At 37.9% G+C, this 139,120-nt stretch overlaps 2 protein-coding genes across 10 annotated transcripts; both read left to right on the forward strand.

Moving 5' to 3' along the window:
- The first annotated feature begins 5,514 nt into the window (after positions 1 to 5,514).
- LOC116786231 (collagen alpha-1(I) chain-like) lies at positions 5,515 to 9,851 on the forward strand. Its single transcript, XM_032686676.1, has 6 exons — positions 5,515 to 5,533; positions 6,641 to 6,931; positions 7,322 to 7,515; positions 7,780 to 8,336; positions 8,458 to 8,960; positions 9,142 to 9,851. The coding sequence occupies exons 1-6, from the start codon at positions 5,515 to 5,517 to the stop codon at positions 9,849 to 9,851; spliced, it is 2,274 nt and encodes a 757-aa protein (XP_032542567.1).
- On the forward strand, positions 7,394 to 112,212 carry FAT1 (FAT atypical cadherin 1). 9 transcript variants are annotated; one of them, XR_004356602.1, is made up of 31 exons: positions 9,834 to 9,948; positions 15,651 to 18,939; positions 42,284 to 42,598; positions 59,150 to 59,211; positions 62,013 to 62,342; positions 62,856 to 63,066; positions 65,245 to 65,313; positions 67,262 to 67,401; positions 76,837 to 77,112; positions 77,318 to 77,528; positions 79,624 to 83,691; positions 84,311 to 84,507; positions 85,898 to 86,051; positions 87,499 to 87,732; positions 89,010 to 89,399; positions 90,599 to 90,813; positions 91,212 to 91,349; positions 91,468 to 91,611; positions 93,980 to 94,177; positions 98,155 to 98,956; positions 99,890 to 100,021; positions 100,120 to 100,283; positions 100,879 to 101,341; positions 101,850 to 102,003; positions 102,245 to 102,355; positions 102,546 to 103,177; positions 103,422 to 103,559; positions 104,043 to 104,096; positions 105,572 to 105,631; positions 109,536 to 109,571; positions 110,500 to 110,511. XR_004356602.1 is itself a non-coding variant. In XM_032685389.1 (30 exons), exons 2-30 carry the CDS (start codon positions 15,672 to 15,674, stop codon positions 111,123 to 111,125), a joined length of 13,938 nt encoding a protein of 4,645 aa, XP_032541280.1. In that variant the 5' UTR covers positions 7,394 to 7,577; positions 15,651 to 15,671; the 3' UTR covers positions 111,126 to 112,212. The 9 variants fall into 9 exon arrangements, 8 of the variants coding, with proteins under 8 accessions (XP_032541280.1, XP_032541281.1, XP_032541276.1 ...); XM_032685389.1 differs by lacking the exons at positions 9,834 to 9,948; positions 104,043 to 104,096 and adding an exon at positions 7,394 to 7,577 and having other exon boundaries at positions 110,500 to 112,212; XM_032685390.1 differs by lacking the exons at positions 9,834 to 9,948; positions 104,043 to 104,096 and adding an exon at positions 9,371 to 9,447 and having other exon boundaries at positions 110,500 to 112,212.
- Positions 112,213 to 139,120: the final 26,908 nt, after the last annotated feature.

The raw sequence follows: 139,120 nt of genomic DNA on the forward strand, positions 1-139,120 counted from the left end.
CCTTTAAGCAGAGATTCTTGTTTCCTTGCTATGACACTGTGCTTGAACTAGGCAGCTAAAAGGAAAGGGGACTTGTCATGCTGAGCGCTTTTTGTTTGTTACTTGGGTATTCAGGTACTTGCAAGATCCAACAGGTATTCGTTGAACTCAGATTCTTTTCATTGATTTAGGTTGTATTTTGATTAATAACATAGAGAAGAACACCATGAAAGCAACGGAAGAAAGGATTTTTCCACATATGTACTCTTTCTGGATCTGACAACTCAGTTGTCAGATATCATTTGGGATGGGAATGTGTAGTCAGGAGAGTCCTCTTCCACTAGATAAGATAATATTCACAAATATATTGAACTCTAGAAGCTGAATGTGTGTACACAAAATTTAATCAGAAATTAATCCTAATATTAGAAAAATGGGATAAAAATCACCAGTAAAGACAAAGAATCTTCATCTTGATGAAATCCAAGGGCTCTGAGGCCACAATAAAAGAGGATATATTTCACACACAAGAGATACTAAATCTTTATGAGCTCTACAGCATAGAGACAAGCACTGGGTTCTCAATTATTTATTTTTTAGAAGCCTAAACTAAACCGTAAATCCAGATTAATTGCAGAAAAAGGACCAGGTATAATATTCCAAACTATGGATAAAATGCTGAACCTTAGTGATGATAGAAAACATCTTCCTTTCTATCTATCAGCTTTTCAAAATTCTGAAGTCATCTAGGTTTTTAACTATTTGGATTTGCATATCCTAATCCAAACAATAACCTAAGATTAACTAATTCTGGAGGAATAAGATATACCTCTTAAACAAACATGAAGCTTATGACATTGTAGACACCAGCTCAAATAAAATCTCGAGACACACAGTACACTGAAGTCAGTTGGATTCTAGACTTATTTAGCTATATATATTTTAATGCTATAGAATTATAAGCTGTAAGTCTAAACCTAGTCTATATAAAAGGATCTATGACCAAGATAAAAGAGACATAATGACTTAGTAGAGACCTATGTCTTTCCTACTTCTTTATGACCTGAAAATTTCGAAGACATTCAGAGTATTATATTCCAACATTAATCATCCTACACTAAATTAAAACTGGTCTACCAACCAATGAACCCTGAGGCAAATCCACTGCTTTTGTAGAGACCAAACTTATTTCTGATGTTCATGAGTACCACAGTCACTGGGGCTCTCTACAATTCTCCACAGTTCTTCAAACCCTAATTCTAGATTTAGGACCACTTTTAGACTCAAAATGATCAGTACCTTAGTACAAAACAGAACACAACACTTGAATACCAGTCCTTCTTTTACTTCATTCAGCCCTATGTAATACTAATGTCACTTGAGCTCTTAAAACTTCAATTTTGTGATCTCACACCAGCTGTGGGATTAATGGAACCTGGACAACTAATTCAAACTACTCAAAACCAAAGAAGCCAAGTTATCACTATCTTTTAGCACTACATCATATAAGCACCATCTAGACTCCAACATTTTTAGTTCTGAAAGCCTTAAAAGAGCTGAACATCCAGCTCAAGAAAACAGGAGGTTTAAGTATTAGTGGAGAGCAGATTTCTTTTACTTCTTTTTGTCCTAGTAAGTGCCAAAGTCATGCTGGTTTTGGAACTGTGAGTCTGAAAATCACATTCCTAACTCTAATGTTAAGCCTTGTGCTTGACAAAACCAAAATACCAGCCTACATAGCTTTTAAAAAGGCCGTTATAGCCTAGGCCCTTTCTGAATTTTTCAAACACTTTAATTGTCCTATAATTACTGAAATCTAAACTCATGTTATAAGCATGAGGCTGTGAATCAATGCATTTCTGCCTTGAGCTCTATGGATTTGAACTTGATAGTTCCAAGCAGTCCAAGCACGGCTCAGTAGGAAGATAACAACACCTAACGGAGATGCAGATTTATCCTACCTTGCTGAGCCAGACAACACAAAAATTCCTCCAGAACTCCATCATCATTCCATCCTAGGAAATATTGAAGATAGGTGGAATGTTTCACTTTTGTTTGGGATGCACTAGCATCCATAGCATAACCATTACCCTAACTTCAATCCAAACCTTTAATCAGAATACCAGTACTGTCTGTGAGAAATATCTCTAATTAAAATTTCATAGATGGCCAAATAAAATGAAACAAAGAACTTTATTAACAGCACGCTGGGTGCATCGAATCGTGACCAGATTCAGGCACACCTGAATGGGAGGGATGAGCCTTTTTAAGGTCTCTTGATTTACATAGCTACTCCCTCGCACCTCCCATGCCAGGCCTCACTCTTTTCTTCCTTAAAAGGTGATCTTTGCCTTTTGGTGCAGTGCACTGGTTGTTCCCATCCACCTATCAGTTTGCTTCCCTGCCCCTGGCCGCATGGTCCCTTGGCAGGGAGCCTAGATTTGTCTTACTGCCTTACATGCTTTCTAATCCGCCTCCATACTATAACAGTAAGCACAACAGTAAGCAAAACAGTAAGAACAAGGAGAACAGTAAGCAAAACAGTAAGCAGCAGTAGATAACAACAAGAACAGTAAGCAAAACCGTGAACAACAAGCAATCCACCAGCTCCTGACCACAAAATGGCTCTTCAATCTCTCCAAACAAAATGACCTCCAGGTATCTCAACACGAGGTAACCATGGAAATCCCTGCTTGTAATAAAACCGCCTTATTTATTTCCCACACTGCCCATAACAGTTCTGTCTCTGTTCCAGGTGCCAGTATGGTAGAGTAGGATAAATGTCATAAAAGCAAACTTACCTTAAGTGATTTTTTTTAATTATTTATGAAGACAGATTGGTAAAGAAAAGTGTGATGTGGAAAAGTTTCTTGTTTCTGAAGTGATGTTAAAATGTTTCTCAAAAGTTGACATACACAGAGGTAATCTGTAAGATCAAAATATGAAAATATGAGGCTGCCTAGCTCACACCTGTTTAGAGAATGTATTTCTCCTCCCCGCTGTTCAAAAAAAAAATAATTTAAAAATCACTCTTCTCCGGCTATCTTTACCAATTTAAAGGCTCACAAAATACTTGCTCAGATATTTGGATGTCCTCACTCCATTAGTACCTGAGGAACTAGGACCTAGAAACATAATCTTTTAAGTAAGTTTTAATTTTTTCCTCTCTAGCATTGCTCTAGGTTTTCTTAACTATTGCATATGTGTGTATTTAACACATATCCACAAATAGCTGTAGCTCGTAGGTTTAATGATTCAGTTGCCTCAGTAAACTCCTTTTTAGGTTCACAGGGCACACAATAGATTGTCAAGTAGCTGAGATTGTTTAGCATTTCATTATAAGGAAGCTGATATATGACTATTATTTTGACATTGCTGCCTTGGAAGTCTTGAAAACCACTGTGAAAGAATACCTAATCAAATAGTCAGTGATATTTTACACAGTAATAACTCTCTAGGGTAAAAGAAAGTGAATAAAAATAATTGAAATATAAAAAGTTAAATATCCTTGCTCAAATTCTTTCAGATAAGGACATGTATGTAAAGGTAATCCTAAAGATTTTCAGGGATTTTATAAAAGTTTGGTCTAGGTAGGAAGATGTCAGCACCTCTTAAATGTGTATCTCATAGAATTTGCCCCCTTTTCCCCCTGTAAAGGGCAGAGGAGAGAAGTTAGGGGTGAGGGGAGGGAAGTGGACATTTGTGGTTCAACTCAAGTTTGTAGAGAGTAAGCAAAAACAGCCAGAAAAGCAGAATTGTTTTTTACTGCCCAAATCTGCATTTACCAGACAGGAAACAAACTAGAGTGCTAAAGGAATATCCACGCCTGACTGCAGGCCAGGGACAGGATGATCACCAGGTTTTGGGGAGTTGCACTATTTTGTTTTTCCTTCCAAAGGCTACAACTAATTGAGGTGCTGGGGAGTTCTTCCTAAGACCAGACGAAGAAAAGGAGGACGACCAGAGCAGTCTCCTTTTCTCTGTGTAAATATGATTCAAATAGAGTACAGGTTTTGTGCCAGCTTTTGTACTGTAGAGAATTTATTTCTTACTGTAAAACCAATGTCAGATCAGTTCATATTTTAACTGACGGAGAACTCTCTTGAAATTGTATCTGACCCCATTACTGAGAAGATGTATTTGCCCTCTGCCACGGAGGCTCAGTGTTTATGGGCCCTTGATTGCCTGAGTCACAGGCTGCTATTGTGTTCAAAAGTGCTTTTTTTGAAGCTGCACTTGGTGTAGCAATTGCAACTGGTTTACCCTCATAGACACCAAGCCATAATTATCCTTGCCTTTGCCATTTCTGAGCCAGTGCAATTCAAAGGGCTGGTTTTGATCTTTAAAGTTTTATGCAGCTAAGTCACAACAATTTGAAATTACCCTCTCTTTTTCTAAATGGGAGCTGAGAAATCTGTCCAAAGTACTTGAGATATCATTCCCCAAGTGCATACCTAGGGCTGGGAGCAGGAAAATTTCTCTGGAGGACACTTGACTTTGGTATTTACTTCTGATCTTAACCAGTTAACTATCAGCTCCTGTTTGTCAAATACATAGCAAACAAGTATTGAAATCTATGATGCTAGCTTTGGAGGTAGATTAGTGAGAAGAGTGTTAGTGCCATAATGCCATAATGATTATGTGGTAATATAATTTCCATTTCAATTTCTGGGAAATAATTCCAAAGTTGAAGGACTCATGCTTCTCTTAAAAGAATCTGTCTAATCCAGGTAACTTTTTTTTTGTTGTTGTTATTGACAGCTGAGCTAAGACTTGTTCATCTTAGGTAGTTTGATAAGGACAGAGATATGTCAATAGATGATAGGGAGAACCAAACATATTTTGCTACAATGGTTATAAGACTGGAAGATTTTCAGAGATGTGAATGGTGCCCTAGACACTCAAGTGTGATTACAAGTATTCTCCTTTGTACCTTTCCTGTACAGTAAAAGAATATATGGATTTCCTTTAGGATAACATATCAAAAAATACTCTTGGGAGATTAATCTTCAAATGTGAAAGTAAACAATGATTATAACAGCTTTATTGACATTATTTTGAAGAAAAAAAATAAAGGTCAGAGAAAACAAGGAATAAAAATGGAATATTCAGTTACTATCAGAACGACTCTGTCAATATTATTTGTGATGTTAGAAACCTTTTTTAGAAGGTAAACCTATACATATCAAGAAGACTCATGGATACACTTGTCTGGAACTTTTGGCTCCAACACTTTATCTGAAGTACTAATCACCATTACCCACTGTTGGAGAGTGACGGTATATCCCTTTATTCTTCATCTAAAGTATTTACTGTCAGTATAGCATGAGTATAGCAGGAGATCCAAATCAGAAGCCTCTATTTTTGTTATCTTTACCAGATACTTTTGAGAGATGCTCCTGTCCAACTTACAAGAGGTTATTGCAATTAACCAGCACTACATTTCTCCAGGCATTAAAAATTAAAGTTTAGACAAAAGTTTATGCAACCTGCTGCCCTTACCTATTGTTATTAAACCCAGCAATCAACCACAATATGGTCATGAATCTGAAAGGTAGGAAAATTCGTACTTCAAAAATATGAAATATTTGCAACTGTACAGAGCAGAAGTGTAGTTTATTTTGTTTCTAGCCCTTAACTATAATGCCCTTAAAGTGTTCCCCTTTTAGCCCTATCCAGGAATGCTGTTTTTAATGCAGTTTACTTTATGCAGCTCACTTTGAAGCAGTTTTCACAGAAGGAAAGTTCATTTGGCCCAGTGGCATTTGGATAAGGACTCAGTATAATTCCATTTGGGGTTCAGAAAGAAGATGAGATGCTAACTAAATCAATCAGTTGTGTCTGTTGTGGAAATCTATAAGGCCAGAGAATTCTGATATTAAACTTTCCAGACAGGTTTGTTCAAAGTGAACATTCCCAGGCTGAAATGGCCTGTATGCACTATTTGGAAATGTACTTAGGATTTATATACTGAAATGTTTTATCTGGTCTTCCTAACATAGAACGCTGCACGCTCATTTGGATGATAGATTTTAGTGGTGTATCTTACAGGAAATAATGATCCAATGTCTTCAGAAGTCGATTTGACTTTTGGAGGAAGGCCATGACTTTAACTTCCTTAGAGATAAATTGTTTAGTAAAAGAATATTTTACCTTCTGAGAATCTCAGAGTGCTTTAAAAAATCACTGTTATACTATCTCTCTCAGGCAAATAAGTTTTTTCTGTAGTTTTCCCAAAATTTTATAAACCTCACCATTCAGGACCTACTCAGGCCCCTGCTTTCAGCTGATCCCTGCCACTTACCAGTGCCACATCTCCTGGACTTTGTTAAGCAGGAATGATTGGTTGGGGCTTACTTTGAATGAGGGAGAACCACATTATTAGTATGTCTTGGTTGGTTATGGTTTACTATTTTTGAGAAGGAACTGCCATTTTTGTTGGGTGGGTTTTGGGGTTTTTTTTTGGCTGTGCTCTGAAAAATACGCCTCCCCCGAAGAAAAGAAGAAAGCAAGGAAAAAGAAAAATAAGAGGAAGAAAAAAATGAAGGAAAAGAAAAAAAATGAAAAAAAAAACCACAAAAAAAAAAAAGGAGAGGAGAAGAAGGGAAAACTATTCTAGTCTTAACGTAGCTGGGAGAGAGTGAAAGATTCCCGTGCTCAGCCTCCTTGGAGCCACCCAGTTCTCCCAGCGGTTGTGCCCTGCCGCCCAGGAGCCGAGAGGCGCTGCTGTGGGGCGCCCGCAGCCGTGCGGGCGGCGGGGAAGCGCCGTCCCGCCGAGCCGAGCGGCCTTGCGGCGGCGGAGCCAGCGGGGCCTCCAAGCGCCGGCGGCAGGGGAGAGTCGGCTCGGCGCGGAGCGGGGCCGGGGCAGCGGGGCTGTGCCGGGCTCCTCGACTCGCCTGCGGGCGGGCTGCCGTGGCCCCGGTGCGCGGCGAAGCCGTGGCGGCGCGGAGAGGTGCGCGCTGCTCTCGCCGCCGCGCTCGACTGCAGCGGCCAAGGGAGGGAGGAGGTGGTGCTGCTGCGAGCAGGGTCCTAGGGGGACAGACGGAGTGCGAGAGAAGACGGAGAGAGAGAGGGGGAGGGAAGGAAAGAGAGAAGGAGGGAGGGAGGCGGGGGAAGGAAAGAGGGAGGGAAGGAATCGGCGATCCGGCGCAGCGTCCCCACTCTCTCTCCGCTGCTGCAACTCCTCAACTCTGCCCGTTCTTTGCCTGGACATGTCTTAAGAAAGTTGGATCTCTCCCTCCCTTTCGCCTTCTTTGTTTCTTCCCCTTTTTGTGTGTGAGGGGTTTTTTTATTTTTATTTTTCTTCTTCTTTTCCTTCTCCCCGTTTATTTTTCCTTCCCAGCCTGGAAGTTTGGAGAGGCGGATGGGTCGGAGCCGACATGCCGCGCTGTGGCGGTGGGGCCGGGCGCCGCGCTGGCTGCGCGCCGGGGCCGCGCTGAGCGCCAGGGCCGCCGCGGGGCTCACGCTCTAGAGGCGTGTGGGCATCGGGGACTCGCGCCGTCTCCAAAGGACAAAAAGGAAAAGGGGGGAGGAAGAGTGCAGAGATGAACTGAGCTGGAGCAGACTTTGTGAGAAGAGTGCCGAGTCCAGCTGGTCTGGTGAGTTCTTTGTTTAATGAGTTTATTATCAGCAGGGTGCTGAGAGGGATGATTCCCGTGAGAGTTCTGGTGCTCTAGTTCGTTGCGTTACGGAAAACAGTCGTGTTCTTTGATTCAACCTGTAGTTCATAACTGTGTAGAGTGTGTATGTTTATGTATATATCAATATGTATATATACCCACATACCGACTGTATTCAAAGCTACGTGTACCTGGAGCTGAGAGCACCCCCAGCTATACCGCCCGTCACGGGGAGAGCGACGCTCAGGTTTCCGGACCCGAAGCCCTGCAGCCGGAACAGAGCTCATCGCCGCGGGGCTACGGGCTCGGCTCTGCTCTGCTCCGTTCGGGGGAGCCGGAGCCGGCTACCGCATCTGGGATCCGGGACCGGGAGCCGCGCCGTGCCCGGCCGCCCGTGCGCTGTGACGCGGCGCCCCCTGCCCGCCCGTCGCTGAACTGCGCTGCCGCCGCCGGGCGGCCGGTGCCCGCTACCCGGGCCGGGGGCTGCCGCGGCCGCCCGGGGAGAGAGCGCGGGCGCTACGGTTGCGGGCTAGTGACCCTGAGAGCCCGCGCTTTCCGACGGGGTCGGTTCCCTCTGACCTGCAGCCCCGGGAGAGTGAGGCTGTGGCTGCAGAGGGGCCCCTTGCGCCGCTGGTTGTATTTATTTATGTGGCTAGTAAAAGACGTGGCGGGGCTAATGCGCGGCAAATGCGCCCCCGCCGGCGTCACCTGTCTGCAACCCGACTTCGCCGTGAGCCCGTTGGGACGGGATTTCCCAGGCAAACGTTTGATCATTATTAAGTGTGATCACTTATTAATGAGCGGGGAATCAATCCTTCGAGGACTGTTTCGGTATTAATCTTTAACACGGGGCTGGCAGGTTGACAGACATCCCTTCATCACGACTCCGGCAGGGCGCTTTTCCGCCCGAGGTAGCCTGTACCCCCTCCGCGGGCTGGGGGTCGCCGCCGCGCTCCCCCGTCTGTACCGGCCCCGCACTCGCTCTCCTCGCCGCTGTTTTTCCCGACGCCAGAACAGGGCGCCGCTCTTTACAGCGGTGCCGGGGTGCCGCCACTCGCTTTTGGCTTCTGCTGAGAGACCTCCTTCCCTCCGCCCAGCCGTTTAGCGGCGGCTCGCCCAGCCCGGCCCCAGGGTCCGAGGCGGTGAGGCGTGAGTCCAATCCCGCTGGCGCGGCCCGGGGGCGGCAGCCCGGCTGCTTGAGGGAAGGGGAGCGGCCACCGAGGCGCTGCGGTCGCTGCTGGGCGCTCCTTGCTGCCATCGGTGCGGGCGGGGACCGCGGGACTGTCCCGGGCACTCGCTGCTCCTCGGACGGCAGAGGACTGCGTGATCCCGCGGGCTCTGACGGCCTCCCTCGCCATCCCCGTAAGACATCCCCGGCAGCAGCTTTCCGAAGTTTCTGAGTAGCCTCTCCGGGAGAAGATTTCGCCCCCCACGAAGCCGCCTGCGTCCCTGGACCGGCACCCGCCTCCCTGCCGCCCCGTCGGGCTGAAGCGGGGCGAGCGCGGCTGAGGTTTAGGAGTTTCCCCCAACCCCGGGCCACCAGGAGGAACAGCTTGGGCTGTGGTTCGCCCTTTCCCCGCTCTCCTTCGCGTTTGGTCCGTCCACGGCGGGGTCTGGCCGGGGTGCGGAGGCTGCTGTCGCGGAGAGCCGCAGAAACGAGTTCCGGAGGGGCGGCCGTCCAGCGCCGCGGAGGAATCTGGCGGCGGGGGGCGCCGCGGCCCGCTGGGGGCGGAGAGGCACCGGCGGGGCGCTGGTGGCCGGCGAAGGAAGGGGGGAGTGGCGCGGCGGGCACCGTGCGGGGCTGGCCCCGGTCCGCGCCCCCGCCCCGCAGGCAGCGAGCCGCGGAGAGGTGAGGCGCTGGGAAAGTTGGGAGAAGTTTTGGCCGTGGGGAAGGACGGGCGGGCAGCGCTGGCGCGGAGAGGGGCCGACCGGGCGGCACGGACCCTTCGGGAAGTTGCGGCTCGGAGGCGAGGGCGGGACGGCAGCGGGGCCGCCCGGAGGTGCTGTGCGAGCGGCCGCCCCGTGCTGCGGGGCCGGCGGGAGGCGGCTGCGGAGCGGCGCCGGCCCCCTCCCCCTGCCCCCGCCGGGCCGGAGTGGCCGCCGGGGGTCGTGGGCCCCGCCGCCTCGTTGCCCCCCCGCGGCCGGCGGTGGCCGGCCGGGCTGGAGCGGGGCCACGCTCCTCTGAGAGCCAGCAGGAGTGTAGCGGGCAGGTTGCGCTTAAGTTGGGCGGAGGAAAACGGTGCTTTCCCCTGAGGCAAGGTGTCTGCGAATGCGTCTGATGGGCCATTGCAAACTTCATACCCGGGTGAGCCGGCAGGGGCGGTTCGCGGCGAGCGAGAAGTACCTTGGGGTGAGTTTCTTCCTTTGTTCACACCACCACACCGCGTTCCTCGCCGGAATTCTCCGAAAGGTAAAGGGCAGCGCCCGCTGGGACGCGGCGTTTGGCAGCGGCTGCCCGGGAGGTCCTGGCTCGACCCTTCAGTCGGCTTCTGCTACTTTTCTTCCTCTTTAGGGCAGTTGAAACAGAACAAAGCTATGTTTGAAAGATGCGCTTTTTAGTCTCTTGTGTCAAGTATCCCCCTGTTGTAAACTTTTTTTTTTTTTTGGAAACGCATTAATGAGTTAAAAAAAGTGCTGCCTTCTAGCAGCAGGTTTTCCTGCAGTTTAAATACTTGCATACAAGTTGTTCTAGGCAGTTGCATAGGAAATATATCTTTATTATTTTACCTCTTCTGCTGTCTCTTTGTAAAAGAAAAGATTGCTGTGTATTTCCCGTTTGCTTTTCTAACCATGCGGAAATACTCAGCTATACAGTGAGTAAAATACCATACTTTAACGCTGTAAACTATTTAATTTTTAAGGTTTTGATTTGTTCTGTGTGAAATCCGAAAACCTTGCTTCCAGGAGACTGGAAGGTGAACTTTAGTAGTCACACCAGTGGTAGGATAGTCGTTTTTTTTAACTCGGCATGCTAAAGAACTTTATATGGCTAAGTTAACCCTGCTGTCAGTGCAAGTAAACAAGTGTAAATGCCTTTAAACTCTCAAAGATTTAGATTAATTTTAGATTTAGATTAATTTTTTTAAGTTTAAAAATGAATTCAAGATCAGTAAAACTATTTTTGTCATCACAAATTTTAAGGTGCCATGCTAAATTTCGATCAAACTCTCATTCACAGAGATTGGAGGTCTGCTTTTCCTTGCATAGCTAGTGAGTTCAGTGTTAGATACACTACTAAGTAACTGACTACAGATAAATAGTCGAAATTCTCTGTGTGAATCTTTGTTTCATTCTGGTTTCAGAATCTTTACCTGCTGTCTGAATACAGCTGCTGCATTTTCCTTTTAACAACAAAGATCTGGAAAGCATAAATCAAAGTATCTTGGGAGATTAACTCACAATGTGGGGAATACAAACATAAAACTTACTGGACTTCAGTCACAAGTTGAAATTGTTATGTTAATCTCTGCGACAATGTACATTTTTTGAATTACTTACCAGCTTTGCTAAAGTAATGTTACCATACACTCTCATCATGTGTTAATTTTCTGAATACCAAAACAGACAGACACCCTCCCTCTCAGAAATGCAAAATACACTGTTAATTCTTTTGATTGGAAAGTTAATCATGTTGGAACAGCTAAACCTGGTGATTTGTCTTTTTTTTTTTTTTTTTGGTCAGACTACATAAATAATAGCTTTTAAACAATTGAAAAAGTAGTGTAACCACAGTTAGTGCAGCTCACAGAATCACCCGATCTCTCCTAGACTGCTACAGCAGGAATTCTGTCATGATGGTTTAGTTACTGCCAAAATAACTTTTCATAATGCATTTCTGTCAAATGGCATTAGGTATGCTGATTAAAAATGACTGTTAAAGTAAATAGTTGATGTTTTGCTTAGTGGAGACAGTGTCAATAACTTTACAAATCAAAGAAGCTAATGCGTGTATGGGGTGAAACCCCCACTACATTTGTTAAAAGTTACTGAAAGATTTCAGTAAATAAGTGCAGTGGAAACAGCACTAAAGAACCTCTTTTAGTCCTCAGAATGTCATAGAGTGTCCCTAGAGTGGTGTAATAGGCCATGCTCACAGAGTCTCATTCTTATAATGAAAATTACGTAGCTTAGTCTTACAGTAGGTTCTTCTGGACTGAACTAGTAATCTTGCATGTAGAAAAACGTTAGCAAAGGGACTAAGAGTCATTGGGGTATGTGGTCTGATTTAGGTTCTTTTTCTACTTTTGTTTAATTGCTGGGGGAATAAATCTCTCATTGTATGCTCCCCATTGACACATTATGTAGAAGAGAAGCTTGGTTTGGTCTTTTTTTTTTTTTGCTTGCTTGGCATTGAAATTGCTGTTTACTAAATTCTGTATTTTATGCCTAAAACTTTCAAATCTCAAACTGTAAACTTTTAAGTCTAGATACTGTAATGTTCTTGCTAGGATAAGCAGTCTTTCAGATGACTGCTATCTTATCCAGTCATCTTAATTTGTAAGTTATCAGTTGGAGCTCTGCTAGGCCCAAGATTATATTTATTCTTATCCCTTTAATGTGAAGATACGTTGTACTTCTAAGGTGTATTAGTATTTTTTCCTAGGTACAAATATGTTAAAGTTTTGATGCGTTAATAATTATGTTAACGTTGTAACGAAGTATTAAAACTGTCTTATGTATCCCAGTGTCAAATATGCATATAAATAAAAATGGCCTACATATGTATATACATAAAAAATAGTTGAATAATAATTTCCAAATAGGAAATCAAAGTTTGTTTGAAAGTAGGTTTTCAGAATAATACAGTGTGCACTTTGTATAACTTAGAGCTATGATGTTTTGTTAATCAAACGTTTGCCTTTTGTGTTGAAAATGGAATCAGAAAATCCTAAACTGGTCATACTCCAAATTTAGGAGTTTAAAGTGTAGCCTTTGACTAAAATGTTTCTGAAATTCAGTCATTCCGGCACCCTGTAATGAGCAATCTGAGTTTATATCTAACACATTATCACTTTATCTTAACACTTTCAAACTTTCTTCTAGTTGTTAGCTGTCCTTACAACTGGCATTGTTTAATACTTTAGATATTTACCAAGACTATATCATGTTGACTTTTGGGTAATCCTAGATCAACATTGTTTAGTTTCTAGTAGCTTTGTAAATTATGACAGGATGGAAATAGTGTCACATAAGATAAATGACTAACTTGTTTTTACATACCATGGTTAACTGTTCAGTTGAGAGATGCTTTTAAACGTTGATTGTGATTCAGCAAGTCTTGGGAGTTGCTGCTGAGGAATGGATTCTCTTACTGGTTGTTGCGTCATTGTTTGTAATAAGCTGCATGTTGCCAGTTCTGAGCAGCCTCCACTTGAAGCTCTTACAGAAGAGCAGCAAAAAGTGCTCAAGGTATTATTGCCCAAAAAAATATTTACAGTCATAGTAAAACCTACACATGTGTTCAACTTTGAATATTAATGAAAAGCTTGGATACCTTAAAGAAGTCTAATGCATCTTCCTGTGGTACACCTGTGTCTAATGTGCCTGAGATGTGAGGAGCAGATGATAAAAGGTACAAATAGATACAATGTTTCACATAATAAATATACCACTTCAGACAGTTGTAGTAGTAGTAGTAATAATAATAAGTGCTAGTGTAGAAAAGAGGGAAAGATCTGATCAGATCAGCATAAGGGCTGATGATTGAGTAGACTTCGATAATAGACAACTTCAAAAATTCCAACAAGATGGAGGAAAAAAACCTGGTTTTGTTGATTGCTTAAAAATGATGTAATAATTTCTTAACATGGACAGTTAGACTTTTAGCCTAGTCTAAAGACAGCTTAAATTGCTCAGAGTTTGTGTGTGAGAGTTTGTTTGTTTTGTTTGAGGTTATTTTGGTTTTAAGCAAATATTTGTTAACTTGGCAGTATGTTAGGGGATGAAGCCCTGGAGAACCAAGTGTCTCTGTATTCCCAGGACATATCATAGCCTGGGAAGAAAAGTAGATAGGGGAGGAATAATATTGTTAACCCATTGAAGTGGTTATTGTTCCAACCTCACACTCATTTGTCCTCTAAACCTTTCCTTCATCTAGTGTTAAGACCTTGTAAATATTGGTTCCAGCTAGTGACTTGCTTTAAAAGCTTTTATGCTTTTTATTATTTGCTTATTTGCTTTTATTGTTTTATATATTTATAGGTTAAATCCTGTGACTTCATTGCTAGATCTGAAAAACAGACACACTTTTTTTTTTCTTTTTCCAAAAGGATCCTCCTTTTCATTACTCCTCTCCAATACTTTCTATAATTTGTGTGGACCTGAGTCTTAAATTGTTCTCCAAATCATTTACTTAGTAATGGCTGTGACTGAATTCCTTCTTCTGAGGTTTTGGAGTGAATGGTTGACACCAGTAGATTAATTTGCTTTAATGTTTTCTAGTGAGCAGAGGCAGTCCAAGGAATGTCAGCCAACGTGATCTTTCATGTATCTACCTGAGTAGGTAGGAAATAGGGAAAGGAGAAATTCCTCTAAGAGAAAATGTGAGTGGAGGAAGGAAACAACATAATGTGATACTATTTTAGCTTAGATGAACAGAATTAGTGTGAGGATAGGCACTGAGGAGAGGTTGACAGGCAAAGAATAGGGTAAGGGCAAACCTGGGCTAAAGTGTGGGGGACAGAAATGTCAGGAACAAAGAAAGAAAGGGTAAAGTGAGTAATTAGTATGACTTGTATAGCAGACTGACCATAGAAGAAAATGCAGAAGGAGAGAGAAGGGAAAAATATTTAGGATAAATAGGGAAAGGTGAAAAAAATGAATTTGTACTACTTAATCAAAGTAGTCAAGACAATGTTAGATTGCTTTCTATTTGCTGGAAAGAAATTTTGCCCCTAGGATCTTGTTGAAAGCTTGGGCTTATTGAGGGCTTATTGATTTGTTATCTTGAGAGACTTTGGGGAGTGAATCACAGAATATGCTGAGTTGGAAGGGATCCACAAGGATCATCAAGTCTGACTTCTGGCCCCACACAGGACCGTCCCCAAAAGTCACACCACGTGCCTGAAAGTATCATCCAAACGCCTCTTGACTAAGATGAAAAAAGTGGTTCCAGATGTTTTGTTCCTGAGGCTTCTGCCTTTCTTCCTGCAGCAATCTTGCCTGGATTTAGGTAGTGGAAGTGTTACACTGACTTTGTCAAAAGGGAAAGCCAATGAGGGTATGCCTCCCAGTCTGCCTTGCTGTTCTAGGCTCTTTCCCTGTCATTTCTGGAGTGTGTTGGAGAAACATGATTTAAATGTTCCTCTAGTTATTTTGAGAGTTTCCTGTTCTCATAGCTCTTGATACTAATTTGTTTCAGATCTGTTCTGAACAGAGGAGGATAAAGGAATATGTCTCATTCTTTATTGGCTTTGCAACTTTGTGGTGCTTGATAAAATTTTTTTTTCAGTTATAGGCACCAGTCTTACAAGGGTACTCAGAGCTGGAGAGAATACAATTTAGAATTATTCTCGGTTTACAGTTTTTATGATTCTTGGAACAGGTGCACATAGGATATCATAAAGAATTCATGGTAATTTCAAGCCAACTTTTGCAGTTTACTTCCACATAGTTGGACATCAGCAATTTTACAGTCTAAGTAAAAGGAGGGAGGAGAATTTTCTATTAGAAGTCAATGTCATGTAGGAAGTAGAGAACCAGAGTGAATGTTCACCACTCCAGATTAGTTCATATCTAGTTTGCTTGCTTATAGCTGACTGCACTGGCATATTTCTAGCATGTTGCTTCCTGGAGTTGTTTATTTGAACTTAACTCTTAACCCTTGTGTCATGTTAGTAATTCCAAGACTTTTGATCTCATGGATTCTTGGCATTTTTAGGAGTTTTAATTTATCTGCATTTCTATTACTGTAAATAATTTTGAAACTTTCTGTATATTATCTAGATGTGTAGCTTCTAGTTTTCTTTCAAGCATGAATTCTGAACTAAGCATCATTTATTTGATAAATATTTGAACAGTCATAAGTCTTACCACATCTCTTTCTTGTTTCAGGGTTTCTTTTTAATTGCTGCCATGGGAAGATACTTGACTATGCTGTTGCTGCTGATGCTGCTGGTGCAGCATTTTGAAAACTGTGAAGGAAATCAAAGGCCGCATCATGCTTCACCAATGCAATTTACCCAAGTAGAGTATAATGCCACTGTGTATGAGAATTCTGCAGCCAAGACTTATGTTGGGCATCCAGTAAAAATGGGCATTTACATTACCAATCCATTATGGGACCTAAGATACAAAATTATTTCTGGTGACAATGAGAACTTGTTCAAAGCTGAAGAATATGTTCTTGGAAACTTTTGTTTTTTGAGAATACGGACCAAGGGAGGAAACACAGCTATCCTTAACAGAGAGGTGAGAGACCATTATATGCTGACTGTTAAAGCAGTTGAAAAAAATACAAATGCTGAAACGCGCACGAAGGTCAGGATACAGGTACTGGATACAAATGACTTGCGGCCTTTGTTTTCTCCAACGTCTTACAGTGTTTCGTTGCCTGAAAACACAGCAATAAGGACCAGCATCGCAAGAGTCAGTGCAACAGATGCAGATATAGGAACAAATGGAGAGTTCTACTATAGCTTTAAAGAAAGAACAGATGTGTTTGCTATACATCCAACTAGTGGAGTGGTTGTTCTGACTGGTAGACTTGACTACTCGGACACTAAGCGTTATGAGATGGAAATTCTTGCAGTGGACCGTGGGCTGAAGCTGTATGGTAGCAGTGGCATAAGCAGTATGGCAAAGCTAACCGTTCATGTGGAGCAAGCAAACGAATACGCCCCTGTTATTACAGCTGTTACACTGACTCCATCAGAATCGGACAAAGATCCAACGTATGCAGTTGTAACCGTAGAGGACAATGATCAGGGTTCAAATGGGGAAATAGCATCATTAAATATTGTTGCAGGAGATGCACTCCAACAGTTCAAAACAGTGAGGTCTGTTCCAGGAGGTAAAGAATACAGAATAAAAGCCATTGGTCACATTGACTGGGAGAGTCACCCTTTTGGATATAACCTTACCCTTCAAGCTAAAGATAAAGGGAATCCCCCACAGTTTTCTTCTGTAAAAGTTGTTCATGTGACATCACCACAATTTAAGTCTGGTCCTGTCAGATTTGAAAAAGAGATATATAGAGCTGAAATAAGTGAATTTGCCCCTCCAAACACACCTGTGATAATGGTGAAAGCTGTGCCTAGTTACCCACACTTAAGATATGTGTTTAAAAACACACTGGGAAAAGTAAAATTCAATTTAAACACTCACACTGGTCTCATTACCACGTTAGAACCCATAAAAGCACAATATGCATCCCATTTTGAACTTGAAGTTGTGACAAGTGACAGAAGAGCTTCTGCAAAAGTATTGATTAAGGTACTAGGCATGAATAGCAATCCTCCCGAATTTACTCAGGCATCCTATAAAGCCTCCTTTGATGAAAATGTGCCAATAGGTACAAGTGTCATGAGAGTAAGTGCAAAAGACCCTGATGAGGGGGAAAATGGTTATGTGACCTATAGCATTGCAAACCTAAATCCTTTGCCATTTGTGATTAACCATTTCAGCGGGATTATTAGTACTTCAGAAGACTTGGATTATGAATTGATGCCAAGGGTTTACAGTTTAAGGATTCGAGCTTCTGACTGGGGTGTACCATATCGTCGAGAAGTTGAAGTTCCTGTTACTATTATTTTAAATAACTTGAATGACAATATACCTCTCTTTGAGAAAATAAATTGTGAGGGAGTAATCCCCAGGGATCTTAGTGTTGGAGAACAAATAACAACTGTATCTGCTATTGATGCTGATGAACTCCAGTTGGTGAGATACCAAATTGAATCTGGAAATGAACTGGATATATTTAGCCTAAATCCAAATTCTGGAGTACTTTCACTCAAACAGTCACTAATAGATGGCATAGGTGCTAAAATGTCTTTTTACAGTTTGAAAATTACAGCTACAGATGGAGAGAACTTTGCAAAACCGCTGTATATCAACATAACTGTAGCTAACAGCCGCAAAACAGTCAACTTGCAATGTGAAGAAACTGGTGTTGCCAAAATGCTTGCAGAGAAGCTCTTACAAGCAAATAAATTGCACAGTCGTGGAGAAGTTGAGGATGTTTTCTTTGATACTCACTCTGTCAACCTTCATGCACCTCAGTTTAGAAGTACTCTCCCTAGTAGCATTGAGATAAGAGAAGACCAACCTGTGGGCTCCAGCTTAATACTTATGAATGCTACTGATCTTGATACTGGCTTCAATGGAAAGCTAGTGTATGTTATTTCTGGAGGTAATGAAGACAGTAGTTTCATTGTTGATATGGAAAGAGGAGTGCTGAAAATTTTATCTCCCCTTGATCGAGAAGTAAAAAATCAATATACTCTCAATATTACTGTCTATGATCTTGGAATACCACAGAAGTCTGCCTGGGCCCTTTTAAATATAAAAATTTTGGATGCTAATGACAACCCACCGGAGTTCTTTCAAGACAGTTATTTTGTTGAAGTAAGTGAAAACAAAGAGCTAAACAGTGAAATAATTCAAATTGAAGCTACTGATAAAGATTTGGGGGCTAATGGAGAAGTGAAATATTCTCTTCTTACAGATACAGACAAGTTTACTATTAATGCTGTGACAGGAGTTGTGAAAGTTGTAGGTGTTCTGGATCGCGAGGAACAGCACGTCTATTTCTTGAAAATAGAGGCCAGGGACCAACCTACTGAAGAACCTCAATTATTTTCAACAGTTATTTTGAAAGTGTCTGTAGAAGATGTTAATGACAATCCTCCTAAGTTTATTCCTTCAAATTATCATGTTAAAATTCGAGAAGATCTTCCCGAGGGAACTATTATTACATGGCTGGAAGCCTACGATCCTGATTTAGGCCAGTCAAGTCAAGTACGATACAGTCTTTTGGACAGTGGAGATGGCACCTTTGATGTTGACAAACTAAGTGGAGCAATACGTATTGTACAAAGACTGGATTATGAAAAGACACAACTGTATAATTTGACTGTGCGGGCCAAGGACAAAGGAAAACCCATTTCGTTGTCCTCTACCTGTTACGTTGAGGTTGAGATAGTTGATGTGAATGAAAACTTGCACCCTCCACGGTTCTCCATATTTGCAGATAAAGGCTTTATAAAAGAAGATGCCCCTATTGGCTCCTCAGTAATGACCGTATCTGCTTATGATGAAGATGCAGGACGAGATGGGGAGATAAGATATTCCATCAGAGATGGATCTGGTTTAGGAGTTTTTCAAATAGATGAAGAAAAAGGTAAGGTGCCTGTTATTTTATGTGCTAAGTAAAATTGTATGCTAGGAAAGAGATACGAAAAGCAGCATTGTCACAGTTGACATATGTGTTCTTGTTAGGACAAAAAGATGTCACCAAAACTGTGTATAGTTCTGTCTGCTACTTTAGTGAAATTATACATTTGATAGGTGATTTTTCCACTGTCCTCGTTTCCATCCAGCCTACCTAAAGCTACACTTAGGTCTTAAAATGTATGCTACCTAGCAAAAGTAAGAATGCTATTGATATAAAATGAAGGTTTGCCTCATTGCGGACACTATTGTCTTGTGGATCATATGACTGCTTTTTAATCTGAAGTGACATATCTTTTGCTTCATTTACCGGAGGTATGCATGGGTGTGATATTGCCATGCATACTGGTTTTGTTAGTTATCTTTTAGAGTTGTTATAGGTGCCCAGCTAGAAGTTAGTAAGCAGTGCCTTCTTCACCGAAAGGCTTCTGCCAAAGAAAGCATAGATGCAGCCTCAAAAACACCTCATATAAGTGAAGCAGACTGAAGTGTTGGTTTAATTCAGTAATAATGCATAAATTGATGAGGAACTGCAAGAAGTTTTTCAGTGTCGTGTATTCAGAAAAACATAATTTTGTTTTCAATAAAATTCTAGTGCTGACTTTGAACATTTTGGTTGGACATCTATGTAGCTACCCATTCATTTATATCTTTGATAAAGATAGAACATTGATATTGCGCTGTTATCTAAGATTCTTGAAATAAATTGAGGAGGAATTTGGTGCAAAATTTGGCTACAGGTTACATGTAGGTAAATGATGACATATGTGATTGATGTCTTACAGAAAAAAAGACTTGTAACTGAGAATAAAAGATGGCAATCATATAGGATTCATCCAATAGCCATTCTGTGTGTTCCGTATGCTTCCCATAATTGTGAATGTGGGTAATACAGATTCAGGAAGTCACCTTACTCTTCAGGGTTTAGGTGAACAAACTGTTGTTACTGACAAGATTTTTTCTTCTTTTTCGTGTGGCTAAAAAACCAGTTCTAGAGGTTGAAATGTAGCATTGCTTCTCTTAGCTTTGCTTTTAACAAAGCTCATAGTTAAGATTGTGGAATGAATTTTCTAAAACTGGAGAATTTAATATTTTCCAGGACTTAGTCGTTTCACTTTTAGGCATCTGGTATGTGTCTAGAATATTAATTAAGTAATGAATTCCATGGTGTCCTGTTGTGTCTAACCAGCTGGGTACTAGAGCAGTTACATTTAAAACCCTTGTACATGCAGATGCTGGGTGTTACATGTAGGCCAGGCCCAATAAGGTTTCAAAGCACAGTGAATTTTATAAATGTATTGTTACCAGAGACTTAACAGCTGGTTCAACTTGGAAGGCTACCAGCAGGTGTTTTCTAAAATTCTGCAGTTGAGGATATTTCCCAGCACATAAACTAGTTCCAGAATGGTGTTAAGAATTATGTGGCAGTCTGAACCCCATGCATGATAACTTTTTTACTTGTGTTTAATTCAGTGATATAGTTATCCATTACCAGGAACCTTACTGTTTGTTCATTAACCTTAATTAAAGTTATTAGGCCATAAGTGTTACAGAATAACACTAATTCTGCTTTAATAATAAGAACAAAGTTTAAGGTAATTAATTTGCTGACTTAAAAAATCTAAGTATGACTATACTTTTATTACAACAAAAGATCTGTCTAGACTGATATGCTGTCTCCAGTAGCATAGGCAGGGCACACACATACTTCCTTCTAACACTTTCCCAGTTTCTGGTTATTTTCTGTTTGGGGAGTTTTTGAGTTGCATGAGGTTTATAACATTTAGCACATTTGTCTTTCTTGTGTAGTCTCCCCTTGAAACATAATTTTCGAGTGTAACCTTGCTACTGTGATAAGGAAAGATGATTTGTTTTGGTAAAGAATGGTAAAGGAGCATGTAAAAAAATGTTAATGGAGGCATGTGGGAAAAAATTAATTTTATTGCACTATCTCTGTGTGCATAAAATACTGTCAATAAAACTTAATGGCTATAAGGTGCTATTTTTAATGTTATCAGAACTATTTCCAACTGGGAAGATGGTAATTCATTAAGGAGAATGAATAGGATTTTAACTATATAAAGCAAAGTACTGAATTATACTCTTAAGAGGAACAGAGCATGGCTAACATAAAATAAGTATGTTAACATTTCTTTGTAGTGTTCGTGTAATTACATTAATTTAAACGCAGGATATGATTAACATACGAGTGATAGCTTCAGGTTCTGTTTCTTCAGTGACCTTTGGCTTTTGAGCTTTTCAAATCATTCCACCACTCGGAGTTCTTGAGTTTTAATATGAAGACAGGCATTAGCAAAGTTTAAATACTATGATTGTCAGTGGAGTAGAACATTTAACTGGATAGCTATTAAACCAGCACCGTTGTCTGGAACAGAAACCAACTGGTCTGCATCTGTGCCAAAAAGCCTCATACCTTTAGGCAGGGTGGCAGCACCAAGATTGTTGGGAATGCTGTCTGCTGCAATTTGACTCCTGCCTGTGCCCCAGTGTTCTTTGAAAAAGTGGTTGCTGGCACGAGCCAAAAGCAGTTTAACAGAATCAAGTTCCAATGCCCAGGAACGTTTTCTGTCTGTCTGTTTGTTGTATAGATACAGTCATAAACCACTTGATGATAGGGGAGGCATTTTTTTATCAAAACTGAAATGAATATGATTTGGTTTTAAATTAATTGTAGTTAAGCAGCCTACCAATATGGGACTTTCTTTACACTTTTTCAGTGAATGATGCATCTTGAAGTTGCTCCTTCCATATACTTTGTTAGCCTTTTTATATAAGTCATGGATATAAACCAGAATATAAAAAAACTTAGTTTCTCTCAGTTTAAAATAAAAAAAAAGAAAAAAACCACCAAGAAGTTCTTAATATTTTCCATTTTACTCCTATACAGTGTCCATGTTACATGTTGACTTAATGCTGTGTATATTCTGAGTCCCTGCAGATCCATCAGATAGGTTATAGGTCACTGAAAACTATAAACAGAAAGAAAATGTTGACCAAATCTTTTTGTAAGAAAGCTATTAAACATTAAATTAAAAACTGTAATCAGGTAGTCAGGAAAGAATATTCCAGGTGGGTTAATATGATTGATTAAATCTTAGAGTATCTTCACGTCAGCATCTAAGGTTGTTTACAGAAGTTGTGACAATGACATTTCCTGCTTGGCTTCTGTCTAGAGATGCAGTCACATTGCCATGTAGGTTTTGCAATTAAAATTCTTTATTTGGGTATTTTGACCAGTTAAAAATGAGAAGTAAATAGGAAGAAGACCTTCATAGAACAGGGTCTTCTCATAGGATTTTCTTCTTGCAAAACACAGTAGTCCTTCCCACTACTTTTGAAAAGAGAGAGATGGATTAGGAGGTTCTCTATTTCTGCAGAATACTAAATGGTTGCTGCTTTTTGCACAATAATTTTTTTTCCCTAACTAGTTCAGATACAGTCATGAGTGAAGATCAGAGCACAGACTAATCTTCCAGGTGTCTAATTAGCTTTTCAGGCAAGATTTTTTTCATCCTACCCTGAATTCTGTACTGCTGCATTACATTGTACTGAAGTTAATGATTTGCCATATAGCTATAGCAGCTAACTTGTTTCAGTGGCTGAAGCATAGAAGTGCTAGAGTAAGAATTTAAGATTATTCTGATATGGTTTGAAAAAAAAAAACAAACCAAAAAACCCCAACCCAAACTAAAAAAAACAAACAAAACAAAACAAAAAAAGCCCATAAAAACAAAAAAACACCGAAAATTAGCAATCTCAAAACAAAAAAAAGAACCTGAGCAAAAAATCCAAAATGAAAATAAAAGCCGTCACAAGGATTGTTAGGTTCTATAAATTCCAAGTTGGCGTTAAATTCTTCAGCCTGTAAATGTTAATTTGGAAGGTTAATCGTTTAAATGAGGGATTGTGTCAGTAGTTCAGTTAGCAGTTGAGAGCTAAAACCTGATTCTGGTGCTGGAGATTTGAATGATATTCTAGTCAGCAGACAGTTTTTTCTTAACCAAAGGACTTATGAAGATTATTTTGGGATTCTGGAATTGTCTGGTCAGTTGTCACACTGATACACAGACATCTGGAATAGAATTTCAGGTCAAAACCTGGAATTCAAACACAAACTGTTAAACTCACTATTTCTTTGGGAAATAATACAGGGGCTATTTGTTGGCATGTTGTATAATTCAAGCTCTTGAAAAAATTGAAGTAATGCTTTCCAAGTTTGAGAGGCATTTTTTGTGTGTATCAGGATAAAAGTGTATGTTGGGGTGGAGGTTTTTTTGTGTGTTTTAAGAAATGTTGAAAACATATCTGTTCAAGAAATTTTAGTTATCTGTGCTAAATAATAGTAAAAAATACAGCTGTTTTTATTCTGGAAACATGAAGTATTTTAGGTCAGAGATGTAGAAATATTATTCCCCTAGCTTTTTCTGTGAGAAGATAGTGAAAATAATACAGTATTTAAAAAAAAGGGGGGGGAGGGACAAGTAAAGATTACTTAGGTAGTTAAGTGCTCTGGAAAGATATTTTAATGCTGATATATGTTAAGTATTTTTTCTAGTGGTATATTTATTTTGTACTTTGCCTGGGCATTCCCTCCTTTGGGTGTTGAATTGAGAAAGGTGAGCAGCATGAGAACAACTTCACTTGACTGGGAGATAAGATCTACACATTTCAACTCTCCCACTGGCACTCTTGTGAATCCTTTGGGGAAGAGTCCTTATCAAGCTTCTCCAGTGCCACCAGAAGAAAGGTTTTGTTGAGACAATAAACAGTAAAGCCACTTACAGTACCATGTCCAACCAAACACAATAACCTGGTTTTTAAAGCATTTATCCCATGTTTTTATGACTTCTCTTCCCAACCATAATTTTCAGTGATAGTCAAGCATGCAATACGTGGAGCACAGCTGCAATACTAGCTTAGTCTGCAAGATGGGAAAGAAAACTGTATCTGTGTGGGACGCTTAAATTGAGGAGGCATATTTGTGGTTGTTAATTACAGATATTAAAAAACTTGACTAGACTATTTGTAAAATAGGATATTATTTTCTGCTTTCTAGTTAAGGGTATCCAGTGGGTTTCCGTGTGTTCCGTATGACGTTGAAAAGCAGAGTGAAGTTGACTGAGGTGATGATCTGTATGGTTTCATTCTGGTTTTATGGTGTTTTTCTTCAGTGGCATAAAGGCAGACTCATGCCATTGTGCAATAAAAAGTTAGTTATGTTTAAAAAAAAGTAACTGTGCCTAAATGGAGTAGTATTTTGAGTTTAAAAAACATTTGTGTAAAATTTCATGCAACTAAAATATATTTTCCACCAATTTGTTATGGTTTTAAAAATAAGGCATTTGGCACATAGGCTCTCTTTTAGGAGACAGTACAAATAGTTGTAACAGCAGCGTACTAATAATGACTCTTATTTTCCTAGATCTCCTGTAGTATTTGGAGAGGTTTAAAAACTTTTTTTTTTTTAAGCATTATAGACCCAGTTTAGCACAACTTGTGTCTGTTTAAAGAAATGAAGGTAGAACCAGGCACCCACTATCCATCTGACTGAGGACAAGTCCTAAATTTGCTGCTATCCACAGAAAGCAATCCAGAAAGCATTTTCCTAGGAGATAACTAACTTTTGGGTGTGAGTTATTTCACTTGATTGCTGGTACCATAGGCTGGCTGCCTGACACTGAATTTAGTCAAGTGCATGTGAGTACTCGAGTTCAGAAGAGGTTACCTGGTTAACCTGGCAGGGACCATCTGGTCTTGACTGCAGTTTGCAGCTTTGTACTCCTGTACTGAGGGCGTGATTATATTCAGTCCGAGGTCTGGAATTAATGGTGCCACTGGCTTAACCTGTGGTATGATGCTGTTACATTCATGTTTCTTTTCGGGTGCATCAAACTAAGCCTGGCATTTAGAACTAATGTTGAGTTTCAGTTTGGCAGACGTTAAAGAGGCCTGGGTTTGGACCAAGGTCCTGAGCAGCCTGGAGCTAGGGAATTATTTTTCTTTTTTAGGCTAGAAGGAAACTATGTAATTTGCATTTGTGATGGTGGTAACTTCCAAAGTGCTATTAGGTTGTTAATGTAGCTTTTAGAATGTGTCTTTTGAAAAAAGGTGAATTAGTTTTAGACAAACATCATCTTATGTTTTCTGTTGGCAGGGGGATCTTCCAAAGTAGTTTTAGAGTTTTCTTAGGTGTCCTGCTGAGTAAAGCATCACCTTAGCTGCCAAGTAGAGATGCCATTCAAAAGCTGGGGCTCCTCTCCTCTGTTGCAGGCATGCTGAAAGTAAGGGATTGTTTTGTTGTGAAAGGTGTTGATTGGGTTACAACTTGGTTTGATGAAAACGGAGCTGCCTGGGGGCTGTGTCTCTGTAGGAAATGAACTGAGCTGAGCCACATGCGGTCTGAAAGATTACCTTATAAACAGCAATCAGTTCAGGCAATGGAATACGTATTAAGGGCCTATTAACTTGCTTGGGTCTCTCTTTGACTTGAAAAGTACTTGTGAGCAGAGGAATAATAAAAGGGAAGGGTTGCCAAAAGCTTTGGAAGGTGCATCTTACTATATCACTGTTGGTACATCTGTTGAATTGGGGATTTATTTCCTACTAAGCATCTGCTGAGCTTTTGAAGTACATATTAAGGTCAAAGGAGGGGCACTTGAAATGATTGCGTAATGTTTATTCTTTTCTTTGAAGATTTTAGACTTTATTCATACAGCGTTTGGACATATTTAACAGAGGACAAACCTACATGAGTATTTGGCAAACTTCCACAATTTATTGCATGCAGTAGTTGCAGCTTTAGAACTTGGATTTAAAAATACTTTGGACTTTGCTGAAACTATGTTTTGGAGGTCCATTTTATAATCTGTGTATCATTCTTATTACATCTGTGACTTTATTATGCTGGACATCTGAACGTGACCAAAAATGAGTTTTCAATTCATCACTCTCCATGTGACTCAAGAAAAGAAAATTTCTAGCATTCTGGTGCCATCAGAGAGGAATTTTTTGGAAAACAGAACTGTCTGAAGAATCTAGGAACATGACTGCAACAGATCATTTCTTTATTCAGAAATGAGGTTTCCCCAAATTTCTTGTGTTCTATCCATGCTTCTAATAGCTACTTCTATTTAATTTTAAAGTATGTGTGGTAAAGGACAATCACTATCTTCATGGTTCTTATAAGTGGTCGTTAATAGCTTTTCAGCTCGGAGTTCTGTGTCTTTGCAGACTTGTCTGTGGTGGTATCACTGATACCAGAGTTGAATATCTACCTATATGATGGGGCAGGTTACACACAGAAAATTCAGTAATTGCATTTCTTCTACCTGTTGCCTAATCTTCTACCTAGAAGAATCCCCACTGATATGATTTGCTTCCAAAATCTACATGTTTCTTAAATCAATCATTTTGGGTGTTTATACAAAAGGCAATTTTTTGTTTTGCTGATGCAAAGAGCTTGAAACCACCTCTATACACAAGAAAGTGATTCTGCATTTTGGTTTTGAAGTTGCTGATCATAGCGCGCTTATTCGTATTTTGTACAGGACTTAAGGATGAAAAGATTATTATGTTAAAATTTGAAAATGCAAGAAGCATAATTACAGAATAGCCTTCTGATTTTAACGGTACTGGTAATGTACATGAGCATTACAGAACCACTCCAGTCATGTGGTTAAAAAAAATGAAGATATGTAACATAATGTGCTAAAAATGAATACAGAGGGAATGAATAATGTGATAAAAATGAATACAGACTTCTCATACGCGTTGCCTGTAGTCCTCGTTGTATTTATGAGGGAGAGGGAGTTTGGTAGTTCAACTTGAAAGACTTTCAGTGCAAAGAAGTTTATAATGGAATTATGGATTATGGAATTATGTATGTGATCTTTCATGTTAGTTGATACCTTGTCCCCTCCATTTCTCCAAAGCTGTGACACCCGTAGCTCTTTCCTAGGGAAAACATCTTCGTTCTACAGGGGTTTTATATTTATATTTTTTAATCCCTCTCCCCCCTTTGCCTGTAGATTTGCCATGACAGGGTATATCCTGTCTTTATGAAAATTAGAGATTGCTGTCTAATGATAAGGGTTTAATCTGCAACGAATCAGACATGTGGAAACTTCTGTCTGTGGAATTTTCTGTTTGATCTGAGAGGAGTGCCCTTGCTGTGCCCTTCCTGTAATGAAAGCAAGGTAGAGGGAATCAAAGTGATTCTAGATAAGAGTGGAATGTGTGCGTTGGTTATGCCTCTATTATATTTGCTGTTGCGATTCTGGTTGTATGTGTTATTTTATTATTCAAGAGATTAACAGCATAGTTCATCATCTTAAAAGATACCTTCTTCCTTCTGTTTTAGTTGAAAGTGCTTGGTTTTTAGTGCTTAAATTCCTGAGTTAATTACTTAGGTTTGAATGTGGACAGTCTTGCTTACAAAAACAAATATTGTCAGCAACATATTGATTGTGCTATGATAATACAACATCTTTTTGTTACTGTAAACAATTTTACAGTATTCACTGTATCTTCTTTCTGACAGAATTTCTTTGTGTACCATTGTGAGGAATGGATGAGAGTTTCTCTCCCTGTCTTTATTTCACAAACGGTTAATCATTAACAAATGTCCAGCTGCCTGTGCAAGGAATGTTAATTACTTTGGGAGGGGGGAAGGAAAGATGACTATGCCTTTGCATAAGAAGTCTGGTATGATAGTTCACTTTGAAGGTAGTTTGAATATTACAGTACCAATTTTAGCAGATTTATCAGAAATGGAAAAATGGCCTGTGCCTTTCTTTGATGTTTGATTACATGAATGTGCTTTTTACCTGTGCTCCTGGCTAGTACAGTAATATTTAGGTTGCCTGTGTTTGTCCAGAGCATTTTAATGTAAAAAAAGATGCCAGAGGAGATAGTAATTTGTTAATAAGTGGATCATGTTGTATATGGATATAGGCAAAACATAGCTCAGGAAAAAAAGGGATAAAAATCTAAGCAGTTCATAATCCCAACTATTTCACACCATTCCTGATCAGACTTCTGAGTGAGGACTTGTCTTTAAAGTACAGAAGCCCACAGATGAGGAACTGTGCTTGCAAATATTAAAAAAAAAATTATCTTTCAATTACCTTTTTGCTTGCTTAAAAATGTTCATACTGCGTGATGAAATTTTGTGGTGAAATTTTGGACTGACTTTAGTCTTTCCAGATACAGATCAGGTAGAGCAGATAAGTGTGAGAAGGTTCAAAACTGTTAGTGAAATATGAGTTGTCAAGTTGTCATTGACTCAAGTGACACATCAGTTTTGATGTGCATTGTTTAATAAAAAGGTAAGGGAGTGATGATTAGAGTGAGAGCAAGATTACTGCAGATTATGTGGATTAAATGTTTCAGTGAATATTGATCCAGCATGTGATGATAGGAGGAAATGGAGTAAGAAATACATGCCATGCCAAGTCTGTAATTCAAGAGGTGATAAAAATCCTTTGGAAACCGAGTCATTCATTCTAGTCAAACCCACGAATGGCCAGCATTTGAAAATATTTTGTTGACAACAGTTGTGCACAGATATGGAGATGTGAGAAGGTCACCTGATGCAACTCCATCTGGTCGCTGCAGATTCTGTGAATTTCTTAAAAAAGAGAAAAATCATAAATGGTTCGGGAGCAATTTGCATTTTGTGCCTAAATGGTCTACTACTTACCTACAATATAGTATTGTTCTTTCATTTACACTAAGTGTACTAGTGTAGACAGAGTTCATCTACATTTATTATGGCTCTGTAACAAATGATTGTTGTATGGAGAGTTATTTCATCACTCATTCTCCTTAGTATTGTTACGAAGGGTGCAGTTATCTTCAGCAAAAAATGTTTCTGTGGAGAATAATTAAGAGCTTTTCCAATGGAAATTCTATCAGAGACACTCTGTGGTCTGTTCATCCAAATGCTTGCAGGTTCTACTAGTAAGCAATAAATATAAAGTGAATTAAACTTACAGAGTTTTATATTTTTTAACTGTTAACTTGCATTCATTTCTGCTACCTTTAGTAATTTTCTTTTTTTCTGGAGAGTGTTGATTAAAACTGTGCAGGCAGTTATCCATTATTTATGTGACAAAGACTGAACATACTTCCCAACAAGCATCCAAGACCCTTACAAATAAATATACTTTGGCATCTGGTAAGTCATTTCCAGTTTTCTAGTTACAAGTTTCCTTTTTAGATGTTGGGTATGGATTCTTCAGTGTGCATGCAAGAATTTGCTTACAAATGGAGAATTTCTCATTTACTTGATACAATAATCATAACTAAAGAGAATGCACATAATTTTATAATACCAAAATTATTTGACTTCATGATTCCCCTATGTTGAAATTTTTACTCAAAACCAGATAAGTTCAGAAATATTTCTGTGTATGGCCTTGTGTTTAATTTGATTCATATGTAAAGGCAAATAAGGCTAATAAAAAAATTAATATGATAAGTACTGATCAGTGTAGAATCCCCTCTGGATATGCGAGTAGAAGTAAAGTCTGAATAAATAAATGAATACTTTGTAAGTTAATCTTTGTCAGAACAAGGATGAAAATGTCTTCTGATGCCACTGGATCCCAGATGCTTTAATCTCATGACTTTGTTGATTTGCTTGCATGCCCACAGGTATACCATCTCCTCTTTGTACACAAAAATCTGCTTGGGAGCAGCATTTCTGTTGACAGGAATTAAGTACCATTGTGTATATAGCTACCTGGTGTAGTAACGTGAACGGCAGTGATAACTTGATTTCCACTGTTGCTCAACGCGCTACCTGCCTTTTGATAACTATCAGTATCTTTTCTTGCTCAGAGCTGGTCTGGAAATTGTCATTGTTAACCAGCAGTTTCTGCGGCTGAAAATTGTTTGGAGACTGAAAGCTGGAAGCAAAATTGCAGCACTCCAAAGCACAAACACGAGTAAATAACACACCCGTGCTAAATGATAATTTTTTGCATGTTGGTTAGTCGCGAGCCAGTGTTGCTGTGGAATACAGCTGTAACTGCTTCTTACTGAAGGGTAGGACTGCTGTGTTGGACTTCCCACTTTTGTGGAAGTAATTCAAGGTAGGCTGCAGTTATTCAAATTGCCACCGAAAAGGGAACCTGAGAGACTTCCTGTGAATGCAGGAAAAAGATTCTTGGGGTACATGGAGCAATTTTCCTTATTTAAGATGGTTATTAAACCTTGAAACTTACAGACAAAACCTATGAACTGTAAGGTTTAAAAAGTATACTTGTTACAGAACTGTCCAGCTTTTAATAGTTTGCAGAGGTCTAAACAGCTTGATCCTTCTGGATCAACAAACCAGTTTCTGAACAATTAAATGTGTTGCTCTTGTGCATAATTGGCTTCCCATGCGTCTCATTATTTTCCTTGTAGCCTCTTCTTCTGCCTAAGGGGTTCCTAGGTTAATCTGTCAACTCCAGTTAGTTTTGAAATTCCTGGGGCCATTTGCAGAGGAATTTCCCCTTCAGGGGCTCCCCATTTCCCAGTTAAGTTGTTGGAGTGGTAATATTACCACATTCATTGTCAACAGTTACTCAGTGTTAAGAAGACTGATAGTGAAGGGATTTTGCAGAGTGAAGCCAGAGTTCCGAAGAGCATATATGTGTGTGTTTGTATATTTATGTAGGAAATGCTTATAAACTTTACCAAAGAACATAGAAATTGATCCTTTGCATTTCTTATGCAGAAGCAAGTACGCATTCATTCTAAAAATTTGATTAAATACATTTTTCTTTGTCTTTGATGTTCACAAGTAAACAAACAGTAGACCTGTAGAATTCACTCGTTACTGAATTACTTACATTTCAGTAGTAATTCTCTGTTGGTCATGAAGGTAACTGAACAGCATAACAGTATTATCCCAAAGTATTTTACTTAAACATGGTTTCTTATTTTGATTTTATAATACGTGTAATTGCATTTCCTGGGACATAGTAACCCGTTTTGTCTTTACCTGAAGACAAAAAACTGTCCTGAATAAGGGGGATGAGTGACCAGAGCAATGACTTGCATCAGATCCTGCAAACCTTGCTCATGTAACACAGTAAGAGAAGCTTTTGTGGGTACTGAGAGCCCACATGCTTAGCCGAGAACCTGCTGGCAGTTTGTTCCATTTTCACTAATATTTTATAAACCTGCTGTAATGTTGATGTAGTATTTCGGTCATGTTTTTTTTAGCAAGCTTTCTCTCAAATCATGAATGATTGCTCATGTTAACAAAGCTTGCTTTACTTACTCTCTTTTCAAAGAAACATAGATCATATGTGGTTGTATTACAATAATTTTTCATATTGACATAGGAGTTAACATTTCATTTCTCTAATGTGTACTCATCAGGGGGTTTTTATGTCTCTCCATACTGAGTTTTAGCAACATGGTACTGTTCCTCTGTATAGCAATTATATTGCCTGTCCAAAAGCTTGACATACAAGCAGCCTAGCTGACAAAAATAAGCTGGAGCGATTAAAATAACCATAAATGAGGCTGACAATGGGAGCTCTCTGCCATTGTCCCAAAAGGTTTTTTGAACTGGAAGTAATCAGTTGCATTCTAAGGTAACCCCATCAGGGATCTTCTAATTGGGAAAATTCCCCCTCGCCAACCCCTCCACTTCCTGAAAGGAAGTTAACAATGTTTGTGGACCTTAGCAGATTTATTGCTTGTAGCCTAGACTATCTAGTACTGAATCATAATTTCTGGACATAATATTTTATGTAGACAATTTTAAGAACATATTTTCAGAACTTTTTCATTTTATATATGGTCTAAATATTGTGGTTTCTATTCACTTGACTTTTTTTTTTTTTTTTACAAATGTGTAGAAAGCAATGTGGTAGCAACTGGAAGTTGAAGTGTTACTGCATCTAATTATTTGCAATTCTTTTTTTCCCCCTCATTTTTTATTCTACTTCACCCATTTAACTAAGATATGAAGAACGTGTTTTCTCAGTTTTTTAAAATACAGTCTTTGTTTGGTGTAGAGCTTTAACTATGCACGTCTTTGCTTCTAAGTCTTTGTGCTATCTCTAGAGGTTTTTTTAAGGCAGAGCTACTCTTAACTGTTGAATATTCTGTATTTCTTCAAATCTCTCTGTACCTACCTGGTGTATAAGCTGCGTGTAGCAGAGATCAATAGTGACCCTCTCTCCCTCCACTTGAACATAATTCAAATTACTGCCGTATCTTCATAGCATGGAAGTGATGCATGTCAAAGTTTGGATTTGAACACATGCTGGGATCTCTGGATGCCAAGTTTTTGTCCCCAAAAAAGTGTTTTACAGCAAATGCACTGATAACTTTCTGTGTATTTACAGAAGTGAGACAGGTTTGACTGGACACTGATAGTATCTGATTGTTTTACTAACTACTTGTGTGATTTTTCCATTGGTGTCATATACAGAAATTGTTTAAATTGAAATACGGTAGGTTTTTAAATGGAATTTGGGAAGTTTTGAAAGCTTGTGCTAATATCAGATTTCCTTAGATATTGCTGCAAAACTGGATTTGGCTATATACTTCACTACATCCAGACAGTTCAGTGAAGTTAAATTTGACAAATAAAACACATCATTATTTTATTATTATTGAGGTTTTACTTTGTTCAGTTTGGTTTCGTTTAGTTAAAATTTCAAATCTGTTTTGCTGATGATGGTTCCTATACTCTGTTAAGGGTGGTTTCTACGTGCTCTAGAAACCAGATATGGTCTGCAGCGATGTTCTTTCCCTTCCCCCTCCCAGAACTGGTCCCTGAAAAGAGGGCAAGCAATGATGGACTTGACATGTTTGCAACTGCTACAGTTTCATCAACTTGCTGATACTGATAATGATTTTACTTGAAACTTTCTAAGCCTTGACTTGTTAGAAAAGGAGCAATTTGTCCTTGAAATAGAAACAGGAGTTGCTTTCTATTTAACAGTCCCAACTAGGCATGATTTCTCAGCTGGTAGTGCAAGACACAATTTGAAATGTGTGTAGCTTTCTATTTCAAAGTACTATAAATAAAATTTAATTAAATTTCCCAGAATCTGCCTTTTGGCTTATTTTAAGTATTTTTTTTAATAGCTTTTCCTGAGTTAAATTTTTCCTGTGCATTCTCTGAACCCAAAATTGTAAAGATTAAGCTTTTCATTGCCTTTCGTATAAAGAAAAAACGTTATGTGTATATATATATATATATATATATATGTGTATATATATATGTGCATTAAAAACACTGTGTAGAAACTTACTGAATGTTAAATGTGCAAAAGCTGTAAAATATATGTGACTCGCTGTAACTATTAGAAGGAACATTTATATTGATGACATATGTTAGATGATATTACTGAAAGACTCTTGGGGTGTATATGAAAATCGTAACTCTGTAGCTGCAAGTATAATTTGTTACTGACTCTTTCAAGGCTGGTTTGTATGGGGTGTGGTTTAATTTATTTTTGTTTATTTGTTTGTTTTGTTTTTTTTCTAATATTAAAGTACAGTTAACCAGGATGCATGTAAAAGGTAAAGCCACCAAATTATTTAAAAAATAAATCAGAATGTGTTAATTTAAGATGCAGATTAGGCAAAATAGAAGAATCACTGAATGGTTAAAAAGGAAAAATGAAACTATTTCAAACTAAATTGTGCATAACTGATTCATTCATATTCCTCAGACATGTTTGCAAACAAGTCACCAGAATTCTTTGAGGTATGCAAAACACAATATCAATGGTTTGTTGCCAGGTTACAGTCTTTCTAGCTGTGCCTAATTAATGCTCCTGGAGAAGAGAGAGAGAAAAGCAGTGAACACCTCTTGTTCACGTATGATTAAGTGGCAAGCAATAGTTGCTAAAACTTTCTGCTCTCCTTCAGGGCTGTAACCAAGGATTATTTATATTCTGAAACAGTATAGTTTAGTCTGTGAATCTTGAGATATAAGAAGTCTGATATGTGAGTAGCTTGCATTGTCAGTGATAAGCTTTAAGTTGCTATGCCGCTGAAGAGCAAATCATATTTCTCTGGGTGGCTTTTTCACTTTGTTCCATAGAGTCATAATCACATAATGCTTCCTGTTCAAAGTGCACATGTCATAAAAGTCAGGCTAGCACTTTTCCAGCTCAGTTTATTTGTCAAAAATATTGCTTCTCTTAAAAAAGAGATTGTATGTGCTTTTTAAAAGTTCACACTGCCTGCCACATGTCTTTAGTATTTTAAGAGTGCAGTGCTTCTCTTGGCATTCTGACATGTTTATGGAATGGACAAGCTGACATATCGCTTCTTCAAAAGGAATCTCATTCCATTCCTTCTTTAGGAGATTGTTTCAAGGAGTTCACAGGATGGAGATTTTGGTCTTTTCCGACAATAATTTAAGTACTGAATAGTTCATTGTCTCTGTGGCAGGACATACATGAAATTTTCAGTGCTTAAGAATAGTTGGTTTGTGTAGAATTAAGTCTGGTGTGATATTGTACTGTCTTCATTTTGGTTTTTCTAAATGGTTATTACCTGACTGATCAAATAATATTAAATTTTGTTGACATTAGCATGGGATGCTACTTTAGAAGAAGAGTGGGCTTAAGGCTTAGTTAGTTGTCTTGTACACACTGGTGTTTGGTAGAGGCCTGAGTTACAGTAGCTCAACAGCCTCAGGGGAAAAGTAATTTTTTTCTTCAAAGTTCCATAGAGTTACATGTTTCAAAACCTTCAATTTATAAAATGGCATGTAGGGTTGTAACTGTACTTGGCTGCTACTTCAAGACTATAGTGATAGCTAGAAGTTATCAGAAAGTTGAGAAGTTAACAGAAACACAGATAGAAATATTTTTTTTCAATTGCTGTAAAAGTGTAAGAAATCTGAGCTATGATACCAGCCACAATTAGTACTAGAATCACAGTTTTTACTAGTACTACAGATGGGTGTAGTACTTGTAAATAGTGCACTCCAGTCTGCTGTAGTCTGTTTTATGTTGTGAATCTGGATGCCATAATTATTAATAAATTAACTCTTTTTTCCAAGTTACATTGCTCTTTCTTAGCATTTCTGACAAGAATCATAAAGTAGAGAAAAAACACCTCGAAACCCCATGCGTAACACACAGGAACACAGTGTGTTGCACTTGCCAACTGTCCTGATTTGACTGTGCCTCTAGAAGTTACTCAGGGGGAAAAGGAGGACAAAAGAGTATGAATGTGTTTGTGTTTAAGGCCTTTGGGGACTGCTGAGAAGCAGACAAGCACTGCATCTTCTCCTATGCTAGATGCTCTTTCCTGGTTTGTTGGGGTTTTTTGGGTGGTGTTTTTGGTTTTTTTAATCCTGTCAGCTCCACTATAGCCTCTGTATTCATACAACTCAGGAAAATACTTATCATGTCATGGCAGGTAGTAATCTTAGAAAAAAATCTAAGAAAAACAGAGCATATAAGAAAAGATGAATAGGAACAAGAAGTCCACCAAGGAAGTCCTCTGTGTTCATCTGTGTTTGATCTGGATAGTGCTGAAGAAATGCACTGTCACTAACTTGCACTAAGAGGCAAAGTATTGGTTAGAATAGATACTATTTAAATAAGATGAGCAGAAATAAAAATGAAGCGGAAAACACCAGCTTTGTAAATAGTCTTTGTTTTTCTGGCCTATTCTGGCTGTGCAAATGTGGAGATTTTAGTAACAACCTGAAAACTGTCTGTTCTGACCTGTTTAACATTAGAAGCCAAAGTATTATATTAAATAAGAATTTACTTAAAAAAGCAAACAACAAAACCTCTAATCAACAAGGCTGATGTGATTCTTTCCTTGTTTTAACAACAACTAAGGAAAGTTTCACAAAATGTAAAGCAGAAATTTGTCTAGAAGAACTGTAAACTTCTGGGAGCTGGCGTTCTTTGGCCCCTGTTCACATAAAAAGATAATTTCATAAATATTAAGAACTTTATGGAAAATACATGCTGCTTATCTAGAGGTAGCAGAGATTCTAGTAGTAAACTGCAGTGTGTGCTGAGCATTTCCCCCAATTTTATCTTTAATTCAAAAGGTTGTGGAGGCCTTAGTGATAGTTTACCCTGCAGAGACTTACTGTTTGTTTAGAATTCAGGACAAAGTTGCAGTCTGGATTGGTATGTTGGCAGACTTATGCCATTGAGGGACAGCAGGCCTCTGTGTTTATAACAGGCTTAATCCACTGGCTTTTAGAATTTTGATTTGAATTGGTTGTTCATCGAAGGTTATATTTGATCAAAACTTTTGTTCATGAAATTCTTAAAATACTGCCTTTCCTTCTCCCCCAATTACTTTTAAAGCAGCTGAAGAAGCTTTTTGATTTGCCGAGCTTATTAGAAGTTAGATTAATTGACTTTGTAATCAGATTTCAAGCATCATGTTCCAGACCAGGGATTTCTTTTAGTTTGTTTCAAATGTCACTCTCAGGGCAAATTCTGCTAAAGTGCATTTTCATGCTTTGCTGAGAAATGATTGCTGATTTTGATTTCCATTACAGAATCATTAATATTGTTAATTAGAGTTCTCATGGATAATCACACTTAAGGAGGATCATCCCTGGGAATTGGAAGTATTATAGTTTGAGCATTTGTTAATTAGATAGAATTGGCATATGTAAGACTGTCAGATTTGAGGTGGATTTTTGTGTTTTATTTCTGTTTTTAAGAGTGATGTTGGTTGTAGTGACTTGGGTTGTCAATTTAAATTGGAAGAAATGTTGGTTCTTGTTGACAGTGGGGTTAATGTTTTGATTTTTTCCTCATTTTCTGTATTCAAAAACCATCCTGTTCCTCCACATTAAGTTCTGTCCAAATTCTATTCTGTAGTGTTCACTTAGAAATTTTACCTTCTTTTAATGAGATTGGTAGAAAAGTCTTATTGCATCAAGAGGAAACAAAATTTCAGACGAATATTGTGAAATCAGCTCTGATGACCCCTTGCAGATGACTTAGAAACATTGCAACTTTTACATTCCCCTCTGGCGGTTAGCGACTGAATTTGAATTTCTTTTTATCCTGACTACCTGAAAGGCTTCAAGATTGCGTATCCAGTCAAGTGAAAAATGTTTTTGAAATCCTCACTTCACTGTATTTTTTGAACAATAATTTTTACAAGTCTTTGGGATTACCGTACGTGCTAAAGATTCTCAGGTATAAGATTTCTCTACTTATCTTGCCACATAAAAAGCAAATGGTTTGCAAAAGTTAAAATTACCAGATTGCTTCAGTGTTAGGGCATAGGTGGGAAATTGGATGATTAAATATTTTCTGTGAATGGGTGAAGAATTGGAGCAGAAACTGAGCTTTTATAGCATAGAAGATATAATAGAGGCATTTAAGCTGTACTCCCTGAATGTGCTTTGCGCCACTGGAAGAAAAACAAGAAAATGTTTTCTAGGAGCCAAAATATGTTGTTGAAACTGATGATATGGATCAACATTTTAATGGATCTAGATGACTGCAAGATTAAAACAAATTAACTCTTACTTAAAACTGTTCTGTTATTTCTCTTCAAATTTATAAACTCCGTGAGCGCTGAGTGCTGGCTTTCAGACAGCATGCAGTCTTACACTGCGCATACATGTAAAATAGGCCACTATAGTCAGCATTTGCAAAAGCAGAAAGTTGACACACCAAGCAATGACTGGTTCTAGACCTGTGGTTTGGTAGGAGAATGATCATTATCTTTGTTTAAAAAAAAAAAGGAATCAGTTACATTCTGAGATTATGTTCTTTAGAAGGTATAGTAGACAACTGAAGTTTACATGTATTTATATTCATTACTGTTGCATAGAAATTAAAGATGAAGTTATTAGTGTTCTCATAAGCAAAATTAGGAAAAATTTAGTGTTAAACTTGCAGAAGCAGGAGCAATTTCAACTAGACTAATGACAATAGGATGATGTTTTGTAATTACTGATGTAAGGTCAGCTTGTACAGTAGCACTAAAGGGGACAGTACTCATAAGTACTCCATACAGTAATGTGCATTTAGTTTTGATTGTGTTTTGTAACATAAATGCTGATGTAGAACCAGAAGAAATTCGAGTTTTGGTAGTCAGAGCTTCCCCCCACCCCTAGATGCATGTACTGGATTGTTATCTATTCCATTTTATTGCTGGGTGGAAACAACAGGAAGAAAGCTGAGTCATATTAATAGACCGTCCATGACTTCCCTCGCCATTCCTGCAGCTTTGAGCGATGAAGGAGAACTAGGTGTGGTGACCTCTCCTCCACCCCCCTCAGTGTGTGAGGGGTGAAGGCAAACCTTTTCTCCCTATCTTCCCATTCCCTTTTGCATAGCTTTTATAATTCAGGAATGCTATTTTGAGTCTTCATTTTTGATATTGTCTAAGTAATCCACTTACCTGTGATAGAATTGTAGAATTGTTTGGGTTGGAAGGAACCTTAATGATCATCTACTTCCACACCCCACCCATGGGCAGGGGCACCTTCTGCTACACCAGGTTGCTCAAAGAAAGCCGGACTTGAACACAGCCAGGGAAGGGCCATCCACAAATACGAGTTTCCAAACTTGCATACACATACCTGTCTACTTCCATCTATTTTAAACTGTTTTTTTAAGTACCCTTTATGCCTCTAAAAAAGGTTCATTCAAGAATTAATCTGTTGATTAGTGTTAAACAGTTTGTTAGGCAGACATTTTTGCATAGCTGACTGATCATAAAATTGTTTTCCTGGATGCTTTCTATTTCAGTTTGGAATTATAAAGAGCACATCGAGTAAAAATTTTCATCCAACAGTTCAGGACGTGTTGGGTGAGAGACATGAGAAAAATGAAAAAATAATGAGATTTTACGTTACTTTGACTAATGCATGCTTAAAGTGTGAATGACCCTGTAGAAAATCTGAGACATTCTGAAAACCAGAGCTGCCCTGTTGGATAAAGATTTGTGTTGTGTAATTTTTTCAGTGGTCAGATGATCAGACCATTCATTGGTCCGTCAGACCATTTCCTTGAACATTCCTGCAAAAGCCAATTTAAAATATACAGAAATAACATTATATATGCAGATGTAATTTAAAATTAAAAAGTAACCAGAAGATAAAGTTGCTCATGTATGCTGTATCATACTGTTAGTCACTATCCCTCCAGTCTTTTCACATATTTCTGAGATACCGTTATTTTTGGTGTAGTACTTTTTTCCCCTTTATCCCTTTTAAAGTATGTGACTTAAGAGAATGGACACTTGAGAACTGACACTCTACAAAAGCAAAATAGCTTCAGACTTCTTTTTCCTTGAGGTAGGCTTTGATAACTAAGGAGGTAGAATTTGTAAATGTTAGGTGAGCCGATTGCAGGAGGAGAGCTTCATTTCCACAAGAGTCTCTTTTTATCTTTCTTTAAAATCAGTCAGAACTATCTTAAAATTAATCTGCCACTTCTGATGCAGCTACTGTTAAGAAAGCAGGACGTGTAAAATGAAAATAGTTGCTATGTTCGGCACATAAGCCTACCCACTCTTTTCTGCATGAATCACAAGCAATAGAGCAGCATTGCTGGCAGCCTTGCTAAAAGGTAATTACAGTCTAGTCTTGTGTTTGGTAGGACATGAAGGTTTTACAGAATTTTCCAAGGCATGCATGGAATCCACCCAGACTTAAGATGAACTACTTGTATACCACATCCAGCATTTAGGTTTAGAAGTGAGGCCACAGTAAGTAACAAATTTATTTACTCTTAAGCAAGTCTCTTGGCTGAACTAGAAAGGTGCAAGCTGTGCAAGGCTGTGTGTCCATTTTTAAGGGCAAATTTATGCAGAAACTGTGCAGGTAACCACAGCACAAATCCAGTGACTACTGGATAGGATTTGTTTGTTTGTTTGTTTTAATAGTAAAACTGCCATCAAACAAAATACGGATACTGAGGCAGAGAGACTGAAAATGTAAAATATCAATATTAACCAGAGCTTAGTTGCTGCTGATGTTGTTCTGCAAAAAATAAAAATGGAAATTACAAAGCTGCTAGTTTGCTTTCAGGAAAACTTTTATAGACTGCAGGTAATGCGTGTATATTTTGAAAATGCTTTACCCCTCCTTTTTATTCCAGTTCTGTAGCCTTTGATATTATATTAAACCAATTTCCACACTGACATCTGGTGGTAGTTCTGTAATGCTATGTTGCTTGAAATGCTATATATGAGTATTTTGCAGGTCTAAGCATTAGATTCTATTCCCTCCAGCCCTTGTAAAATTATCTTATTGACATCTTAAAATTTTAAACTATCCTTATCAGATCTTTATGCAGCTTCCCACAAGGCAAAAAAGTAATGAATAAATGAGTAATTGCTTAATATTTTGCTCAGCCAGTATAATGCATTAAAAAAACATGTCTGTAGTGTGTGAAGAACACAATACTTAGTTAATTTCTCTCCTGAAGAACTCCTATGGAAACACAGTGGCATAGTTTTGTTGAGGTCCTATTTTACTGATGGGGAGTATACCTATATATATAGATAGATATCTGTGTGAAGTAAATGAGCTCAGAAGAAGTGCCACATCATGCATAGTCACTTTATGTGGCTTTATCCAGAGTCCAGAACTGGCTGTCATGGTGATAGTTTGACTCATCTTGGCTACAATCCCGATTAGGCCTGTACATCAGTATAACAAACAGTAAGAGCCGTGACAAAGCCCTTCAGAATTTCCACTGAAGTGATTGCAAGGGCTTGCTCTGTTCCTCATCCTGGCATGTATCAGGTTGATTTTAAGTTCTGTTTAAAAAATATCTTAAACCAAGACAACCTGTAGAAGAGACTGGATCAGTTTTTTGTGCCATAGCTCAATGAATCCATTTAATATTCTTCCCCCCCATCATAGCAATTACACCACATTATGTACCTTTTTGATATGTGCATGTTACGGCTGTACCTGTAGAGTAAGCTGCTTATAAAAATAAAGTTGTATTTCCTCACAGTGGATAAATTCTTTAGTGAGTTTTGGTTTAGGTAATCTCCTGTACTCAGCACTGGTGAGGCCACACCTGGAGTACTGTGTCCAGTTCTGGGCCCCTCAGTTCAGGGAGGATATTGAGGTCCTGGAGCAGGTCCAGAGGAGGGCAACTAGGCTGCTGAAGGGACTCAAGCACAAGTCCTATGAAGAGAGGCTGAGGGAGCTGGGGCTGTTCAGCCTGGAGAAGAGGAGGCTCAGGGGAGACTTCATCACTCTCTACAACTACCTGAAAGGAGGTTGTAGCCAGATGGGGGTTGGTTTCTTCTCCCAGGCAACTATCAACAAGACAAGAGGGCATGGCCTTAAACTGTGCCAGGGGAGGTTTAGGTTAGATATTAGAAAGAATTTCTTTACAGAGAGGGTGATCAGACATTGGAATGGGCTGCCCAGGGAAGTGGTGGATTCTCGTCCCTGGAGGTTTTTAAGATGAGACTGGATGTGGCACTTAATGCCATGGTCTAGCAACTGCAGCGGTGTTGCATCAAGGGTTGGACTTGATGATCTCAGAGGTCCCTTCCAACCCAGTTGATTCTGTGATTCTGTAGGCTCAGCAGACAGATTTTTTATTAGGTTTGTGAATTGTGTAGCTGTTCCTTAATTTGTAGTTAATTTTATGTGTGTAAGATTGAGCAGATTTTTGCTCTTTTTTGCTGCTTTCCGTTGCCAAAGTAATGGCAGCCATTGGTTAGTCCTAATGCTACAAAGATTAATTTTTATTTTCTTTTCTGTGAAGTTTGAGTGAACAGAAATCAGCACACTAAGAAGGTTCAGTCAAATAATTCACTTGAACACATACATAAGAATTTTTCACATTTAAGTGTTTGCTCATTAATATGTATAATGGTAAACAGTTCAAGAATTTGGCATCTAAATCAGGTAGTTTAATATGATACAAAATTTACTATATTCACTGATGAGCAAAGAGGGTCATTCAGGTCCCAAAAGGTTGTGAATTACACATTAGATTTAATCTTTTAGTCAAAATAACTTTTATGAATAATGTTAACTAGTCTGATAAATTTCAAAGGATTTTGGAAAGGAAATCAAGTAATTTATTGATTTAATATGTAATGCATAATTGCTGAGAACTGATATTTTATTTCTTTTAGCTTTGGGTTAGCCTTAGTATGTTTGTCTGTGTATATTAACACATATTTTAGAATCAATGATGGTTATTTTGAACTTGTATTCATTTTTATTTATTCATTTATTTAAATTTGTTGCTTACTCTATTTTTATACATTTCTGCATATTTATTGGGCATTTTCTACTTCTCTTTCTTCCTATTAAACAGGTATTATTGAGACTGCAGATCGCCTTGATCGTGAGACTACTTCACATTACTGGTTAACTGTTTATGCAACAGACCAAGGTGTTGTGCCTTTATCATCTTTCATTGAAATCTACATAGAAGTTGGGGATGTTAATGATAATGCTCCTCAGACCACAGAGCCAGTTTATTATCCAGAAGTCATGGAAAATTCCCCTAAAGATGTATCTGTTATTCAGATTGAAGCATTTGATCCAGATTCTAGCTCAAGTGAAAAATTAACCTACAAGATTACAAGTGGAAATCCACAAGGATTCTTCTCAATAAACCCCAAAACTGGTAAGTACAATACAGTGTTTTATTTTATGTATTAATAAATTAGTGTATTTGCATAAATACATAAATGAGATAAAATCAAGATCTTTGATTTAACATTGTAAACAAGCTTTCACAATAGTTAGAGTTAACCTGGTCTCTTGGGCTGTGCCAATATTAGTAAGTTATACAAGCATGTGGAAGAGGATTTGAGAGTGAAGCACTTGGTTCAAAGTACTTGACATCAACATCATGCTTGTTTTGTGAAGGCTTAGTTCCGAGTAGCTCCACTCTAGACTGGTCAACGTCCATTTGCTTTTGTAGTGCAGTAAATATACAGTAAAAATACATATTTTAGCTTAGTTTCATCCACATTGGTTTTAGCAGTCTCAGTCTTCAAAGCTTCATGTAGAGGTTTTTTGTCAGGCCTTTTTTTTTTTTTTTTTTGGTGGGGGGGAGGTAGTCTTAGTCTAAGCAAAATAAGCCATTTATTAGCATCAAACTCACTTGTCCCACAGTCAAAAGGGAGTACAAATATAAGAACCAAATAACCTTTTAGTACCTGAACTGTGAATACTGAAATGTGTGTAGCGGAGAGATACAGGAAACAAATAAAATAATTAGTCTGTAGCGGAGAGATACAGGAAACAAATAAAATAATCAGTCTTAACTGAAGCTACACAGCAATTTTGAAAACATTGTAAGAGTTACCTACAATCCCTTGCTTCTGAATGAGTGTAGAAAAAGTAATACATATACTGGATGGTTTTCCCACAGATCTTTTTTAACAGTAAGGAAGAGTTTTGTTTTATTTGAATAATAGTTTGCTGGTTTGAGCACAGCTTAGCTTTTCATATGTTGTGTTTAGGTATTATTTCACAGAAAAAATTATGAGAGATGCTTCTGATTCACTCAACCAGATTTTTTTTTCTTGCAATTCAGAGATTTTTAGATTAGAGGTGCTGTAAAGGTGTAGAGAGTGACTTTAATCTGTAATAAACCCAGTAAGTAAAAGGGAGCCATATTAATTTAAGTCTTGCTCATTCATGGAGGGAACTTAGGGGGATTCAAAGGAGCAAAAATGGAGTGACATTGAAGCCTGGGTTGACATTATGGCCGTCATTCTGTTTCGTAGTTATGTCAGCTCAGGGTATGAAAGACTTATGTGCTCTATCAGCTGTAATTGCTGTGTCAGCAAAGCTCTGAGGGCAAACACAGGTATGTTATTTGGGTTATTTCTGACAATAACTTCTTTGTCAGCATGTGCTGCATCTGCTTGTGAAGGTACTGCCAAGAGAGACATATGAAATGGCTATAGCAACAGAAGATCTTTAGCATAGTTAAAGCCTGAATCTAAATACTGAATTGACAGAGTGTTGGTTTTATTAAAAAGGCAGCCGGAGAAGTAAAACGATAAAAATTCAACCGCAGTCTAAACTGTGTGCTTTATTTTTTATTTGTTTTTCTCTGTGCCTCTGTTTTCTCTCATTTTACATGATGTAAAAGGAAAAAAAAAAATATCTTTTCTGTCTACTTCCTCACCATGTCTGATTTTGAAAGGATTTTGTAAAGATTTTTTGTCTGCTACTTTGATCTTTCTTTTTGTCTCCATTGCTAATACTGATAAAAATAGGAATAAAATTGCCTTAGAGTTGCCTGGGAAGAACTAAGTGACTACAGTATTCAAATTGCAAGTGAACATAAATACTACCTACATTCATTTATTCTTTACTGTATATAATTGGCCAGCTATTTTTGGTTACTCTGTCTTTAATTTTCCTGTAGCTCGTTTTATCTTCCTCTTTTTTTCTGGTTCTTTCCTATCCCTTTCAGCTTTCTGTGTCATTATGCAGCATTTTCCAAAATGTGCTTTGGAAAAAGGCACTTGCGTGCCTCCCTTGCTGAAGTTTTGAGATAAGAAACATCTTTATTCCTATTTAATGGATGGAAGAATTAGGGCATTGGGAGATTGTGACTTGTCTTCAGACAGAGTTTGTAGTTTTCCATGTCAGTAGCTTACTGCCAATCTCATTTATGTTAGAAAAGGACCTTGAGGGAGCCCAACACACTAGAAGGTGACATGAAAAGGAACACTTAACAGAAAAGTAATAAAGATTTTCTGTCAAGAATTTCTTACCTGACTTTGTTGTAGCATGCATACCATAGAAGCGAGCAGTCCTTCTCAGCTCAGTATTAAAACCAAAAAAGGATAACTGAAAATAATGAACTAACTATATTTCAGGACACAAGCACTGAGAAGAAAAGAATCTCCCTCTGATTTATATTCAGCTGTAGAATTCCCCCCCCCCCCCCAATATAATTAAAGTCACAGGGGCAGGTATTCACCTATCATGCACCATTCATGTTACCCTTCATTGCCACCCTTCATTGGTGTCTACTACAGCTACAGTTGTAATGCTAGATAGAGATATTAAACATAGGCAGGAGGGAAAGAGAAAAGATGGGCAGGGCAGAGAAGGGAATCCTCTCTGAGTGGCTTCTGTTGTGTTCCCAGAGTGCAGTCAAGTAAGTTCAATAGATATTAAATAGCTAACTCAAGTATATTGTCTTCCCATTAAATAGGACCCGGGATTTTGTGCAGTCTAATGGGCTGTTTTTGCTGTACATGCTCAGTTTGCAACTGTCAGTCTGCAGTAGGCACTAACATAGTGGTCAAGATGAGTTTTGACTGAAGTTATCCGGTTTGTAACTTCCCAAGTCTCTTTTCTGTCTACTGGAAATAAAATACATTTAACCTGAATAGGTCTTATTTGGAGTGAAAGTGCTTTCACTAGGATTGACATGTTAAGGAGTTGAAAAAAACACTTTAAAAGACACTAGTTATCACTGTAGTTATGTATTTTATCTCCCTTGATTAATTAAAATAGGGCTCAGCTGAAGAGTACATTTGACTAGAATTGGAGAGATCAAATTCCTTCTTGTTTGCTTATGTATGTTACCATTGTTGGACCTTGTGAGGTTATTGTACTGTAAGGTGTTTGTTTGTCAAAGGAAGAGAAACCATCACGTGGCCCCAGATTTCCCTTCCAACCCCGGGGGAGATAGGGCTGGAATATGAATCAAGTCTTTCACTTTATCCCATCGTAACATTGAATGTGGCAGCAAGATTTAAAAGCATGTGTTGCTGTGCATCCCCAAAGGCAAATTGCCACTGAAATGGCATCTGAGTCAAGTAAAAGCTAGCGTTAAAATATGTGGTGAATGTTAAAAATATGTATTAGATGGTAATGTGTTATTGTCTCTTCTCCATCTCAAGGATCCATCATTTTCTTTCTCTTTATAAAATTTAAAGCAATGGTATTGTGGTCCATGGCTAGAACCTACTCATAGTAGTAATACAGATTATAAATAGCAACAACATACATTTAACGTGTGTCAAGTGAAACACTACATTCTGTTCTCCTGAAGTAGCTAATTCATTCTAGAATTTTATGGTCTCCAATCTAAGATGTGTGTGTACAATAATACTTTGTACAATCATACTGAATTTTCAGAAACTGACTGACATGGACCTTTGTAGGATATAGTTCATCTTTCACAGAAAGAAGAGATTTCTTTTCAAAGAAGAATTATTGACTGATCTCAAAAATTTTGATTCTCAGAAATACTACTTAAGCTGAAGTAGTATCTGCGTGCTTCTTACAGCAATCAGTTTCCAAGTATCACCTTCAGTAAATCTTCATTGACACTTCAAAACATCTCTTATATTTTAAATAATTATAAAATAACTTAGTTCAAGAAACACTGCTAAGTTTTTCTTTGCATGCTGTTTCACTTCTTCGAGCAGGATATATAACACAGTACATCACAGGACATTTTGTAATCTTTTCACATATAATGGACCTTTCATTAAAGTAAATGAAATACTACTTACTTTAGCTTTGGAGTTTCCACATAGTGAAAAGAAATGGCTGTACATATGAGCTGTTCAGGTAGAATTAAAACAGTTATCATATTATTTGCAGGAAAGAATTAGAACAAAGGCTGATCACACAACTTTCACGCTCAATCTAAACCCAACTGTAGACAAACATTTAAATTATGGCAACTACTTTATATGTGTATAACTTCTTGCCAAATAGATTGTAATTAAATACAGAAGTAATTGACAAAACAGAAAACTTTCAATTCATGTTAATATGTTTAGGTGGAAGGAGATGAACACAATTTGATAGCTATTCTGAACACGTCCTGGGACTCTGTGGTTAATCCCAGCACTTAACACTAGAGCTATTGCACTGAGGCTCAGAAAAGGATTGCAGATTTAGCAACACTCATGTAAAGCAAAGGTTTATAGAACAGTAAACAAGTTCTGGGTTTTGTGATTTTGAGCTCACAGTGTACAGTGCTTTTTCTGGTGCATATAATAGAAAGTAGTAGTATTTCTGTTTCTTGTAGGTGTGGTTTATTTGCTTGTGAGCTATTATGGTATTTTTCTTTTGTAATTACCTTGTAACATGATCAAAGACATTGAATCTTAATTATCAAAATACTAATAGTTGCTAGTTTCCATAGTTCATTGGATGCATTTGGATATGTTTTGTCTGAGAAAGCAATGAAATGAACAAAAAAATCGGATGCTTTAAGGAACAAGCTGTTTCACTTAAAAGTTACTGATTCAACTCCAGTCTAATTGTGGGACTGAAAAGTTTTACATATCACTGGTGTAAATTCCATGGTTGTCTTTACAAAATACAATTGAATATGGTAATGTTTAGATTAAAGTACTGAATATTTCTATTTTACATCTACAAAGTCATACTAAGTGGACAAATTTATATTTTTTCCCACCTTTTATTCTTTCATATTATATAATATCTTAATTTGCTTTTTTGCTTTTGAGAAGGAGTATTGGAAGCATGACAGTTGATAGCAGGATTGCAGTAATTCTTTGAGAAAGTGGAACAGGTACTTAGTATGGCATTTACTGGTAATAGCTGATAATACCATTGTATATAAGCGTACATTTATGAGTTTATGAATTATAATTATATAATTTCTAATCTATTTGGATTAACCATTTAGAAATGGATCTGTTAGTGTCAATTTGAGAGGCAGTTATTGTATTCCTTTTAGTAAAAACTTTTAATCAAAACATGTAATCTCTCTGAGACAGGAGAGTGGGGCACGCATTAAATATGAGCTTTTTGTTCACCCAGTAAGAACTGTAAGAGTAGTATACAAACTAGCTCCCCAATTTAAAATGTATACTTACAATTCTCCAGAATGACATTGTCAACCAAATTCTTTTCCTATCGTTATTTTCTGTGTTTTGTACATTTCTTCTATCTTTATTCTATAAATCATGGCAAAAACATCATGTGAAATTAAAGGAAAGGTATTCACATTTAACTGACCAACAATAACAACTCAACAAGTCATATAAAGTCATAAAACATGGAAATAGAACATCTTTAATTGCTGCAGAACTGGAGCCATTAGGCTGAACTCTCTCTAAGAAAAGGACAGCAATACCCCGAGACTCTGTATCAGTGTCCATATGGATGTGATAGTTTTACCATGCCATGTTTTTAAAGTATGGCTGCTACTTAAAGATACAGGCTTTGTATGATTAATATCTCAAAGATTGCTGAGTTAAGATGCCTGAAAGAAGCTTATACTGACTTACAAATGGCATTGTGAGCATTGGAATGGGAAAATCTGCACTTGCATAGTGCAGAGTTCCAACTCTCCTTATTCTTACTGAGCAAGAAAATGGAATCCTAAACAGGTATTCACGCAGGGCCAGGGAAGACCCTTGTACTCTTTTTGGATTGCCTTGCCCATATATTTGGGCTGGAAATAATTTCATCTTTTTGCCCAATTGGTATGCTCCTTTCTACTTCCCCAGGACTTCTGTTATATTTATTGTACCAATCAGATTTGGCTTGGCAAGGGAATCAGGGTTGGATAGTAAAAAACGCTTGCTCGAGAAGTCATGCCTTATTTTAGAAATTTAAAACAGTAATAGCAAGTGAGGAAGGGAGGTACTTGGTATTGCTCCATATAACAATTTTGAGTCAGCTTTGCAGAAATGCTTGTTGCATATGCTTTCTATGCTTTTAATGAAACTTGGAATGAAAATGATATGTCCTTCTGAAAACTAGGCTTGGGTTCACAACCTGGACAGGAGAGCAGCAAAATGAATTTTGAGTTGTTAATTTTCCCATACTTAGGCTTTGCAGGTGTAAGCCAGAAATAATTGCATGATCTAATTGCTTGGGGGTGCTGTAAAGATGCATTAATTCGTATATGAAGCACTTTGGTATTATTATGAGAATGCTGTGGACATTCCTTTGACAAAAGTAGTAATCCTGTGGTATAGGAGTTAGTCCATTTAGATAAGGATGTTTGAATAGGGCATTTCAGCAGAAGCTTTGAGTGATAGCCCATTTCAGTACATAACTCTGTCTTGCGCGTTTTACTCAGTAACCTTTAAAGCAGCATCTGTGTGTGTCTCTTTGTGTGCGTGTATCTGTCTGATTTGGAGACTGAAGTGAAATAGGAAATGGGCACAGCTGCAAACAACTTCCAAGGGTTTCCGATAACACTGGAGAATTACTTAGTAAGGAAATGAAGGGCCAGTGACCGCACAGTAGTATTGGCTTCATTTTAACAAAGGAAATCTTTGTTGTTTAACTACTTGTGGGTTTTAATCCCAACTGACGTAATATTTTGGAACTTGAATAAAACCAGTATTACTACATTGCAAGCTTATGTGATTTAAAGTTAAATAAAGTTCCAAATGCTGAAATTGTTCTTGTAACTTCTGTAGCTGGCAAACAATGCCAGGCTCAATTATTGTTCACTCATGTCATACAGCTCAAAGCATATGTAGCAGCTTCCATGTGCCCAGCTGTTTACCTCTCACATGCAGAGAAAGTGAAGTATTTGATTACACTGTCTCTAAAGCAGATTTTTTTTTCTTTAGCTTTACTGAAAATGTGACCAAAATTAATCCAAGTGTTTTTTAAACTCCTGCAGCCACAGAGGGCTACATGAGTAGATGAAAGTTTATATATATATACAATTGGAGAGTTTAATTCTGCAAAAAGCTACTTTTATTTTTATTTTTAAATATTGTTTAAAGCACTGAAGTGCTACTAGAGTAGTGGTTTTCAATCTGGTCTTTTTTTGTAACTGGGAAAACAAGTTGGTATCTGTGAAATTTCTTTGTATATCTTTGTATCCACTCACTACAATATTTAGGGATTTAGCATTTGAAAAGACAGAAATTTTACTATAATAGAGGCAACTATTTTAAAAGTTACTTGCAAGCATTTATGTGGAGATCACTTTTAAATTTTAGGTGGTGGAATTGGAGCTTTTTAAAATTTATTTTATTTGTTCTCTTACATCTTTTTGGAAAAAGAGAAATGGTAGGAGCTGGGAAAATAAGTGAGAAGCACAGCCATCCTTTCCTTCTGCTTTACTTGTCCCTAGAAATATATAAAAACTGCAGGTCATGCTCAGCATGATCTGTGTTGTAAACCACGAGTTTGAAGGAAAGTGAGGTTTTCTTTCAATTTTACCATATTCTGATGCAGCACTCATGAAATCATAGAAAACCTTGAGTTGAAAGAGACCTTAAAGCTCATCTGGTTCCAACCCCCCTGCCATGGGCAGGGATGCCACCCACTAGATCAGATTGCTCAGGGCCCCATTTAATGTGGCCTTGAACACTTCCAGGGATGGGGCATCCACAGCTTCTGTGGGCAGCCTGTGCCAGTGCCTCACCACCCTCTGACAGAATTTCTTCTTAATGTCTAATCTAAATCTCTCCTCTTTTAGTTTAAAACCATTTCCCTTTGTCCTGTCACTACCTGCCTGTGTAAAAAGTCGCTCTCCTCTTTTATAATCCCCCTTTAGGTACTGGAAGGCTCTACTTCCCAGAACCTTCTCCTTCTTCATGCTGAGCAATCCAACTCTCTCAACTTGTCTTCCTATAAGATGCTCCAGCTCTCTGATGATTCTTTTGGCCTTCCTCTGGACCAGCTCTAACAGGTCCATGTCTTTCTTGTGCTGATGACCATCCCCAGAGCTGAACAAAGTACTCCAGATGGGATCTCACAACAGCAGAGTAGAGGGGTAGAATCAGAATCCCTTGACCTGCTGGCCATGCTGCTTTTGATGCAGTCCAGGCTGTGGCTGACCTTTTGGGCTGCAGGTCGACAGTGTTGGCTCATGTCCAGGCTTCATCCATAAGAATACGCAAGTCTTTCTCTGCAGGGCTGCTCCCAATGAGTTCATCTCAGTCTGAGTGTGCCCCAATCCAGGTGTAGCACCTTGCACTTGGACTTGCTGAACTTTATGAGGTTCTTGTGGGTCTACCTCTTAGGTTTGTCCAGGTCCCTGTGGATGGGACCCCATCCTTCTCTTGTGTCATCTACACCGCTCAGCTTCATGTCATCTGCAAGCTTGCCGAGGGTGGAGCCAGACTCCCTCTATATCGTATGTTCTTTTGAGCTGGAGTATGTAATGTGCAAAATTATAATTCTAGCCATGGAAGAGACAGTGATCAGATACTGCTATGAGCCAAGTACCACCTTCACACATTCTTTCAAGAATATCAGTCTTTCCTTGGTAGGCTCTCGGAATAGTGTAACTTAAAGGAGTTTGTGTATATAACAACACTGTAACGTTAGTATTGATTAATTTCCTATTAAGAGAAGATTACTCAGAAGTAATGCCCTGATTCACATCTAGCTTGGCATAATTTTTTAATTTTTTTTAAATCAGTGAAAATAAAAGCTCAACCCCAGCAAAAATTTAGTTCTATATGAAGTAATATTATTTTTCTATCTGAAAAATTCACAGTGGAGTCACAGTTCAAAGGCTAACTAGAAGTGAGCTGTAAAATTGTTCTTCAGTTTTGCTGAGAGCTGAGACAAGACCTTTGACAGCACTTTACATTATCATCTCTGTTACGAGTGTTGCATGGAGTTCTTTATGTATATGGGTCAGTTACAAAAGCAGTTCACTTTAAATCAGTAGCTAGGCCTGCAGTCTATTCCAGACTTATTTTATTACATTCTGTATTGTAAATGTAGGAAATAACATGCAATTAAAGCCAAATCTCCAAATTTTTACTTAGAAACTAATATTTTAGGGTTTACATGTATAGGGAGCTTGGGGACCTCTAAAGAAAGCCTGTAATGGTGCTGGAAATATCCTTATATTCTGAGTGTCATTTGAACAACTTTCTCTGTTCTTAATTACTTCTCTCAACTGATAATGATTTAAAAAAAAAAACCACCTTTTGATTCCTCAGTGCTGACTACTATAAGCTGGAAAATGCATTTTCTTTCTTTTGTTTAGGGGGAATAAAGCCCAAACAAACAAAAGCCAAGTTTGGAAAGGAGTGTGGTATTTGTTTCTCTGTTGAAGCACTATAAATACAGTAAGATTATGTCAGGTTTGAAAAGATGTTTCAAGATGATGTGTGATTTTATGGTAATAATTCTGTCCTTAAGTATCAAAGATAGTGTATCTCAAAATGAGATTATAAAAATGAAGATCAGGTAGCTTAGAGTTAATTACTGAAGGCATTCGAACTTTGAATTGATGTGGTTTTTGAAGGCAAGAGTATTTTCACAAAGTAAACAAAGAGAAAAATTTATAGTGTTCTGTTGATAGCAAGATCAAAGTTCATTTTAGAGGAAATTTATTGTCACTTCCTGCTTTCTTTTCAATAATCGTGCTTGGGTTTTGTTTTATTTTTCATTCAAAATTATTTTAGCTACTTTTTATTATTTATTAAGTATAATTTTTTGTGATTTCATCTTATACTGCTTATGACATACACTTCCAGTTTTTATCTTTTGTATAAGAGAAACAAACTACCAAAAGAATATGATTGACAATGAAACTAGACACATCCAAAATGTTTTCAAGCACTCAGAATGCAGGATCATAGATTTAGTTTTCTAATATAGCTATTTGGGTGTTTGTGATTATTTATATAGTTATTTTCATTATTTCCCAAATTAATTCTACTCGTAAAAAAATTACTGCAGAAGTTAATGCTGCTGTCTTAGTAAATCCAAACTAAAAATAATGTACTCAGTGACTAATTAGAGTATACAAAACTACATGATTTGCTTTTGTTGGATACAGTTTTCTGTAATTATATGATCACTAAACACAGATTTTATACTTAATTTGAAATCTAGGTGAAATTGAAGCTCTACAATGTTTGTTCAATTGGATGACTTAGTATGTTAAGTATTTTTTCCTCCTTATGCTGTACATTAATAATCCTTGGTGAGTTGCTTGTCGGCTCCATTCTAAAATCACAAAAATTACTAATGATCAGCAAATTCCAGGATGCTGTTGAAATAGTTCAGGAAAGTGACTCAGCTTCAGATATGCGCCTTGCACTTTTATTGGGTAGTAGTAAGACTGAGTAGTTAAATTGCCTGGTTAAAGATAAACCTGGTGCCTGTTGGTATGAAATATTAGCCATAGGAATAAGTAATCTACTTTTTGATCCTATATACAAGGCTTACAGTCTGTCTTGGTAACAAGAAACAAACTAATAAACACTGATATTACCGTACCTCATAAATATGCTACACAAATACGCCCTTATGGACAGGGTGTTATCCCTTGTTTGATGCAATCCTGACTTGGGTAGGACTGAGATCTCAGTTATTGCTTGACTTTTCATGGAGTACCATTCAAAGGGTAAGACGTATTCATCTGGAACAAAGGTACCAACAGAGTTTTTTGTGGATGAAATCTAAAGCATATGCACCAACCATCTGAAAGACAAATTAGGAAGTGCCTAAGAAAAGATGATCTGAAGAGCAAATAGAGTGTGTAGTTCTTAAGTGTATTTTAGATCTTTCAGTCAGGAGTTTGAGGTGCCTGTACACTATGGGAATGTTCTATTCGCTTTTGCTTGAACTGCTGCATATGGGAATTGAAGGGGGAAAGACACCAAAACTGTGAAAGCGTGCACTAGTTGAGTACAGTCATGCTATACTAAAAAAAAGGGGACAATGATTTCAACACGGTGTGCTGCAGTAGGTCTCCATTTAAATTTTTCTAAAACTATCTAAAGGGTAGTGTATCTCATTTTTGTAAATTACCCTGATCATTAAGTTTGTATATGAAGTGGAAAATGACTCCTTTAGCCCCAAATGTGGATTTAAACTACCCAGAAAAGTCTGTTAATCCACAGACTATGAGCTGTGCTAGGCAGAATCAGTCTTTGTTCTACCTAAACAACTATATAGCAAAAAAAAAAAGTGAAATTCAAGAGGCCAGAGAGAACAAGCAAGCCAACAACATAACCAATGGAGAGAGTATATGGATAGGAGAGTTGAAAGAGGAACCTGGGCACTCAATTTCTCTTGAAAAATAGTACCAGTTTTGCAGTCTTAAATGAAAGAACAATAATGATTGCTTTTAAGTGTTGGACTTGAGCAGAAGAGGTATTTGCAGCCATTTAATGTGCTTGTAAATTATATTGCTAGTTCTTTTGGGGACTTTATATTTACAATTATATTTCAGCACTTGAAAATTACTGGTGACAATTCTGTTGCTGGTTTTATTGAGAGTTACTAAGGTGCTTAGAACCAGGAAGAGTTACGAATGAAAAGCAAGTGAAATTGCTAAGGAACTATCTTTAGGACCATGTGAACCAAGCTGTTCAGTTCCTTTTCGATATGCTTGCTCCAGTATGATAGCTTGTTAGGACTATTTTTTTCTTTTTTAACTCAGCAGCCAGCCTTCATGGTGATCTATTACAGTGGCATGCTGTCTAGCTTACAGTCATCATCTGTACATGGCTAGTAAGACATGGAATTTATTTTTTGCCAACTGGAAGGCTGAAATCCGTTCTTTAATCCCTCCGCTGTTAATTTTCATTGACCTGTTTTTATTAACCTGTTTATTTATTTTGGTTGAGTAACCTTGTTTTGGCTTACATAGAAGACAAGATTTGAGTACAGTCTTGCCAAAAAGCTTATCTGAACACCTTTAGAAAGGAAATGTGGGCCTTTTCTGATGGTCATTGATTGTAAGGTAAGTTAGGTGTAAAACATTGTCAACTTGAAAACAACTGAAAGAAGAATGAAAACAAAATTGTCATCTTTCAGTGACAGTGATGAAACAGTCATGGATTATTATGTTACCAGCCACTCTGTCCATATTTCAGGAAGTATTGAGATATTGGAAGCAATTTAAAAAATGTCATAAGAGAATTTTCAAACAGTGAAACTTGATGCTCACTGTATTATGAGAGATGTCTAAGACATGACTTGATTACACTTAGTACTTTCATGAGGAGGAAACTGCTGATTCCAATGGACTTCTTAGCCGATCACACAAAAGAAAGGTATATTTCTCTGTCTAGAAGCAAAAGCTGTCTTGAATTGGATGTAATATACCATTTTTTAAATGAGAATGAAGGAAATCCTGCCTTGAGGTGAGACACCATGTTGATCACTTGGAGACATAATTGGTCTTCAACTTACAGAATGTGTGCTATAATTTGCTCAGTACTTTTGGGTTGTGTTATGCATTAGTTAAACTAGATTTTCATTACAGCCACATCTGAATTTAAAATCCATACTTCCTTCAGCTCTTAGACTGATTTATATATTAAGACCTTGTAAACAGATCTTAATATATAACAATATGTTAAAAAAAAACCCTTAAAAATTCATTAGTAATTTTTCAGTTTTGAGATTGCAGTGGGGGAACAAGAGCTTAAATAATAATTGACTGAGTTGCAGTAATCATGACTGATGAGAGCTTAAATGGCAATTGACTGATGCAGTCCAGAGAAACCATTTCTGCTGACTGGTTATGGTTTGCATTTAACACAGAGGACAAAAACCTCAGTGACCAAATACGGCCTCCCTTATATTTAGTTTATGTCTTGTATCTGTTGAAGTTACTGATAAAAAGTGTTGTAGTTGCTCTGAGTCAGTTTTGCTTCAAAATTGAATGGTTTGTCACAGTGACAGGTTTCTCACACATGCTGTCATTTCATTCAGCAATAAACAAATTCTCCCCATCTCATAATGAGGATTTCAAAACTGATTGTTTTACAGACTTCTTCAGAGCTTAAGTGAAATCATCTTTTACTTGCCACTCCTGTGGGGATGTGCTGTATGCAAAAGTGTGATCATGCATTTATTTGTCTAGAGGGAGGGGAACAGCAAGGAGATCTCCAAAGTGTCACAGAAAGGAGAAGGAGCTCAATCTAAAAAACTTGAAAACTTTTGTTTTTAGTAGAAAGAGTAGAGTGGTGGCTCTTTTTGCAGAGCTGACTTATATTAGGTCCAAAGATTCTCCCCAACCCTCTTAACAGAGAGTCCTAAAAACCACACTGCATAGGAATACTTGACTTTATTATCATGGCCATAGTTCAGAAAAGCTGTTCAACAATGGATGAAATCTGTTGGTGCAGCATTAAACATCTTATAATATAAAAAAAACTGGGAAGAAGGGAAAGCTGTAGTGATTACCATAACCAAACCTTTTATGATCTTAAGCTGAAGTGAAACACTTCTCTGAAGCTAAATTTGCACTTAGGAAAGTGTCTAGCAGTAAAGAGTTAAATAAAAAGAATGTCATGCATGTGTATGTGATTCTAAATCCAGAAGTGTTACATTTCCTTTGTTGGCATTACTTTCTGCTGAACATACAGGATATATATGGTGAAGACTAAGCCCTTCTGTTAGTGGTCTGAAGTGTTTTAACAGAAGTGTGGCATGCTTGGTTGAAAAGAGTGGAGGTTTTAACAGATCAAAGCTTATATATTTTGTTCTTACTGGATATTTTTCTGCTTACCTATTTGAGTTGTATTGACCAACTTCATTAATAGGAATTTTATCTGGAATTAGACTTTCTTTAACAAACTTATGTAGAGTAGTGGTATATGATAGAATTTTGTCTTGACTGCTTGCAGCAAAAGCTTATGAGTTGTTTTTTGTTTGTTTTCTTTTTTCTCCAGTGTTAATTGTCATTTACTAGCGGTGGCTCCAGTCTTAATGGCTCTTCATGAGGAAAAAGTGGATAGGGAACTGTTGAAAGGTGCAGTCTTTCTGCTCTTACATGTAATTGATGCTGCTGTGAGAGATGGATTCTTGTCAGAGGATGTAGACTATTCAGAGAAATGAATATTCAGATAATATTCAGAATATTCAGAGAAATGCAAGCATCATGAGGTATTTCCGCTAGGATTACTGTATTTTTCCAATGCTTTTTGAGATTTTCCCCATCCTCAACCCAACCATTCAACAGCCAACTCCTTTAGTGGCTATGCTAAAATCTATCCTTTTTTTTTGCGACTCTGGTGAGTCTTGAGATTAAACGCTTCAGAGGAGGGCTAGTGCTGGCTTTCTCTGGAAGTACTCAATAGAAAGTGGTACTTAGGAGAACTTTTGTTTCTTGAAGGCACTACAAGGCCCTTTGCTGGAGGAAAGCAGATGAGGCATCAACTCTGCCACTTATTCACGTCCAATTAATAGTCCTGTGCTGTTTCCAATAGAACCTGTGAAAAGAAAATGTGTGGCTTGACCAGACTTAGCCGGGAAATTAAAGCTTTGTTTAGAATATGTGACAATAAATATTTTCAATTGTCATTGTTCACAGCTCTGTAATCTCCATGTGAAGGTTAACAGAGAATTGTCACATCCTTTTTTTCTCTCTCTTCCCCCCCTTCCTAAATTCACAGTAATAATGTGACTTTTTTCCTTGCTATTTGTTTTTGGTTTGGGTTTTTTGTTTTAATTTTCATCCCTCCATTCTTTGTAACTTACCAAATGATGTATCCTAACAATAGTATACATATCTTCTATGGGCTGTAAAAGCATAAAATTATAAAGCAGGATAAGATGATACATCATTGTCTAGAATACTAGATATATAATGGATTTGATACGATGGAAAACCAAATTGCTGGAAAAACAAGGGAAGATTTGACCATAATTGAAACAACTGTTATTTGCACTATCTGTGCTTTTGGAGAACAGTTGCTTGAACATTTGACAACTTTAATATTGCCTTATGTAGGTTTTGTTCATATTATTTAGTACAGGCTGTCTATTTTGTTGGTATATGTAGACTACAGCTGTATTTTGACAGAAGCATTGAGTAGGTATGCACCTGTGGTACACAATTCTGTTTCTGTTGGCCTTTCTCTTTTAAGTGAAATTGAAATCTTTATTGCTTTTCTTACATGCTCTGCTTTTTATCAGCCGTGAGACAAAATTGAAGGCTTTTTTTATTGGAGCAGACCAATGTTGAAAACTTTATAAGTTTCTATAAAACTTTTAATTTTGCTTATATGAGGTCTTATTAATAAAAAGTTTACACTACAGTTGGAAAAAGGAATATGAAGTATACTGCCTGTGTCTTGATCTCTTATTTTATCCTTAATTGGGTAATTGCTTCCCTGTTTTTCAGTTTGACAATTAAGGATCAAGATGTCAATGCTTCCCTGTCACTGTAAAAAGCTGGGATAGTAAGATAAAATATTTCACGACGTTGCAGTGTTCTCTGTAGTTAACGTATGCTGGATTCCTGCTTCAGAGAGTATGGGATGCTAGTGGCTTAAGCCAGGCAAATACAAGTCTTGGTGTTTGGTTCATGAAAAGCCAAGTTGAATCTAGCAGGATTTAGTAGCATAGGTTCAATGCTATGTGAACAAAGCAGTGGTGTTTGTGGGGCCAAGTTGTACCTGCGAACAGATTAATGGCTTTCATGCAGCAAAGAAACTGAGTTATCTCTTGCGTCTGCATCCATGACACACCATAGCAAGCCATTCCACTCTGATTGAGAGTTGACCAAGTTGACTTTTCATTAAACTCAATAGTTAAAATTTTGAACTCACTGTTAGGAAGAATTAATTCAAATAAGATTCTTTTGTATTTAATTTTCGCTGTCTTTTTTCACCTCTGACTGTTCAACTTTTGTCATTTAAAGCAAAACCCATCACACCTTTCTAATCTTGCGTCAAGGGCATATCACATTCTTGTGACAAAATGTAACATCATGAATCAAAAACTTGTGGTCATTCTCTGCTATTGTCAACAGCAACCGTTTGACTCCTTGTCATTGCCAAATCAAGCCAACACAGACAGATTGCTCTGGTTTCCACCATTACTGCATCTCTTCAAGTCATCTTTTTTTGGTCATTATCACTAAAAATACAAATAGATGTTTCTCTTGAAGAGATTGGAAATTATTCAGCAAATATCTGTAAGCACCCTTTGAAAAAGGCATATGAACACCCTCTGAAAACAAGACTTCGTGAAGAGAATTACATGCATTACTTCTATCAGAAACATAACATGCACAGATGTGCTGGAACACTGAAATGTGTTTGTTGTCAGAGTTACAACAGTTTAGTTTTCATGGCTTTTAAGGATCGAAAACCCCTCATCCCTTCCCTTAATGAAACCGTAAATTCTGTAAAAATAGGAGACCACCTAAGAAGAAATTAAGATTGAGGATATCAGTAGCTGCTGATTAAACCTAACCTTCATTCAATTCTTTTCTTGAAGGATTTGATTAATTATTCTCTTATATTTACAGGGCTAATTACAACCACATCCAGAAAACTAGATCGAGAGCAGCAGGGAGAACACATACTGGAGGTAAATAATTTCTTTAGTTCTCTGAAAAACAGTGACTATAAGTTCATTGGTCTTTTACAGAGTTAAGTTTACCAGGCTTGATTATTATGAAGAATTTAAAGAACTGGATTTTAGAAGTAACTTCCTTCTATGTTCATTATTTTACAATGCAGGGAACTACCATAAAACTACTTATAAAAACAGTGTCTTGGGGCTTTCTCATAAGAAAAGAGTAAAGGTACAAATTGAATGCAATTTTTTGGTTTTATATCTGTAAACCAGGATTTTCTTTCAAACGGTACAAAGGCACAGTTGTTAAAGCGAGTGTGATTCCTTTTTAAATTTTCCTGTGTAATTATTGGAATAGCTATTTCAGCCTAACTTTCGCTGAATATAGGCTTCTGGAAAAGAAGTGCAGAATGTTTTTTCTAACACTGTGGATACAAACTGATCGTATGTGAGTAGCCCTATTTTCTGTGTAACATATTTGCCAATCACAGGAGTTGCAAAACATGCATTATAAAGCCAGAGTCCAAGAGCACGACATTTGTGACATAATACTTTTATTTAGCTACATTTAATTGATTGCCTTGAATTTTTGTAATAGCTTTCTGATTTTCTGTCAAACAACATGAAAAGAAGACAGCTTTAAGTCATCCAGTTTCACAATGTTGTCAAGCAGTGTAACAGCATGGTACTTCACTTGTAATGAAGAATTAATATTCACAGTGATCCTTATGTATTAAGATTTATCTGGAACCTTTATCATGCCTTTCCTCGTGGATGATAGATAAAAGGAGTTGGCTGCAACTGGAGTTGGCAAAACTAACATTAAAGCCAGAGAAGCAAGTCTAGACTTATTCAAAACTTGTGAAATCCTTAGAAAGCTGTTCTAGTAGGAATGCAATGACTGCATAGACTTGGGAGATGAATGCATTCCCTGTTAGCACAAACTATCCTTTTGCCCAATTGCAGTATACATACAGTCTTCCTGGACCATTTCTATCCCTTTGGTGCATTGCAAGCTGGATTAATGCAGCTGTTGGACCAATTTTTTTATCATTATTTTTGTTTCTATATCAACTTTGAAAAGAACTCTTTACACCTAAGTAGCAATAAGGCAGAATATCCTCTGCAGTGAGTTTGTAGTAGTAATAGTAACAAAGTTAATTGCAAATCTGATTTAGTACTAGCCACGTTATTTCTGTAAATTGTAAAGTCATTATATTATTCTCTTTTCAAATTGTCTCATTAAATCTGGTTGCATCAGTTTCCCAGAGCACTTCATGTCAGTTTTATCTTATTTCTTGACCACTGCTATGTATATTGGTTGTAAAATTGGTATATTGTGATTTTTACCTCTACACATATTATACTGACTTTTGTATTAGATTTATACAGTAAATAAAATGAGCTGTGGATTATTTTCTGACCCTGAAGCCACCTGGCACAGTATGGCTTTGATTGCTTACATCTTATCCCTGGAACAGGTTGGCCATGTTCAAGTTGCCTGTTGAGAATGGTGTCTGAATTGTGTGAATTCTCAGGCTGCAGCCAGGCAGTGTGTTTTTGTGCTACTTGTTCTGGGCCAAAACTGGTACCAGAGATCACACTCACAGTATAATGTTATGGGCAGTTGTCTGATAGCAGTCATGCTAATTTAACCTTAAGTTTGTAACCTTAAGGAAACATGTACAGAACTCAGAAAGTTTAAGATTGCAATGTCATGTAATGGTACATAGATCCTCCTGGTTTCATCATTCCTATAAAATAGCAGTTTAAGCTGGTTGCTCTTTAGTTTGGAACACGGGTTATTGCCTGTTGGTGTAATTTATAATCCTTCATTCTTTCTGCATTTTGAATTCCAACTGGTTGTTAAGTTTTAACTAAAAGTATGTGAAATATCTGATGGAAGAACTCTTGAGTACAGAGCAATACTGACAGATAGCATGGCCCAAAGTAGCAGTTTTCCCATGTGTTAGTTTTATGTTTACAACTTTGAAAATAGGTCAAAAAGAAACCTGGAAATGTGCAGAATGGTGGGCAGTATTATGAGCCAAGTGCTGAGCATCTGGCTAATTAATTGAGCATTGAAATGTTGACCAGATGGGTTGGTGGGTTTATTCCTTGTTTGCTATTGAATTTGATCCTTGACTGAAGTTCTGCTTACATAATAGTAACTAATATGCCCCGTTTTCTTATTCCCAATTTGTAACTATTTTCTGAGTGCCAATTGGCACTTTCTTATGCAGTTATTTTAGACTACCTTCAAGTTGTTTTCTCATGTCTTAGTGTTCTCTTTGTTAATGTCAGCAATGCCTTCAAAACTGATGTTGCCTTCAATTCAAAGAGATTTTTCTCAATTTGCATTTGTCTTCTGCTTGGCTCAGGGCAGTGCTAATTTTATGTTAACGGACATGTTATTACATACCCCTTTTGATTTCCTCATTTGGAATGTGCTTTGTTTTTTTGGTTGAGCTTGGTTGGGTTTTTTTGTGAACTGAAAGGTATGTACTGGTGTTCCATTACAAGCACTGAAGGGAACAGATACTCATTTATGTGGAAATCATGCCATCTGTTAGAGATGAGCATGAATATTTGCATTTCATGTGTCAAAATATTAAGATAGTAGCTGAATAAGCTTTTGTAGTGCCTTTTGTAAATATTCAACTAATAGCTTTATGCAGTTGTCTTTAAGTGAAGTTAGGGGAGAACTTTACAGTTGTCATAGGCAGTTGTAGGAAAATCTGATTTAGGAAGAGCATTGTTGGAAGGACTATGTTTGAATTGAGCACTAACTGTACCCTTTTTAATAAAAACAGGTAACAGTGACAGACAATGGTACTCCTGCAAAATCAACAATTGCACGGGTGATTGTGAAGGTCTTAGATGAGAATGACAATAAGCCTCAATTCTTGCAAAAGTTCTACAAAATCCAGCTTCCAGTGCGTGGTAAGCCAGAGCGAGAGAGAACTGCTAGGAGAGAGCCAATCTATCGAGTTATTGCTGCAGATAAAGATGAAGGCCCCAATGCAGAGATCTCCTACAGCATTGAAGATGGTGATGAACATGGCAAGTTCTTTATTGAACCGAAAACTGGAGTGGTTTCATCAAAGAAAGTTTCTGCAGCAAGGGACTACGATATCCTTTCAGTGAGTCAAAGTCTCGTATATCATGAATATGTAAAGTGTTCTTTTATCTGTTCATTTCTTATTCAGCAGCTGGCAGATGAGTGCAGTATCTGAAGGGAGAAAGCTTCAACAAATCCAGAAGCATTGTTTTGTGGGTTTCTTTGGGTTTTTGTTTTGGTTTGGTTTTTGTTAAAGGATGATTTCAGATGTTTGTATTGTTAATCAAGAAACTTCTGTTCTTTTCCAGAACTTGACAGGTAATGTATGTGATGAGGGAACATGAACAATCAGTTTGACTCACCTTCAGGAAGAAAGCAAAATAAAAGTGAATTTATGGTAACAGTTTGTGCTGCTATCAGGTGCTGCACACTTTTTCTCCATTTGCTGCCCAGATAATGAAGGGCAAGTGGCACTTTGAGAGACACTTAACCTTTTTGGATATATCTCACACAAGCAAAATATGCTTGGAGCTTATTACTACTTTCTGTTTATGTGACATAATGATTTATGTGATCCTGTGTGTCTGTTTCACAGATTAAAGCTGTAGATAATGGTCGTCCACAAAAATCTTCAACTACACGGCTTCACATAGAATGGATTCCAAAGCCCGACCCACCCACAGAGCCTATTTATTTTGAGGAGTCATTTTTTTCTTTTACGGTGATGGAAAGTGACCCAGTTGCTCACATGATTGGTGTAATAGCTGTTGAACCTCCTAGAACACCACTTTGGTTTGACATAACGGGTAAGGATGCCTTAAGGGCCTTTATTATTAGAAACAAGTGCATGGAGTCTGAGATACTGGAGGGCTCGTTGCAGCTTGGTTTTAATTGCTCATCTAAGTAATGCAAGGGTTTGGAATTTTTTAGCTGCAGATGTGGATTTTCCCCCTTATTTTGTTCTAAATCAAAATTATTTAATTTTTATCAATGACACTATAAGATTAAAATTAAGCTGCAAAATATCTGTTGTGTTGCAGTTTTGAAAATGACTTATTAATATTGTGTCACTGAAAACTAATCAAATATTAATTAATCTCACAGACTGTAGGATAGGAAAAGAAATAAAATGCTGGTTTTCTGCAAATCTGGATAGTACACTCAAAGACAGATTGTACTGTTCATGTTGATTTTTTCTCCTAGGCTGCTTCTCAGTTTGCTGTCCCTTGATTCAGTATTAAAAGGAAAGCATGCAACGTTCCTAACCCCAGCAAACTTCTTCCTGTACATATTCTTTCTACTATATCATAACTTAGCTTCTACCATTGAAAGGGGAATTCTAACTAGTGATATGACATAATATGTTGATGTCATGGTGACAAAATGAATAGGAATTTTAAAAGTTTAGATTTAGTCATTAGTCCTATGAACACCAGTAATACACAGAGTATTCACTGTATGGCTGGTAGTAAAACCAAGTTCTGTTGTGTGTTAAGTGCTTTGGAATCAAGGAGAATGGCATAGCCTTATTTCAGGAGAGATGCTGAACTGTAACAAACTGTCTCTGGTCTTAAGGTAACCCTATCAGACTGCTTTTTCCACCACATTCATAAGAGAGAGAGAAGGATCTTTTTCACCTTGGTTACAACTGAAAATTTGAGCCATGATTATGGTATTAAGTTGTTTGGGAGAGTATATTTTTAATTATTTCTTAAAAGTTTAAGTATTTTGAACGTCTGTTTTGCTGATATGTATTTCCTAAGGAATGCTGAAAACAGCATTGGTTAAAAATAAAGTTTATGAAATAGACACATGTAGCAGGAATATATAAATGCCAAATACTTGAGGGTGTCCTCAAAAAATTTTCAAGCCCATGAGAACATACACAATTCGCCCCTAAAATCATGCTTCATGTGTGAACAACCTGTGATCGTATTGATAATTATTGCTAATTCATTAAATATTTACATAGCATTTTTTTAAATAATTCTTTTAAATGTGTTCTTGGGAGGAGGGGGGCAAAGTTCCTGTCCAAATAGCTCATAATTGAATAAAAAATGTTTGCATTTAGACAAACCAGGGGCTTATGGATCTGTACAACTGTGTAGAGGTAGTAAAGAGTTCAGGATGCTTGCTTGCATTCTCATAGGGGAAAAGCTCTCTGCATTAGAGGTATTTTGGGACTGAGGTGGCTCTTTCACTTTTCTCCCAAACACATACAAGCACATAGACATGGGAGTAGAAAAGCAAGCAGAAAATATGAAAATAAGTGAGCAGGAAAGATGAGAAGGTTTTGTGTATCCAAATTAGGGTTATCCAGTCAACAGCAAACAGAAATGTCTATAGACCAAAGAGCATCCATTAAAGGAAGGGTTAAGAAAGTGACATTCCCAGAAAAAGTGAGCAGTTCATGGGAGTGAGAGTAGATAGAAGAGGCCTCAGAGGTTTTGGGAGTTTCAGTTTAGTACAGCAGTGGTGTTTTCTGGTGTCTTTTATTAGCAAAATTTGTTAATTAGGTTGGGGATGTACTTTTCTATTGTTCTTTATGTGTGTCAACTGCTATGGCCTCTGAACAGTGTGTACGTCTGAATGGAATTCTGATGATAGCACTGTTTTGATTTGCTCCTTCTAAGCATGCAGCACACTTTGGACATATACATATTTTTTATTGTATGCTTAATGCAGAAAATAGATGATCTTTTCCTGCTCTTTTTAGAAAGACATATACAGAAAACTTCAAGGGGAAAGAGCAGAACTTGTCTGAGTGTTGCAAAATAAACCCTTTTATTTTGACTGTGTTCTTAGTAAAAGTGTACTGGAAAGTCTGATATGTGATTATGTTGTGAAGTTATCAGCTGCTCTTACAGGTGGTCACTTTACTGCCCTCTTTTACTGTTTCTAATAGCATGAATGAATTTGATTGACAGCTTTCCTTTGTGTTCTGTGCTTGCTTTCCATGCTTTCTTTCTTTTTGGCTGAGCCAGGAGACAAGCTTGCTAGTGAAGTATTTTACATCTTTCAGATGGCTTGTGACCTGAACTGTACAGCAGAAGGTATCTGCTGAGATCACATAATTTATTACCAGATTATGAGATCTGAAATGAAAGCGTACATTTATAAACTATTTATTTTATTAACCCTTCGGAAATCAAAGTGCTCACGGTTGCATTTGTGACAGGTTCGTTTTTGTTTTGTTTTGTCATCATTATGTTTATACAGCATCAATTCTGAGCATCCAGTTTTGGCTTTGGCCAAAACTGTTGCTGTTACACGTTCAGTGTACCAGGTGCAGAAGTTTGGGTTGAGTTCTGCTTCAGCGGATCACCAGATATCACCACTACTACAAAAGTTAGGCAAGGCCTTTGTGATTTTTTTGATAAGGAAGGAAAAAAACTTGATTAGAGACCCTGTCTTTTTGTCAGGAAAAGTGGTTAAGCAGACTCATACTCATTCGCTCTATTCTTCCCTTAAAATGTAGATGACTTCATTGAGACATCCGAGAAAATGGTTTTGCCTACCAATTATAAAAGGAAAAGCTGACATATTGCACAAAGCCCATTAAAAAGATGATGTACACCTGTTAAGAAAAGAAAAAGCTGCTGCCTTTCATGCTGTCCAGTTTCTGTCTATTTGAGTGATTCAGAAACTGCAGCTGGGCCAGTAAGAGGAGCTGTCTTTCAGTTAAACTTGAAAAATTACATAATGTTGGTCATGATCAAATATCTCAAATCCGGTGAAGCAGAATCCAGCCCATCTTTCCTAAACTGGTATGTTTGTCATACAGTGGAACCTTCTAAAGGTGAAGTCCTTTTTACATGTGAATGGGGGCTCATTTCAGTATTTCCTGTTTTTTTCTTGGATTAAGTACAAATTTGCAATCTTTGAAACTTTACCCTCTCACTTCTAGCCTTGGCTTTTTATAAAAGGCATTTAGTGATCTACAAAGCTTAGCATGTAAAAACTTGTTAAAGGAAAAAAAAAAGGCACTCAGATGATATCTGAATGCTATCTGCTATCTTTGTAAAATATAATTAGAAAACCACATGCACGTAATTAGGAGAAATTGGTTCACCATATTCCACACTTGCTTGACCAAAATAAAAATTGATTCTTCCATTTTAGGCACTTCATTGAGAGGGCTAAAGCAATTGTAGTTAAATGGCAGTATTTATTATTGCTAACAATATTTAGACCTAATGGACATTGTACTCTCAGGACAGTCTGCTCTGGGTGGCATGATGATGATGATCAATTAAATGTTTAAATGACTGAGTGTAACTATTGATCTACACAGTCATTTAACTACAGCTCAAAGAGTAATCTGAATGTTTCACAAGGGAAATTAAGATAATTTGCTTCAGAGAAGGAACTTGGCCATATTTAAACATAGGGCATTTAAACATTTAACACTCATCTGAATCCTGCTTATCTCAGAATGCGTGAGATAGTGAATTCTTCAGATAGTCAACATTGAGATGAGGACTCTTCAGAGGTACCTTTTCTACCTTATCTACAGTTGTATACGAATATAGTAATTTGTACTGTGCTTCAAAAGACACAAATTTGACTTATGTCTGATTAAGAATTTTATTGTATTTTGATACAAAGTATCTTTTTCACTAATTAGCCCAATCTGCACAAAATTAACTGTCACATTTTATCCAGTAATTCTCAATTTCCTCCTATCTGGAATCATTAAATTCCCTTAAAAAAAAAAAAAAGAGTAGAGAATCCCGCAAATAAGAATTTACCTGCAGACTTTCCATGAGCCAGACAAATCAGCTTTGTCCAAAACTACTCAGTTTTAAATATGTACAAGTAGCACTATATCACATTGCCAGGAAAAAAACCCGAAGTGTTTAAAATAAATGTATGTATCAGTCTTTGTATATACAGTTTCACCTTCATTAAGCATCTGAAGACAGAACATGATCATACATGAAAATAATGAAACGATAATGCATTTTATTAATTTATCCCTCTCCTAATTTCCTGAACAAGGTGGCAACTATGACAGTCGCTTTGATGTGGATAAGGGCACTGGAACTATCATTGTCGCAAGGCCTCTTGATGCAGAACAGAAATCAAATTACAACTTGACAGTAGAGGCAACAGATGGAAACAGATCTATCAGCACTCAGGTAATGGACTTTCTAATTAAACATTTATAGAAGAAGGAATGTGTAGCTGGAGGGTGGGGAGAGTGTTGTGTTTTACCCTTTTTTTCATCCTGGACAATGACCATGGTTTATCTAAATTAGGGACTCTGTCTAAAATAGAGGTGGATTCTGATATTCATAGAGCCATGTTGTTTGGTGGTTTAGGTGGAAGGTTGTATGTTATGCTGCTGTAGTTTGAACCAACAACTTTTGAGTTATATCATGTTCTACAACTAAATAGATGAAAACAGAAACTAAGCTCTTGCATGCATAATCTTCTCTCAAGAAAAGGATTAGTACTACTTATATGAATTACTACTCCAGCTCCCCCAAAATCACTAATTTGATTACTGTACTTGAAATTTAGAGACGACCATTGTAAAGTTTTGTGGTTACAGTCCCCCTGCAAGATGTGGATGACCAGTTGTACAGCATCCAAGTAATGTTTTATGAAACTGAACTGCTCCTTCTGCATAGTGTACATATAGAAACAAGGTTTAGATGATAACATCTCTTCGTATCTTCCTTCCTAAGTACTTTATTTTAGCTTTGGTGGAGGTAGAGATTGCTGCTTTTTGGAGATTGTTTGGCAATCTCAGACAAACCATTTTTTTTAAATTACCTCTCTACTAAGGCTTTATGGTGGTGGCAATTCTTTGCAGTTGGACTACTAAGTTCACTCTAAGGTACAGAAGCCTTTTGTGGCACTACTGGAAATAACTCATAGTAAAGTAGGTTATAATGTATATCCCTTCTGTTTTTCCCATCTAGTTTCTTTCCCCAGCCCAGAACCTGAATATATTTGAAAGTAAAGTTTAGCTGAGGTTGCTGTGAATAGAGCCATTAACATAGAGGAGCTCCACTTTTCTTCCAAATAGAAGGGAAAGGATTTATTTACAAGATAAAGACTGTTGGATTGGGACAGTAATGTGTCTGTGTTACATATCCCTATCATTGACCTACCCCTCAGGAGCTCAAAGAGCAATAAGTGGGTTGCTGCTGTCTTTTCTGTAAATAGAAATCTGTCTCACAAATGCAATTTCTTGTTGTTCACCTTCTATGCAGCACATATGTTTTTCTGTTATCTTTTCTAATTTCTTAAATGTTGTCTTCCTGCTTTTAGCCAGAGGAAAAGATGTTTCTTGTCAATGTTTGGGATTTTAAACACAATCTTTATTGAGCAGACTGCATGTCTGGAGGCTCAATAGTTCAAATAGACTAAATTCGATAGGAGAAAATTGGAAGTTGAGCAGTTTCCTATGAGAACTGCCTTTTCCTTTAATGATGACAATTGTGAGTGATTCTAGACCATGAATCTTCAAACACAGCAACATGTTCCCCAGTAGGAACTTGCTGCTATCATAGCTATGATGCCGCTGCTTCTGGTGCTGATGAACACCATAAGGGGTTTGAAGAATCCTGCTGTAAATTTATTGCCTACTTGTAGTAAAAATATTGAGCAAATTCACTTCTGATTACAGAATGCTGGATAGAAGGCATGAATTACTTTGGAAAAAAAAATAGAAGAAACACAAATCCAGCTAAAAGATAATTCCTTTTGCCAGAAAAGTCAAAGAGGCAGCAAGAGGCTTTCCACACACTCTTCCCCCTCTACCAAAAATGCAGTCAAAAATGCCACTATGCAATGTGTTGGGGTAGTCTGGGGACTATTGAAGGCTTACTATGTGGTCTTGATGACTGCAGATATTCTCTCCACTGCTGATACTTATGTAGCTGAATTTATGCAGACATCCTCAGCTGTCACAGTTGAACCATAATCTGCTTTGTCTTTTAGAACAACCAAGGACTGGAAGGTCATAAAAGTACTTTAACCCTCACCCCTTCTCTTCCTCTGGGTTATGCGATTCATTCAGTTCTTCTTGGAAATGCACAGTGTAACTTTTGTCCAGTTTCTTTAAATTCATTTGTTATTTTAGCATTTTGTAAAGCTGAGTGAGCATTATGAAAATTTACCACAACACTCTTCTCCAGAAGAACTGGAGTAGTAGTCTTAAATTTGTCATCTCTGCGAAGTCTTTTTCTATGATTTTCTTTTGTATCTTTCCTTTCCTCTCTGTTAGAGTTGGCAGGATCAGAGATTGTGGTTTCTCTTACAAACAAGCACAAAGGCTTCCTTTGCATTGTCTTGCATTTGTCCTGCTTCTGGGATAAGCGCAAGTTGTGCTGTTGCTGCTGGAGTCTCACATTACTGTGGTGTACAGATTGACGAGTGCAGACTAGTTCAAACTCTGCAACTGTTGGTGCATGAACAGATTCCTGATTTTAACTGATTCTCTTATCTCCCCCATAACTCCTGGCCCACCCAAATGGGCTAATCTGTTAAGATAACCCTCAGGACTGTCATTCAAAGGATACATTTCAGATATGAAATGTTGATATGAAATCAAAGTTGAAGGTGTGATGTATGGCTGCCAGTGTGTAAATTCCCTTACTCATTGCTGAAATAATGGTGATTAAAGGTTGAGTGTTGACATGCTGTTGGATTCTTCTAAGAGCTGATTAACAGTTAAAATGGAGTGACAGGCAAAAGAAGTTCTGAATTCTGAGTGCATACATGAGGAACGACAATATGCTGCACACAGCTTTTAACTTACAAAGTAATTGCTGTAAACACTGCATATACAGTAAACAATTTAACAGACCTTGATTAACAGCAGATTAAGTCATTTTACATTTCATTTGAAAATGACATTTGCAAGAAATTGAAGAGGGGCACAAGAAATGAAAATCTTATTGTGTAAGAGCAGTGTATTGTATCTGACTTTAAACTGGAAGGCATTTGCTGGCCTCAGGCCATTAACATCTGTAGCGCATTTGACTCTTTCAGGACTTGAGTTAAATAGCTTTTGTGAAAAATCAGTAGTAGGCGGGGGGGAGGCTATTAGAATTTTGCATGCATCTAAAATGCCAAATGCATGATGCAAAACAAGGACAAACAAATTCCAGGCCTACAACACCTAGTGGTGTTAGAGATGACTAGGAAGGAATATCATTAAAAATAAAACAATAATTAAAAAAAATACAAAAATTAAATAATTAAAAAACACAACATACTTATGTACTGAAATAGAACAGGTTATTCACAAGCTGTAAGTAGCAATATATGAACTACTGAATTTGTTTGGGGGGAAAAGAGAAAGAAAGAAAAAAATCCTATTTCTAGCTATTGCCACTTGTCATTGCTGTCTATCAGGTTTTTTTCACTGAAAGTAATACTTCAGATGGTTTAAAGCCAATTGGAGCATTTTACCTATTGCTGTGCTATTTCAGAATATTAATCTTGCTTTATGCAAAATTTATATTGATATTATACTTTGGGAATGAAGTATAGAATATTCTTCATTTATTAAATATGCATTTTTGCTTGCAGTCGCCATTCTGCTCCACAGAGACATTTGAGAACTGGAATGCAGTTATATTATCTCTGGATAATAAAATTTTTTGTTTATAAATTTATTATAAACATGTCAGTGTAACTATAATGTAATTATGGGATAGGAGTAGAATTTAAACTCTATATAGAATCAGTACATAAAAAATATTAAAATGATCCAAAGGAACATTGTGTTTAAATATTGCTAACTGAGTATGTTTTGTCAATGGCACATATCTCCTCTGCAAATTACTAGTAATAAATGCATTTCTTTTCAGATTTAGGTTTCACCTGCCAAATTATTAATACATTTGAAGTCCTTCCTCAAAGTAATCCTGGGCTGTTATGTTCTCTGTATGACCAGTGTGCGTTGCTCTCAGTGAGAACTGTGAGCAGAGGGGCAGTTGTGCAACACAGCCCTTGTATATCCTTGCAAAATGAGTGAAGTTTCTTTAGTTCCAGAGCATTTTATTTCAACGATCACATTATAGTCTGTTAATATCTGGTTTTTTCTATACTGTGTATCTTAAATGAGCAACACTTTCTAAAGAGATAATATTAGCATATTTCATTTGAATTTAATCTTAGAATTTCATTGAGAAATGTCCCATAGGTGCTTTTATTATACATGTTACTATAACATAACACAAGTTATTAACGTGTTTTGTTCTCAGGCACACTAAACCGTATTTTTCTGTGTGGGTCTTTAAAATTGCACTCCCAATTATTACTTTAATTGCTTTTCATTCAATTTGAAGGCCTTAACAGTTTACATGAAAATTTTGTCCTTTTACATTTAAAAGGAAACTGCACATCTAGTACCTGTCACTTAGCCTCAGTAAAAATTCCTGACTTTGAAAGTAGGGTTTCCTTAATAATTTATTCAGTAGTTTAGACTGGAAGGAGCCGCTGGAGTTCATGTAGTTAAAAGTCCTGCTCAAAGCAGAGCAAGCTGTAAAGTTGATCAAGTTGTTCAGGGACTCATCAGAGTCTAAGTGCCTGAGATGACAGGGTGTAAGACCCTAGGCTCCAAGCTACAAGCTCACTAAAGGGCTTATACTTTAAAAATATACAAGCCTTCACAAATTTTATTAGAAGAGCCTTCAGCTCTTTTAAAACCGTAAGAGAGAGTACAAAGGAGAAAAGCTGCACGTTTTCTTGGGAGATACTTTTACTGGTAAACTTTTAGTTAATAAGGGAATTCGGCGAAAGTTTGAAGGGCAACATTCAACCAAATTGAAGCATTCAACAAAGCATTGATTTAGCACATGCTAGCCCATACAACTTAGCACAATCCAACCCATCCGGTCTCAACCTACCCAAAAGAAAGGAGATTAGGGGAAGAAGGAGTGAAGAAAGAGAGAGAAAAAGAGGGAATTATAGCTACCACCCCTAGATCCAGCATGCAACCACCTACCAGAGTCCAGAAAGATGGCAGGGTCAACACACATGGAGAGCACATGTTGCTTTTATTTGCTTTGGCCCCCCAGGGCCACACCCACAACCCCTGTGAGGGACTTCTGGTGTACCAGCCAATTTGGGACTGGGTCAGGGGCTCCAAGGTGTGGTGTTGGGCAGTGCTCCCAGGCTGCTTTTGACTGACAGTGCCCCGCAGTTGCCCAGGGAGACTCACAGAGGGTGGGGTATGGGACAGGACATTACCTCACCTGGGTGAAATTCAACCTGTCCCTTTCTCTCCACATACACACACCACTGAATTGGTCCGAACCAATAACTAATATAACAATCCAGTGTCTCACTTCTTTGGACTTGCGTTTATATTGGTGTTTAACAACTCTGCTTGAAAAATTTTTTCTTATATCTAATCGTAGTTTCTCTTATTGGAGCTTGCGAGTGTCACCTCGTGTCCTTTCACTATACCTCTCTGAGTCTTACTCTCTTTCCTGCAGCCTTCCCTTTACACAGGGAACTGAGAGCTCTTCGATCCCCATGATTTTAATGGCCTTTCAGTGGATTAGTTTCGTTTTGTCAAGATCTCTCTTGAATTGCAGGACCTAAAACTCTAGTGGATCTACATTCCCACCAGTGAGTGTCAAATAGAAGGGGGTACTTTCTTTTCCCCTGTCTGCTGCTCCCCTTATTAAAGCAGTCCAGCATGCAGTTAGACAAGTTACCCGAAGGTTACCCATCAGCTCATGTTGTGCTTGTCCACTGGAATCTGTGCAGCGGCATAAAGTAACATTAGTGAGTGAGAAATCAATCATAAAGTAACTTAAACACCTTTCACTTGAATCTAAGATTTTGGGTATATTTAAAATTATTGCATTTATATAACAAATTGCATATTTCTAGTTGTGTTTACCAGTGTGGAGAAAAACTGCATGCCTCAGCAAGTAATTTGACAAGTGATAGAAAACCTGAGCAAACCATTTGTAGTGACTGAGTCATGTTTAGCAAAAATATTTTTGTTAATCATTCATATTTAATAGTGCTGTACATTTTGAGGAGCTATCTCCTTATCTGTTCAGTACAACAGTACCTTTTTGGAGAATGTCTCCTTATGGGTCATTTTAACTGCTTCACTAGCTAATATCAGAGAGAGTTGATGCTAAATCGTGATGCTATGATCAACAGATCACTTTTCAGTTAAGCTATTTCACTGGATATGTGATTAGTCCCACAGGTACTAATGCTGGTTTCACAGTCACTACATTCCTGGCATTTAACTTAGTACTTTGCATGTTTTTTGTGGTGCTCCATTCTAGAAATACTGTTTTACTGTTTTCATTTTGTGTAGTACCAGCAGCACAGGTGGACATGTCTTCAGAGCAGAAGATTGATCTAATGCAGTTGCTCTGGAGTTACATACCCTCTCACCTCCAATTTTGACCTAAGTTTCTGTATTTCATAATCTGGGGGTAAAAATAGGCATGAATTTAAATAGAAATTTTAATTTAAATTCATAAATTTGATACTCTGTCTTTTCACTTGCTGTTTTTCTGAGTCTGAACTTAATCGCTTGGGGGTGGTAGTTTAATAAAAAAATTACTTTGAGTTCATTTTGAAAACATAATATCCATTAATGAAGTGTTGTAATTGTATATGGGCTTTAAACCTTTTATTTATAAAAAAATACTTTTATAGTTTGATTTGTATTTGGTGTCGGGTTTTTCTGCTGGTTTGTTTGTTTTTTAATTTGTTGGTCATCTTCATTTGTTGTCATTTTTCATTTTCCTGAGCCACCAGTGTTCAGTGAGCAGGTGCTTTTACTCAAATGCTTTGTAAGTGACTGTGTTGGACCCTTCTGTCTTACTTTTTCCAAGAGGCATTAAAATGTATTTTATTTATACAAAACTTAAAAATAAACCAACAAGTGTGCTTGTGTTGCTTTATTGCCCCTCTCTAATCATGACAATATAAAAAGATCACACTTTAAAGATAATATTCATTCTTGCTTTTCATTTTCCAGTTGAATTTGGTAGTAAATGTATTTAAAAACTTGTCCTAATATGCATCCTGGGTCACCTACCATTATTTTTTTCCCCCACTGAAAGTCAATATCTATTCCAGCTCTTTGTTTCCTTTCTTTAATTGATTTCTATTCCATGACAAAATCAAACTCCTTAGTCTCCATAGCAACATCTTGCAAGGGATTTTATCACTCTGCTAAATGATTTGGTTTTTTTGTACTTCTTCAGTTTTCTGAGAAATCTAGTAGATTGTGGGAGGCATTATTTTCCTGTATGGGGATAGTCTGTATTTATCCTAACAGGCTGCTTAAAACACTGAAAAACTACCTATGTTTATGAATGTTTCCCCAAATGTACTATTTTGTGGATTATGCATAGTAACCTTACACTACATCTACTAAAAAGCTTTTAAAGGCTATGGACACACGTACACGCGCATGTGTGCCCCCTTCTCCACCCTGACTGGTGGTCTGGAGGTGGAGCCCTGTATTATTAACAGCAAGTCTCACATTAGGAGTATTATCACCTCTCTCTCTTTCAAGCAGAATATGAGTGTGATTTCCATCTTGTCTTGGTGACTTGTTTCTATTTAGTATCTTATTGCAGCACCACTGCTTTGCCAGTCTCATTTTTTATTTTATTTCATGCAGTGTCATGCACCCTGTTGTTCTTGATGAATAAGACTGAGGCAAAATTGTAATCTGGAACAGGCTCTCCTCCTCCTTCATTGTTCTTTATATTTCCTGATGGTCTCGCTTACCCACAGATTGTTTGACGGTTTCAAATAAATTTAAAGCTCTTTTTATTCCTTACCTGCCTTATTCCATATCTGGCTTCTGACTCTTGAGATTCCACCTTTGCCATCTTCATTTCTATTCCCTTCTATATGCTTGTTTGTTCTTTTTTATTATCCAAGTGAAATTCTCAGTGAAAACAGTCTTTCTGGTGACATTTTCTTCAGCTATCAGAGTTGGCAAATCCCAGTTTTTGGAAGGACTTTCCTGTCTTATAATACAAAGTTATCTGAAGAATTTCACACCCCGTTGTGTTTCTTGATTCTCACTTCCATTAATCAATCTGCTTGGTGATACAGGACTTCATTACTTAGTTGCAGAAGTCTTTTTGTTGTTACTTAGAATTAAATCCTTCCAACAGTTTCCTCTACTGTTGGTAGGATTTGTAGGATATATTCAAGGACTGCCTATACCTCTCTGGAAGTTATTTAAATGTTTTCAGCCTGTATTAAAATTCACCATTAGGACAAACTTCTTGTTTTGGAGCTTAGAGTAGTAGTTGCAACCTGGGCTAATAGCCCCACATCTGAAATAAATATTTTAGGAATTTGTATGACTCCTGTTGATAATCTTAACACCTGTTTTTTCTTAGTACAAGTTTTAAGACACCAGTTTTATAAGGGTAAAGTTTCCTCTTCCTATAGCAGGAGGTATGGCTTTTCCTAATTATTTACCACCATCAGAATTCATCTCATCTAGTTTTCTACTGCATGCAGTTTGGTACCTTGTCTAAATTACATCTGTAGACTCCACCAGTTACCAATGGAAAGCAATAAGTATCTTCAAAGACAAATTTAACCCACTTATGATATCATAAATACCTGTTGATAGTCCTTAATACAAGACACCTAACCTCTGGATGGTTAAAAGCATGGCTGTATGTGCAGCACATAAAGAACTGGGATTTCACTGTGTGTTGTTGGAGCTTTGCTGTCTACTTTCCCACTCCTCTGCATTACAGTTATTCATCTGATGTTATCACTGTTAAAGGAACAGGATGGTGGCTGACTGTCTTACCCTTTTTATACAAAAATTTGATACTGTGAAAGGCAAATGGGTGTTCAGGCATCTTGTGTTGGTTGAACATTATTATTCAGACAAAGAAAGTATTGCCAGCATTGCACATAGGTGAAGCCAGCTAAACTTCTGCAGAAAAAAGCAATTTAAAGCCTCCAAGCTAATTTAACTGTACCTTCAGGGAAATTTTGTTGGTGATCAGTGAGCTATGCTGAGATTGTGCTCCGTTGCTGGAGAAGAGTAAGCAATACCTACAGTTCTTTGAAATAAGATACTTCTGTGGGAATTTCACCACTTTTCTGTTCTTGCCTAGGCTTGGAAATGTAAGGAGCTGAAAGAGGATTGTTTTTGCATGAGTGCAAGGAGGAGTATTATGCATCCACTGCCTTGAAAATACGTTGCTTAAAATTCTAAATTTACACCAAAAAAGGGATTTTTACCCACTCTAGGATCTATATTGAGAATTTTAAACTTTTTTTAATTCCAAAATTACCAAGGAATTGCTTTTTGTCTTGCTTTAGATAAAAATAATTCCCTTTAAGGTATCTAGCCTAGGACATTTCTGGTCGTAGAGTTTTCTGGTTTGACTTTGAGGAAAGTGAGGCAGATTTGGATTTAGTAAGAGTCTTCTCTATACCTCTTGGATCTTTCCTGCTCCCAGAAAAATAAAATTGTCTTGTGGTAGAATTATTTCATAATTATGGTCTGATTTTTAATGAAGTATCCTCCTTTCATCTCTGTTTACCATATATGCTTTCCCCTTCCCATTATATCATTTCAGGTGTACATTAAAGTTATAGACACAAATAATCACAGGCCTCAGTTTTCTGCTTCAAAATATGAAGTTGTTATACCTGAAGATACCATACCAGAGACAGAAATTCTGCAAGTCAGTGCCACAGACAGAGATGAGAAGAATAAACTGATTTATACGATGCAGGGCAGCACTGATCCCGTCAGTCTTAAAAAGTTTCGTCTGGACCCTGCAACTGGCTCTCTTTATACATCAGAAAAACTGGATCATGAGACCATGAACCAGCATATTCTTACAATAATGGTAAATAAGCACAAGATTTCTTCTGTTGTCAATGGCAAAGAGATACTTTTTAATGTCTTTTGTCCCCATAATTCAAACATTTATTGGTATGTTTAATTTGTATGCAGCCTTTGACTGGAACAGATTGAACCTTGAATTGTTACTCATATTTAATGAGCTACTGAAATAACAGTGCCAATTACTAGTAATATGCTAACTGTTGCAGGTTCGAGATCAAGATGTTCCTGTGAAGCGCAACTACGCCAGAATCGTCATTAATGTTAGTGATACAAATGATCACGCTCCATGGTTCACCAGCTCTGCCTATGAAGGACGGGTGTATGAGTCAGCAGCTGTTGGATCAGCAGTACTCCAGGTTACAGCATTAGATAAGGACAAAGGGAAAAATGCAGAAATTATGTACTCTATTGAATCAGGTATATTGACTTTCTTAAATGTTCAGTTTATTTTGAAACAGTGCCTGCTGATACTTTGTTTCAACGGTAGACACCTAAAAACATGGCTGTAAAAAAAAAAAAAGGGACAGTGCAGGTTTAAGTGTCATATTCTGAGAGATTTATTGAAAATACAGCCTCAGAGCATTTAAAAGAAAACTACAAATATTCATCTCAATCCCTTAGCTATTTATGTTACCCTGTAGGTGTATTTGGAACATTGTAGTAGTAGGAGAAGAAAAAGGTATCTTTTAACCCTTAAAAGGTGTGTGGTCTTTAGAAATGACAGAAGCATTAAATTCAGGTCTAAAAAATGCATTCTATTTTGCTAATGTTGTCATATTCTTTGTGACATAGGCAAAGCAAGGATTTGATGAAAAGAGTAAGAACCTGAGACAAGTGCTTTTATGTATAGTATAATATGAAAGTAAGGAGCTCAAAAATAACTTTAAAATATCCATATACTTAATCCCTAGATAATCCCAGTTTTTAAATTAATCTTTCTGGTACATGTATCAAGGAAGGGGTTGCTTTCCATGGTTCCCACTGGCTGATTTTAGGTAATGGGACTGCTATTCCGGTCAATTTGGCATTAAGACTCCTTTCAGATTGCAGGCCAGAAAAGAGCATTAGGTATGGCTACTTATTTTTAGCCTCAGAGTATCTTCCTGAACTTGTCTAGAACAATGTGATTCAAATGATGACAATTCTGAATAATATGAAAACAGGATTGACATTCTTTGAGTTCACTTACCAGAGGGAAGTGTGTTTTGGTTCAGTCCATTAAATCTGGATACAAGTTTGCCATTGCCAAGGTCCTGAGCTATGTAGACACTATGACTGGAAAAAAGTTATTTATATTTCATTACGTGTGTGTGCGGTACTACTTTAAAGGTAAAAAGTAATTTAAAATAAAAATCCCAATGACAAGCATAAGAAACTGTATATAAAAGAGAATAGGTAAATAGTTATTCAGTTACTGTTGCATGCAAAGTGATATGCACAAATGCTTTGTAAAGGGTAGGAATTGTTTACTGTAAATATTTTCCTTTTCTTCCCCAAAGTGTTGTTTTGATATGAAAACATACTTTAACATTGTATTAAAACAAAGCTCTGTTACATGTATTTAAGTGTCTCATAAGTTGCTTAAAATACATGTTTGTTTTCTGTTATTTCTAGAAATATGACTTTTTTTTTATGTTCTAAGCATATGGAAGGAGCATTCCTTAAATGCTTGTAATAGCTGCCTAGGTTTGTAATGGGATATTCTAAGAATGCCACTGTGTTTGAGAGTCTCCACTAAAAAAAAAAAAAAACACAAAAAATCCCTCTTGCCTACTCATGTGCATAACTCAGAAGTTCTTAATGAATTTTTTCTATGCTGAGAAAGCGGCTTTAGTAATGTGATTTTTTTAGGGAAGTAAAATGTTAAATCTTGTCATATTTAGTACATGAGCCAAATATTATATGCAGTTCATCTATATATTTGAAAATATGAAACAAACAAGTGTATATCAAATGGCAACTAGTTTTTCTCAGCAGATATTATTTTTCTTCTAATACTATCACAGCGAATAAGTTGGCTGTGTATCAATAGGAAGTTGAGAGATAACTATTGGTCCAATTCAAAAAGATTATTTTTGAAGTAGTGATTTAACAATATTTGCATAAACAATTAAGATTCACAAGTGTTTATTCATTAAGACCCTTCTTGTGTTTTTTTTTTTTTTTTCAAAACAGTATAGTTTTAGATTATAAAATGTAACTTTTATTCCACTGATGTTAACTTCTGAATGGAAGTTTCTTTCAGCTACAGTAGATACTTAAGTTAGCTAAACCAAAATTTTAGCATTTATTTTCAAGGCTTTGCTAACTATATTTTATGCAATATTTCCACAAGTAAACTTAGAATTACTGCTAACTCTCAATTACAGAAAACTTTCCAGAGAGGCTAACAAATGTTTATCTAAAAAACTCTATGTTCTATCTATGTCTCTTTGAGCTATAGAGCTAAATAAACAGTCATCCTTTAAATTCTGTACACCTCTTTCTTAATTGCTTTTCTCTTTCTTCACAGGGAATATTGGAAATTCCTTCCTTATTGATCCCATTTTTGGCATGATTAAAATTGCAAAGGAATTAGATCGTAGTAACCCGGAAGAATACAACCTGATGGTAAAAGCTACAGACAGAGGAGATCCTCCAATGAGTGAAGTAACCTCTGTGCACATATTTGTTACGGTTTCTGATAACGCCTCTCCAAAATTTACAACCAAAGAATATTCTACAGAAATCAGTGAAAGTGCCAGCATTGGTAGTTTTGTTGGAATGGTTACAGCATACAGTCAGTCTTCTGTAGTTTATGAAATAAAAGATGGTAATACAGATGATGCCTTTGCTATCAACCCGAACTCAGGTGTCATTGTTTCTCAGAAGATACTTGATTTTGAAACTTTGCCTTTTTACACTCTAACTGTGCAAGGAACAAACATGGCTGGCTTGTCCACTAATGCAACAGTTTTGATACATCTTCAGGATGAGAATGACAATGCACCAATTTTTATGCAAGTTGAATATACAGGACTCATCAGTGAATCAGCTTCAATTAACAGTGTAGTTCTGACTGACAAGAATATCCCATTAGTAATTCAAGCTACAGATGCTGACAAAGAATCTAATGCTTTGCTTGTTTATCAAATTGTTGAACCATCTGTCCGCAAGTATTTTGCCATTGATTCCAGCACTGGTGCCATTCGGACAGTAATGAGTCTGGACTATGAGGAGACAAATATTTTCCACTTCTCAGTGCAAGTACATGATATGGGGACACCACGTCTATATGCAGAATATGCAGCTAATGTTACTATTTATGTAATTGACATCAATGATTGCCCTCCTGTGTTTTCAAGAGAGTTATATGAGACATCCATTCTGGTTCCAACCTATAAAGGCGTGAAAGTCATCAGTGTAAATGCCACTGATGCTGATTCAGGCATTTTTTCACAATTAATTTATTCCATTATTGAAGGCAACATTGGAGAAAAATTTTCAATAAACCCCAAGACTGGAGATATAACAGTACAAAATACAACTCAGTTAAGAAGCAGATACGAATTAACAGTGAGAGCATCTGATGGCAGATTTGCAAGCACTGCATCTGTAAAAATTAATGTGAAAGAAAGCAAAGCAAGCCAGCTGAAGTTCACACAGAGTTCTTACTCTGCAAGAGTGCAGGAGAATTCCACAGAGGCAAAAACAATAGCTGTTGTTACTGCTATAGGGAATCAAATAAATGAGCCTTTGTTTTACCATATTCTAAATCCAGACAGCAGATTTAAAGTAAGCCCAACTTCAGGAGTCCTTTCAACAACAGGAATACCATTTGATCGTGAACAGCAAGAATCTTTTGATGTGGTCATAGAAGTGACAGGGGAAAATAAACCATCAGTTGTTGCACACATTGTAGTTAAAGTCACAGTGGAAGATGTAAATGATAACGCTCCATTTTTTGTCAATCTTCCGTATTATGCTGTTGTTAAAGTAGATTCTGAAGCAGGCCATGTTATTCAACGTGTCACTGCAGTAGATAAAGATACAGGCAGAAATGGAGAGGTGCATTACTATCTCAAAGAACATCATGAACATTTCCAAATTGATCCTGCTGGTGAAATCTCACTGAAGAAGAAGTTTGAACCAGACACACTAAATAAAGAGTATCTGGTCACAGTAGTGGCAAAAGATGGAGGAGAGCCTGCTTTCTCTGCTGAAGTTATAGTCCCAATTACAGTTATGAGTAAAGCTATGCCAGTGTTTGAAAAGCCTTTCTACAGTGCAGAGATACCAGAAAACATTCAGCTCCATAGTCCTGTGGTACATGTACAAGCGAACAGCCCAGAAGGACTTAAAGTGTTTTACAGCATCACAGGTGGAGATCCTTTCAGTCAGTTCACTATCAACTTCAACACTGGAGTTATAAATGTTGTTGCCCCACTTGATTTTGAGTCTCATCCAGCCTATAAACTGAGTGTTCGAGCAACAGACTCCCTAACTGGGGCACATGCTGATGTATTTGTAGACATAATACTGGAAGACATCAATGATAACCCTCCTGTGTTTACGGAGCAGTCTTACACTGCAGCACTTTCTGAAGCATCTGTTGTTGGAACATCTGTTGTAAAAGTGAGCGCTACAGACGCCGATTCTGGAAACAATAGGGGGATTTCCTATCACTTGGTTGAGGATAATAGTGAAAGTCATGACTATTTTCACATAGACAGCAGCACTGGACTCATTCTTACAGCAAGAACTTTGGACTATGAACAACTCAAACAACACAAGTTACTAATAAGGGCCATAGATGGTGGCATGCTGCCCTTGAGTACTGATGTCATTGTAACTGTTGATGTAATCGATCTCAATGATAACCCCCCTCTTTTTAACCAATTGGTTTATGAAGCTAAAATTAGTGAACTGGCTCCTCGAGGGCATTTTGTGACATGTGTGCAAGCCTCAGATGCAGATAGTTCAGATGTTGACAAGCTGGAGTACTCCATTCTGACAGGCAACGATGAGAAGAATTTTGTAATTAATAGTAAAACTGGCATTATCACCATCTCAAACCTACGCAGACAGACACTTAAGTCACATTATAATCTTAATACGTCTGTTTCTGATGGGGTCTTCAGAAGCTCAGCCCAAGTCCATATAACTGTAACCAGTGCCAATATGCACAGTCCTGTTTTCAGCCAGAATGAATATGAGGTTGAACTAGCTGAAAATGCTCCATTGCATACTTTGGTGACTGAAGTTAAAGCAACAGATGAAGATTCTGGTACACATGGCCACATCACTTACCACATTGTGAATGACTTTGCCAAAGACAGATTTTATACAAATGAGAGAGGGCAGATATTTACCTCTGAAAAGCTTGACCGTGAAACACAAGCAGAAAAAGTAATTGCCATTAGTTTAATGGCCAAAGATTCAGGAGGAAAAGTTGCTTTCTGTACTGTTAACGTAATACTTACAGATGACAATGATAATGCTCCTCAATTCCGAGCCACAGAGTATAAAGTAAATATTGGATCTGATGTTCCACGAGGTACTTCTGTCATTAAAGTCTGGGCATCTGATGCTGATGAGGGTACAAATGCAGACATCACATACGGTATTGAAGCAGAGTCTGAAAATGTAAGGGAGAATTTAGAAATCGATTCATTGTCTGGTATAATTACTACAAAAGAAAGCTTAATTGGTTTGGAAAATGAGTTTCTTACTTTCCTTGTTAGAGCAATTGATGGTGGATCCCCCCAGAGAGAGTCAGTTGTTCCTGTCTATGCTAGAATACTCCCACCAGAAGTGCCTCCTCCAAAATTTTCAGAACCATTTTATTCTTATGCAGTTTCTGAAGACATTCCAATTGGGACTGTGATAGACGTTATCAAAGCAGAGCATAATCAGACTTTAGTATATAGTCTGATTAAAGGGAACACTCCTGAAAGCAACAGAGATGACTTTTTTGTGATTGACCGACAGACCGGAGAGTTGAAACTTGAGAAGAATCTTGATCATGAAACAACTAAATGGTACCAGTTCTCAGTTCAAGCACAGTATCCAAATGAAGATTATAATGTTGTTTCCTCAGTAGAGGTAAGCATTCAGATAAAAGATGCAAATGATAACAAACCCATTTTGGAGTCCAATCCATATGAAGCATTCATCATAGAAAACGCACCAGCTGGAACAAGAGTCATACAGGTTAAAGGAACTGACTTAGATTCAGGACTCAATGGGCAGGTTACTTACAGCTTGGATCCTTCTCAAGAGGTAGACATTATAGAGTCTTTTGCCATAAACATGGAGACTGGCTGGATTACCACTCTTAAAGAACTCGATCATGAGATACGAGACAAATACAAAATCACAGTGGTTGCATCTGACCGGGGTGAAAAAATTCAACTGTCTTCTATGGCTGTAGTTGAAGTTACTGTTACAGATGTGAATGACAATCCTCCACGATTTACTGCAGAGATATATAAAGGAACAGTCAGTGAGGATGACCCTCCTGGTGGGGTAATTGCCATACTGAGTACAACTGACACTGACACAGAAGAAACCAATAGACAAGTCTTTTATTACATTACAGGTAAATCTTTTGGGGTAATGTCAGAATAATAATTTGAGTGGTCTTGGAATGATGTGCGATATAACTTAATCTTTGAAATGATTTGCAAGTGTTTGAACCCATAGAGCTGCAAAGGGAGATTGTGTGTCTTAGTACGCATATTAAAAACTTCAGTGGAAAAATTAAGTTTAGAAAGCAGGTCTTGGCTTTGTTTCATGTATGCCTTGCTTAAAATGCTTTCCTATGTTTATTGTTTGCTTATATCTCAAATTTTATTTTAAAAATGTACTTACACTTAGACTAGTGATGTAGTTAAAGAACAAATGAAAGAATTTTCACAAAATAATAGGCTATTAATTTCCAATGGAGTATTTTATTGGTTTTACTTAGCATATGTCTTAATATGATGTTTTCTATAATGCTACATGAATTTCTATATTGATTTTTATGGATTCTGTTGACCATAGTTAAATTTGTTGTATGAGCATCTACTGACAATTTTTATCTGGGAAATGAAGCTATTTCTCTTGTAAAGCCATAGAGAGTGGGTGCTTATTTGCATTTACTTTTTTTTCTTTTTGACTATACCTTAATTTTGATAACGTTACAGTAGCAACAGATATTTCTTTTCATATTTCAGGAGGTGATCCTTTGGGACAGTTTGCTATTGAAAATATACAGAATGAATGGAAGGTCTATGTCAAAAAGCCTCTGGACAGGGAAGAAAAGGATAATTATCTTCTAAATATTACAGCTACTGATGGGACCTTTGCAACAAAAGCTGTGGTGGAGGTTAAAGTCCTTGATGCTAATGATAACAGCCCTGTTTGTGAAAAGGTAGGCAGAGTCTTGCCTTCTGTGTCCAACTGTTTTCATACATAAAATCTACATTTCCTCTGAAATTGCTTCTCAGGAGACTGACAAATAGCTATTCCTTTTAAACCAATAACAAAAAGTTTAACTATTAAGGTAGAATGCCGTCAAAAAAAAGATACTTCATGGACACGTTTTTTAAATATCCAAAGACATTGATGGAATTTTGACACTCAATGGGTATTTGAAGAATATAAGGGTAATTGTAGTACATTTCTTCTGTGTTACTGCATGCTTTTCCAAAAGGAATTGTTTTAAGCTGCAACCATGATAGTTTATATGCTTTATTTTATGAAAGAAGCAAGGTCTCAAAGAAGGCTTAACATCAAGAAGGTATAACATCACTTAGTTGATACATGTGTGTATTTCCTGTGATAAGAGTTGAAAAAACTGGAAGATTATCTTGCAGTTGCATTCAGCAGCACCAAAAATCTGTAATCCATAAATATTTTCTCGTTTCAAAGTTGTCTGTCTTACCAGATTTGATAGTCTGCAAAAATGGACATGAAAAATTAGAAATGGAAAAATCCAGAAAGGTAGCCTTTGCAAGATGTGTAATTGCCTTATGAGGAAACCTAGCTTTTTGGGTTTTTTTGTTTTGTGTTTGTTTGTTTGCTTTAGCACATTTGGCCTTTTCATAGTTGAACACATATTTGATATTACCAGGTGGAAATCTTACCTTGGACTAGGAAGGACAAGTATAGAACGAACACTGTACTTCTTTTCTTAGTTGGTGTTTATGTTGGTTATATACAGACTGCCAAGTCAGGGTTTTTAGCTTTTTGTCCTTCTTTTTCCCTTTGTTAATATTGGTGTTATAAGACTCAGTACTTCTAATTTAACATACATTCATGAGACGGTTGAGCTGCAGGGGTGCTTAGTGCCTTTAAATTCTAAATCCTTTTTCCTATTTTTTTATTTTATCTAGAAGCTTTTGTGTCACTACAAGAAAGGTAGATATCAATTTCTTGCAGATTGAGACAGACCTAGAAAAGATGATCCACCAAAAGAGGAAAAAATAAAATTAAGAAAAATGTATAACTCCTATTTTGGGAATGCATTTGATTATTAGTTAATCGTTTACAAGTGTTTAGAGTTCTTAGCAATGCAGTGATGTTCAAGAGTCCCTCTAGTTGCAGTATTAAATACCTTTCTGAATAATCTAATAAATGGAAATTAATTAATTAGAAAATCATAAGTTCTTTTAATTTTCAGCTATTTCATCCTCTGGTTCATATGTAACCAAACATTCAAACAGAATATTATTTCCTCTGTCATTCCTTCTTCCCCTCACCCTTCCAAGCTCTGCTTACTGCATGTGTTTAATCTTTCAATGTAACTTTAAATCTTGCAGACTTTATACACTGATTCCGTTCCTGAGGATGCCCTTCCTGGCAAACTGATAATGCAGGTATCTGCTACAGATGCAGATATTCGTTCCAATGCAGAAATTACTTACACACTGCATGGCACAGGAGCTGAAAAATTCAGACTTACTCCAGACACAGGTAATAATACTTTATACACTATACAAGATGCCAGTCATCACCTCATTTTATAAAATGTATTACTATTACAGTAAGACATACATAAATGTCAGTACTTAAACTTTCTTCTAAGAGTTGCTTTATTGTACAACTGTTTAAAATGTGAGTTTCTACTACACAAATACTAATAACATATTGAATAGAAGTCAAACAAAAGGCAAGTATTTTAATAGATGAGAAACTAAAGAGTTAACAGGGTAATTGCCTTGAAGCCAGAAATTTCCGTGCTGAAGTGACTAGAGTAAAAGTAGGCTATAAAATTTGTTCTTTTTATATTCATCGTAGCAGTAGTAGTAATAATGGTTTATTACTGAAAATGTCTTTACCATCAATTGTTTTGGTATATTAAATGGGATGAGATATGTTAAATTTGAGGAGCAACAAATTTTCTTTTCATAGTAAACACCAAAAGCGCCTCCAGTTTTATTGGAAGCATTATATGAATAAAATTAACTTTTAACTTGCTTGATTTTGGTTTTCATGGCATTTGTGTGTTCTGGATTATAGTATAGGTCACAGCTAATGCCAAAATTCTGTGCTGTGCAGGCTGCAGGAGACAAGCAGTGGGAAGGGAGTAGTAAACAATATAGAAAAAATGAAATAAGATAAATACAAACATGTAATGGAAATAACAGAGATTAGAATACTTCAGTGACAAAATAAAGAGAAGGACCTTACTTTGTGGGTTTGGTATTTTTTTTTTACTTTAAATGTCACTTGTGTGATATGCTAGTATATTGTTACATAAATTCAGAATTGATAGGGCTAGAATACTCTTAAACAGTATTTCATAATACTTTTTTGAATTGGTTAAAAGGAGACAATGACTACACATAATGCCTCTCATTTTTTTCTGTCACTTTGGAAAGAAAGTATGTGTTAAGACTTCTACATGTTTGTCTGTAGTAGCAGGTTATGTCTGATAGTGTGAATAGCTCTGTTTATTTAGTGAATGTCAGAGGAGGAAACATCAATAGCTGTGGAAGGAATACAACTAAATAACCCAGAAAAACCAGGCATGGATTTAACCTTGCACTTTTTTAAAGACAGAGTTTTAATATTTTCATTGTCGTTGCACAAATACATATGGATTTGTGCGTGCATACACATTTTTCTCTTTTTGCACCATCAGATAGTTTTACTTTAGCTAATTTTTGTTTCAAGAGCAGCATTGGGGATAAAGAAAAAAGAGAATTTTAGTGCTTAATCTTTTCAAGTTGAAAAGCACTTACATGCTTTGGCCAAAGTGGAGCTCATTAATGCAAGACAGCTATTGACTTAGGCACTGATGAAATTACTGTAAAGAAGAAAATTGTTGTTTCGTTTTTCTGATTGTAGGGAAAAACATGTTAGAGATACTTGGAGTCTTGCAACTTAATTCAACTTACATGTGTTTTTCTGTTTATAGGTGAACTGAAAACATTAATGGCACTTGATCGTGAGCAGCAAGCAGTTTATCATCTTCTAGTGAAAGCCACAGATGGAGGAGGAAGATTCTGCCAAGCTAATATTATTCTGACTCTGGAAGATGTGAATGATAATGCCCCAGAGTTTACAACTGATACTTACTCCATTACAGTATTTGAAAACACAGAGCCTAAAACCCTTTTGACAAGAGTGCAGGCAACAGATGCAGATGCAGGTATGCATTCTTTGACCGATACTTTTGTCATGGTCTCAAAGTTATAGCAATGTTTATTTGGTCTTATCCTGAAATGTGTCAAGTGTTTCAGTAGAACTAACAGATGTTCAATACCACTCAGAATTAGACTCCTGAAAGATATATTTAGGTCTACTAAATCATGTAACACCTGACTTCCATGTGTGAGTAGCTTGGAAGACATCCCTTTTGTGCGTCTGCAAAAAAGAAGAGAGGGGAGAGAGACAAAATATATTTTTAGTGTGGTAATATATTAATATTATGATGGATTAGGTTCATCCTTTTTCTCCTGATGTAAGTAAAAGGACTATCAAGCCATGTCTGTTCATGTAAATATGCATTCATAGATTTTTCGATATGTGCTTCTCTGGCTAGCCACTGATGATCATACCATAAAGAGAACCCTGGTCAGTTGTAGCTTTCTGTGTCTGACACTGTGTTAAGATTTTTGCTGTCTCTTTGTCTTCATTGTTCAGTTACAAGTATTTAAGTGAACATGAACTGAAAACGACATTATAAAGAGTTTGTTCATAGGCTTTCTTGTAAGGAATACAACAGCATAAAATATTTTTACCAGTGTATGACTTCCATATATCATCAGTTCATTAATCAAGTGATATTAATGAATAGTTACTTCAGTCCCGTGAAACAACCGACTTGCTTTGAGCTATGATAAAGCTGGGTTGCTCATTTGGAAGGTAACAGACAGATGTTTTCACACTTTACTAGTCTTTGAGGCTTTCAGGAGGACTGAAATACTTTGTCCCAAAACCTATAATTTTCTTGTTTGTTTGTTTTATACAGAAAGGTTGCCAGAAATTATGTTCCTGGTAATTTTGGGGCATGGTTCTTAGATAAACTTACTGGTATTGAGTCTAGTTATTTGATGCAACCTAACTCCCCCATATCCTCCTCTGTTATTTCGAGCCTACTAAGCAGATGCTGTTGTTCTAAGTTATAATTAGATTTATATTAGTAATTGTTTCATAGTAGCTAGTACTGTGACTGAAGCATAACCATGCTTCATGTTTTCTCTATGACAGAAAATCAGTGCAATGAAGTGTTAGCTTAATTTTTTTTGGGGGGCTGGGGAATTATTCTGCCCTTCACAAGAGCCTTTAACTCTTGCTAAAATTTACTTTTAACATGAATGATAATATTTATCACGCATGTTTTTATTTCTATAGCTATCAGAACAATTGTTATGCTGGTATATTTTAACAGCTGCTTTGTACTTGAAAATTGTTTTCAAAATGCAGGGTTGAACCGTAAAATCCTTTATTCACTGGTGAACTCTGCAGAAGGGCAGTTCTCTATTGATGAATTCTCTGGAATCATTCATTTGGAGAAGCCTTTGGATCGGGAATTACAGGCTGTGTACGCGCTAACTTTGAAGGCTACAGATGAAGGTTTACCTAGAAGACTATCTTCAACAAGTAGTCTTATAGTTTCTGTTTTGGATATAAATGATAATCCGCCCGTATTTGAGCATAGGGAATATAGTGCAAGTGTATCAGAGGACATTTTGGTTGGAACTGAAGTTCTCCAGATTTACGCTGCAAGCAGGGACATTGAAGCCAACGCTGAAATCACATACTCGATAGTCAGTGGGAATGAACATGGAAAATTCAGCATCGATTCAACAACAGGTAACAGATTACAACTGTGAATATACTTTAGGCTAGTCAAGCATAATACCGTGTTCTGCATTAGTTCAACCAAATAGGTTATGTATAATTTGTGTGCATCATCCTAGCTGCAAAGTCGCTGCTACTGTCTTTTCACCATTTTGCCAGTATGGTTACTAGAGGAGTACCGTAAAATGTAGAATAGGAACTTGATTTTTTGCTGCTTGGATAAGATTCATTTATCTGGCAAGAGTAAGGGTTTCCTAACTGGAATACCCCCCACCCTGGGGGCAGAGGGGGTGAAAAGACATAGATCTGTAGCGATAGAAGTATAATAGTCTTTTCACAAAAGAAAATATAATCATATAATCAGAATGAATGGCCAGACTTGGTAAAAGAGCGATCAGAAATTAAATTGATTGGGAAAACTAGTCATTGGTCCACAAAGACAGTAATCTTAAAGAAGTTTGAAACAACATTAAGGAGGTTGGAATATTCTGTTCAACCATAAACCCAGCATGACAGTAGAGTTTTTAGGCTTGCATGATAGTTAGATTTAATCTCAGAAACTATTTAGGTTCTGTAGAGAATTTTTCCTTATTAATGACAATTCTTTGTTAAAAATCAATATACACCTCAGTTCTAGTTTTGTTTTCTTATACAGTTATTTTTCTACAGCTAATTTCTGGTAAAATTTGTTGGGTTTGTTTGTTTGTTTTTAATAAGATTTTTATCCAGAAGTTCTTAGTAGTTAATTGTAGTTAATAGTAGTTAATTGTATTACTGTAATTGAAATTATAATTCTTCCAACTGCTTTTTTCAGTGTGTGTGCTGGTACTATAGTATAGAAGTACTTTGCCAGATAAACTTCATATATTTGAAAGTAGGAAAAAAGTTCCAGAAAAACTCTTGCAGAAGCAAATCAATGTGTATGTTAGGGACTGCACTATCTTAACTAGTCAGTTAAAAACTCACATTACAAAATGTAAGCCAGGTGTTTTTAAAGTGTGAGTCTTTTGTGGTAATGGCAGGAACTTCTCATCTTTTTACTTATACATGTAAAGTGTGATCATTTCACTGTGTAGCTCCAGCTTTACAGTGACAAATCCAAGCCCTGAAAAAACTGAGTATTTGTCAGGCCAAAATAAAAAGTTGCAATACATAATACTACAGCAATAGCAGAGTTTGTGTGAGGCTTTCTTTGTCTTCTTCTTCCCTAGGAACTATTTTTATCATTGAGAGCTTGGATTATGAAAGTTCTCATGAGTACTACTTGACAGTGGAAGCTACAGATGGAGGCACACCTTCATTAAGTGATGTTGTAACAGTGAATATTAATGTCACAGATATCAATGACAACACTCCAGTGTTTAGCCAAGACACTTACACTGCAGTAATCAGTGAAGACGCTGTGCTCGAACAATCAGTTATTACAGTACGTATTGTTTTTTTGAAAAATACTCTGTCGTGATGGTCGTGCTTCCATCTTAAAGGAATAAGTGTTGATTTGAAGGTGGACATAAATGAACAGATGTTTGCCACTGAGTGAATTGAAAATTTACTTTGAAAAAGTTTCAGAACCAGGGACTTCAGATGCTGTGGGAAAGTAGATGATGTTTTGTGATATATTTATGTTCTCCTCATGAGAATATGACTTCATTTTCAGAAGAAATTCAGGAAATTAAGTGATGTTGGTATGTTCTATTTGGATGATATTTCTCTTAAAACCATGAAATGTGTTAGACCAAAACAGCTCATCTTCAGGATGAGTTCCCCTGAAAGATGCTAGAGTCTATTTCAACCTGTTTTAAATGAAACTGTAATGTCCCTTAGGTTATGGCAGATGATGCTGATGGATCTTCTAACAACCGCATTCACTACACAATTATAGATGGCAATCAAGGAAATCCTTTTACAATTGACCCTACCAGGGGGGAAATAAAAGTGACTAAGCTTCTAGACAGAGAAAAGGTAAATTGTTCATGCTTTTTGAGCTGTTGAGATTAATTTAACGATATAAAACAAAAGCTGAGTTTGTTATGTTTTTCTCTTTAGTGAATGTTTGAAATTTTTTTTAATTGTTTTTTAGATATCAGGATATACCTTGACAGTTCAAGCTTCAGATAACGGAAGTCCACCTAGACTTAATACAACCACAGTTAATATTGATGTTTCTGATGTAAATGATAATCCTCCAGTATTCTCAAAAGGAAACTATAGTGTTATCATCCAGGTAAATACAGATAATGAAGTAGTCAAATCAATATTATTGGACTATTGTGACTTGAAAAATGTTGCAAGATATAATAAATCTAATGCTTCAGTTCTATTTTTCTGTATTTTTAATTATTTAAAGTCACCAGTGAGACTGCTTACCAAATAAGTGTTAAGGGTTACAAAGTTCTTATTGTACAGATTATTTAGAAACTTGCATTGCAAGTTCACAGAATCACAGAGCGGGTCAGGTTGGAAGGGACCAGTGAGTCATGTGGTCCAACCTCCCTGCTCAATCAGGGCCATCTTAAAGCACACTGCAGAGAATTGCATCCAGATGTTCTTGAACATCCCCAGTGAGAGAGACTACAACCATTCTGGGTTCTTTTTCATATTCCTTGTATATGTACACATTATACATTGCATTTATGTTTATAACATTCTTAGCGTCATACAGAGATGTTAAAATACATAATTATTCCACTATTTCTTTTTAATCTTAAGAGTTACTTCTTACAAAAAGATCTTTTAGGTACCTATTACTGTGAAGCTAATGTTGTGCACCATGGCACATAGGTTAAGACTTAATTTCTGTTGGCCTTCTCTGGGATCAGAAGCGTTTAGAACAGGAGTATATTGTATAATGCTGGATACTAATCCTTTGACTAATTTCGCATCTTAGGAGGGTAGCAGTGGGCCAGATTCTCAAGTGTCTGGCCTGTACTTGTCTGATTCAAAAACTCTACTAAAGCAAAGACAGCGAGGGGCAGTGTCTGTACTTCTCGTCTTCCTGAATTCAGTAGAGAATAAATGAAAGGCAACAAAGGAGTTGTATTAAGACCTTTATCTACTGTAAATGAGCTCAATCCCTTGGGTCCTTTTGCTGTTGCTAGTGCCTGGTCTAGTACAATAGATCAGTGAGGATCAGGCAATGTTATCTGGTGCACTGTGTCATCCTAACATACCAGTTCTGTTTGAGATGATGTACATGATCTGTAAAGGTAGCTTTCTGAAATAAGACAAAGTGATTAATCTCTATCCAATATACATAGAGTAGCAAGTAAGATGTCCTGGATCTTGCTTTAAAAAACAAACTAACAACAACAACAAAAAACCAACCAACCAACCAAAAAATCCAAAATAAAAAAAAAACAACCCAAAACAACATAAACTCCTCAAAGATTTGTGTGTTTATGTGCTGTCAAAGGGATTTTCTTTTCCCCAGTTAGTCTTCCTTGAAGTAAATGTTAATTAATGTATCTCCTAAAACTGCAGATTATGTAGCCACTCTTCGTAATATTTTCCTTACTGAATTTAAAAGGACAACCTCTTGTTTTATAGTGCAGTCATATAAGCCTGTCCTAGTATGAAGGTAGCATGGAAGAAGCTGAAGGAGTTGCCCAAGAATGCTGGTGTGCATTTCCTAATGTATTGAAGATGGATATATTTGGACACAGTTAGAAATGTGCTTAGCTATTAAGAAAATCAAATTGCTTTAGATGTCCAAATGTAAATATTTGTATTTTAAAATGGTAGTCCTTGTCTGTTTTGATGAAAGGGAAAAAAAGCTTCAGCTGCAATGTCTAATAACTAAGTTGACTTATTCTTTCAGAAACAAAGAGTATGCTTGTCATTAGAAGTTTTCACAACTGTGAAAGGATAGCGTTTTGTTGTTGTTGTACTTCAAAATAATGTCTCTACTTTTTTTTGCTTTTAAAATATGTATTATATTTAAAAATCTAGTCAATACTGTATAGCACGAGTATTCTGAAGAGGTGTTAAAAGTGTTAGATAAGGTTGTATGTGTGTGTAACATATATGATAAGCCAAAGTATTCGAAGTGTCTGTGAAACCTCAGACCTCCACACGATGAAAACTTGAAGGGGTTTTATGATGCAAATTTTAAAGCCAGGATTTCATATTTTAGTTGGACTGTGGCTGTAACAGCCTCTATTATAGTCAGAACGCTAATTAGGGGCACAAGGGGTCAGAGGGAGGAGTGTGGGTTTTTTAATCCTCTCAACAAAGGCATTGGATTATTCTTAACAGGTGTTTTAGCTAAATTTGAAATCTTTGATGACTTGATAATTGGGCTACAGTAATATTAATTCAGACCAGAAGTAGAAAATGTAAAGTATCAAGGCTGAACTACCTTTAAAAATATAATACGAAGTTTAAAAATGTACTGCCTTTCTCCTTTTACTGTTTTTTATTTTTATTCTCAGAGAGTGGTAGTTTTTCTTAAACAATGTGGTCATTCTAATTTCTTGTAATACCAGTTAACTGGTTTGACAATAATTCGGGGGTATTTTTCTTTTATGAAGAAGAAATCAGCATCAGACTATATCCTCAATTTAACAAAAGCAATGTGTATTATGTATTTATAGGAAAATAAGCCTATTGGATTTAGTGTGCTGCAGCTAGTGGTGACAGACAAGGATTCTTCTCACAACGGCCCTCCGTTTCTCTTTACCATCCTGAGTGGAAATGAAGAGAACACTTTTCAGATTAACCAGCAGGGAATTCTGACCACAAGTGCTACACTGAATCGCAAAGTGAGGGATCACTATTTACTTCATGTTAAGGTAGGATGTGCCTCCTCCAGCTGTTTTGCGTTGTAAGCATTTAGTAAACTTTTCCCACTCGTTCCCAGTCCACCAGTTGTCTTTCTGTTACAAGATGCTGACATGCCAAGTAGTCATTTGAGGCATATCCCTTGAGGTAACTTCTTCAGAGACAAAGTTTGTTGGTTTAAATGGAAATCTACACAGGAAGTTTAATTAAACTAACAGTAGGAGTAAGTTGTAAGTAAAATATTAACTGGGTAAGTGGTCTTGATAAGCCCTCTGCCTCCTGGGATTCAGATGCTGGAAAAGCCAGCAGGGAACAGATCCCTACAGTCACCCACTGTTGACTGCAGAATTCCTCTCGCCACTGTCGCTTTGACCCTGGAAGCTGTGTGCTGGACTACACTCATATGACAGAAACAGGGATATTGAAAGTTGCACAGTATAACAGTACTGAAAAATTTTTCTGTAGTGCCACATTCTTTTTCCAATGGCAATTGAAAACATGGTTTTTTTAAGTTTGGAAAAGCAAGTCAGTGCACCTTTGTCGTAGCATTGAAACTTGAAGTGCGGTAGTTTGAGATCTAAGGATCTTGCAGTGGAAAACACAGCATAAAACCCAAAAAATTACCTGAAATGCTATATATACATTTACCACTGTTGTGCAAAAAGACCAGACCGTGTACAAGGTTACATTAACCTAGCAAAGTTCTCTCAAATACTTTTTGTAACCTAGTGTAAGAGAAGTTCAAACCAATTTTTTAATCTTTTTAATTCAGTTATAAGTTAAGCAGTTTTGAACAGAGGACTTAAAATTGGTAAGTTAAAAATAGCTAGTCTTAATTCTTTAACTTCATTTCCAGAATCATATTTTAATAAAAATTCTTACCTTTATTTTTACATGAAGAATTTCTTTCAATCTCCAAGTTATTCCTATACATACTATTGCAGATAATTTCTGAGTAAACATGCACTTGCAGAGTTTTAAAGCAACAGTGTATACTGAATTCTGTCCACATTGGGATAATTGTGACATATTTATACATAGTCTGTTTTCTTTGGGGAAAGAAGAAGAAATTCCCACAGATACTGTAATTTGCTGGTTGAGTCACTAAAATATGTTACCTGGAACCATCAGTATAAGAACTGATATAGTTTCATTTAAAGTTTAAGAGTTGAGATGGAAAAGGGGGCAGGTGTATCATTCCTCTGTTAGCCATTTTTTCCTTGGTAGTGATATGCCTATTCCCTCAAAGTCACCTTTTTGTTTATGGAAGAAGAACCAGCAATGTTTTTCCTATATGTCGAATTAGTGTAGAACAAGATTCATATGTTTCATTTTAAATCTTCTCTAAGCAGTAACTAATTTCTATTTATTTCACCTCTAAAACATATCCTTATAAATGCACTCACAGGCAGTTATGTCTGTTCTATGTAGGCTGTTTCACTGACTTTGTCACTTTTCATGATTTAACTGCACCTTTGGCCCTTCCTAATGTTCCTGGCTTTTCTTAAATGTGAGATGCCTATCTAAGATCTTCCTCTGGGTGGAATCATGCAATTCTTTCATTTCTAAGCTACTTCCTGGACTCTAGGCTGCTTGCAAACAGCCTGTCAGTACTTCAGCTATCTTGTCTTTAGCACAGTACTTGAAAAGTGCCTTTTTATTAGGGAATGAATAAGGGCTATTTTAATGGCATCCAGTAGCTAAAAAAGTGTCTTAAAACAAATGTACTCATTTAGAACAAAGACTTCTCAGAGACTGTAAATCATTAGAGCAGAGTGTACTAATGTGCATTTCTTGTGTACTGTACTATTCCATCTCAGTATTTTGGACTTGTCTAATCTGTTGATTTACAAGTTTCCCAACTGGATTCTGGAAGGATGTCGCCATCTTTTAATTGCCATTTGTCATTTCACACTATGCTACCTTTTTTTCAATGGAAACGCTGCTATTATTTGCTATTATCTTATGAAACGTGAGTAAGAAGGTATCTAAGACTAAAACTAGCATTTCCATGTCACAAGACTTCAGTTCCAATGATACACACAAAACCAGAGTCATGACTTTTGTGGGAAAATATTCTTCCCCTGTTCATTTAAAACAAAGATTTTTCAAAGGTTGTAGGAAGCATTTTCTCAAGTTTGCACTCTATTTAATTTCTGCACTTTCATCTTACAGATCACAAGTTAATGACTGTTTATGATTTCTTGATACCCTTTTTTCATTTTTTAGCTGACCTTCACTGCTTTCCAGTATTGACATCTATCACCTTAGTTGCTTTCTGAATGAATTGTTGAGGCAGTGATGGTCTTAAGTTACAGGCATGTAATTAATTAGAAAAAAACTCCAAACAAATGAAAAAAAACCAATAAAACCACAAACAACTCTCCCCATATGCACTCTACACACCCGGTACCTTCAGAAGACTTTACTTAATATGAGCATTACTTTACTTTTGTGGTTTTAATAGAAATAAGGTTGGGCTTTTTTTTCCCCAACGGTCAACTTACATGTGCATGCCACTCACATTTGCCTGCCCTCTCTCCAAAGGAAATAGATTATCCATTAACAAATGTCTCACAGCACTAGTGTGCGAAAACTTCAGCTCTGAGTCATGCAGTCCTTTGTGCCACACTCTGAAGTCTTTAGTTTAGAATCAAAACAGATTTTTAAATATCTGCACTGTTGAAAAATCATTTCTCCTGAGGTTCTTCTTTCCCATTTGCTGTCCATTTGTTATAATTTTGCTTGTCTGTTTGCTTTGAGCCTTTTCTTGTTTCCCTTGGGCATTTCTCCTGTAGCTAAACTGCCTGCCTTGTCTTGTTTCCAGGCAGAAATCTAGGCAGAACAAAACTTTGCCAACTTGAGTGCTCTCTCTCTCTCTCCCTCTCTTTCTCTCGTTATTTATGTTTCAGTAACTAAGAGAGCAAGTTTCTAGCCATGCCTGTCTTTTGGAGTTAACAGATGAAGACGTGCAGTTTTCTGATATATGCATTACCTTTTAGAAATGCCATGATTATGTACACAGCCACAGATAATCTTGTGCCTGGAGTTACTCCTTTTTTGCTTAAATCTGTATGAAAAATCAAAAGCAGCTTCTCTGCATAGATCTTCAAAGTGTAGTCTCTGTAAAATTATTGCAAAATCTTTTGAACAGTGCAGAATATCTTCTACATTCTGAGCCCTGTGTATCCCCACTGTACTTTCACATCTCTCCAGTTCTTCTTTACCTATTTCTTCTGTGTCGCTTTCAGTAACTGGGAAAAAGCTCTGGGGAAAAAAGGTAGATTGGAAACAAGAGCTGAGAAACAGAAAGCAAGTGAACCCAAAGGAATGCTCTTTTCTCACTTTTCTGCTCTTTTTTTGTCTCATCTTCATGAAACAACAGTGCATATTTTTGTCCAAAAGGGGTGGAGAACAGGGTGTTCAAAAAGGCTTTAAAATTGAATTCGGCTGATTCTGTTAAAGATAATTACTTTAATTGTCTGAAGCAAAAAGCACTACAGGTGGGTTTTTTCCCTCTCCATGATCAAAAATCATGAAAGACAACATAATTAGTTGTAACTTTCTGCATGTATTGTTTTCCTTTTGAAGTACTGTTTGGCATACCACATTTAGTTTGTCTTCCAGACCACCTCCTAACTGTGATGAAGCATGCTGTACATTTCTAGTGCATGACTCATTTCAAGTTTGTAGTGTTTCCATGCTTGATATAAAAAAGCTTCAAGCACCATCTGCTGTCTGAAATCAGCTACTCTACATTTCCTCTGTATTTGCTACCAGCGTTAGTAGCTTCCTGGCGTTTTCAGATAATAAGAGCACTGTAGCCTTTTAATCTTCAGAGAAGTGAAAACATGTTTGTCTGTGCCTGTTTATATAAGCTTTTTAAATTTGCAGTATTAACTTTTTTTTTAAAAAAATACAGCTGTAATATCTACAGTAGAATTTGAGATAAAGCAAAAATGTCAATCTGTCCTCATTTTTCCCTTAGGTGGCAGATAATGGAAAACCACCATTGTCATCTTTGACTTACATTGATATTAGAGTTATTGAGGAAAGCATTTACTCTCCAGCAATTCTACCTCTAGAAATCTTTATCACAGCCTTTGGGGAAGAGTATTCAGGTGGTGTCATTGGAAAAATTCATGCAACCGACCAGGATGTTTACGATACTTTGACATACAGTCTGGACCCCAAAATGGAATCCTTGTTCTCCGTCTCCAGTACTGGTGGCAAACTAATAGCACATAAAAGGTTAGATGTAGGACAGTACCTCCTAAATGTCACTGTTACAGATGGAAAATTTACAACTGCAGCTGATATTACTGTACACATCAGACAAATCACACAAGATTTACTAAATCACAGTATTGCAATACGCTTTGCAAACCTGTCCCCTGAAGAATTTATTGGTGATTACTGGCGCAATTTCCAGAGAGCATTAAGAAACATCTTGGGCGTGAGGAGAAATGACATCCAGATTGTTAGTTTACAGCCTTCTGATCCTCCTTCAAATCTTGATGTCCTCCTGAATATTGAAAAATCTGGTAGCTCTCACCACCCAATGAGAATTTTGCTCCACAAGATAAACTCTTCTGTGCCTGACCTAGAGGAGATTTTAGGTGTCCGGATAATTGATGTGTTTCATAAGCTCTGTGCAGGCCTAGATTGTCCTTTGAAATTTTGTGAAGAAAAAGTAACAGTGGATGAGAACATCATGTCAACACACAGCACAGCCAGGTTGAGTTTTGTCACTCCCCGACATCACAGAACAGCAGTTTGTCTTTGTAAAGGTAAGGAGAACCATATCCTTGAAAAGATTATTCTGGTTTTAAAAAGCTATAATCCACGGGTGGAAATTTACATTACAGGACAAGATTAAAAATGTTCCGTAATCCTTGCTGCAACATTTGTCTAATTTTTTTCAGAGTAAAGAGTAATTCTTATTTCATTACCTCATTTTAAGAGCTTACATAATATAAGCTTATAGGGGTGGATTTTTATATTTTTTTATGGCTACACCTTTGTTACCCATTTTATGATAGAAGTTAATTTTTTTTGTTGTTCCCTATTCTATATTGATGACCATTTTCAGTCTTGTGTGCACAGAGGTAAGTTCTTGAAAAGTTCCTTGAATACTTCCTTGTTTCTGCTTAGGGAAGTGACCCACACAGCTTCCAAACTTGGCTGGGAATGACAGGGTGATGTGGGAAATTAATATTTATTAAAATACGTATAAGCATACAGATTTATAGCAGAATAATCATTTGTCTTTAGCTAAGATGAAAACAACATTGCTTTTTAAAATCAAAACTTAACGTTGCTGGGTAAACTTGCACATATGAAGTAAATATTTAAAGCCCGTTCCTTTTCTGTCTCAAATACAGATGTGCTTTTCTCCTGCTCCCCCCAACTCACTCTGTCCATGTTTAATATCGACATGTTGGGTTTTATGGTGAATGATAGTAATGGTAAACCTTAAACCACAACACCAGTTTCCCACTTTTACCAATTAAATTGAGTAGTCAAGATAAGGATGAACATCAGCCACTCTATATGCCATTTGTCTAATCTGTGCCAGTCATGTCCTGTAACTGTTACTTCACTTCCACGTCTGATGGTTAGGAATATTATTTGGGTTACTTTCAGCTACTGTACTTAAGAGTCCCTTTTCTCAAAACAGTATTACCACCAACAGAAAAGAAATAATGGATTTTGTTTTACAGAAGGGAAATGCCCCGTGGTGAATAGTGTGTGTGAAGGAAACCCATGCCCTGAAGGTACCGAATGTTTAGGAGATCCAAAGGAAGGAAAATACACCTGTGTTTGCCAAGACAGCAAAGCTAGACAGTGTCCTGGTAAGGAATTAACTCTAAAAAAAACTGTATTATTTTCCAAATATAAATTTGATTCCAGTCAGGTGCTAATACATTTTATACTTTTCTGTATTGCTAAGCACCAGCTGGCTCTGCTGTGACATTTACTGGGAGCAGCTATGTAAAATACCGTCTCATGGAAACTGAGAACAAAGAGGAAATGAAGCTGACAATGAGACTTAGAACTTACTCTGCTCATGCAGTTGTTATGTATGCTCGAGGAACAGACTACAGTATCTTAGAGGTATGCTAAAATCTCCTAGTGCATATTTCCTCTTTTCTTCCTATCATCTTCTTACCATTTTTTGTGCCAGATTAAAAGATTGAGTCATAACATCTCTGTAGAATTGTTATAATTGGTAATTGCCTTGAAGGTAGGGTGTGTTATACATCTAGTTGATAAACTTTTACAGAATTTTTTAAATGAGTAAAAGGAATTTGTTTTCTTTAATGTTTTAAAAGTAAAACAAATAAAAAAAGCTTCACTAATCACCTTTTTTAAGCAACAACTTTACACTTTTTGCTTATAATACTGAAGTCCATACAGAATAAGTCACTTAAGGCACAAGATGAAAGATATTGAAGTATTGTAATTTTTTCATTATGATCTGTGACTTCTTTACTAGAGAAAAAAAAATACAAAGTGTAGGTTTTAATTAAAAGAACTATATTGAATGAATCACAGTTGCTGTGACTGTTTGGAAAACAATGTTATTAAACTGCCTTTTATGAACACCACCATCATCCTGTCTTTTCAGCAAACATAAACTTTTATAGGCATCAATATTCTATACTCTTTAGGTATGCAGACCATTTATTGATGTGATTCTCCTCTGTAGATTCACCATGGAAGACTGCAATATAAATTTGATTGTGGCAGTGGACCTGGGATTGTCTCTGTTCAGAGCATTCAGATAAATGATGGCCAGTGGCATTCAGTATCTCTTGAAGTGGACGGAAATTATGCACGACTTGTTCTGGATAGGGTGCATACTGCATCTGGTACTGCTCCTGGTACACTTAGGACTCTAAACCTAGATAATCATGTGTTTTTTGGTGGTCATATTCGTCAGCAAGGTACAAGACATGGTAGAAGTCCTCAGGTTAGCAATGGTTTCAGAGGCTGTATGGACTCTGTTGTACTTAATGGACAAGAGCTGCCCCTAAACAGCAAGCCACGAAATTATGCACACATGGAAGAATCTGTAGATGTCACTCCTGGATGCTTACTGACTACCACAGATGGTTGTTCAAGCAGCCCATGTCAGAATGGAGGCATCTGCAACGCACTGTCAAATGGAGGTAAGCTGTGCTGTATTCTTCTGCTTTTAGTTTTCAAAACTGCTTTTCAGCTTCCCTGCTTTGAAGGACAAAACAACTTTATGCATAATTCATGCTTTCCCAGAGAGCCGTAGAAAGTTGGTTGAGCAGCTAGGAAGGCTCTTGTCTCCCTGTGTTCTAAATTCAATTCCTTGGGATATGAAGTAAACAAAGTCCATCTGGCAAAGTGGGGATTTAATCTTCGGTATCATGACCTGAGGTCCGTCCTCTTAACTGCCTACTTTAGAGTCTTCCTTTAAAAATTCTGAAATAATTGTGACAACTTGAGTTTTGTGAGAGAAATGAAAGTTGTCCATCCATCATGTTCAAAATAAACCTTACTGTTAGACTTTCCTTCATCTTTCAAAAAAAAATATTTCTATTTTTTCCCATCCTCTATATCTTTGAACAGGTAGGTGGGCAGGGAGGATTTTATCTCAAATTCAGTAAAGCCATGTGCGTCTTTCAAAAAGACTGTATTTGATTTCAGGTTACTACTGCAAGTGTTTACCTTTGTTTATGGGAACTCACTGCGATGTAAGTGTCAACCCGTGTTCTTCCAACCCCTGCCTTTATGGTGGGACTTGCATCCCGGTCAGTGATGATTTTATCTGCCAGTGCCGAGGACAATACACAGGTCAAAGGTATGTTTGTATGATTTTTTTGTATCAATGAACCCCTTAGAGAACAGGCTACAAATGTAACACTGTTTCTGTTTCCTTTTTTATCTGTTTCCTACTTAAAGCTGAGATGTTGAGACCCCCTGGAGTTAGTTGAGGTTAATAATAGCTCTTATATTACAGCCTGAATCCCACACTATATACTCACTTGCAGTAAGGTAATGGTTCATTCATGCACTTTTGTTTGTTTGTTTTGGCTTTGCAGGTGCCAGCTGGGTCCATATTGCAAAGACAATCCATGTAAAAACAGTGGCAAATGTATTGACAGTTTGGATGGACCTGTTTGTGAGTGTGAAGCAGGCTTTCGTGGAGAAAGGTAGGTAGTGTTCCACATACTGAGTTTTAATAGCATTACATAACAGTTCAAACTGGTTGAAATCTCAGATGTTGCCTGATAGTGCGCAGTACTCTATATTACATATATCCAGAATTGTTGAGAACAAGGAGATTACAACAAAGACTGCTGATGTAAACCAAACATCATTGTTCTTCTCTGTTTCCGATAGGTGCCTGACTGATGTTGATGAATGCATAGAAAACCCATGTCTTAATGGTGCCCTTTGTGAGAATACTTATGGTTCATATCACTGCAACTGTAGTCATGGATTTGGAGGAAAACACTGCACAGACATTGTCCTTAATAAATACGTTTCAACATCTTGGAACATTAGCTTAGCTGAAGTGATTGGGATTATTGTTTTCATCGCAGGAATCTTCTTGTTAGTTGTGATTTTTGTTGTTTGCCGCAAAGTAGTTAGTAGAAAGAAGAAACACCAGCCAGAACCTGAAGACAAGCAACTGGGAGCTACAACAGCCTTCTTGCAAAGACCGTATTTTGATGCAAAATTGAATAAGAACATCTATTCTGACATCCCACCACAGGTTCCTGTTCGTCCCATTTCATACACTCCAAGCATTCCAAGCGACTCCAGGAACAACCTTGACAGGAATTCTTTTGAGGGGTCTGCTATCCCTGAGCACCCAGAGTTTAGTACTTTTAACCCAGATTCTGTACATGGTCACCGAAAAGCTGTAGCTGTTTGCAGTGTAGCACCAAATTTGCCACCTCCACCTCCCTCCAACTCGCCTTCAGACAGTGATTCAATACAGAAACCCAGCTGGGATTTTGACTATGATAGTAAGAAATGTTCTTATTTTTTCTTTTCTGCTAAATGCATGTGCTGGTATAATTTTAATATTAGTGCAAACACTGTCTATGTCTGTTAGGGTACGAAAACATTATGACTTTACTGGGTTATGAATTTGATCAGGCTTCATGCTCTATTAAGTTTTCTAAAAATGTGTAGATCTCAGCATTAAATTTTATTGACTCTTTAGTCTACAATCTATTAATCGTCTCACTTGAAACTTTTTTCTTTCAGCTAAAGTAGTAGATCTTGACCCCTGCCTTTCTAAAAAGCCTCTGGATGAAAAGAACTCCCATCCTTACAGTGCTAGAGAAAGCATGTCTGAGGTCCAGTCTCTCAGCTCCTTCCAGTCTGAATCGTGTGATGACAATGGTATGTAAAATGCAATCATTCTGTACTGCCACTTAAGTTCATTTGTTCTGTCTTTGCATCTATATCTCTTAGTGTCAATAAGACTTACATATATTGAATATATATTAAATAGTAGCTTATTTAATATATATCTGTATTTACTTATGTTAATACCCAGATTTCGTAATTTTTTTGAATTATTTTACCTATCTTACACTTCGTGTTAAGTATTTTACCTTAAAATTATATATAATCATTCTGTTGTTGGAATATTACAGTGAAAATGCAGCCCAGGGTGTTCAGAGCCTTGTGTTTAAAAGGTGGTAAAATTTGAGAAACTCTTTTAGGTTATCATTAGTTATCACCTTATGCAAGAATACAGTGAATTTAAACAATGGCCTCTGCACAAATATAACTTTCGCTTTGCCGTTCAGCTCTCAGTAAAAAGCTTTCTGCTGTTACAGTTTCATTTGTTTCCTTCTCTTTTTCTTGCTGCGACCTCAGCTCCCATATGGATCAGATCAGTTCTGAGTGAGAGCAGAGTTTAAGGGACTACTTGTAAGTTTGATTACTTTAGTAATGAAGGAAGCTGCACAAAAAGGAATTTTGTTATAATAGAACAGTATATTTGGCTTTCACCATGATTAAAATGAATGAACAAAAACATTTCATACAATAAATAAGCCAATATAAAAATAAAAATATAATTATTTTGATCACAACTCCAGTCCATCAAGATATAACCAACATACATATTTGTGGGTTTGATTATTATTAATTGGAAGTCTTTTATTTTCCTATTGTGATGACAGATGCTTTTACAGTTGATATAAATGCATCTATGTATTCAGAAACACTTCATGCTAATTGGACAAAGCCACGGTTGTCTCATAACTTAATTCACTAAGTTAAGGAGTTTTGACTCTTATTCCAATTTCTGCTTTTGTCTCTGTGTGGTAAAAAGAACTTGAAATTCTTTTAGCTTAGGAATAAAGAACATTCTGCTTCTCAGTGAAGTAGAGTGATTTGTTATTAACAGCATAAAAAAAATCTGTGTTAATGATTGGTGAAAGTAAAATGGTATGCTTACAGTCCTCATCGTTTTATCAATAGACCTGATACCAACTTTCAACCTTTTTCCTGTGGTTTTAAGTGTTGTATTGTACACGTTGTTTTCCACTCCTCTCCATCACATATATTCTTACTCCCATTTCTTGTCATGTATTGATTACTCATTAATCATTTTAAGAGAAATAGCTGTAGCATCATAGATACTGTTGCTTCCTTCTGTTTTGGTAGATTCAGAATTTATTAGCTTCAAATTTAATTCCTGAACCATGCAAACAAATTGCATGTGCTTACTTCATCCTACCCTGTAATAAATCCTTTTCCCTACCGAAAGTATTGTGGGAAAGGGAAGACATAAAAATACATTCATTTTTGTTGTTTTTAAATAACAGTGTAACACCCTGAATTTGGTATTCCTACTGTGATATCACAGTTCACACACAACTTAAGGTCAGCAACAGAAATTTTGAGTAGATATTTTTCATATTCTCAACTTTTAATTCATTTCAGTGAAAATTTCTTTCCTTTAACTTTCATTGTGGGGGAAGGGAATGTAATTTTCATTTTTAAAGGGGAAGTCTAATGCAATACTCCTTAATTTACCCAACTGAAGCCTTTAAAAAAGTCTAGTTTGTTGCTATGTAGATGAAGTATTACGCAAACAAATATGTTTAGGCAACATTTCAGAAATTCTAATACAACTAAAGCAACTTTGCAAAGCAGCTTTGCCTATGCAAAGTTTGCTTCAGAAGTAGTTACAAGTGCTTCTGCAAGTTTAGCAAGAACAAAATTGAGATTTAGAGATGTATTTTATTTATTATATGCAACTGTTTTCTAGATAATCTTGCTCTCTAAAATAGTAATGGACTGCAATTTTCAGTGTGTTTTTTGTGTATCTGTATGCTATTTAAAGTGATATTAACTCTAGGTTTGTTTTAATTTGCTCCTTTTATACCTTTTACAAGCTTCCATAGTGACTGTAATACACCTTGTCAATGCTGTTGTTGACTCGGTGGAAAAAGAAGGTATATACATGTTTTCATATTTATTTACTGCTTTGGCAGAGTAATGCACGTTTGTCTTCTAGTAATGTACCCCTAGCAGATGTGAATTATAAATACTTAGACTTTCTGATAAGTTTTAGCAAATAATATATTTATGTTGTATATCTATTAGTATTTTCTTGTGTATACTGCAGCTGCCCTGTGAAACGGTTTCAATGTGTGATTTCTTGCAAAAAAAAGTATGGACATAAAATGATCTAGGTGCTTACTCTCTTTTGAAAATATTCACACTAAGGCTCCCAGCAGAGTTGAGACAGCATCGAAGGCAAATACATACAGTACTGTAGATGAAAAAGCAGCAGCCTTCTCTTCCTTTTCTTCTCCCACCCACATCTGTTGTTACCTTGTCCAGCTGAGCAGAATCGGAGTAGTCTGGTTCCTTACTTCTCTGGTCTTCAGATCAATCTGTCTCTTAAGCAGAAAAAGTTGATTTTTAGTGTGCAGCTGGTGTACATAGGCATGCATATCTCTGTCAGTTTAAGTAGTTTGTTACTATCCAGCCTTACAGCAGTACCTAAAAGGTATGTTTGGGTGTATGTATGTACACATGCATTTATTTGTGTGTGTGTAGTATGTATTTTGGAAGTTAGAAAGAGGCAAAGCAGACATTTTCAATGGACTTTTATTTCATTTCTGCTAAGAACTAACCATTCTGGAAAACACAAACTCTTCACAAAATAATAGTAGTAATAGAAGTACCAGTGACTCTATACAAATGCTAACTATTGACTTAATTGACATCATAATACTTTAAGTTCCAGTCATAGGCAAGTAATTCACTCCGTGACCATGAGTTTGCAGAGGTTACTTCTGAAATAACATCCACAGTGTGGATGCTTCCTATTTCTTGATACAGACTAGGAAACCTAACGTTTGTTACTAAGTCCTATTTAAAGTGAAGCCATTTTAAGAACATAAAATTGATTATAGTAGCTAAAGATTCTCTTTGGTTTGTTATCTGAAGTACATCCTACATTTAATTAATGCAGAAACACAAAAAAGTAGACAAATGCAAAGACTTCTAATTACATGAGAGTATTTCATTACAGTTTACCTATAGGCTGTAGTCCTCAGTGCTAAAAAATTGCAATGCACAGTACTTGAGAAAGGAAAAATTCCAAGACTAGAAGAGGCAAAATCTATCAGTGGAAATATTTAATAATTTATTCAGATTTTCTTTGAGATTTTAATTGGTAAAAATTAAAAATTATGGATTTTCAAGTCAAAGTTGAAAGTATTACTTGGTGGTTTAGCATCACTGTAAGATAAATAAGAAGACTTTATGCATTGTAGTCATAGAGACATTAAATATATCCTGCTCAGCTGCTTCTTAACACTTTAAAGTTTATACTTTTAATAAGCATTTCTTCTTTTAAAGTATCTTAGGTAAAGAGTTCTGCTTTTGAGCACCCTCAGGAGGGTGCCAGTTCGAGCAGTAAAGATCCTTGCTCAAGCCTTCAGCAAGGTCAAGTTCTGGGGCAGATGGTCTTTACCTTTAGTCTCCCCAGGTGTTTCTGGCCAAGAGGTATCCTGGAAGCATGAATCTCATCCTAGAATAGTTTTAGGTTGGCGTTCTCTGCACTGCTCCTCAGACTGTAGCTCAATGCAAATTAGCAATACTGAGTGCAAGAGGAAATATAGCTCTAGTCTAGCAGATTGTCACCTAGAAAGATGGGCACATCAAGATCTTGTTTATGTTAAAGAGTCTTTGCCTCAGAAGAAGAGGAAAACCAAGAGCTCCCCATTCTTGGTAAAAGTGCTTTAAATCCTAAGACCAAAGTGTGCCTATTGCATTGTGGTGGTTTGGAAAAAAAAAATTTCAAAAAGCTAGTTTCAAAAGTTTTTCTACAATTTGTTCTAATATGTGTAGAGAAGTTTTCAGACAGGCACCACTCAGTATGGGGGAAGGGAATTATATTACAATTTATTACTTACACAATAAATACTATAATACATATATGTACATATATATAACAATTTTAACTATCTCTTCTATGGTGAAACAATATATATACATAGACTTTCTCTCCTTTCCTTCAAAAAAAAGTCCAGAAAGAAAGAAGAGGTCTTCTTTTCACTTTCAGGCCACAGCTCTTCCAAATTAATTTCTGCGGTGCTTGGAAGTGTCTCTTATCTTTAAGGCAGCAGTTTTGATTTGTCGTAGCTAGAATTCTTTCTTCTAAGGGGTGTGGGGGGGTCTGCCCCCACTTCTTGCTCCTCGGCCACCTTGTCCAAGGGTATTACCGTGGATTTCAAGGGAACACCCGTGTCACCACGTCTGCAGCACAAAGTGCAAGGGGTTAAAGTTTAAAGTCTTTATCCCCTGCTCTTGCTCTGTGAAGGTTCCGGCCCCTGACGAGCTCTCAGGAGACTTCTTTGGGGATTTCCACCCCTCCTCCCCAGGGTCAAAGAGTTCTAAGGGCTTTTAGTTTAGTCCTTACCCTAGAACTGATTCCAACAGACTCTCTCTCTCTCTCTCTCTTTCCATCGGATGTCCCTGCGTCTCTTGGTCTGGTCCATGCCATATTTGCTGCTCGTCTGCTACTTTCTCTTGCTCCTGGAATTCCTTTGCACAGTATTTTGGCCAGGAGCTCATCTTGGCTCATGGCCACAGCTCTCCCTCTGTGCTACTTTTGCCGCTGCTTTTCTTTTCCCCCACTGTGATGTGGGGAAGAAGATGCAGCCCAGGGGGTCTTCCCGATTTTTCGGGGTCCCCATTGGTCAGCAGCTTCAGGGAGAGGGGGCTTCATTCAGTGGCTGTGCTGCTCCTGGCCCCCCCAGCCAGGAGCTGGGGCAAAGGCCCCCCAGCCCCCCTCTAACACATGGTGTTTCAAGGCATGGCTGCTTCTCCTTCTAGATACGCAATTAAAATTAACCTCTTCTCTTCCTGTTCTGTGAGTATGTAATTTCCACAGGGCGCACTAAGTTTTTAATTGCTCAGTATCAAAAACACCACCTCTGGGGCAGACTGTCACCAGCCCCAGGGGGAAAGGGTTTTTTTCCAAACCACCACATGGGTTTAGTTTTGCAGTCAGTTTTCCTGGAAAAATAAAGGAGTCTTCTAGTCTTCTGAGGACACTAGTGGTCAGAACCTTTTCCTGGAGATGAGGCCGAAGATGCTTTAAGAGTCTCAGATTTCAGACTGATATCTCCATTAGTCTGGGGTAGGCAAGCCTAAAAAAAGAGGAACTCCCCACTGAAGAGTCAATCTCTGTCCAAGAATAGATGTCTTCCAAGAATAGATGAAAGTATGAATTCTTAGGAAAAGATTCTGCTATTAGGATAGGCATTGCTCATTCTTACAGATTTGAATAGGGAATATAGATTCCTGAAGAGAGAAAGGTTTAAAATTCATCAGATAACACAGGACAGTTCTCTGCTGAGCATGAATTGTTGGAATTGTTGTGCAAAGGGAGGCAGGTTTCCCAGTGCTTTGTGTATGGAAGCTAGACACTAATGGGAGAGTTACTTTCTTTGCATGAGATACTTGCAAGTATGAGTCCTAATAGATGCAGCCCTGTATCGAAAAACAAAGGGTGATACCAGGGAAGAAAAAAATCAGATCAAGGCTTTGTTACCCTAATTCTACTGATATGAGGATTTCAGCAAACTACAGAGTGCAGATTTTGCCACCACACAGCCGTGTCCCAGCTGGGCTGAACACATACTCAGTAGCTGTCCTGCAGTTCAAGTCTTAAATAAGGAGTCCAGGAGGAAAAAACAAAAGCCAACTTTAGTTTTGCTAAGTAAACTGGACAAAATCAGCATGAACATTATAGTGACAGTCATTGTTTGTCATTCATATTGGTTCTACTATTTGATTCCTAACTACAGATGTTTTCTCCTTTTTCTTCTCATTCTAAAGAATCTTTTGCTGTTCCTGACCTCAGCAATTCAAGAGGTGACTTCTGCATGCAGTTCATTGATGTTCACCAAAATATTTCTTTTAATATTTGATTTTAACACAGACTTACTATCAGTTGCTTGCTATGCATTTGTCCGCAGTGATTACTCTTTACTAGATTTGCACTATATTACAATTGTGTATTATTTTCTTTGTTGGTGTTCAGATGAGAGAAATGATTGGTTTTTAATGAGATTAGGCTTACATCTAGTTTCCAGTAGACAAATACAAACTTATTCAAGGGCAGTTTGCAAGAGAGGATCAAGTTCAGTCATTTATGCATGATTAAGCTTGATTTTCCTATTTTGTTCTTGTATTTGAATGTGGAATGTCTTTACTAATAGTCAGAGATTTTTATCAGAGGTGTAACAGTTGCTATAGAGCTAACAGCATTTTGTAAAATTAACTATATAATTCACTTAAGAGGTAAAGTCACTTTTAATGGTCTGAATAGTTTACTAATTAGAAATTACTTCTTTTACGTAAAAAGGTCATGGGTTATATATACTAAATATATTCTTAAGAAAAACAGGCTGTTGTTTTCACCCTAACTAATTACTCAACAACAACTGATAAAGAATTTAGCTGCAGTAGGGAGGCTGTTGATTTTTTGCTATCCAGTGAACCATTGTGACAGCACATTCCATAGGTGACTGCAGCTTTTCCCATGTTAGGTGCAATGTCTGAGAAAATGTAAAAGTTCAAGTGTGAATGATGCACTGTCTAATGCATGGCATAATGTAAAGTTGTGTTGTGTTGAATGTTTTTTGTGGAACCAGGGAAAACTGCTCTCTGATTAACAAGTAGTGTCCTAATCACACTGGTTGCCTTGTCTTAATACATGTATTCACTGTATTCTCAGTTCAGACTGACTGGAATACAAGATAGTAATACTAGTTTTCTTTTTTCTAAATTAACTTTTCAGGTTACCACTGGGATACATCAGACTGGATGCCAAGTGTTCAGTTGCCAGGTATCCAAGAGTATCCAAATTATGAAGTGGTTGAGGAGCCAGCTCCCCTCTACACAGATCCAAATGCCATCGATACAGACTATTACCCTGGTGGTTATGACATAGAAAGTGATTTTCCGCCTCCACCTGATGACTTCCCTGCACCTGATGAGCTTCCACCGTTACCACCTGAATACAGCGACCAATTTGAGTCAATACAGCCACCCAGAGACATGCCAGCCGTAGGTAGCTCGGGTTCTTCTACGAGAAGCAGGCAGAGGTTTAACCTTAATCAGTACCTTCCCCATCACTACCCCGCAGACATGTCAGAACCTCAGACCACAACCAGTGGCATCAGTGGCAGTTACAGAGAACCTTACGCTCCTTACACATTAGGGTACAATCGAGACTTTGAAGCACCCACTGTAGACAACATGTCCATGTCTGTGTATGCTTCCACAGCTTCCTGCTCGGATGTGTCGGCATGCTGTGAAATGGAGTCTGAAGTCATGATGAGTGACTATGAGAGTGGAGATGACAGTCATTTTGAAGATGTGAAAATTCCTCCACTTGATTCCCAGCAACATACAGAAGTCTGACACACCCAACAAAAGTGCCTGGACTCTAACAAACTTTATCAAATCTAGAACAATTTTCAAGAGCTTTTTTATTTTTCTGGTTTTTTTCCCAGCCACAGTGAATGCTTTTGTTTCAGTGAGCTAAACTGGCATGGCAGCATTGGATCATGCAATTCATTTCACTAAATCAGCCTCTTTCAATTTCCTAACCTATTATAATTGGACAGTTCCAAGATTTCCATTGGCTGTGCCATTTCTGAACATCCTTTTTGTACTTCAATTGTGTATGTTTAAAAAAATCACATACCATTTCTCCATGTTAGCATGATGCATATATTTATATAGTTCTAATGCAATTAATTTTCTCCTACTTTTTGTAAATTTTATGTACAGTTTTGATTTTAATAGTTTTAACTAGATTTTGTAGATATTTTGTGAATTTGTTTTCCACTGAAACTAGTGGTGTTAGTGTGCCATTAAAAATGAGCACCCTGACTTATAATCAGGGCATCACTCTCTGTATTCCCCCAAAACACAAGGTTTGACATTTCATTCTAAAACATTCAACATATTCACACAATTTCATTTGTACATATGTTAGGTCTGATATTTTTCTGGGTCAGCTATATGGAAATGTCTTAAATGGGTTGCTGTATTTTAGAACTGTAAACATTTTTTTCCCTTCTTGGAAAGTGTGTTGGGGACCCTCTACATACCAGTTTAGAACCAAAACCACCATGACACAGTTTTTATAGTGTCTGTATATTTGTGATCCAATGGTCTTGTAAAGGTTTTTACTGAAAATTACCATTAGCCAGTCTTTCTTACTGACAATAAATTATTAATGAAATACTTTAGCTTTTCTCTGTGTATCTCTGTTATATAATATACCATTGACAAAGCATTCAGTGCAGCATTTTTTAAATCTGTATATGTTTTGTACTGTATTAAGTTACTTGCTCCAAGCAACTCGCTTTCCTCTCCTCTGAAATCAGCCTGCAGCTGTGTTAGAGATGCTCACGAGATGGCAGTGTGTGTCTGCTTAATGGTGTTTTTAAAAGTAATCGGGCCAGTCTGAATAAAGATTGATGGGTATCAACCTGCAGTAGCCTTCTCGGTAGTTTGCATTTTTCTTTAAATACATAATATCAACTATGTAAATTACTGAGTATTTTTTATGAAGTCCCAAACATTTACAAAAAATTCCAGAAGCTCTTTAAATCAGTTTCTCCCCTGCTTTATCACCTGAATAGTTATTTTCATGACTAGTTGTCCCTTGACTGTGCACCTGCATGCTGAAATGTCTGTGCCAGTGTCTGAGTTTGTTCTAAATACATTGGTTTTTTTAATGCAATTATATTTCAATTGCAGTTTCTTACATGAAGTTCACGCTAGAAATTTACCTTGAAGAAGTCAAGACGGGATATGGTTTGCCTGTATCCTGCTGCTTTTCTGACTAGAAAAGAACAAAGCCTTTAATAGAGTTCTCTGGCATAAATTTGCCCTGATGGTAAGCTAAAGTAATAATAGCTGTGTCCTCTGCCTCTTGCTTGAGGGATGCTTTTTAAGTTCAAATAGATTTCCTGGCACATTAGTACATTTTTAATATAGCCTGGAATCCTTTCAGCTCCATCTCCATTTTATCATAACATTCTGTAGCCTGAAAGGTACAGTATTGGATTCTCTCAGTCCTGAGAGCTAAGCCTCAGCCTTCCACCATCTAGCAGAACAGGGTACTGGATTTTTGGAATGCTATTTATGTACAAAATGGAACAACTCTCAGCTTGGCAGCTATATAATGGAAATGGAGGGATTATAGGACAGAGCCAAAGAGCCAGGCACAGACATTCCTCAGTGGTAACTTGCCCATATGCAGATAACAATCTCATTATTTATGTAAAAAGGCTAAAAAAACGGGTTTAAAATTGAAAACACATTCTGGCTTTGTGCTGCAATATTCATCCTGATAAGATCTCTTTGTACATCGGTTTGAGTGTTAGTATTTTCTTGTTGAATAGCTTTAGGAGAATCTTACAGAACTGTGAATAGAGGGTATCACACACCAGTAATTCAGATCACTTCTTAAGCTATGAAGGTTAAGCTTAGTGGCAGTTCTGCTCAAGATTCCTTAATACCTACTTCTCAGTAGGAATGAGCCTTAGGAAGTCAGCGAGAAGAAAATACTGCACAGATTTTCATCATTTCTCAATTGATAAGGTTTCCCAGTAAAGATGAAAGCCTGCCTTACATATACATTTTCTAAAGTTACTCATTTACAGAAGAAAAGCCTGAAAACAGATTTTTAAAATTTATCAGTGTGAAGGACAGCAATATCAATACTTAAATGTACTTTTATTCATAGTACTGTGAACTGAAGGTTAACATAGATCATGCTGAAAAAGACAATGTCTCATTACTGTATAATGAAATTCCAAGTCAGCATAAGGAAACATTTTGTTGAAAGTATCAGAATATTTTTATTTTTTTTTTTCATCTTCACAAGAACTGTGCTGCTAGGCAACATGCAACACCCAGGTTATACTCCACAGCAGAAGACAAAGCGGCATCATAACAGTTGCTTACAGAAATAGCAGGTGTTTTCAACTCCAGAACAGCTTTGCTGGTGAGTAAAGCAAGACTATGTTAGACAAATGTGCCCTTTGTAGGGAGATTTTTGGACCTTTGTAGGTCCAGTAAGTGCGATTAAACCTGTTTTCCCACACAGACCTACAGCAATACACCAAACCAAGCTGGTGACATTTTAAACCCGATTAAAACTGATACAGCAGAGCATTGCTGTTTGACTCAATAGTAATCCAAGACATTCAAAAGCAGTGGCGAGGTGATTTAATTTATAAGTCAAACATTTTAACATAGGGAATTTCAGTGAATTTACACATCTACTATTCCAGTGTTCATCTCTCCTCGCAGCAAGAGATTTATGTTCAGATGTAGTTTCATGTGTTTCAGCTTGTGCCCATTGCTTCTTATCCTGCCATAGGGCACCACTGACAAGAGCCCATCTCTGTCCACATCCTCACATCAGGTATTTATAAACGTAATAAGTTCCCCTCTGAGGCTTCTTTTTTGCCCAGACTGAACAGTCAGTTCTCTCAGCCTCTCGTATGAAAGAGGCTCCAGTCTCTTTATCATCCTACTGGCCCTTTGCTGTAGTTAACTCTCCTGTTGAAGTCATTTTTTCTATTTTAAAATACTTGTGAGCTAGTAGAATTTAAAGTTTTATTGAACAGATTTGAGTCAAGTTCATTGCTGTTTTGCCCATTCTGTATTTTATTTGGAGTGTATGAAATGTCACTTTGCCTTGAAGCAGAGAAAAAACTGCAATTCCACCTGATTAGGAGTAATTGAGGCAGAAACAACAACAGACGATCCTATAAAATTTCATTCAGTCAATATTTAACACCCACGCCTCGGCTGAGAACTCTGGGATTGAGGTATATACACTTAGAAGAAGGAACATGACTAGGCTACCAGGTTTTGACTTCTCCTCCAAGGATATTTACTTAGAATGTTTTACCATTGTTCCCTGTTCTACCCATTGCCTCCCTGAAACAAGTACTGTCCCAAGCAACCACATCTAAGGAGAGTTCCTGCACTGCCCAAAAGATAAAAATCTGAATCCACTCAAGCCAAAGAAGGTATGAAATCAGTCGCTTAACCACAAGACACAAGATCCACTTTTTATTGGAGTAAAAGGGTAAGAAGGAATACACTACTCCCACCTTGTATCTGTCTGTAAAACTCTTGAAGGAAGACAGCTGCAGGGATTAGCCTATGTTCTGTCAGGGATCATGGCCGACACCTGTCTGCTGAAGAGACCAGTGCTGAATAAGTGCAGTTCACCAAAGTGCCTCGGACAACTCCCAGCTCAGCCTTCCCCTTGGAGAACCCATGCTAAATGTCTTGAATCACTTTCCTGTCCTCCCTCTGCCTTAAGCACAGCTTCCAGGAGGACCTGTTCTATGACACTCCCAGGCACAGAGGTGAGGCTGACAGGTCGGTAGTTCTCACGGTCCTCCCTCCTACCCTTTTCAAAGATGTCTACAATGTTTCCCTTTTTCCAGTCACCTGAGACTTCACCTGACTGCCATGACCTTGGGGGTGCTCGAGTACAAGAGGCTGGACATGAGCCAGCAATGTGCACTCACAGCCCAAAAAGCCAATTGTGTCCTGGGCTCCATCAAAAGCAGTGCAGCCAGCAGGCTGGGGGAGGCAATTCTGCTGCTCTACTCCTCTCTTCTGAGACCCCACCTGGAGTACTGCATCCAGCTCTGGCACCCTCAGCATAGGAAGGACATCATCAGCCTGTTAGAGTGAGTCCAGAGGAGGGTCACCAAGGTGATTAATTACAGGGATGCAGCACCTCTCCTATGAGGAAAAACTGAGAGAATTGGGATTGTTCAGCCCGGAAAAGAGAAGGCTTTAGGGTGACCTAATTGTGGCTTTCAGTACCTGAGAGGAGCCTACTAGACAGATGGAGAGAGACTATTTTCAAGAACATGTAGCAACAGGTCAAGGGGGAATGGCTTCAAAATGAAAGAGAGTAGGTTTAGACTGAATATTAGGAAGAAATCCTTTACTGTCAGGGTGGTGAGGCACCGGAACGGGTTGGCCAGAGAACATGTGGATGCCTGTCCTTAAAACCATTACAATGCCCCACCTCTGGAAGTGTTCAAGGCCAGGCTCAATGGAGCTCTGAGCAACCTGGTCTGGTGAAAGGTGCCCCTGCCCAGGGCAGTAGGATTGGAACTAGATGATCTTTAAGGTCCCTTCCAGCTCAAACCATATGATTCATAAGTTCTGTCTAGATCACAGCTCTGCACACCAACAGTAGCTGTAAACTGCCACACCAAGGTACCTGCAGCCTCCACACAAGGAGTCTTCTCATTTCACTGAAAACCCTGCACACGTTCCCCACACAAAAGTCAGACAACAAAGAGGAGAGTGTCTTGATTTCTTTTCATAGCTCTTGACAATTTTTATCATTAAACAGCTTTCAAGCCTACACAAGCCTCCATAAAAATACTAAAAAGATGAAGGCCCCATTAAACTAAGCATGCTGAAGCAGACATAAATTTTGACGGCATAACTCATTCTTCCACAGCTGCAGTGGGGGAGAATAAAAATGAGAGAAGCACAGTGCAATATCCAGTACAGCTGCAAAGCAGTAAAATGAGATTTTTGCTTTGATCTTAGGGAAAAAGCTTAAGAGAAAGATAATTAGAATTATTTCTTTTCATGTAAAGGGGAAGATTGATGATAATCAAAAGTTATTAATTACCAACGCCCAACATCCATTGCTAAATCTGACCCACAGAAGCATTCTGATCATAACACACATCTAAAATTTCACACACAAACAAGTTAGACATTGGAAGAAATCGCCCAGGAGTCAAGGCTATCAGCAAGAACATGACATTGTTACCGATAGAACAAGGGCAAATAGTCTCATTTAGCATTATCAAAGCTGAGCCACATGCCTTTCTAGACTTTTTACTGCAGATGGTCATTTCTCAGTTTCTTATTTTCTTATATGCTTGGAGTTGAAACTTTCAACGTGAGGAAAAGCACTGAGAAGCCCAATTATGTGAATGAGTCATTCTATCGTTAATCCCCAGGGTCCCAATTGGAAAACATGCTAAGCAAGATGAATTGCTTTCAGAGGTTGCATTTAACTTTGAAGAAATACATAGAGAAAGATTGTGGTGCTGCTGCATCAAAAAGTTCATTTTCTAATTTCATCTTTTTCTAGAGAACTTGAAGCACTGACAGTAATTTATAACATGAAAGTTGAAAGGCCTCCTGTTTAAACAACCAATACCTCACAATGGCCATATAGGCAACCAGAACTTCTGCTTTGAGTTTCAATGGGGGAAAAAATACCTCCACTCACAGAGAAAAAGGCTAACAATATAATTAACCTGACAACTGGAGCCTGTGTATGTATTGAGCTTTTTTTGTTTTAAAGCCAAACACTGTTCTGCCCCCTAAAATTTCAGAGAACTCACGTCCAAAAATTCAGTTTAGGTGTTCATAAACACTGAGAAATCAGGAGAACAAAGTTCACTTTGTCTGAGTCATATTAGACACTTAAAGTGTTTAAATCCACATCTTTCACTGATTGCCCACCTCAAGAGCTGGAGAAGACTGAGGAAGCCAGAAAGCCATCTAACCTGGGAAACAGGAAAAGATAAAGACAAAAGATGCACCTGGTGTCCCATGAAAACAAGAGCAACAAAACAACTACAGAAAAAAAGAAACCAAAACTACACTGAAACCACAGAAACACACAACCCACAACAACAGCAACTTATCAGCTCAGAGCCAGACATGCATAGAAGCAAACTGTGCAAAAAGTGAGGAATTTCAAAAAGCAGAGGAAGACAGCTACTAAAAGTAGAGAGTGGCTGAGGCAGAGAGGTTTTGCTTTAAGCTCAAGAAATTATATCCTAATAACAGTATCAAAGTCTTTTAGTAGGCTGTGTCTTAAGTATTTTAGACACTTAAATTCATAGCCTAGAGGCTTCCTTTGATTTAGTTGGGCTTATTCTTTCTCAATGTGGAAGCTTTTCTGAGAGCTAGATGTGGAGCTGTGTTCCTCAAGTCCCATCTCATTTGGAAGATAGTGAGCCTTTATAGGCTATCCTCAATAGCCTTCCTAAGAGGAAAATATTTTCCTTCTTAACAGGGCTACTAGAATCCACATGCATCACTATTGCTGCCATGACTTTTCTATTGGCCACCCTAAAAATACCACAATCAATATTTTAACACTATGAAGGGGTGAGGCAGACTCAAAATCAAGCCTCCTCAGTCTCATGGGGGCAGCAGGTCATTTCTCTATCACTTCTTCAGTTCCAGTTGAGGTTAATAAATCCCATTGCCAAAGCCCTGTTGAACAGTCTAGAGCCACTTTGCCTCGCAGTATAATCACACAGGAGGGAGGGCTGGATTTATATCTCCAGAAGGCAATAGTACTCACACTTACCACTAAAACAAGTGGAGAAAAAGTCTTGCATTAAGGGACTGACATTCAGCTCTGACTGTATCTGAAGTCAGATATTATTGTGCCACCTCTCAAACAGGAAAATGTACAGTTATGCTATACTTTAAATGCCAGAGATTATTTCCCTGTATCTGGAGTGAAGAGTGTTATTTTAAGTACCCCTGATCTTTAGGGTGTTTGTTTGGGACTTTTTGTTGGCTTTTTTTGGTGGTTTTGTTTGAGGGTTTTTTTGGCTATAACTAGTCCATTTCCTTGAGAAGAGGCAGAAATATCTTCTACCATATTCATTTTGATTTAACCACTCTGCCAAAAATTTGTTCAACTCAAACCATTTTAGGATCCTATACAGGAAAGAATGGTCTTCAAGTAAAAGATTCAGGAGTGTCCAGCTTGGCTAACCTCTCACAACAGAGTTAAAGTCTTAAGGAAGGTTTGTAACAAACAAGTTTTGTCTATCTCTCTACAGAGTTAGTAGAAAAAGATGCTTTAAGTATGGAGCGTATATTGAACAGGGGACTCACCTCTAGGGACTAGAGTACAAGGTTGAAAAACATTTCATTCCTATACTGTGTTTAAGTAGGCTTTGCCATTAAGAATAGCTAGATACATTGGCATCCATTGATAGCAAATAACTGCAAAGTCTCAAAGAAGGTGAGAAAGTTTAAGAAGGAATCCTCTGAACAAAGCATTTCAGGGTAATTCTAATTAATTATTAAATTTCTCCATGTTTCCCATGTAGTGTTCATTTACTACAAGCAAGGTACTACAGTACCTTGCCTCAAGATCAGTGGGGTAATTATCTTCTCTCCAGTTCCCACTTGCGTGGGTATTTCATGCACACCCATGAGACGTACAACATCTTTCAGCCTCGGTCCTGTCAGTGACTCCTTCACTGCATAAAACATGCCATGAGTCCCTAAGAGCCAAATCAGCTCCTCTACTTGTCCTTTGCTGTACACAGTACCCAATGAGTACCAATCCTGCTGAAGGCATAGTATTTAACAAAAGAGTTTGAAAATGAAGCTTTGTAGGAGCATCAAAAGCCAAAACTACTAACTGCCCTGATCAAAACCATCCAAACAACACAGAAGTGAACAGCTTTTTAAAGAGAGCAAAGAAAGGCAGCTCAAAAGGCAATTCTTAGAATGGAGCACAGGTTGTACAAAGATATCATATTGGCAAGCTTGTAGCATTTATTTCAGCAAGATCTGAAAGACAAAAAGAAGAACGGCTCACTACAACAGGAAAGCACAGAAGGCTATGAACTCTAGGAGGTTGAAATCATACAAAAGTGAGAAAAAGAAGGAACAAACTCTGGCAAGTACAGTGCAGAGTAAGTTTATCCAGAAGTGTTTGAGGACCAATTTGCAGGCATCAAAAATGAAAGTTTATTTTAAAATACATTAAAGGCAGAAAGTTCTGCCAGAGAAACTATAAATATAAAACTAGTGGAAGATCAAGGTCTAACAGGAACTTCAGGGAATTCCAGACTAATAGATGTTTTTCCCGCTGCATCCGCGTCCTCTGTGAGAAAAGTTGAGATGTTTCACTGCTTTTCAATGCTTTAACATGAAAATCATACAATAATAGGATATAAGTGAATGAGAATAAAGAGTATCAAAGACAATATGGCATTGGCTCAACAATTCTAGATCACTAAAGGGTCAGAGGCCCAGGTCTTCTGGGGCATAGCCAACTAAAACCACTGACGAAGACAGGATACCAGCAAGACGAACCAGGCACCAGCTTCTCTCGGATGCAGCATCTAAGAAAGAATGCAAACACTAATAGCAGAAGCAGCAGAAAATGGACAAATTTAGATTTGAGATTTAACAATCTGGTCCACTGCTTGTAAAATGAGAACTGAATCAAATCACATGGCACCAGTTTGGGCATTCATGGATTCTCTGTACAATCTTTTCATGTTTTCTTTATTCCCACACATAAAAGGCACAAGAGCATCCACCAACATGACCATTATCAAAAACATTCATCCAAACAGCTTGGTCTTATCTAACAAAAACAGATCTCCTGTGACATTAGGGATATAATCAACAAAGGACAAAAGCTACACATTTCTGCTGTCAACCAGACAGCTATGGAACAGGGAAAGAAATTCAGGTTCAGGTAAAAACATTAGGTTTAAATTACTACCTGAACATAAACACTAGAGTATTTTCTGAAAGACAGGTTTACATAGGAGTCAGCTCTGACTTTGAAAGTGAAAAACTGGAAAAAAAAAAAGGAAAGGAAAAAGTCTCTTTTATGTAAAGCAGAGTTTTTACCAAAGTTTCTCACAAAAAGAAAAACTGGTTTAGCAGTTTGGAGCACTAAATAAAGGTGTAGAGGAGTTGTACTAGTGCCTTCTCCCAAATTTTGTGAATTATTTCTACTCCTTCACTGTTTTATTAAATAAACTAAACAAGATGCTTTCAAGATGGACTAAAAGTTCACTTGACCCAATGGTGTTCTGGGTTGGTTTTTTTCAGTGTTCATTTCAGCAAGATACAGGCGCTTTCATACAGCTGTACTGATCAAGTTTTCAGTTTGGTGTCTGAAAAAAGAAGTTATTTTTACTGCCCTGTTTCTGAAATTGCTTTTCATCTCTGTTACTGTATGGCAATGCTGTCAGCTGTGTCATATAATGAAGTTCCTTCTACACTTTTCTAAGGCAACACAACACTGAAGAAATGTTATTTAATCCAGAAGAAGCAAACTTTGCAGAAATAACTGCTACAGGAGCAGTCTTGCATTGTTTTGTCAATATGTTGATTTGCAGTGTCAAACCCTAAAAGGAAGTCGCAGGCAGCAAAGTATTAGTTGTAATTTAAAACCTCTGCTACTGCTTCAGGTATTAGTTCTAATCATCCTTTCTGCTATTCCTCTTTCATCTAATTTTAAATACAAAACATTAAGAAGGCCAATAAAACAGGTAAAGTTGATATCAAACTCCATAGCCTGAAGTTAGTAATGCAGTCTCTCAAAAGCAGATAGACTATGAGAATGCGTAAAAGAAAACTGAATTATGTTTGTTTCCCTTTTCAGGGAACATGATAGATGAAAAGAACTGTTTTCTTCCTCCTAATATTTCTTATAAGTACTTGTATTTCTGCATAATAGAAATCATCCAAATTCTGTGAAGTGTCTTTTCATCGGGATTTACAAAAACTCTAACTTACCTTCTATTCAGCTAATAATAAATAACTGGTATGTTAGATTCACTTATGACTCAATAAGATTTTATCCAACAACATTTTTATATTTCAGCTTCATGTTCGATCAAAGGAACAATGTGATAAATACTGATCAACACCCAACAGCTGCACAGGGCAATGCAGTAGTACTGACACTACAGGTCTGGAAACCACTGGCAACCCTCACATTGGCACTCAAGCTCAAAGACCCTCCTAACTTTCCAAATTCCAGTTATTTCATGATTATTGCTACTGCTTCCTCCTGAAAACTTCAGAAGCATCTCACACAGCACAAAACACAGAGGTTGTGGAGTTGAAAACATTCACAGTATGTGGAGAAATATTTATTACACTTGGTAAGATGCAATACATCCCCAGTATCATCTTCCTTTGATAAGGAAGCACTACAATGTGGCCCTCCTTCAAAGTACACTACTGGACCAGTAAAACTACCAGCAAAAAAACCCCAACAAAACCAAGAGGAATCTTGGAGATTTTTCAAGGGTTCAGTTCTAGTTGTGACACCAACTGTGCACACTCTTGGAAGGGTCAGAGCCCCAAAGCAGCACTTGCTGCTGGCCAGTCACTGTATTCCAAAACATTTCTCTTTATGGGACTAGATAACGTTAGAAGGAGGTGAATCTGAAGGACGGTCAGATTAGATTAGATATTAGGAAGAAAGTCTTTACTGTAAGTGTGGTGAGGCACTGGAACATGTTGCCCAGAGTGTTCTCTGGAGATGTTCAAGAACAGGCTGGGTGGGGCTCTGTGGAAACTGGTCTAGTGGAAGGTATTCCTGCCTATTGCAGGGAGGTTAAAAGTAGATGATCTTTAAGGTCACTTCCAAAACAAATGTTCTATGATACTTCTGCTCACATTTCTTCCTTCCAGAACTCCAGTTCTGTTTCTCATTTAGGTGTTTTACTTCCCTAACTCTACCTCAAGGCTCAGCACGGCAGGAGCAGTCAGTGGTCTGGCATTGCAGCCAGACATATTTCTGAGATTCCTTCTATCGTTTTTTCTTTCCGTATGCTGTTCCTTCTGACTCACGCTGCTGTCCCTAACGCAGCTGTGGACCTTGAAGGTAGCAAGAAGAGCCATCTTCCAGAGTTTATCCTGCTTTCCATTCAGCTGCAGCTTGGGAGCCGGTTTAGCCAGCGCTGCCCATAGGGAGACCCTGAGTGCCAAAAACTCTTCTTATAGTCACAAGGGGCCGCTGTTAGCTGTCAGCTTTTCTCAGAGCAATTAAATTGAGTGTTCAGAAATGCATGAGCCTCTCCTGAGCTAGAAGACATAGAGGTTTCTTCCAGGCAGAGATGCTATTTTTTTTTGTTTGTTTGGCTTGGGCTTTTTTGTTTTGGTTTTGTTTGTGGTTTTGTTTGTTTGTTGTTACAGGATTCGGATTACTGCTACTGTTTTCAGGGAATAGAACCAGTATAACTACTGTGCTGCTTATTAAGAAGCCATAGAATTACAAGTAACACTTGAACTGCCCTTTAGATAGTGTAGATGGCATGCCAGCCTGAATTAGTGAAACTGGATATCGTCATGGTATACAAATTAGCAGGGAAAACTATTCCCTGGGGAAAACAAGCGCATAAAGACTTAAAAGTAATGTGCGTGCAAGCTGCAGTTATAGCCAAAACACGGGATCTGATGCTGAATGACACTGGACAGATGAAAGACACCAGAGCACCACTGTACTTCAGATCTTAGCATGGCATCAGACTGCACAGCTGAGAGCTCATCATCTGGTCTGACACACCTAGAGCAATACTAAAGGTAGCTTCATGTTTATTTTTATTATCAAAACAGCAAGACAGTTAGTGAATTGCAGTCTGAAGCATCTAAAAAGTATTTTTTCCTAGCAAGAATTTAAAATATAAATGGATTTCAAAATTACCACAATTTCTTTTTAACTTGTGATCACAACACCAGCCTGGTTCCTTGTACTTAAAGGATCAGTTCAAAGACATCTCTACTAATTCTGATTTTATGATCAGCTTCGGAACTTCCCCAAATGAATTGTCAGCTTCTCAGGCTGAAGGAGCCTGCACCCAGCCTTTTGGTCTACATGTCTGGTGCTCAGTGTTACTTGGGTAGAAGAAATACGCAAGAAAGTACTCACAAGAACTAGGATTACAGAACATTGTTCAGTTTGAACTTCAATGCATGTTGCTGTTCACATACCAATAAATTCTGGTACAGCTGCAGAGAGGGGTCCCTCCTCCCATTTTAGAGAATCAGGTATCAGTAAGGCTGAAAAAAGTGACCACATTATTCCTCCAAGGTAACAAGGATCTAAACTGAAAAGCAAATTAATAAAGACTTGTCATAAAATTGCCCCACAGAGTCCTGACTGCTGCTCAAACTGACTAGAGGTGAGCATTAGAAGGAGAAATAGTCAGTCCAGATTCTGCTTCATCAAACAATATTGAAAAACTTGATGACATAACTTCTCCAGGATGGTAATAAAACCAACATAAGGAAGTCACAGAGACACCTGGACTAATATCCATTCCTTCATCATGCTTACGCACATCTTCTCCACCTCCATTTCAGAAAACTCAACTAGAACATAGAGATTTTACTCCTTGGTCAGTCTGGCCTCTCATTCAGGCTCACCTCCATTCAAGTCAGCCCCCAAAGCAGCTCAGCTCTTTGCAGGATTCTCTCTTCCCATACAGCTCCAGCCAGACAAGCAGCCCTTTTGCAGCTCACTTCTGCTGGAGGCTTCACTCCCAGCAAACATTCTCCCCTCTGCCTGTTCCCAAATGAAGGCTGTGGCAACCCTCCCATCTCCCAGCCTTAATCCTACCCATACCTCAGGTGGAATGCAGGGCACTGAGGACATACACTCTTATTAACCCCTTCATATTAACACACAGTATTTAATGCAAAGCTTCATAAGAGTAAGTTTTCAGCAAGGATCTGAAGAAAATCCACATGAAAATCTGGATGGGGGGTGGGGGGTGCCAGGAAAGGCAAACAGGATTTCAGGGGGTTGTGGTTTCAATTACAAAGGAAAGAAATGACAGGCCAATCCTAAACCATTAAGATTGTGCACAAGCAGCTCAGAAGCAACTGTAAGCTAAAAGTGTAGCCCTTTGCTTTATAAGTCATCTAAACAGAGAGAAGCTGATGTCAGAATGAGACACACTAATTCCCTTCCAAATATATACGCTGCAGCTTGCATAAAGCCTCCATGCATTTCCTTCAACCACAACCCCACTGTTCAAATTCACACCCTGGCTAATCTCCAGCTTGAACACTTTCTTTTTGCCACTCTGTATTTGCAGTCTTCACAGAACAATAAGCAAAACCACATTATCCATGAAGATTTACCCCCCGGTAAATCTCCTTCATCTAGCTTGTTAAAGAAATTCTCTTCCTATATTACTTCAGATAAATTTTTGTCAGCAATAACAACATTTTTTAATGAACATATTTTTTTGTTTAGAGTTCCCTTTCTTAAATTGTTCACCTTTGTCTTTGTTTACTCATCACCATATATACTGACTCTTACAATCAGGTTGAAAGTTCACAATTTTCCAATTCTTTCAGCCGGCAAATAAACCTCTAAAATCTTAACATCAATTCTCTTGTGACTGATTCAGCTTCTAAAACATACAGTTCATTGGTTCTAACAGGACATTTTCTTTCACACCAGATATGTTGTACAGTTGCACATGATGCCAAATGCAGAACAGTTTTCCTGAAATAGCAAACTGATAGTTGTAAACAACATAGTATTTGTATAGTATGTTCTGAAGTTGTTGCTTTATTTAGAAGACAAAATATTACACAAAAATATTTCTGGAAGTTTTTTCTTCCCCTTGCATGTTTTTGGGATGCTGTATGATGACATTTCTTTCGTCTGTAAATAGTTTGTCTATATTATTTTTTAAACATGCTGCATTGCTCAGTGAGAGGTACCTCAGGTTTTCTTTGGCTCTTTGCTGCAATTGCTGTAATTGCTAATACTCTATTCCACCATGAAAGGCATCTGTTTACTGTATTGTAACAGCACCCTTAAGGGTGCACCGTGAATACATATTTAGAGACAGAGAGAAAATTACTTTGAAAAGCAAATACAAGTACAGAGGTGGAGGAAAGGCTACAGTAATAAAAGACAGTCCACTAAAAAGAAAGTTAAATCAATAGAGAAGGACAGAAAAATGGGTCAAGTTTCTAGAGTACCAACACTTGATAACATGTAGTTGCAAGGGACAACTACATCATGTAGGGAAAAACATAAGTTTTTTCAAGCTTTTGATTATTATGTAACTTCTTTACAGTTGAGTTGTGCCCAACTGGCTTAGTCTATAAGAAAGGATACAGAGCTATGCTAGGAGACAGTCTTGCAAAATTCATGGATGCTACATTTTCAGGGATACCTCAAAGTTAAAAAAATCCTATAACTGACAAAACAAAAAACCAAACAAACAAGCAAACCCACAAGAACCACACAGAAATAAAACCCAAAATCAGACAAAAAAACCCCAACAAACAAAAGAAAAATACAGCTCTGGATGTGGCCAGACAACGTAATCAAGAACATGAGAGACCTCCTGCCACCAAATATACTTAGTGCACTATGCTGGAGTACCACAGTCAGTCTCAGCAAGCACTGGCTGGCTCTGCTGCCCGCCCCCTCACCTCCCACTGATGAATCCAGCTCCCCACCTCTCCGCTGCCTTGTGCTTGTACAGCCTTCAGAATTGCAATGAACCAAACCACGTGAGATAGTGATTAACTTACCGACCAAAAGCAAGTTTCCATTTCCCAAGACAGTTTGCTACTTATCTGTGGAAGAAGAGACAGGGCTAAAAGAACAAGGGTGATTAGACAGAAAAACGTTAATTCCCGTTTTTCTTTACGAGGAACAATATTGTGTTTGTAGCACTTTCTACTAAAGCAGCGAAGCATTTTGTGTTTTCCTACCTTTCATAAGTATCTGATCAGAAAAGATATATTCTCTTCTCCACCCCACATCTGTCTTATTTCAAGCACTCATTCCTCCTTCTAACTTTTAACTCATGAGAGGTCACGTTCTTGTACTGTGGAGGAAGATATCCTCTTTCTCCTTAAACACATCTGCAAACAACTTGCTTCACCATAGTCAAATCGGACTGTACCTGCTCTTTGGAAGCTAATAGGTGTCTGTCCTATGACAGGAGGCCCCATTAACACAGAAATTTAACTATAGTAAGACATTATGCCACTCTGGACATAACCTGTATACAATAACAGCATCAACCCAAGATGTTTCAGGTGTGTATTTACTGCATTTGACACTTCTCACAGACAGGCACTTGACCTGGATACCCTTCCCAATTAAGTCTCACTACCACTTGCTATCTGTACATTAACACCTCTCATTGAGAATTCACATTGGCTTACATTTGCTTTGCAGTGAGCTACAAGTTCTGAAGGGCATCAGAAGAAAATTTGTGGTTTACAAGATAAATTAAATATTTTATAATGTTCTATAAATATTTACAATGTGGTTTTTTCCTGAGAACTAATTATTATGTAGCAAGTGCATTTACCAGAGAATAAAACCTTATTTCCTTGATAATAGGATAAAAAAAAATTAAGGTGATGCATGTTATTTGTCTATATGCATACTTAAAACTACAAGCTGCCATTCATAAATGTTCAAACTGCATTTGTTCTGGAAGCAAACTGCAAATAAAATGTAGTGGTCTAGTTCCTTTCAATAATACACCTATGACCTCTAAGTATGCATGTTAACAGGCAGCCTATAGCAGCATACACCATATTACACAAAAAACGGTTCAAGACAAGTGTATAAACAACCTCTCCAACAGAAGCAGCGTGTCCTCTAGTACATGTCATAACAAGGTTAAGGCTTAGTTTAAAGATTTTTCTTAAGCATTCTGTTTTGCGTATTGATCCAAGCTTCAAGGTTGATCTGGTGTACTTTGAAATTTCTTCCAGAGCCCTGGAGGAAAATACAAAGCTAATAACATATAGGGTAATAAAGAGGTGCAAAATGCCTTTCTTAGTCATGAAATATATATTTATACTAGGGTTTATCTCCCTGGTTCAGCTGTTTACTTGGTTTAAACAGAAAGTAATTTTCCTTGATTCATCTACTTGTTTCTCTTACTTAAAAAATTCATCAATACAATAGCTGTCCAAAGTGAGATGCATAAATGCCTCTGGTATTTAAACTGCCTCTCACACTGCATAGGTTTTTGTTTTTGTTTTCCAGCTCAGCTATCTACCTCTTTGTTTTTCAGTTCCCAGGATGCAAGAGGGAGTTTAGAGGAGCGGATTGTAAGATCCATGTTCCCAGTGTATCGAAATGTCACACATTTAAATTCTATTTCAAAAATCCTTCATTCTAGTCAAAACCAGAACATAACTAGCCTACTAAGGAAGAGCCATAACAAGTCCCTCAGACCAGTAACAAGAACATTTTATTTCTATTAAAGTCATGAATCACGACACAGATTAGCTATTAATTGCATCATTACTTCATCTGCTACTAGCTAAAGCAGCAGGACAGGTGTTAGGAATAATACAACAGAAAAGGTAGAAAGATCAAAGAGGACATGACACCTATTCAGGACTTATCTTTCCTCTTCTGCCTCACTGCACGACTTCCCTTGCAGTATTGACTTCAGGACAACTGACCTCCTGACAGGAATTCCACATTTTGAGAGCAGATCTGCCTCCTGTCCCTTTAGAGTAGTAGTGTTCACAGGAAAGTCACCCTAAAGTCCAGTCACCTAAGCCATCTTACTTTTTCTTTTTTTGTTTGTACTTGCCGTTACTGAGTATAGCTTTGCGCTCATTCAAACACAACAGGAACATACACCACAACTGGCAAGTCTGAAGAGGCTGCAGTAGTCAGAAAGGGGTAAAAGAGGAAAGGAAGAAAGAGCTGGATTTTTTCCAACCAATGACAATTGAGCACCATCTTTTCCATACCCCTTTGAAAAGAGTATTTGTTTCTCGAAAGAAAATTATTATATGTCAAAGTGATTTCAAATATAAGCACAAGGCATATGACAATGGGACAGACGTGAGAAGAAAGCTTTTCCATATTTTTCAACCTGTCATTCCCAACAGACTTCAGACAAGCAGAAAGGATCTTAAAAGGTCAACTTACCTTGATAGAGCTATTTCTCATGTCCACCAACTCCATACAGCAAAATGAGAAGACTCAAGCAAAACTCCCAGGCTCTGCCGTCTTGATCTAGAACAGACCTTGCCTAGAAGCACAAGCAAAGCATCTAGAAATACATGTTCTTTACTTTCATCCAAAATTTCACTTAAGAACAAAACATGCACTCCTCAAGAAACCTTGACACTGAACTCAGATGTTCTTTCCTAGGATGGGGATGCCAAATTTTGCTTCAATGTGGGCTCTGTGTCACCTAACAGAGCCAGGATATGGTTGTGGAGTTCAGGGTCTCAGAGTTCCCATGCAATCTACAGCTCCCCTATGAAGCTTCATAACAAAATTTTCCCTATTAACAGGGGAAGGCACCAGGCTTTACAATGACCTGGCAGTGCAGGGTCTCTGGGTTGTCTGTGCTTGATGCAAGCTTGTCGTATCTGCAGGGGTCAGTAACTCCTCTTACTCTGATCTCTCAACTACACCAGGCTCCACACCCTGCTCTGCACAAGCCCAGGGTTCCCTTCTGCTTGCTAGTCTACATATACATCCAAATCTCAGTTGCACACTGTGTTCTTATCGTCTAAATTCAGAATGGAGTTTGGAGAAAGCAAACATACACAAAACAATAAAAATCTCTTCCTCCCCTGGCCTTCTGTAATTTCCATTGCAGACAATATGTATGTATTCCTTATTTTTTCAAGAGACTGGAAATATGTATCATCACCCTCATTATGCATTTTGATTCCACTGTACTGAAGTCCACCTTGCACTTCAATGGCAACATATTTTCTGGGTTGCTTCCTCCAATTTGTCTCTAAAATAGGCCAGTGTTGTGCAACTACAGCTCACAGTGCATGCTCATTAAAGGTAATTCCACATATATGCCCGACATGGTCATGCACATATAGGTTGACCTAAACAAAATCACACAGAAAAGAGACCTTAAACAGCTGATGACTCAATTAAAAAAAAAAATCCAAAAACCAAACCCAAACCAAAACAAACCCCAAAAAACTCAAAACAAAACAAAACAAAAATCCACTTATTTTCAAGCATGGAATTTGATCACACATTGGAACGTGGCTAACAATACTGGAAAAATATACTCATGACTTTGCTAGGCAGTGCTCTAAATCTAGATTGTCTCTCCTATGCACAGAGAGATATAAAGCACAGACTCCCTCTGGGCTCACCCGTAGCAGGTATGTCTGTGAGGAAAGTCTAACAATTTTGCCCTCATTGTTTTCTCAAGAGTTTTCCATTTCCTGTTCCTGAGCTGCATGGTAGAAATGCACCTTACATTAGTGATTGCCATTGCTGCAAAAACCATATGGGGAAGAAAACGGTGGGGGAAAATGTCTCTGCTCTCTCCCTTAAGAGCCACCCATGTTTTAGCCCCATTGCTGTGATATAGTGATAAATTCCATCAGATTTACTGCTATTTTGCATGCAGACTTCACTAGGTTGGAAACAGATTACACTTAACTCAGGCGTCCAGATTCAAGAATATCTAAAGAAAAATGTTCTCCTTCTGCTACTGCCCACAGTTTTATCTGTCTGTAAGGAAAAGCATGACAATGGGAGAGACACACCTGAAAACAATTCTACTAACAACTGAAAGAGTGACAGCTAAATTTGGAAAGGAATTTTTGTTTGAAAAAAAATTACAGATGACAAAAATCACTGAAATAAGAAAAAACACTGTGAACTGCATTTAATTTTCTGCTACTCTCAATATATCTGTAATCACGCAACAGGCAACATCAGTAAAAGAATCCAAAACTGTGCCAAGGATTTTATGACTCACTCATTCAAATTACAACTCTGTTTCCACTGTTTCTTTGGTTTACTCTTTAAAAATTTTTAAATATCAAAAGATCTGGCAGACCCTACAGTAAGAGAGCTCAGTGCTACGTAGTGAACTTTCTTAGCGATTCTTGAGGCATCAGTAGCACTGACAAAAAATTTACCTACAGCGCTTAAGACAAATGCACAGTGAATAAGCATGACACTTGTTTCATTTGGACAACACAGAGCTATATCAAATTAAGGTAAAGTATATAAATAACAGAAAAATCTTAGCCCATAACTTAGTGAATGTTGTTGTATCTTAGCAAGAATATGCAAGTTAAAAAGGGTACCTTCAACTTATTATAACTTATTTTAGCAGGTCTATCAATAAGAGAGAAAAGATCATCTTTTTACTAACTACGGATCTACTTTCTATACTGACAATTACTGGTAATTATAACAGATTATATTTTTTTTTTCATTTTATTATCTGAGGTACTTTGTGACAGACAAACAAAACCCATCATAAAGCACATGCTGATCCCAAGAAAAACCACTGAGGCCAGGGTCTGAATGACCATGTCTGGAAAGAATCAAAGAAAGAGATACAAATAACTCCTCTTGTGTGCTAAGAGAGTCGGTTCTTCATAAGTAGCAAATCCGTATGTCAGGTACAATACAGATATATTTCTGTATTGTCAACCTGTCAATCCATTTTCTCATATAAAGAAAAACCTACAGCACACGAAACATGTTAGACAAAAATAGAAGGGATCGTTAATAGCAGTGAAAGAAGCTCATAGAGATTATATACAAAGACACATGAATACATCATGAAGGACTTTAAATTGTGAATAAAAAAAAATAACCTTTTTCAAACTTCTCCCAGAAAATAAAAAAAAAAAAAAAATTAAAAAAAACCCAAAACAAAACCCCCACCAAAAGAAACAACAACAACAACAACAACAAAACAAACAAAAAACCCAACCAACTAACCAACCAACAACAACAAAAAAACACCCCAAAACAAACAAATAAACAAAAAATCCCCCCAAAAAACAACAACCCAAAAAAAAGCCCCAAAACTCACACAAGTCTCCAGACTTTTACTGGCAGCTTTCGAAATGTTTATTTTATTTAGTTTTGCTTTATTCAGCAGACAGCCTTTTGTATTTTGTATTTTGGGTCATTTCCTTAAGATAAATTAAAAAAAGTAGTCTAACTGAAAAAAACCCAGCCAATAATACTATGCAAATTTTGCCACAAAAATAGTATTTTGTTCAAATTATTCCACATCATTTGAAGAGTGAAAAATTTTGGGGTTTGCTTTCAGATTACTTCTTCTCCCATAAAATCAGAAGAGTTCTTCAGTTACAATGAAATAGCTAGAAGTTCAACTGCCTCAATAAACACATTTTAAGTATTATATCTGATTTTTTTATTAGTCAGATAGTTGTTCACCAAAGATAATTTTAAGTGTATTTAATCTACAAGTAAATTGCCAGGTCACTAGATATAGAAGTGAAAATTTCTCTACAGACGAATTTAAAATAGTAATAACTACCACTCACATGTGCCAGCTGCAATCTTGAGTTACACTCAAAGATGAAAAAGCAAGACATCTCCTCCTCTGTTGCTTTCTTATTGTGTCAGCTGAATTTGCTACAAAATGCTAATAAAAGGGGATTTTCTTCTTTGAACATGGCTTTGATTCATTAACTAGATGAAGAGTACTTGTTTATTTCATATAAAACACTGAATGGTAAACATTTATCAAATAAGTCAAATGGAATAAACATTAAAAAAGTAAGTCTTTTTAGGGGATAATATGTTTATATGATGTCACAGCTACTGGAGTTTAGAATAAGCTTTAGTGTTTAATACCACTGATGTGTTATTATGCATTCCCCCCTCCCTTTATATATTATTAAAAATATATAATACAACTTTGGAAATCTTTCTTGTTAAATACTCCATTGTTTCCTCATCTCATGCACAAATAACAAATACAATTTGCCATCACTGGCATTTACCTCTTGCAGTGGGCTACAGACCAGCTCCTCACACATAAATAGGGGGATATCACAGGAATCAGAGTCAAAATATTGACGACCCATTTTCAGCAACGAAATTGCACACTTGTTCCAAAATAAATCCCAAGGGTTTTTTGCACCTGTCTAAGAAATCAAAATGATACAAATATAGCTAAGACCTGCTATGAAATTCTAAAGCAAAAAGCTCCTCTGAAATGGATCATAACACCAATTTCAGTACTAATTCAGGTACATTCCATAAAGTCAATGCACATATCGCACAATATCAAAGCCACAACAATTCAATGTTCCAGATGACATAAAAAGTATATGAAAACTTTACATGATGTTTTACTGTATTTGGATTTGAAAACAAGTCTAAAAGCAATATGTCCTTTCTTAAAGGTGATTAAAGTTATATGAAAGTTGTAGAGATCTTATCAACAGCAGAAAACACAATTTTAGAGAAGAACATACCTTCAGCAGACCTGGTAGCAAAACACTGCTGAAATAATCTATCATGTCAACAAAGCAGCAGTAGATATAATCAACATAATTGAAATGGATGGTACTAAAAATTTCTGGCTAACATATAACTAGCACAGATCACTTTTGAATGCAGTGTCTGAGCTTTCATATTCAGGCTATTGCTGCAGAATTTTTCATAGTTGAAGTCCCAGAAGGTAGAAAATTTAGATACAAAGAAATTGGTAGCACAAGGCTGACCAAACGCTTCACATAAAAAAAGCACTGTAACAGCATATAAAAACAGGCAAGACTTGCTGTGGATTAGGACTCCGAAGAGTTAGAAAGAAAAGCCTACCAGCGCTGGACTGCAGCATTGAAAGAGATGGTAGAAGAAGAGGATTGGGTCTATGATAATGGACTTGCTTAACTGAGACTGTTTAATAGAGAGAAATGACAAGTTTATGTTTGTTTTAATGTTTTAATAATGGTTTATTCCTGTCCCCGATTTTGCAATGGTTTGTTCCCACAAGAGTTCCTCCCTTCTTATGCATATTCGACTGTAATCCCTCCCCTTATGCTTTGCACCCAATCGTTGTTCCTCTTTCCCAAAACTCCTCCCCTTGTTTACCATACTCTGGAAAGTTCTCCTAGTCCCCCTATAAAAGGGGGAGCCAGGGTAATAAAGTGGTTCACTCCCTTCTTCTGTACAGGCTGTGTGGAACTCTGAGTGAACTTCCCCGTGTCCCTAGCTGGGCTGCGCCAACTTGCAAGAAAAGAATACCCACTGGCAATCTGAATGTGGAGGTACACTCCAGCTTTTGTCAGAACTTTAATTTTATTGCAGGAGTATTTAAACTTCTACAATTAATCCAAGTAAATGGTATGTACCAGGAACTGGGGAATTTTGACCAGAGAGCAGGGCAGAAGGGTGACGTTGTTATGACACAATAAAATGCTAGTGCCATGGAAGTTCCTATTCTTAACATTTTAAATGCAGACTTGAAGGAAGAAGAAGGCAAATAAATAAAACAGTCTGTTTCCTCAGTGCACAAGTGTGCAGTAATACAGTGTCCCCTGTCTAGCACCTTTGCCTGTTACTGGACTGCTAACATTTTGGAACAATCTACATCAATCAGGTCTCAAAAGCAGTTGTTAGGGACCAATGTACTGAAGAATCACAGGAAAAAGAAATGGACAGGGCAAGGAAACCAATCAGAGGTACAGGCTAAGGTAAGCAATGTCACTCTATAATTATATGTAGCAACTTTGGTGTCAGACTGTAGGCTTCAAAAAGTATCAGTTTCCAATCAGGATTTATAGCCCTTAACCTTACCCGCCCCATCCCCCAAGCTCAAAATTTGGTCCAAATTAATCTTTAAAATCAAAATTAACAGACAGCATGCTTCAAACAGTCAGTTACAATACACAGCATTGCACATTCCTACCCTAAAACACAGGTCAGCTAAGACTAATTATCTTTTCTGCTTGTAAGGTTTCAAAGGTAATTTTCTAATAATCTTGGAGAATGCTTTAACATTATATAGTATTCTATTCTACAGTGAGAAGTTACTATTTCTTCCTTTTGAAGCCATTTCATTTTGCAGGAGAAGAGAGCATTAATGTAGAAAAGAGTCCTAGAACATAGTACCATTTCTAAAGAACATTTCTTCCTGTCCTAGCTATGTGGTAAATGCCATCTCACCTTAGAAACCGCAAAGCCAAAAGCAGGAGCAGACTGTGTTGCACAAGAACTGTTATGACAGTGCTCTCTGAACACAAATACTGTGCTCTAAGGCAGTGCTGAATGAAAAACTAAAGAGCTGGCATATTACCCATCAATCTCTTACATTAGCTGCCCAAAACTGATACTCATTGAGAGGATGTAATTTACAGAGTTACTGTACAACTTACAACACGTAGGTAGGAGATGCCACAGACTGTAGTGAGAAAAAAACACTGAAATAAAAGACTTGTCACACAGAGGCAGCAGGGAAAGAAATCTGCACATCACAAAACAAAACATGACAAAATTTCAACACTCAGTCATTCCTCTAACAGACTGAAGGAACAACAGCCAAGTTCATATGTAGAGCAGCATCACAGCCAGTGGTCTGATGTAATGAAGAGCAGATATCTTCTACCATGGAATGAGCTGTAACAAACCTGCTGCCACACCAGTTTTACTTTTGAGGATGTGGAATTGCACCATCGGTGTATCAGCAAGAGTTGTGTACTAAACATCAGCTGTCAAGGCAAGTTGGTGGGGAAAGCCAAATGACTCTGTCAGTGTGCTGAGAGAGCAGCCCAAGAGGCTGACAGATGTAATGGTGAAAATGTCTCAGAGCACTGAAGTAGAGCCATAAGTTTCCCATCTCTCCTAGAGTGCCCAAGAACCGTCAGCATAGTAACTGTTCTTCAGCATAACGGGAACTCTTAAATAATGAAGAACTCAAAATAATGAAGAACAGCATCAGACAGAATCTGCACCCACCTAATTTAATGATGAGCATTCAAATGAGCAGCCCTCCACATTACTGCTTGCCACAGAAACACACTACCACTTCATTTACCTCATGCCTTTCCACCTTAACTCTTAAGATAGTTTCATATTGTCACTACAGAAATACCTATTGTGATTGAGCAGAATAAAATCTGCATTTATGTATTCATGCAGCTCCTGGGCTTCTCTGAAGGAAAGAAAGGAGCATAAAGGATATCAAAAGCTCCTGCTTCACTGCCATAGGCACCAGAACTTACCTATTTCCTTGTTCCAGTACTCCCATATTTGTATCCAAGTCAACACCCTCCAAGATACACTACCTGTCATCAGCTTCTACAGCTATTCTGTCTGATGGATGAAAACTACACAGTACCATGGTAAAAACTTCTTCAGATGGAGTTAAGTGTTATGCCTTTTACCCTTACATTCTCTTCTCTGCCGCGCACCACTATCAGCATGCTCTCAGTACTTGCTCTTGTTACTGACCATCTTAGTCCCACCTGCCATTCTCTTACTCAGAGAATCAGCTGAATTGATAATTTCTTCTCATGCTTTCTACATTTTCACTTAGCTTTTCAGACAGATGGTGCTCATCTAATATCCCTTGCTGGGTAAGAGCTTCTCCACAGGAAAGGCAAACCTGGAGCCAAGGAAAATCATAGCCCAGGCATTGTCCACACCAACCAGAGCACAGTCTCACAAGACCTAATAGCAGCAGGCAGAGCCAGATGCTGACAGCAGGCTCAGTTGACAGCCCTAGATAGAAAAAAAGAAGACTCAGACTCAGTACCCACCCAGAGATCCCAGGATGCATTAACAGGAAACAGGACCAAAACCAAGACTACAACATCAGTTCAAGGTCTTTCAGGAAATTTGGCTGGAGACAAAACAGGCAGCAGTCACACTTCGAACCTAACTCAAACAACAACAAATGAGGCCTCTTCTATGACAGATCAGTCAAGTTCTGTGTGTCTTCATGTAATAAGATCTCTACCAACTTTTCTGATTACAGTGAAGTCAATCCTGATTTAAACAATTATAATATCGGGTGACTGGCCCTAATGATTTGTTTGTTCTTATGCTTTGATCTTATCTTACACTGCTTTCATAACGTAATTTCAGTTTGTTATACTTTAAAAATACATATGTAGAAAAAGTGTAGAAAATGTGAGAGCAGAGAGACCAGCCCCAGAGGATGTAACAGACAGTACCAAACTGCCTCTAAGACTGTCTGACTGACTTTGAATGTTGATTGGTGTGAAATAGTCTGATGTTTTTAGATCTGCTCCTCTGCAGTTTTCACAGCTTGTTTTGAGTGGCATCTGAAAGTCTCTAACTCTCCAAAATGTGAGTAAACAATTGTAAAACCTTAAAGGTCAGCATTTTCTAGCATGAGGTGTCTCTGTCAAGGTGAGAGGGAGGAAAGAGAAGGTTGTCCCATTCCATGGTGGGAATGGGAAGGTGGTTCTTGCTGGAGCCTGGCCCACATCCTGATGCTCATCTCCCACTCTCCAGGAAACAAAGTCAGCACATGGAGCAATAGCGCAGGACTTCTCAATGTATCATGGCCCTTGTTGGTGCTTGGGTCACCCTTAGCTCTGATAGGTTTTCTGATAGAACCTCTTCAGTTCCCTTTTCAGGAGGCATTCCCCTCCCTTGAGCATTGCTCTCACCAGCACAAGTAACCTTTCTTTGATCCAGGGTACACTCTTGTCACAAGACTAAAATGGCATAGACGGAGTGATGTCTCCAGTCCCCTGTGAGCCTAAGTTGCAAACATGTCACTGAACATCTCAGGAATGAGACAAATGACAGCAGTCCCTGCATGGACCAGAATCCTTTTTTTTTTTTTTTTTTTTTGAAGCAAAATCCTGGGCTGATCCTCATCATTGCTCTAAATTCTGGTTAAAAATACCTGACCTTGTGAAACTTCACAGTTCTCCCCAGGCAGCCAGCCCCTCCCTGTCCAGCGAAACACCTGCTGAGGTCTACTGAGGACCAGACAGTTCTGCCTGTCTCCACGTGTGCCTGCCCTTGATCTGATGGCCCCCTGATACTGGCTCTTCGTATTTGTAATCTTCTCCCACAGCTTGATAACTTACTTGTTATGCACCCACACGGACACATGCGCTGACCTGCAAGAGGGGGTTGTGGGGAGGCGGCAGGTGGATGTGGATGTCAGGGTGTGCTCAACCACCCTCTGCCCAGGAGCTGCGGCACCGCGCTGGGGGCGTGTGTGTGTGTGTGTGTGTGTGTGTGTGTGTGTGTGTGTGTGTGTGTGTGTGTGTGTGTGTGTGTGTGTGTGTGTGTGTGTGTGTGTTTCCTCCTGCAACCTCCCCTGTACTCGGGCTGCTGCTGTCCATCTCCAGTGATGGGCTCTGCTCTCCTTGGGAAGCAGTTGGAGGGAATGCTCTGCAGTGCTGACACATCTCCCCGGATCCCCTGTTTATCGGGGCGGGGGGAAAAACGCTACCGGAATATTGAGCACTTAATAAGTCAGTAAGTGATCAAATAGTCATCGCTCCTCCACGGAACAAAACCGGTCTCGTTCACCAGCGGGAGTCTGAGCCGCTGTTTCCGTGCTCCACCGCCCACGGTGGTGAAAGAAAACCCTGGATGAATGGGAAGCTCGGGGTTTCCCTGCCACCCACCACCTCCGCAGCCCAGCACAGCCCAGCCGTGTGGGCCGGGACTGCGGCGCCTGCCGGGGCGGGAGCGCGTCTGCTGTTGCTGCCACCGCCCTGCCTTTTCCGCGCCTCTCCGCGGCTGCGGACCGGCTGCTCCCGCGGCTGCTTGCCATACCCGCCGCCCTTACGTAACTATTGGTCACACTTTGGTTATCCCTAACCTCGGACTGCCGCTGGATACAGCACCGTGACCACAGGCTGCGGCCGCAGGGGCCCCTGCTGCCCCGCGCAGATCCCGCAGGGACACTGCCTGCGCAGCACCCCGTGGAGGGTGCGCCGCCTCAGGAGGAGCCCCGCGCTCCCATCGCGGACTCCCCCATTTCCCGCTGCGTTCTCTCCCCTTTCTCGCCGCGGACTCCCCCCTTTCCATCCGCGGTTCAGGGTACTCCCAGCCGCAGCCCCCCCATAAGCGCTCTGTCCGGGATTGCGGTGCGCGGGGTCGCCCCTGGCCGCCAGCGCCGCTCCCAGCCCTGCACTCCGCGGAAGACAGCGCGCACTGCCATCCGTGCTCGCAGCCTATTATCCTGAATGGGAGAGTAATTCCCACGCCCAGTTTGCTCAGAGATTTTCAATAGCTCCATACCACGTAAGCGAGAAGAATCGGCCACAAGCAAATGCCTTAATTTTTATTTTTTTTTATTTTTTTTTTTTACCGGAGCGCCCACCGCACGAGGGGGTGAAGGGATACTCCATTCACTGAACTGGGTGCTCCTCACGGCTGGGCAATGGTTCCCTGTTCCCTCCGCGCTGATTTTGGGGAACAGCGGAGCCAGACCTCACCGGGCTCGTAGGGGTGGCAAAGGGCATCCCCGCTACCTTGCTCTCTGTCTTCCCGGTGCAGCTCGTCCCCGCTGCCGAAGGCCGAAGGGACGGGGGAGGAAGCGCTACAGGGAAGGAAGGAGGGGGTGCGGGGGTGTGTGTGTGTCCCCCGCCGCCCCGCTTGCTGTAACAGCACGTGGTGCTCCTGGGACGCGGGTCCTCAAACGCCCCCCCCCTCCGCCCAGCCAGCTCGGCTTCGCAAGGAGCTTTTTATAGCAGCCCCGACACGCTCCCCGATGGGAGGTTTCTCGCCGCGCTCACGTTACCGTGCGGGTGCGATGTTAAACGAAGGAGGGGGAGGAGGGGAAGGGAGTCCAGCGAGCGCCTAATTAAGAGCCGGC

Source organism: Chiroxiphia lanceolata, chromosome 4 (assembly GCF_009829145.1).
Source record: "Chiroxiphia lanceolata isolate bChiLan1 chromosome 4, bChiLan1.pri, whole genome shotgun sequence".
Taxonomy (NCBI): Eukaryota; Metazoa; Chordata; class Aves; order Passeriformes; family Pipridae; genus Chiroxiphia; species Chiroxiphia lanceolata.

Excerpts from the sequence above, each read along its gene's own strand:
- LOC116786231 (XM_032686676.1), top strand. Across the intron at positions 6,932-7,321 it reads AGCCGTGGCGGCGCGGAGAG|CCTGGAAGTTTGGAGAGGCG; the intron begins GTGCGCGCTGCT and ends TTTCCTTCCCAG. Across the intron at positions 8,961-9,141 it reads CGGCCTCCCTCGCCATCCCC|GAGGAACAGCTTGGGCTGTG; the intron begins GTAAGACATCCC and ends CCGGGCCACCAG.
- FAT1 (XM_032685385.1), top strand. The coding sequence starts at position 9,868 with ATGCGTCTGATGGGCCATTGCAAACTTCATACCCGGGTGAGCCGGCAG. Across the intron at positions 90,814-91,211 it reads TCGAACAATCAGTTATTACA|GTTATGGCAGATGATGCTGA; the intron begins GTACGTATTGTT and ends AATGTCCCTTAG. Across the intron at positions 91,350-91,467 it reads AGCTTCTAGACAGAGAAAAG|ATATCAGGATATACCTTGAC; the intron begins GTAAATTGTTCA and ends ATTGTTTTTTAG.